Here is a 144,179-nt window from a genome sequence, read left to right on the forward strand (position 1 = left end):
TTCAAATAGCTATAGCACAAGCTATGACGTATGCTGGTAATTAAAGTCAATGTGAACTCACGGTGAACCCTCGACCGTGTAGGGATTTTTCTTCCACTGACGATCACACTGACGATTACATGCTATTTAATTGGAACTGTCCTAATGTTTTTTTATGTTTTTTTTTTCAAATACCTTGTCTAATTAAAACTCACATTCATAGAAAAATATAAGTAGATCTAGCTCTAATCCTAGTGTTTTCCTAACGTTTTTGTGTGTTTCGGTTGTGTTTATAATAACATTCGCTCAACCGGAGGTGAACGTGAAGCGGCGAATAAAATACGCTAAAATTTAAGTGTTAAGATAACAAGAATGTAATCAATTCGATCTAGATTTGAGATCTAGTTTAGTTAGATAACCTGTTTTTAATTTTTAATTAATTTTTTTTAGATCTAGCTAGATCTAGCTATTTACTAGATCTAGATATAGTAGAGTGTAGATAGATCTAGATGATAGATTCTAGAAGACAAAAAGAAATCAGTGAAGTGAATAACTGAAATACATTTCTTGTAAACCGGAGTTCATCAGCTATTTTAGGCCTTTAATTTTCTCTCTTGAATAAGTAAAATAAAATCAGCTTCTTTGTGTGAAATACCACAACCTTGTGTTCAAACTAAACTTCTCCATTTTATTTTTTATCCTTGCCAGATAAATATTAAACTGACGACTCTCATAAGTTCGGCTTGAGTGGGCGTAGCGAGGGGGGGCGGGGGGTGCGGACCGCACCGGGTGACACCATTTAGGGGAGTGACACCAAGGCAAAAAATAGTAAAATATATAGAGAAAAATTTGAGAGGGGTGCAAATCGAAAGTTTGAGGGGGGGGGGGGGATGCAAATCGAAAGTTTGAGGGGGAAGGGGTGCAAATCGAAAATTGAAAGTTTGTCCGCGGGAAGAGTCGCTACGCCTCAGGGAGGGGGGGGGGGGGGTGACACCATTAAGTGCCGCACCGGGTGACATTCGACCTCGCTACGCCACTGCTTTAGTGTAACCAATAGTACTGGATTATACATTTTGTTTGCTGTCCAGTTGTTCGGCCTTGTTGTCAGAAACAGAAACTGGAGTATCCGGCGTGTAGTGTAACCGCAGCCTAACCCTCACTACAACGTCAACCTCGTATATAAATACGAAAATAAAAATGAACATAAAGTAAATCATATACATAAACCAGCCCTCACCTCAGTTTCAACCACAAACATATACATATACATAAACCCTCTCCCCTTCTCGTACTTTTACGCCTAAAAAGCAACACCATAAAAACAAATATTAACACTGACCCTTATAACAACCTCAAGCTGAAAGATAAACACAAACATAAACAAAAGCCCAAACGACGGTTTTATTTAGAATGTTTAAATAAAAAATAATTTGCTTTCGTATAACAATTACTCACTGAAGTCAGCGGTGTATCATCGCAATTCGGCGTCCACCCAATTAAGCTTATTGTGTTTAATCTTTAATTTATATGGCGAATAAATAATAGACAACCCATTTCATCTATTTAAGCTAATATACTTAGCTATAATTACGATAATATAATACGTATAAATTGTAATTTCCGCTGCATAGTGCTTCTGAGTGAATATTCAGTAAATACCATGCTTCTGTGTTGTGTATTATGAGTTTTCCCAAATTATGAGAATGTAGACTAAGCGTAGCTAACATGTTTGAGTTGTGACGCTTGCGATGAAGTGTAATCCAGCTGCAATTTTTTAGCTATTTTTTCCAGTATAACATGAGCTGTGTTAACGATTGGTATATAGACCAATCAAATAAGCGATTCGCCTACATTTTAAAAAAACACACCATATTTAAAATTAGTGACGTCACTCTACTTGACACCTATCTCCCCATCCCCACCATCCCACTTGAGTTCAACCGGTCCCAATCGGCTCACTCTCAGATAATAAAGTTTTTAAACGATTTTAAACTAAGAGCTTTCAGAGATCGCGAGCTACTGATGGTTATAAGCAAATGTTAATAAAGCGAAAGTAAAAAATAAAATATCTAAACATCTTTCTAATAACAAGCTTTCAAAAGCACTGAAATAAAAAAAATAACACTATTTTGCTTCCTTTCATAAAAGCTTTGGTCGCTCAATGAGATCTTTTAGCGACAAGAGCTTTTATGAGATAAAGCAAGTTAGTTTTATTTTCTTATTTTCAGTGCAATTAAAAGCTTTTATTATAAATGCTTTTTATGTTTGTTTTATTTAAAAATGTAGTCGAAATGAATCACCAATAGTCAGACGCAATAGTTTGCATCCAAAACCACAAAATTGTTTAGATGTTAAACAGATTTTTGCATTAATTAAATCAATCTTAGTTCTCCCATACATGGCGGCACCCTGAGACAAAGACCATCGGTAAACGTATGCCATTCATTTGTGACCCATTTACGACCAGCTAAATCTATTAGTAGGCTTTTTCTTATCAGGCCTACGCTTTTAATGTGCTATGAGTTTTGTCTGCTTAAAAAAAAAGCTTGATTATTTACATTAGTTTCGTTTGTTTCCAGCTGACATAGGTTTTTTTTAAAAATCGCTTTGGTTAATCTTAACATCCATCACTAATCATTACAAAAAGACAGACAGCACATTGTGAGGCCACAAACTTCTCTCTCTCTCTCTCTCTCTCTCTCTCTCTCTCTCTCTCTCATCCTCTCTCTCTCTCTCTCTCTCTCTTTCTATCTCTCTCTAAAAAAAATAATTAAAAAATCGTAGTTTATGTGATAATGAGGTTCTATATGTTGTTCTTTTTCATTTCAAGAAAATAAAAAATAAAATGTATGCTCCGTCGCATTTCTTAACACCCCACCATTTCATCCCCGTCTTAGTACATTTTCTCCAAGTTCACCCTCGTGCGTGACGTCATGTAACACCGACTTGTAAGCTAATTTTATGGAAATGGATACCGTAATTAAAAAAAAACACGCAAAGAACAACACAATATCTCTCGACTCAGAATAAGCCAAATAACAGACTGAGGTGTCCAGTTCAGCGCCATTCTTGTGATATTATTTGTATTCGTTCCGAGGACGTGCACAATCCAGCGCCATCTTGTTTTTTTTTTTATTTATTTCAAAAGGTTCCTTTTCCCATTTGATCCCAATAGTATATCATTGAAGATTGTATTAGGTCAGTGAATGTCTTTTACCCTTCTTTAGCACTTAGTTTAGAAAAAGTCAAGTGATCCTCTGGTGGCGCATGATACTTTCTTGTATTCGCTGCCATACATTATGCTAAACACATTATTTTTTAAGTCTGCATTTGGTCGACTTATGTTTTGAATAGTTGCAAAGGCTTGTTTGGCTTTAGAAATGCGTGTTTTAATTTCAGCTGGACAGTGCTAGTATGTGCGGGGAGGTGAGAGGGGGTTTTTTCTGTTTGTATTCATTTTTCATGTTAATGCTTCGATTATATATTAACAAACTCGGCATAATAAGCACACAGTTCTCTGATAATTGTGACAGTTAAAGTAGAGCTAAGATCAGTTTAAATAGGTATTGTACTAAGCTTAAATTGAGAAGTGGTAAGTGTAATTGAATTTCAAAATGATTACACATTTACTTAGTTGATCAAGTTGCTCCGTTAAGTGTTTTTGAGGAATTAATATTATTTGTGGTTGGTGTATTTGCAATATACGTTAGTTTTTCAAGTACGCCCCTTTATGTGTAAAACAGCTTAGAGTAGATTGGAGCTTGTGCTGGATTAAGTGTTAAAGTAGGTAGTAATTAGTTATAAATTAATCCATGCATGCATTATCTTAGGTTAAATTAAACGTCCTTACGGTATAGATGATATGTTTAAAATGTGAGACAAGGGAAGATTTGCCATAACAAAATGTTAGCACTCAACCATGCCCCCCCCCACCTTCCGTCATCCTTCCCTCCCCCTCCTTCCCCGTCATTACCTTATCGAAGCAATTATTCCCAGTACATAACCTTCTACACATACCCCCGCCTAAACAACTTTAGTAGAACATTATCTCCCAATCAATTATCCATCGATCATTTAGAGAAAGAAATACGAGTAGGAAATATGAATATGTGGTTGAGGTATTGGACGTAGATATGGATGTTGATGTGGATGAAGGTGTAGATATATAGGTGGAGGTAGATAATGGTGATGCTATAATTTAATATGTTATAAGTCTATACATTTAATTGTAAATGTCAAATTCAACCTGATCAATAGTTACTATACTATTTAATGTAGTAGCGTATTACTATTCGTTTTTACGATCAGAATTAAATATATTTCATCATAAATGTTAAAACATCACATCGTAGCTAGGAGGGGGGGGGGCGGAGACGGCCGCCCCCGGCGCCGACCATAGGAGGGCGCCAAAAGGGGTAGAAAAATAATTTAAAAGCTCATTTTAAGCTGCAGTTTTGAATTATAAACAGTCAAAGTTAAAAACTTAAACGGCTACGAGTACACTGATTTAACTATTTGTACCTTGATTTTGTAACTATAAAACATATACCCTTAAGAAACAGTGGCCGAAAAAAAAAACACTTTCCAGCTTTCCTAGATGAAGGGGGGGGCGCTTTTTCGAAGACCACAATCGGAAAAATGTACACTGGATTAGATAGTAGATAACATCACTTATAAAAGAAATCAATTGTAAAAGTTCCCTTTCAAACCTGACGGTCTACAGGGAAAGTGAAGTAGAGTTCACTTGTTTCTGGGACCTCAGCATATGAAGAGATATTGTGGTCAGCACTATGTCCAGCCGCCTTTACTTACCCTAACGTGAGTTAGGTACCCATCAGAGTTGGGTGGACACAGGGATGGGCTACTGACTTGAACTTGGATTCGAACTCGAGACTTACGGGTTAGCAGTCCAGCTCTCTACCCAGAAATAATTTTTTGTACTAAAGCTTATTTTACGATTGTGTAGCATGAAAAATAGAGTAAGTTACGTTTTAAACTCGCTATACCAACTTCGTCCAAGATGGTGAGGAGAGGAGCAGGCGCTTTTTAATCAACAAAAATCGCAGGATTTGTACTAGATCGGTAAGTGATAACTCTTATAACACTCAGAAAAGAAACAAATTATATAAACGCTTTATGTACGATTTCACTACTCAGTTTTGTTAAGAAATGACGCGACTAGTTCTTTGTACGATTCTAACGATTCTCTCAACTTCAAAGTAAGAGATCATATACTTTTACTTGATTGCATTACATCTTACCTGGATCACTGCATTAAAAATAAATAAATATCACGGATTTTTTTTATCGCTATCCGATCAGTAAAATAGCAGACTGTCGGAGCGGGTGGGTGGAAGGCAACACTCTTTGCCGAAATTAAGAGAGAAGCAAATTAGTATATTGTATTGAATAGATTATTTTATTCCTTTTTTCTTAATAGTTGTATCGTCCACACTGATATAAACAGGTAGGATTAAACTCTTTTTAGTGTTCAACGAGCCTTTGTTTTATTTATTTAGTCTTGTCTTTTTAAAACGTTTGTGGTTTATTGACTTATAAGTTGCGCGACGCACTTGATTACCCGTAACGGTGTGTTTTTATGTTCACAACTCGTATGTTATAAAGAAATCGGTATTTAGTTCACTAGAACGTATCAAGATCACTCATACGTGACTGTGAAGGTCGATCGGGTGCGTTCAAGTACTGACATATATATAATTCTCTTCTGGGAGCTGTTAGAAAACAAGCTGCAAGCGCGCCTTATAGTCCCCTCTCTTCTTCATTCTTCACTAGGCATAAATCAACCTCCCCCATCCCCACATGGTCTGGTGAGCTGTGGTTCACGCTTAATGTTTATATTATTAGAGACGGTCCATTTAATTGACGGCTATTAGGGGCAGATAATTTAGTTTTTAAATTATTTGAAACTAAGGGGAGATAACAAGTTCTGCTTGATATTTTCATTGTCGTCTGTAAACTGTCGTCACGGGAGGCTGCTTTCATGGTGGGTGGGGGGGGGGGGGGGCATGCGAAACAGTGTGTACCTGCAGGAGTGTGTACCTCAGTCGCTCCTGTGTCCTCAGTTGCTTTGGTATCTCCTACAGTCGTCTGAGCTACGTTTGCCCCGAAGCATTGTTTTGATTTTGCTCCTTTGTTTCCTAACAATGGCCACCGCTTCAAATATATTTCGTGGAGTCAACAGGTCTTTCCATGTAGTCGAAATTCCTTCATCAGGTAACTGTTTATTCCTATCAGTCGCGTATTTTTGGAAAAAGGTCATCGACGAAACTGTTGCTCTCGAACTTCGCAAGATGGCTGTAAGCTTTGTTTGCGAACATTGGGACAACTATGGCGACGCCCTGTCCGTTGTTCTTACTCATGGGAGCACAGTCATACACTCTGCTCAACAATACGCTGCCTACATGACTACTTCCGGCGTTTATGGTGGCGAGGCTGAAATTGTGGCGATGTCTCAAATACCTCCCGCTACTATCGCTATTAACTTTCGAGAACGTCCACATGACCCTCCTCGAGTTTACAATCCGGGTCAACGTCTCTCCATATCCCTGCTATGTAGCGGTCCTTTGGATCATGGCCATTACGAAGTTCTCTTGCCTTTCACAAACACACGTGATGACCTTCTGGTGCCATCTGTTGACAACGTCGGCATGTGCACCAACATTACGCACCCATGTGATCTCCACACTGATGTGACGTCACCTGTCCACTCTCCTGTTACTGATGAACATTTACAAACGCCGGGTGTTCATTGCAACATCGGCTTTAAACAGTTCACACGAAAAAATAATCATAAAGCACATTTAGAAACACACTCCAGTCTACAAACAACTTATTCCACGGATATCCTTGACTCCATCAGATTCAAATTTGCCTTTCACCTTTACGAGCAGACAATTTCCTGTCAGATTAGCCTTTGCCATGACAATTAATAAAGCACAGGGCCAAATATTCAAAAAGATATGCCTGTATCTTCCAAAACCTATTTTCACGTATGGACAATTATATGTTGCTCTCTCCAGAGGTACTTTTTATCATTCTCTCACAAAAGTGTGCCCAAACCCACCCTTTTTGGACAACAGTGTTTATCAGGAAGTCTTGGGTCACTAAATAGCGGCGTACGTTACGCCGCGGGACGACTAGTTTATTATATTTAAATATGTCATGAAATCGTCCTCTTTTTAAAAAAAAATTCTTTAAAAAAATACCTACAACCGATCTGAGAAAAAGAAAACCTCCGCATAAGATGACGACAGTCGCTAACCAAAACCTGGAGAAAGTGTTCGTTCGATTGGTTGTCAACTAGCACCAACACTCTATGTTTTCGTTTCAACAACCACGAAAACCGGTTTTTCAAGTTTTCAAGACTTTCTCTACGATCGTTCATGTCCTTTCTGCACTGACTTACAGTTTTGTGCAGCACTAGTTTTATCTCCTTGTGTGCAGTTAATCTAACTTCACGAGCCATCATCGTCCTCGTTCAAGGTAGGTCTATGGGTGTTTCCCATTTCTTACAATATTATTTAGCTGAAAGTATCGTGTAAATAATTTCTTCAGCTTTTAATTTTTATGGTTTAACAAGCCATTTGAATCAATGCATGCTGGACCTTATTAGCATGAACGCATGCAAAGTTGGTGCTGTTACATTTTCACAATCGACAAATACAGCATCTGGGTAAGTTTTAATAATTTTCCGTTGAATGCCTCTTTGATATAAAATGCCGCGTTATCATCTTTTTTAACTACGAAAATCGTTAGTAAAAACACGTTTTTCTTTCAATGTTTCCAATATTTTACTTACCAAGCATTCCTCATCCTCGCTATTTAGTTGACAATAACCCGAAATAATTCTTTTAATTCAATGTTTATATTTCCATTTATATGTACATACCGCAGTTTTTCTACTCATATTAGAAGTTGAATATACCATTATTAGGGACGGAGTGGTCTAGCGGTAGAGACGGTAGTCTCGAGTTCGAATCCGTGTTCAAGTCAGTAGACTGTCCCTGAGTCCACCCAACTCTGATGGGTAGCTAACTCACATTAGGAAAAGTAAAGGCGGCTGGGCATAGTGCTGACTACACTATCTTTTCATATGCTGAGGTCACAGAAACAAGTGAACTCTATTTCACTTGTCCTAAAGACCGTCGGGTTTGAAAAGGGAACTTTACTTTTTGCTTTTAAACCATTATCGCCTTATAGTTTGCAGCTTTTATTTGTGAGATAAATAGCTTCTTTATAGTTGAGTAAAGATCAATAATTTTATTTTGATTTCTGTGTTAGATAAGTATGCGACACTTCAGACTTCTTTCTATCTTTGCAGATGCTTAGCTAAAGCTACATCATCAATTGCCATATGCTTAAATTTTGCTATGGAAATACCTAGTGTTTTCACTTGTCGTTTCTTCTTGCTTTGGTAATGTGCACCGCCTCAGTGGGGGTTGGTGTGATGTTCACCTACTGATATTTACATCTTTTTGGGACTAATCCTTAGCGACAACACAAACACTCGCGTTGTGTAAAAAGACCAAATTTATTTCACGCAGCCAAGCGTAGCCACACGGTAGCGTAACACGCGCTAACGTAAGCATTTATGTAAAGTGGACTACAGGAGGATCAGGGGTGCTATATAGACCTAAAAAAGCATCAATAAAATAGGTCACCAAATGGTTTAGAAAATACAACTTGTGCCCAGGATTACCAAAGCTTGCAACAAGGGGCGGATTAAGCTTCAGCGGGGCCCATAGCTGAAACTTTTTCCGGGACCCCCCTCAACTATATATATATATATATATATATATATATATATATATATATATATATATATATATATATATATATATATACATGTAGTTTATATAATGACATATCGCAAAACAGAGGCCTTCCCAGAAATAAAGGTCGAATGGAATAAACTAAAGGTTAACAGAAGCCATGGCATAGACAAAGAATGTTACATTTAATGTAATGTTAAATTTCATTGAAATATAAGAGCATTTAAAGTAACCATTATTTATTTACTAATGCAAAATAAATTATGAATCCATACATTTATTACATTTCTTTTTATTTAGAACTAAAGACCAAGTAACTTTTATAGGGAACATTTTCGAGTTTTCCTGATCGCAAACTCCTCTATTAGTTCTGTATAATTCAGTGAGCTTACAATGTGAGAGCATACTAAGTCTCTGTTGTCCCATAGTGCTTCTAAGATCGCTTTTAATCTTTTTCATTTTGGAAAATGAGCGCTCTCCGCTCAGTGGCGGAACTAGAAAAAAATGGCCCCCCCGCAAAAAATTTTTTTAGGCCCCTATATATATATATATCTATATGTATATATATATATATATATATATATATATATATATATATATATATATCGGGTGCAGTGGCGTAGCGAGGTCGGGTGTCACCCGGTGCGGCACTTAATGGTGTCACCCCCCCAGAGGCATAGAGACCCTTCCCAGGGACAAACTTTCAAATTTTCGATTTGCACCCCCCCCCCCCTCAAGTTTTCGATTTGCACCCCCCCCCCCCCTCAAGTTTTCGATTTGCACCCCCCCCTCGAGTTTTTCTCTATATATTTTGCTATTTTTTGCCTTGGTGTCACCCCCCTAAATGGTGTCACCCGGTGCGGTCCGCACCCCCCCCCCCCCGAAAGAAATTAAATTTATATAATTTATATAGAAAATATATACTTTTAACAGTGTCCGCCCCCCCCCCCCCTCCGAAAATTTCAAGTGCCCCCCCCCCCCCCCCCGAAGAAAAAAGTCTGGAAGAAACACTGCCAAAGACCCACCCATATTATAACCGAATATAACCCCTCCCCGTTACGGGCTAAACATGAAATTAAACATTAATACATTCAAAGGTGATATAGATCTTTTGGTTGTTTTTAGGCTTAAAAGCTAGATCATTGTATCCTAAATTTGATTAACTTTAATGTATTTAGTGTTAATAACTAATGTTCAATTAATACGTGTACTAATTATAAAACAATTAATAATATAAAGACGAGCCTTACCTTCCTTGTTGTGTGAATTAGACTCGTCAACAAAATACTTCATCAGGTAAATGAACAACTACTGACTAGTGTCTTTAACAAAATGTGCAGAAGTAGTCAGTTTACAGTTCAGTAGTTCATAGACGGTTCGTTAATCTATGCATTACATCTTATTGTAAGAGTAAGGGTGTGGTGAGGGGTAGAGGTGAGGGGTAGGGGTGAGAGGGGGATGAGGGGGGAGGGGTGAGAGTTGGGAAGGTTCAAGGGAAGGGGACTAGAAAGTGCCGATAAACATCTACATCAATAGTGCCGACTTTTTCCGGTCGTCTAGAAGACCAGAATAGTCGCCGCAACATTTCCCCAGCCCGATTTCAAAGCGTGCCGGCAAAAACTTCAGATGCTTCGCTAAAGGGAGATAACTTAAACTTTCACAAGTTTATTGATACAGTTGTTAAAGTAAAAATGAACGCAATTATAAATGTATGACATCGAAATAAATAATTATATTTTTTGTAGAGTCCAGGCCAGTAGTTTAAACACACAATCATATATATATATATATATATATATATATATATATATATATATATATATATATATATATATATATATATTTAATAATGTAAACAATATAACAATCCTTTTTTTGTTCTCCTAATCGACGCCACTAAAAGTAAAAAGGTAGGCTACGTCTTTGAAGTTGTCTATATGTCTGGCGGTCTCTCGAGCTATATTCTGTACATTTTTTTCAAAGACGTTTGCCGACTATCGTGTTTTTTTGTAACTGTAGAAGAAAGATAACTCGACCTCCACCTAATTTAAAAAAAAAAAATTAATTTTTTTTTTTTTTAATTTTTTTTTTACATTTTTTTTTTAAATAATTTAGCCAGGATTTTTGGGCCCCCAATCGGTCTGCCCCCCTCCCCCGCATTGCGGTGTCTGGCGGCACTGTAGTTCCGCCCCTGCGTCTTTGAAGTTGTCTATATGTCTGGCGGTCTCTCGAGCTATAGTCTGTACATTTTTTTTCAAAGACGTTTGCCGACTATCGTGTTTTTTTGTAACTGTAGAAGAAAGATAACTCGACCTCCACCTAATTTTTAAAAAAAAAAATTTAATTTTTTTTTGTTTTAATTTTTTTTTTTACATTTTTTTTAAAAAATAATTTAGCCAGGATTTTTGGGCCCCCAATCGGTCTGCCCCCCTCCCCCGCATTGCGGTGTCTGGCGGCACTGTAGTTCCGCCCCTGCGTCTTTGAAGTTGTCTATATGTCTGGCGGTCTCTCGAGCTATAGTCTGTACATTTTTTTTCAAAGACGTTTGCCGACTATCGTGTTTTTTTGTAACTGTAGAAGAAAGATAACTCGACCTCCACCTAATTTTTAAAAAAAAAATTTAATTTTTTTTTTGTTTTAATTTTTTTTTTACATTTTTTTTTAAAAATAATTTAGCCAGGATTTTTGGGCCCCCAATCGGTCTGCCCCCCTCCCCCGCATTGCGGTGTCTGGCGGCACTGTAGTTCCGCCCCTGCGTCTTTGAAGTTGTCTATATGTCTGGCGGTCTCTCGAGCTATAGTCTGTACTTTTTTTTTCAAAGACGTTTGCCGACTATCGTGTTTTTTTGTAACTGTAGAAGAAAGATAACTCGACCTCGACCTATTTTTTTTTTTTTTTTTTTTTTTTTTTTAAATTTTTTTTTTTAATTTTTTTTTAAATAATTTAGCCGGGATTTTTGGGCCCCCATTCGGTCTGGGCCCCCCCGCATTGCGGGGTCTGGCGGCACTGTAGTTCCGCCCCTGTCTCCGCTGCAGTTAGACGTCATTATAAATTCGAAGAGCAATGTGCACATTTGGAAAGCTCTGTATGCACTTGAAACTATAATAATAAATTATTTTGAAGATATACACTTAAAATTTTTAGTTGAGTACCCCAAAATATGGAAGAAGATTATGAATTCATTATTTATTGGGTATAAAATATAATATTTTATGAATGGTGGAAAACCTACGAGGGGGTTACTTTTTCAAGTTGGCCACCGTTGTCATAGTTACCAAGATTTTTCCACCATTTTTTTAGTGAAAATGCATATGCGGATGTATTTTAATAAAGCTGTAAATAAATAACTGTTTTCTAACGAGTATTAAAAAAAGTTTTTTTTTTACCGGAGCCTCCCCCTCTTAAAAAATTGTTTTACTTATCAAGACGAAAACATTGACTACGGCTAAATTCCAAGGAATTCACAACTCAAATGTTTTAATGGGTGAAACTTCGGGGCGGGGAGACAGTTTGGAGACAGGTCGGGTGTGTGTGGGGGGGGGGGGGGTAGATGCCATGCCATGTAATGGATTCTCATCCGGTTTTGTATTACTGTTCGGGACAGTGGTAACGCCTTTATTTATAGGGTTCTTCTCTCTTGGCCTGTTTGGCAATTCCTATAGTGCAATTAATACGGGTGAGAGTGTGCCTTGAACTAGAGATGTTTCGCATTTTTTTAAATCTCTAAGCCACTCGGTCAAAAGGTCAATACTTAAAAAAAAAACACTTCTACATCGGCCCGTGTCTAACCATCCACTTCGCTATGAAAATAAAAACTTTTGGTAAATGTTCTAAATGATACGAATTCCTGCACTAGCTCAGTTCCATTTTCAATAACATCCGTGCACGTCACTGCTAATTGTTCCAAATGTATCAAGCAGTCATCTAATGCAAAATCTTTTGGGTCTAAACAAGAAAACTTGGAAGAAACATCTTTAAAGTTTTGAAACCTTGTTACTTTCTCGTATATACGAAGTATAGAGAAAGTATTGTAATCGTGCAAAAAAAATCGAGATTTTTACAAATCTCGACGTTTTACACCTCACTGATACGGAAAAACATAATTTTGCAATCTTGTCCGTATGTCTGTGTGTCTGTGTGTGTGTGTGTGTCTGTGTGTGTGTGTGTGTTTAAACACGATTACTTGAGTACCGTTACAGCTAGGTTGATGAAACTTCATATACAAGTATTTGATCAAAATCGTAGATCCGTATCAACTTTTGAGCGAATTCCGATAACCGGAATTGGTACTTTTTCTACTTTGAATTTTTCAAAAGCCTATAACTTGAGTACTATTTCAGATAGATAAATGAAATTTCACATGTAAGTAAAAGATCTAATTCTCTACCTTCTGTTAAATTTTGAGTAATTTCCGTTGACGGGAAGTACTAATTTACGCTATTTCCGATTTCTCAAAAACGCATTTAAATTTATAAAGTACTAATAATATTGCGCACCATTATGAACATATTTATTCGGCGTTCGCTTGGTGTGCAATACTTTTTTCTATGAGATTCTATTTTATTTTAAAAAGTTTATGTATTTAAAATGGATTAAAAATCATAACTATATCCCGAGTTCCCATCCCCTGTTGTTTTATATAAGAATATTCGAGAAAGTTTAGGGGAGATCACTCCCGGTTTATGTTGGTAATAGTTATGACAGAGTTCAGTGACACTAAACAAATTTGAACAATGAACTTTTTCCTTAAGTCAGATATCGGAATATCCTCTGCATCTTCGTCATTGAATCTTATTCTTTTTGTATATCCTGTATTGGGTGGATGGATGGATGGATGGATGGATGAGACGGGATAGATGGATGAGACGGGATAGATGGATTAGACGGGATAGATGGATGAGACTGGATAGATGGATAGATGGATAGATGGATAGATGGATAGATGGATAGATGGATAGATGGATAGATGGATAGATGGATAGATGGATAGATGGATAGATGGATAGATGGATAGATGGATAGATGGATAGATGGATAGATGGATAGATGGATAGATGGATAGATGGATAGATGGATAGATGGATAGATGGATAGATGGATAGATGGATAGATGGATAGATGGATAGATGGATAGATGGATAGATGGATAGATGGATAGATGGATAGATGGATAGATGGATAGATGGATAGATGGATAGATGGATAGATGGATAGATGGATAGATGGATAGATGGATAGATGGATAGATGGATAGATGGATAGATGGATAGATGGATAGATGGATAGATGGATAGATGGATAGATGGACAGATGGACAGATGGACAGATGGACAGATGGACAGATGGACAGATGGACAGATGGACAGATGGACAGATGGACAGATGGACAGATGGACAGATGGACAGATGGACAGATGGACAGATGGACAGATGGACAGATGGACAGATGGACAGATGGACAGATGGACAGATGGACAGATGGACTGGACAGATGGATAGATGGATAGATGGATAGATGGATAGATGGATAGATGGATAGATGGATAGATGGATAGATGGATAGATGGACAGATGGACAGATGGACAGATGGACAGATGGACAGATGGACAGATGGACAGATGGACAGATGGACAGATGGACAGATGGACAGATGGACAGATGGATAGATGGATAGATGGATAGATGGATAGATGGATAGACGGATAGACGGATAGACGGATAGACGGATAGGCGGATAGGCGGATAGACGGATAGACGGATAGACGGATAGATGGATAGATGGATAGATGGATTGATGGATAGATGGATAGATGAATGGATGGATGGATGGATGGGATGGGAGGGGCGGGACTGGACGAATAAATGGATGGGACTGGATGGATAAATGGATTGATGTGACGGAACGGGATTGATGGAAGGATGAGACGAGATGGATGGATGGATGAGACGGGATGGAAGAATTGATGAATGAATGGATGGTATACACGCAGAAACATGCACATTTAAACATGCATGCATAAACACACACTTTGCAATAAGCCTCAACTTTTTCTTCGTGCTTTGTTTTTATTTGCGCATTTTTCGGTGTGCCATATTTAACTCAACTATCTCAAGGTTCAGTATCTTTATATAATTTTGTCTTACAATTTTCTTAGTGGACCATTTGCATAGCATAACTTGTATTGAATCAATACGAGACACTAGTTTTAATCAAATATTTTTCTTACTACAACACAAAGCTAATTTATATTATTAGTTGAATTAAATACTTTTCTGTTGTATCCATTTATATCGTCAATTAACTTCTGATGCACAGGTGCTCTTAATGTACATTTATACTAATGCACTTAAAGCAAAACATATATGTTTGCATCATACTCAACTTTCTGTAAGATATGCTAATTATTTATTCCTCATTTTTAAACCCACAGACGATAGAGTACTAGGACACATTCCTCTATCAGCCAGATCATTTAAATTGTCCCATCCAGTACTGTGGGTTGCCTTCAAAAGGAAATCTGTAAAAGGTCATAGATAATATATTTTAGAAATGGCAGGACATTATACAAGAGCTAAAATGCATGGTGCAGAGAAGTAATTTCCTTTTAATATCAACATCATTATTATCAAAAAGTTGCAAATCTTGTGTAATGAAAAACAAATAGGTGAAACTTTGTGTTGCAAATATAATTTTGCTTGAGAAAAAAAAACATGATTAAAATGTTTACCTGCACTGTTTTTAACTTGTTTTGAATCTTTAAATAAGAATTATGCATTGGAATCATTTCAAATTTAAAGGAACTGGGTTCTACAGAGAGATTAAAATCGTATTGTAAATCTAATAGGTCTTGCTGAAATAATTTTCTTCCTTGTTGACTGTATGTATACAGAAAGACAAGTCAACTATGTTAACATTCTAGTTTTTAACATTTAAATAAAAATGTACCCGTATCCCTCACTTTTTTTTTCAGTTCCTTCACCAAGCATAAGTTGTTAAGAATGTCCCTAAACGATGGTAGTGGTGAAAGTGATGGAAGTATGGAAGTAGATGAAAACAAAAATGACAACGAAGTAGAAACACCATTTCCATCTAACAAGTCTAAAATTTCGGAGAAGGAAGCGAAGTCAACTAAAGTGGAAAGAGGAAAGAAATCTGATTTTAAGGTAAACCTGCTGTAACACTATTTCCATTTTTATTCAATTTTAATGGTCTTGAAGATCACATTCTAATATTCAAAAACCTAGGTGCGCACTTCGCTGTCGGCTGATCAAACACTGAAATTTCTTTGACAGTGTCAATGATAACGAGCCCTCTCTTTGATATTATTTCTTCACTAACTCAATGATTAGGCATTATTAATTTTTTTAAAGAAAATCTTAATGGAAAACAATTCGAAATCAATAAAATGGTCAAGGACCTTTAAAATATGAAAACGCTCTAAATAAACAGTTTATTTCTTCTTTAACAATGAATAAATTAACATGTGATTGAAATAAATTTTAAAAATGTCTTTTATTATCTTATTTTTTATACATTAAGGCCCTATACAAACTATATCTCATTCTAAACCTATCATCTAGTATCTTGTTGTTGTTTTTTTAAATAATAATTTTGAATACGTCAGCTTGACGTGGGTCTACAGTCTACACGAAATATGAATATTTTTATCATTTTAAATGTAGGGTAACCTTTTATAGGGCCTATCCTATGTAATAAATAAAAAAAAATAATAAACCCTGTTAAGCAATAAAAATAAATAGCTACTGTCTACCGAATATTAGAGAAGTTTCCCTTGACAATTTTCTATTCGCATGTAGACCTATTTATTGTCTAATATAATAGCTTTTTAAAAATGTAAGTAGGACAATGGGTCGCCTTTTCATCTACAAACATCAACAATTGAAAGCAATAACGAAAAATCAAGAGTATTATAGTCGTAACGATAGTGACAAAAGAGAAAAAGTTATTTCTCATTATTTTTGCCTCCACACATTTACGTTATGCGAAAATTTAACTGGTAGTTTTTAAAATAAAGCCCATGCATGTAACAAGCCTATCTCGTTGTATATTTATTTTTAACAATATAATTGCAGTAATAAAATAGACGTTTGTGTGAACAGCGGCTACGGGGTCTCCCCTTCCGCCTCAGCGGGTATAAAGACCGAGTGACCACCAGCATTAGTTTTTTTACCTTATAACCAGAATGTAGTTCTAGTCAGATTCTCGGTGGGTGCTTGGGAAACCCCGTGCGTGAAGCGAGGTTGCTTTTGCAACTAGGCTGGGTGTTTTGTACGTTGTCTTTTGTGCGTAGTGTGTGTTTTGTACGTAGTATTTTGAATGTATTGTTTTGTATGTATTGTTTTGTTCGATGTTTTGTTTATATTACTTGTGTGTTTGGTGCGGATATTAGATGGCATTTCAAGTGCCGTAGGGGCTAGAAAGGTTGTCTGTGTGTTCAGAGCCTGGACTATCCGAGGCATCGAAGGTACATAATATTCCATCAAACGTTGTGTGTTTTGTTTGTTTAGTGTTTGTTTAGTGTTTGATTAGGATGTTTTGGGTTTGGAATAATGTTTCCGTTTTACTTTCTCGTATATACAGAGTATAGAGAAAGCATTATAATCGTGCAAAAAAATCGAGTTTTTCACAAATCTTGACATTTTACACTTCCCTGAGTCGGAAAAACACAGTTTTTCAATCTTGTCCGTATGTCTGTGTGTATGTGTGTGTGTCTGTGTATGTCTGTCTGTAAACACGATAACTTGAGTACCGTTACAGCTAGGTTGATGAAATTTCATATATAAGTATTAAATCAAAATCGTAGATCCGTATCAACTTTTGAGCGATTCCCGATAACCGGAAGTGGAACTTTTTCTACTTTGAATTTTTTTCAAAAGCCAATAACTTGAGTATTATTTCAGATAAATGAAATTTCACAGGCAAGTAAAAGTTGTAATTATCTGCCTTCTGTCAAATTGTGCGTAATTTCTGTTGACCGGAAATAGTAATTTACGTCATTTTATATTTCTCAAAAAATGCATGTGAATTTATAAACTACTAATAATATCCCACACTATTGTGCACATTTTGTACGGCGTTTACTCGGTGTGCATTTTTTTTTCTACGACATTCTATTCTACGAGAAAAATGGCCCGTTGAGGAAGGGTACAACGGGCGCTAGGCTGATAGTGCTGTCTCTTTTCTCTAAACTAAAACCAACCCACCCCCCAACCACCACCCCCACCCCCCACCCCCACCCCCACACACCACCCCCCAACCCACCCCCCACCCCCCACACACACCACCCCCTCCACACACCGATGGATAGATGGATAGATGGATAGATGGATAGATGGATAGATAGATAGATAGATAGATAGATAGATAGATAGATAGATAGATAGATAGATAGATAGATAGATAGATAGATAGATAGATAGATAGATAGATAGATAGATAGATAGATAGATAGATAGATAGATAGATAGATAGATAGATAGATAGATAGATAGATAGATAGATAGATAGATAGATAGATAGATAGATAGATAGATAGATAGATAGATAGATAGATAGATAGATAGATAGATAGATAGATAGATAGATAGATAGATAGATAGATAGATAGATAGATAGATAGATAGATAGATAGATAGATAGATAGATAGATAGATAGATAGATAGATAGATAGATAGATAGATAGATAGATAGATAGATAGATAGATAGATAGATAGATAGATAGATAGATAGATAGATAGATAGATAGATAGATAGATAGATAGATAGATAGATAGATAGATAGATAGATAGATAGATAGATAGATAGATAGATAGATAGATAGATAGATAGATAGATAGATAGATAGATAGATAGATAGATAGATAGATAGATAGATAGATAGATAGATAGATAGATAGATAGATAGATAGATAGATAGATAGATAGATAGATAGATAGATAGATAGATAGATAGATAGATAGATAGATAGATAGATAGATAGATAGATAGATAGATAGATAGATAGATAGATAGATAGATAGATAGATAGATAGATAGATAGATAGATAGATAGATAGATAGATAGATAGATAGATAGATAGATAGATAGATAGATAGATAGATAGATAGATAGATAGATAGATAGATAGATAGATAGATAGATAGATAGATAGATAGATAGATAGATAGATAGATAGATAGATAGATAGATAGATAGATAGATAGATAGATAGATAGATAGATAGATAGATAGATAGATAGATAGATAGATAGATAGATAGATAGATAGATAGATAGATAGATAGATAGATAGATAGATAGATAGATAGATAGATAGATAGATAGATAGATAGATAGATAGATAGATAGATAGATAGATAGATAGATAGATAGATAGATAGATAGATAGATAGATAGATAGATAGATAGATAGATAGATAGATAGATAGATAGATAGATAGATAGATAGATAGATAGATAGATAGATAGATAGATAGATAGATAGATAGATAGATAGATAGATAGATAGATAGATAGATAGATAGATAGATAGATAGATAGATAGATAGATAGATAGATAGATAGATAGATAGATAGATAGATAGATAGATAGATAGATAGATAGATAGATAGATAGATAGATAGATAGATAGATAGATAGATAGATAGATAGATAGATAGATAGATAGATAGATAGATAGATAGATAGATAGATAGATAGATAGATAGATAGATAGATAGATAGATAGATAGATAGATAGATAGATAGATAGATAGATAGATAGATAGATAGATAGATAGATAGATAGATAGATAGATAGATAGATAGATAGATAGATAGATAGATAGATAGATAGATAGATAGATAGATAGATAGATAGATAGATAGATAGATAGATAGATAGATAGATAGATAGATAGATAGATAGATAGATAGATAGATAGATAGATAGATAGATAGATAGATAGATAGATAGATAGATAGATAGATAGATAGATAGATAGATAGATAGATAGATAGATAGATAGATAGATAGATAGATAGATAGATAGATAGATAGATAGATAGATAGATAGATAGATAGATAGATAGATAGATAGATAGATAGATAGATAGATAGATAGATAGATAGATAGATAGATAGATAGATAGATAGATAGATAGATAGATAGATAGATAGATAGATAGATAGATAGATAGATAGATAGATAGATAGATAGATAGATAGATAGATAGATAGATAGATAGATAGATAGATAGATAGATAGATAGATAGATAGATAGATAGATAGATAGATAGATAGATAGATAGATAGATAGATAGATAGATAGATAGATAGATAGATAGATAGATAGATAGATAGATAGATAGATAGATAGATAGATAGATAGATAGATAGATAGATAGATAGATAGATAGATAGATAGATAGATAGATAGATAGATAGATAGATAGATAGATAGATAGATAGATAGATAGATAGATAGATAGATAGATAGATAGATAGATAGATAGATAGATAGATAGATAGATAGATAGATAGATAGATAGATAGATAGATAGATAGATAGATAGATAGATAGATAGATAGATAGATAGATAGATAGATAGATAGATAGATAGATAGATAGATAGATAGATAGATAGATAGATAGATAGATAGATAGATAGATAGATAGATAGATAGATAGATAGATAGATAGATAGATAGATAGATAGATAGATAGATAGATAGATAGATAGATAGATAGATAGATAGATAGATAGATAGATAGATAGATAGATAGATAGATAGATAGATAGATAGATAGATAGATAGATAGATAGATAGATAGATAGATAGATAGATAGATAGATAGATAGATAGATAGATAGATAGATAGATAGATAGATAGATAGATAGATAGATAGATAGATAGATAGATAGATAGATAGATAGATAGATAGATAGATAGATAGATAGATAGATAGATAGATAGATAGATAGATAGATAGATAGATAGATAGATAGATAGATAGATAGATAGATAGATAGATAGATAGATAGATAGATAGATAGATAGATAGATAGATAGATAGATAGATAGATAGATAGATAGATAGATAGATAGATAGATAGATAGATAGATAGATAGATAGATAGATAGATAGATAGATAGATAGATAGATAGATAGATAGATAGATAGATAGATAGATAGATAGATAGATAGATAGATAGATAGATAGATAGATAGATAGATAGATAGATAGATAGATAGATAGATAGATAGATAGATAGATAGATAGATAGATAGATAGATAGATAGATAGATAGATAGATAGATAGATAGATAGATAGATAGATAGATAGATAGATAGATAGATAGATAGATAGATAGATAGATAGATAGATAGATAGATAGATAGATAGATAGATAGATAGATAGATAGATAGATAGATAGATAGATAGATAGATAGATAGATAGATAGATAGATAGATAGATAGATAGATAGATAGATAGATAGATAGATAGATAGATAGATAGATAGATAGATAGATAGATAGATAGATAGATAGATAGATAGATAGATAGATAGATAGATAGATAGATAGATAGATAGATAGATAGATAGATAGATAGATAGATAGATAGATAGATAGATAGATAGATAGATAGATAGATAGATAGATAGATAGATAGATAGATAGATAGATAGATAGATAGATAGATAGATAGATAGATAGATAGATAGATAGATAGATAGATAGATAGATAGATAGATAGATAGATAGATAGATAGATAGATAGATAGATAGATAGATAGATAGATAGATAGATAGATAGATAGATAGATAGATAGATAGATAGATAGATAGATAGATAGATAGATAGATAGATAGATAGATAGATAGATAGATAGATAGATAGATAGATAGATAGATAGATAGATAGATAGATAGATAGATAGATAGATAGATAGATAGATAGATAGATAGATAGATAGATAGATAGATAGATAGATAGATAGATAGATAGATAGATAGATAGATAGATAGATAGATAGATAGATAGATAGATAGATAGATAGATAGATAGATAGATAGATAGATAGATAGATAGATAGATAGATAGATAGATAGATAGATAGATAGATAGATAGATAGATAGATAGATAGATAGATAGATAGATAGATAGATAGATAGATAGATAGATAGATAGATAGATAGATAGATAGATAGATAGATAGATAGATAGATAGATAGATAGATAGATAGATAGATAGATAGATAGATAGATAGATAGATAGATAGATAGATAGATAGATAGATAGATAGATAGATAGATAGATAGATAGATAGATAGATAGATAGATAGATAGATAGATAGATAGATAGATAGATAGATAGATAGATAGATAGATAGATAGATAGATAGATAGATAGATAGATAGATAGATAGATAGATAGATAGATAGATAGATAGATAGATAGATAGATAGATAGATAGATAGATAGATAGATAGATAGATAGATAGATAGATAGATAGATAGATAGATAGATAGATAGATAGATAGATAGATAGATAGATAGATAGATAGATAGATAGATAGATAGATAGATAGATAGATAGATAGATAGATAGATAGATAGATAGATAGATAGATAGATAGATAGATAGATAGATAGATAGATAGATAGATAGATAGATAGATAGATAGATAGATAGATAGATAGATAGATAGATAGATAGATAGATAGATAGATAGATAGATAGATAGATAGATAGATAGATAGATAGATAGATAGATAGATAGATAGATAGATAGATAGATAGATAGATAGATAGATAGATAGATAGATAGATAGATAGATAGATAGATAGATAGATAGATAGATAGATAGATAGATAGATAGATAGATAGATAGATAGATAGATAGATAGATAGATAGATAGATAGATAGATAGATAGATAGATAGATAGATAGATAGATAGATAGATAGATAGATAGATAGATAGATAGATAGATAGATAGATAGATAGATAGATAGATAGATAGATAGATAGATAGATAGATAGATAGATAGATAGATAGATAGATAGATAGATAGATAGATAGATAGATAGATAGATAGATAGATAGATAGATAGATAGATAGATAGATAGATAGATAGATAGATAGATAGATAGATAGATAGATAGATAGATAGATAGATAGATAGATAGATAGATAGATAGATAGATAGATAGATAGATAGATAGATAGATAGATAGATAGATAGATAGATAGATAGATAGATAGATAGATAGATAGATAGATAGATAGATAGATAGATAGATAGATAGATAGATAGATAGATAGATAGATAGATAGATAGATAGATAGATAGATAGATAGATAGATAGATAGATAGATAGATAGATAGATAGATAGATAGATAGATAGATAGATAGATAGATAGATAGATAGATAGATAGATAGATAGATAGATAGATAGATAGATAGATAGATAGATAGATAGATAGATAGATAGATAGATAGATAGATAGATAGATAGATAGATAGATAGATAGATAGATAGATAGATAGATAGATAGATAGATAGATAGATAGATAGATAGATAGATAGATAGATAGATAGATAGATAGATAGATAGATAGATAGATAGATAGATAGATAGATAGATAGATAGATAGATAGATAGATAGATAGATAGATAGATAGATAGATAGATAGATAGATAGATAGATAGATAGATAGATAGATAGATAGATAGATAGATAGATAGATAGATAGATAGATAGATAGATAGATAGATAGATAGATAGATAGATAGATAGATAGATAGATAGATAGATAGATAGATAGATAGATAGATAGATAGATAGATAGATAGATAGATAGATAGATAGATAGATAGATAGATAGATAGATAGATAGATAGATAGATAGATAGATAGATAGATAGATAGATAGATAGATAGATAGATAGATAGATAGATAGATAGATAGATAGATAGATAGATAGATAGATAGATAGATAGATAGATAGATAGATAGATAGATAGATAGATAGATAGATAGATAGATAGATAGATAGATAGATAGATAGATAGATAGATAGATAGATAGATAGATAGATAGATAGATAGATAGATAGATAGATAGATAGATAGATAGATAGATAGATAGATAGATAGATAGATAGATAGATAGATAGATAGATAGATAGATAGATAGATAGATAGATAGATAGATAGATAGATAGATAGATAGATAGATAGATAGATAGATAGATAGATAGATAGATAGATAGATAGATAGATAGATAGATAGATAGATAGATAGATAGATAGATAGATAGATAGATAGATAGATAGATAGATAGATAGATAGATAGATAGATAGATAGATAGATAGATAGATAGATAGATAGATAGATAGATAGATAGATAGATAGATAGATAGATAGATAGATAGATAGATAGATAGATAGATAGATAGATAGATAGATAGATAGATAGATAGATAGATAGATAGATAGATAGATAGATAGATAGATAGATAGATAGATAGATAGATAGATAGATAGATAGATAGATAGATAGATAGATAGATAGATAGATAGATAGATAGATAGATAGATAGATAGATAGATAGATAGATAGATAGATAGATAGATAGATAGATAGATAGATAGATAGATAGATAGATAGATAGATAGATAGATAGATAGATAGATAGATAGATAGATAGATAGATAGATAGATAGATAGATAGATAGATAGATAGATAGATAGATAGATAGATAGATAGATAGATAGATAGATAGATAGATAGATAGATAGATAGATAGATAGATAGATAGATAGATAGATAGATAGATAGATAGATAGATAGATAGATAGATAGATAGATAGATAGATAGATAGATAGATAGATAGATAGATAGATAGATAGATAGATAGATAGATAGATAGATAGATAGATAGATAGATAGATAGATAGATAGATAGATAGATAGATAGATAGATAGATAGATAGATAGATAGATAGATAGATAGATAGATAGATAGATAGATAGATAGATAGATAGATAGATAGATAGATAGATAGATAGATAGATAGATAGATAGATAGATAGATAGATAGATAGATAGATAGATAGATAGATAGATAGATAGATAGATAGATAGATAGATAGATAGATAGATAGATAGATAGATAGATAGATAGATAGATAGATAGATAGATAGATAGATAGATAGATAGATAGATAGATAGATAGATAGATAGATAGATAGATAGATAGATAGATAGATAGATAGATAGATAGATAGATAGATAGATAGATAGATAGATAGATAGATAGATAGATAGATAGATAGATAGATAGATAGATAGATAGATAGATAGATAGATAGATAGATAGATAGATAGATAGATAGATAGATAGATAGATAGATAGATAGATAGATAGATAGATAGATAGATAGATAGATAGATAGATAGATAGATAGATAGATAGATAGATAGATAGATAGATAGATAGATAGATAGATAGATAGATAGATAGATAGATAGATAGATAGATAGATAGATAGATAGATAGATAGATAGATAGATAGATAGATAGATAGATAGATAGATAGATAGATAGATAGATAGATAGATAGATAGATAGATAGATAGATAGATAGATAGATAGATAGATAGATAGATAGATAGATAGATAGATAGATAGATAGATAGATAGATAGATAGATAGATAGATAGATAGATAGATAGATAGATAGATAGATAGATAGATAGATAGATAGATAGATAGATAGATAGATAGATAGATAGATAGATAGATAGATAGATAGATAGATAGATAGATAGATAGATAGATAGATAGATAGATAGATAGATAGATAGATAGATAGATAGATAGATAGATAGATAGATAGATAGATAGATAGATAGATAGATAGATAGATAGATAGATAGATAGATAGATAGATAGATAGATAGATAGATAGATAGATAGATAGATAGATAGATAGATAGATAGATAGATAGATAGATAGATAGATAGATAGATAGATAGATAGATAGATAGATAGATAGATAGATAGATAGATAGATAGATAGATAGATAGATAGATAGATAGATAGATAGATAGATAGATAGATAGATAGATAGATAGATAGATAGATAGATAGATAGATAGATAGATAGATAGATAGATAGATAGATAGATAGATAGATAGATAGATAGATAGATAGATAGATAGATAGATAGATAGATAGATAGATAGATAGATAGATAGATAGATAGATAGATAGATAGATAGATAGATAGATAGATAGATAGATAGATAGATAGATAGATAGATAGATAGATAGATAGATAGATAGATAGATAGATAGATAGATAGATAGATAGATAGATAGATAGATAGATAGATAGATAGATAGATAGATAGATAGATAGATAGATAGATAGATAGATAGATAGATAGATAGATAGATAGATAGATAGATAGATAGATAGATAGATAGATAGATAGATAGATAGATAGATAGATAGATAGATAGATAGATAGATAGATAGATAGATAGATAGATAGATAGATAGATAGATAGATAGATAGATAGATAGATAGATAGATAGATAGATAGATAGATAGATAGATAGATAGATAGATAGATAGATAGATAGATAGATAGATAGATAGATAGATAGATAGATAGATAGATAGATAGATAGATAGATAGATAGATAGATAGATAGATAGATAGATAGATAGATAGATAGATAGATAGATAGATAGATAGATAGATAGATAGATAGATAGATAGATAGATAGATAGATAGATAGATAGATAGATAGATAGATAGATAGATAGATAGATAGATAGATAGATAGATAGATAGATAGATAGATAGATAGATAGATAGATAGATAGATAGATAGATAGATAGATAGATAGATAGATAGATAGATAGATAGATAGATAGATAGATAGATAGATAGATAGATAGATAGATAGATAGATAGATAGATAGATAGATAGATAGATAGATAGATAGATAGATAGATAGATAGATAGATAGATAGATAGATAGATAGATAGATAGATAGATAGATAGATAGATAGATAGATAGATAGATAGATAGATAGATAGATAGATAGATAGATAGATAGATAGATAGATAGATAGATAGATAGATAGATAGATAGATAGATAGATAGATAGATAGATAGATAGATAGATAGATAGATAGATAGATAGATAGATAGATAGATAGATAGATAGATAGATAGATAGATAGATAGATAGATAGATAGATAGATAGATAGATAGATAGATAGATAGATAGATAGATAGATAGATAGATAGATAGATAGATAGATAGATAGATAGATAGATAGATAGATAGATAGATAGATAGATAGATAGATAGATAGATAGATAGATAGATAGATAGATAGATAGATAGATAGATAGATAGATAGATAGATAGATAGATAGATAGATAGATAGATAGATAGATAGATAGATAGATAGATAGATAGATAGATAGATAGATAGATAGATAGATAGATAGATAGATAGATAGATAGATAGATAGATAGATAGATAGATAGATAGATAGATAGATAGATAGATAGATAGATAGATAGATAGATAGATAGATAGATAGATAGATAGATAGATAGATAGATAGATAGATAGATAGATAGATAGATAGATAGATAGATAGATAGATAGATAGATAGATAGATAGATAGATAGATAGATAGATAGATAGATAGATAGATAGATAGATAGATAGATAGATAGATAGATAGATAGATAGATAGATAGATAGATAGATAGATAGATAGATAGATAGATAGATAGATAGATAGATAGATAGATAGATAGATAGATAGATAGATAGATAGATAGATAGATAGATAGATAGATAGATAGATAGATAGATAGATAGATAGATAGATAGATAGATAGATAGATAGATAGATAGATAGATAGATAGATAGATAGATAGATAGATAGATAGATAGATAGATAGATAGATAGATAGATAGATAGATAGATAGATAGATAGATAGATAGATAGATAGATAGATAGATAGATAGATAGATAGATAGATAGATAGATAGATAGATAGATAGATAGATAGATAGATAGATAGATAGATAGATAGATAGATAGATAGATAGATAGATAGATAGATAGATAGATAGATAGATAGATAGATAGATAGATAGATAGATAGATAGATAGATAGATAGATAGATAGATAGATAGATAGATAGATAGATAGATAGATAGATAGATAGATAGATAGATAGATAGATAGATAGATAGATAGATAGATAGATAGATAGATAGATAGATAGATAGATAGATAGATAGATAGATAGATAGATAGATAGATAGATAGATAGATAGATAGATAGATAGATAGATAGATAGATAGATAGATAGATAGATAGATAGATAGATAGATAGATAGATAGATAGATAGATAGATAGATAGATAGATAGATAGATAGATAGATAGATAGATAGATAGATAGATAGATAGATAGACAGACAGCGAAACTATTATTATAGATTATAAAAAGTTTAAGTAATTAAAAATGGATTTAAAATATTGTCTATATCCTGAGTTGCCATCCTCCGTAATGTTATATAAGAATATTTGAGAAAGTTTAGGGGAGATCACTTCCGGTTTATTCCTTTTATTGCATAAATTTTCTTAGGAGTAGTTTTAACAACATCAAAACGTTACATGGCCATCGGGTGAACGACTTTGCTGAGCATTAAAAATGACGGACAGATACAAACGCTAACAGACACAATTTCATGTTTATATATATTATATAAATTACTATACATATAATTGTGTACTTTTTGTAAACTAACCTACTCACCGACCAATGAAACTCGGCTACCAGGTATCGATGTATAAAGATAAGGTAAGGGGGTAAAGAAATTTAAAAACTGGCTCAGATCATGTAGGGACGATTCCAAACTTTCTAAAGTCTGAAGGTGTTTCTCACATTTATTTCAAACAGGAAAACGGCTGGACCTTCAGGTTTTTGCTCATTTTGTTGACGGCCTACCTCGTCGTACCAGGCATTGGCTATACGATGACTTCCCTGAATGCACCCGCTGATGTAAGTTTTCACTTGCTTTTTAATTTGAACTAGACTGCCAGTTATCTTGGATAACGGTGTTTCTCGGGGGTCATCCATAAATAACATCACATCAGTCATTTATCGTAACAAAAAGAAAACAGACCCCACATTCAAAAAGACGAAAAACCTCAGACGTTTTTGTCTTTTTAAAACACCTGTTTCGGCTGAGCATTGGTGTGACCACACTATCCCTTCATATGCTGAGGTCACAAAAACAAGTCAACGCTACTTCACCTGCCCAGTGCCCCCCCCCCCCAAATCAGATATGTTTTTGTCTTTTTAATCTCCGATTTCGGCTGAGCATGGCACTGACCACACTATCCCTTCCTATGCTGACGTCACGGGTGAAGTCTACACCTACCCAACTTAACTTCACCTACCCAGTGTCCCGCCAAGTTTCAGACAACATGTTTTTATCATTTAAAAAACGGTTTCGGCTGAGCATGGTACTGACCACACTATCCCTTCCTATGCTGACGTCACGGGTGAAGTCTACACCTACCCAACTTAACTTCACCTACCCAGTGTCCCGCCAAGTTTCAGACAACATGTTTTTATCATTTAAAAAACGGTTTCGGCTGAGCATGGTACTGACCACACTATCCCTTCCTATGCTGACGTCACGGGTGAAGTCTACACCTACCCAACTTAACTTCACCTACCCAGTGTCCCGCCAAGTTTCAGACAACATGTTTTTATCATTTAAAAAACGGTTTCGGCTGAGCATGGCTGACCACACTATCCCTTCATATGCTGAGGACATAGAAACAGGTGAACTCTACTTCACCTTCCCTGTATCCCGCCAAATTCCTACAGGCAACTTTATCATTCTTACCCTTCAATGTTAGCTATCTAGGTTCTTCATATCAGAGACATATTTATTCCTATATTTTACTTTAGGTCTACATAAGAAACTTTATTTACGCGAATAGGCCCTAGTATTATTTCAAATTACATTTTATCCAAAATTATCCAAATCAATAGCTAAACAAGGATTGTTATCAAATAATTAAAGCCTGAAATAGTTTAGTGAAGTAGAGATTCTAAATCTAGATAGATCTAGATCACTTGTAGAATACGTACTCTAAAATTACATGATCATTGAAGCTAAAAAGCAAAGATTTATATCAAATATTTAAGGTCTAACATAGTTTAATAAAGAAACACAATGATTTATTTTGTTTTTAAAATTAATTTTGTTTATAACTAATTATGTTTTGTTTGACCTAGATGTTATATCTAGGATTGACCGTCCCTTCGTCTGACAGCTTATCTGTAGATCTAGAGAAACTTTTTGTATACTCAAATTAGAAGAACTGTTGAAAACTGATAATAGTGTTGGAACTATATAAAAATATGGTTAAAGCTATAGCCGTTAGAAAATTAGTTTTATAATGCGTTAAACTTTTGAATGGGCAAAAAAAAATCTTCGATGAAAGCCGCCATTATTGTATTAAAAGTAAATAAAACATGTGTGACATCACTATAAGTAAAGTCATTGTTCTGAACTTTTATAATTAAAGTGATGTATATACCAATGAATATATCAATAAATTAGTTAACGTTTTAAAATAAATTTGTGATTAACAGTTTGGTCAAAAAGAGCATTATTCTCTACCTAAATACGTATTTTACAGCTATACACATAGTGCAGATTCTCTCATGTAACCAAACAGACAAATAAACAAACAAACAAACAAATAAATATACAAACTTGTAAACAAACTTGAGTTTTTGTAGTATATAGAAAAATCGAAGAATATAGCGTTTTTATTTTGTTTGTTACTGCGGGTTGGGGTGTGCAATGTTGTGCTTCAAGTTGTTGAGAATTTAGGGACCGGGATGTTGTAGGTTTTACTTTGGGGTGTCGTTTATCGTGTCAGGCTGTGTGGTGAGAAGTGGTGTGGGTTTTATTACCCCCAGTGTGTTGTGTTGTTTGCTTTTATGTAGTGTATTGCATGGGATGGTTGGTTAATACGTTTGGTTCGTGGAGTTAATTGTGCGAGCTTTGGATTATGCTAAGTGGTCTAGTGGACGATGTCGTGTTGGCTAGGGAAGGCAGGTTGGGGGTGTGAAACAGGTAATGTGGGGATTGGTTTGTGGTTCATTCTGTCGTTTGGGTTAGAATACTGTTTTTAAGCATTTCCACTTCTGTTTTCCTCTCCCGTTAATTCTTTTTTACGTTCTCGTATATACGAAATATAGAGAAAGTCTTGTAATCGAGACGTTTTACACCTCATTGATACGGAAAAACATAATTTTGCAATCTTGTCTGTGTGTGTGTATGTAAACACGATAACTTGAGTACCGTGACAGCTAGGTTGATGAAATTTCATTTATAAGTATTTTATCAAAATCGTAGATCCATCCGTAACAACTTTTGAGTGATTTCCAATAACCGGAAGTGGTACTTTTTCTACTTTGAAATTTTTCAAAAGCCTATAGCTTGAGTACTATTTCAGATAGATAAATGAAATTTCAAATGTAAGTAAAAGATCTAATTCTCTACCTTCTGTCAAATTTTGAGTAAATTCCGTTTACCGGAAGTGCTAATTTAGGCCATTTATGATTTCTAAAAAAAAAAACGCATGTAAATTTATAAAATACTAATAATATTCCGCACTAGCATGCACATTTTGTTTGGGCGTTCGCTTGGTGCGCAATTCTTTTTACTACGAGATTATATTATATTTTTAAAAGTTTAAGTAATTAAAAATCTTGTCTATATTGCGAGTTATATAATAATATTTGAGAAAGTTTAGGGGAGATCACTCCCGGTTTATTCATTTTATTTTCGAAATTTAATATTTATTTCACAAACATTTCAAAAGAACCGTTATAAGTATAGCGTCATTCTTCCATCAACCCTCCAAATAATACATTGCAGTTTCAAACGGCGGGAAGCACAGGTTTGCAGCTCATTAGTTATAACTCACTTTTAAGTTTAAGGAATAATTTTCCTTTAAAAGTCGAATGACAGTTTGATGCATTTCACCTCATCTCTTAAAAGAATTCATGATCGAAACAAAATTTAAAAGAGACGGTGAATGGATGTCCACAGATGTCATTGCCTCCCTGTTGTGTCTGCTTGTTATAACTCACTTCGTAGTTTGAGAAATAATTTAAAAAAAAAACCCACTAATTTAAAATTCGATACCCTTTCACGTCAGCTCATAAAAGAATTCATGAACGAAACAAAATTCAAAAGAGACGGCGAATGGATGTCCACTGATGCAGTTGACTCCCTGTTTGGTCTGCTGGTCGCCGTTGTTGGAGTCGGGTCAGCAGTTGGGTCGCTCACAGCCAGCATTATTGCAGATAAGTTTGGACGGTAAGTAAGCGTGTGCATGTTCATTTTACAAGGTGTTACTTAGGTCATAATGGCCGTTTGTTTGTGGCATTGCAACTCAATTTTAACCCACTTTTAATAAGGCGATTTCGATCAAACTTTTCACATGCGTCCTTCTTCGATGACAATCCATTAATATATTTTTTTAAATTACAATATTCTGTACGGGAAAAATCAACACAATACATGTGAGCACAGTGTCAAAAATGTAAAATTTTAAAAACAAACAAATAACTTACAAATTTGCGGCTAAGTGTTCACAGCGAAGCTGATATACCGAGATCTACATTTGAAAAAAAATAAAGAAAAAGAATCGTTGACATGCCCCTTTTATACCCAATTTAACGGATGCTTGTCTACACAACTTCGGCACACTAAAAATAAAACAACGATACGCTAAATTAAAATAAAGCAAAACTAACTTTATCATTCACTCACTGAAATACATAAATAAAGAACTTCATAGATAATACTTCATGTAATATGATTTTTTTCTGCTCCCTTCTTTTCTGCAGATAAATATGCTATGTTACGGCTCTGCCTTTAAGCAATCGAAATTTCAGAGTTTCTAATAATCTTATTTTTGTTGAGGCCTATGTCAAAATTTCTGTAACCCGCTTTTGGATTTCCCTAGCGGCTGACGATCAAAGCAAATCATACTAATTTCGATGAGAGGAAATACTTGACAGTGTCAAATGAATTTTCTTCCTGTTCTAATTTAAAGTATCTTTTATGTTTGGTAGACAAGGACAATACTCGAGTAATACACGTAACTAGTGTGGTACTGGTGTTTCACAAAACAGATATGGAGATTTCTGTACCAACTAACCATCGGTACCCGTTACACGTGAATTATAGGCCTAGACATTTTAATGTTATACTTGTTTGACCAAAATCTTACTGGACTTAAATGATTCCGTTAAAAACCCGGCTGTTTAATGGTAGTTATATTGCTTTTGCCTTTTAAAAAAACCTATTTCGGCTGAGCATGGGTCTGACCACACTATCGCTCCATATATGTCATGATAATTTCCACTTCAGGTTATCGGAAGTAGCTGAAAAGTTGATACAGAACTACAAATTTGATATAATACTTTGATATGATATTTCATCAACCTAGCTGTAATGGCACTACAGTTATCGTGTTTACAGACACACATACACACAGACACATACAGACACACACAGACATACGGACAGACTTGCAAGCCCAGTTTTTTCGACTTGATTACGTATAAAACGCCGACATTTTGATAAATCTGCATTAATAATTTTAGCCCGATTAAAATAAGTCTCCTATACTTCGAATATGATGTAGTACTGAGGTGTAAAGCTATGAAAACTGTCAAAATTTAATGTGATATTTGTGCACAATAACAATACTTCCTCTATACTCTGTATACGAGAAAGTAAAAATAAACCTGATTTGGGTTTAGAACTTAGTTTGTAGCAGGAGCTAATTTGTGTAGACTAGTCTTTTATGCTCCCTCTTTGGAACAGTATCTGTTATGATGTTACATAGTTGAGACACAATTAAAATAAAAAATTAACAGAAACATTTATTGCACGAATTGAAATAAGACATGGGTATTTCGTTGACTGGTTAATCCTAATATATAAAAGCCCATGTGCGCACTTCTCTCTCTCTCTCTCTCTCTCTCTCTCTCTCTCTCTCTGTCAGCAATATCTTTTCGCAGGATATCACATCAGAATCTTCAGCGATCTATGGAGAAATTGATACGAACTTTTGTTGAAAATAATATGGTAGATGTTTTATATGTATAAACACAATTTTAAAAAATAAAAAATAAAGGCATATTCGAAATTAGAAAAACAGTTTTAATTATACAACCGGAAAAGTGTTTATAGTTGAGGCAAGGACGTCGCAATCGATGACGACACATGTCATATGTTTGAAGTACGTAAAGTACACACAACCAATGGCTTCATCTTCCAATTTTAGAATACGAAGAAATGAACTATTTCATTAAAATTTGATTTAGATTTATAGATTTACTTATAGAGACGTAATTTATGAAATGTATACAATTTGCTCGGATAAGCTAATACAAATGACTTAAAAAACAACATAAATACCATTGAAAAGCCGGGATTTTAACGGAATCATTTAAGTCTTTTAATCAATGTGTGCATTCAATACGGTGTTGTGTTGACTAATTATGTATATCATTTGGTTTTATTTTTTCTAATAGGTATTAGTAGCCTATGTTATTTTAAATGTGTCCGACTTTTAGCTATTTTATTATTTCTTTGCTTTATCACTAATATCGTTAAACCTGTAGTAAAGCACATTGCGTTTTGACCAAAAACTATTTTATAAAATATTCTTCTGAAAAATGTAGGCCTATAACATTAAAAATATGTAGACCAATAATCCACGAGAAACGGGTACCGACGGCTAGTTGTATAATAAAACAAGCAAGATGATACAAACTGGAATCCAACGTACACAACATTTCCGAAGTCTTGGATTTCGCAGATATGAGCTGCCTTCTCACAAATAGTGAGCAACAAATTGAACTGGTTGAAGAAGCAGTAATAACTGGTTTAATAATAGTAGCATGTGACGTACAGTTTAGAATCAGTAGCAAGGGTAGAGCAGGTTTTATCGTCACTAACATTTTTACGGCTACACAATCGTGCAATACGCTTTAATACGATTGGTTTCTTTTATATATAAGTGATAACGTTTATCTACTTATAAATTCAGTGTAAATACTTCAGATTTTAGTCAGCGAAAAAGCGAAAAAATACTCATGCTCATTGCAATGGCATAATTTCAGACAGTACCGTGTAAATGTTGTGATTTTATCTTAATATGATATTTCATACATAAATGAAATCAAAGAAATCTTTTCACTTTTTTGAAAAAAAATTTCAATGTAACTTTTCGTTATGCTTGTTACCACCTAAATCTGTAAATTATCCAAAAACTTTATCCGCAGAAAACTATCCATTATCCTGAAACTTTATCCACAGAAAACTATCTATTATCCTTGCTTCTGTGACTGGGCTCATTGGCGTACTGTTGATGGCACTGTGCAGGGTCGGCTCCTCCTACGAGATGTTGTTTGTGGGGCGGACACTAACTGGGTTTACACTTGGTTAGTCACTTTGTTAGACTAAGTGGGTTTGTTTGGCTAGATGGTTGGTTTCTTTTGCTAGATGGGTGGGTTTGTTCTACTGGTGTTCGGTACAAAAACACCCCAACAATACCCTCCCCCAACATAAACCCCCTGGACACCCGCCCTTACCCAATTGTGGTTTATATTAGGAAGCCTTAAACAAGATGAGAACCAAAATTAATAATTAAAAACTTAAAAGACACAAAATGCTCTGTTTTATTATAATTTTAATTTTAAAAAGAGATATTGTGAGCGATGGCTCGCAAATACTCAATTATTGTGTGCTCCAGTGGCATAGCCAGGATAGTCTCATGGGGGGAGGGGGTTTAAATTTTTTACTTTATTATATATATATATATATATATATATATATATATATATATATATATATATATATATATATATATATATATATATATATATATATATATATATATATATATATACTAGCCGTCCGGGCCAGACCCTGCTCTGGCCTCTGTGAAAAACCTATCTGTAAAGGACCATGACATTTGTGTTTTGTAATCAGCATATACCCGGCATTGCCCACCCTAATCACAACCAGCCAAAACCAAAACACAAAAAAGAACCGCGAACATAACACAAACACAACACAAACACAACACAATCACAACCCAAACACAACACATTACAATCACAACACAACACAAACAAAACACAACACAACACAAACAAAACACAACACAAACAAAAACACAACACAACACAAATAATGTAATATCCTTCTACTATTTGTTTTTACAATAAAAATTGTCTACAGTCAGAATTTAATTTATATTTCACTAGCCGTCCCGACCAGGCCATGCTCTGGCTTCTGTGAAAAACCTTTCTGTTAAAGACCATTACCTGTGTGTTTAGTAATCATCATAAACCCGGCATTGCCCACCCAAACCACAACCAACCAAAACCAAAACAACAAAACGCAAACATAACGCTAACACAATTACAAATACAAACGAAAACAAAAACCTAACAACAAACACAACCACAAACACCAATACAAACACAAAGAAAAAACAAACAAAAAAGCAAACGAAAACAAAAACCTAACAACAAACCCAACCACAACCACAAACACTAATACGAACACAAAGAAAAAAAAACGAAAAAGCAAACGAAAACAAACCAAATCCAAACGCAAAACCAACTACAAACACAAAAACAAACCCAAAGAAAAAAAAACACAAACAAAAAACCAAACGAAAACAAACCGAATCCAAACGCAAAACCAACCACAAACACAAATACAAACACAAACCCAAAGAAAAAAAACACAAACGAAAACGAAAAAAGAAAGAACAAAAACGAACCAAATCAAAACGCAACCACTAACGCAAACCCAACCTAAACACAAAGAAAACACAAACGCGAACATAAACGCAAAGTGCTCACAGTCTAGCCCGGGGCAGAATCGCCTGTTTCAGCTTAATAAACGACTATAGTACCCCAACTTATTCATAGTTTTTTGCACTCACTTAAACGAACGTAGTTGCCAAACCAAACCAAATTAACAATTATAATACTCCAAGCTTATCCGTAAAATACCTACAACATTTGCACTTGATCAATCCCCGCTAATTATGTAATTATTTTTTTCCCAACAACAAAACAAATTAATAAAAAGCAAATTCTTTTCCACTAATGCAATGTTTTATAAAGGGAAGGAATTGTGTTTTCCTAATTTATCAAAGGGAAGTAAGTGCTAATGGACTAAATATAAATAATTATCAGACATAATTAGAATTTTTGCAAAAGATGATATTTTTTTTAAAATTGTGTTTAATGAACATGCAGACAATTATTACTGTCAGTTAGAAAAATGAAAATTATTTCCCAACACTTTCAGTATTAATTTTTTAACTCATAAATTTAGACCATGAGCACGATAATAATCTAACACTTAAATCCATCGAAGTATGTCAACGACAAACTTATTACATGTTACATACAGAATTGAGCTTTATATATTAGATTATAAATGTTACAACATAACAGCATAAATAAAGTTAGTGAACGCAGAGTTGGTATAAAAGCTTACTATTAATCTTTATGGTAATCTAAATCGGTTCCATGACAAATGATCTCAGGACAAATGATCTCAGACAAAATATCTCAGACAAAATATTTCACGGACAAACAATCTCAGGATAAATTATCTCAGGACAAATTATCTCAAGGACAAATGATCTCACGGACAAAAGATACCAGGACAAAATTTATTGGCACAAATGATATCATGGACAAATGATCTCAGACAAATCTTTGTAATAGCATTTAATTTGAATAAGTAAAAATTAAAAAGAACGTACTCCTTTAGTCTGAAAGGTTTAATAAATGATAATGTATAAAACAAATAAAGTAACATTAATGTTCAAAACACGCTAAATATTTTTTTAAATGTAAATGGGTCTTCAGGTTCGTAACGTTACTATTGTTTTTATTACAGCATCAACTGAAACATAACTTTTACGTTTCTTTGCTGGCAGGTACATCGTTATGTTCACACCTCTTCAATACTATGTGATCATGTATTGTGTGAACGCTTGCTCGACATGTTCTAACTTCAGATTTCCAAATCTCTTTGACTGCTGCACCACTTATGGCTTTAATAAACATAAATTCACCAGAAAGTAATGTTCTAAAATCTTTCTGCTAGGTAACTAATGAGGCCATAGCTGAGTAAGCACCACTAATATTGCTTTGTTTGCATGCACACTACGACAAATTTAGCTCCGCGATGACTGCTGTCGTTTAAATAAGCATTTGTCACCTTATCACTAAGGTCTGACCGACGCATAACTATTGACTTTATTAGTTGTAATGTCAAATGAGGGCGGTTGTCTTTCTCTAAAGGCATGTCTCTACTATACGGGGGCGGCCACCTTGTAACGAAGGTGTGTCTTTATTGTTATTTCATCCCCTTTGATCTAGTTTCGTCCACCTGACGTGGTAGGATTGTCTCATGTTTGTCAAGCTCACCTACGCTGTCTATCGAAAAAAAAATCTTTAATCTTCGCATACTATATTAGTAATCTTAATTTTAAAATGACAATTGTATATGGCAAACACTTCTTACAATTATAATATTGGCCTATAAACGATATTAAACATGGTAAACAAAACCATATGACAGTCAATTAAAAAAATGTTCAAATCAACTTAAATTATCCAATACACTATTAAAATTTTGCTGTGAGATATTTTGTGAGATATTTTGTCTGAGATCAATTGTCCATGGTATCATTTGTCCTGATATATTTTGTCCTGGTCTCTTTTGTCCTTGAGATCATTTGTCCTGAGATCATTTATCCGTGAGATATTTTGTCTGAGATATTTTGTCTGAGATATTTTGTCTGAGATCATTTGTCCTGAGATCATTTTTCCTGTCACCTCTAAATCTAATAATTGCAACATACTGAATAATGACCCACTGTATATAATATTTAAATGTATCTCAATTATTGGGCTTACATTTTAAATTGTTACATATTTTTTAATTAGCTACTGCTTTTTGCGTTCTTAAGAGATTATTTTTTAACATAATGATAAGGTATGGGTTGGATCACATCTTTTTTACTGGTAAATGCAAAATCGATATTCACTGTTTTACTTGTTTTAAAAGTTATGCTTCTCGTTGTAAAATAAACAGCTATAGTTATGCTTTAGTTTAAGATTGCTTATTCATCTTGTGGGTAAAATTTAACTCTTATCTACAATGTTTTTATATTGTTTTAGCTAAATTTACCCGAGGTATTTAAGTATATATTCTTTAAGTACATCTGTGCGTGTTGATCAGCTTGACTCAAACTGCGTATATTTTTCTGTAGGCTACATTTATTCAGTATCCTCCCACTCCCCCTCCATAAACTTGCATATAGTTTTTAACATCAAAGATTAGCAAAATCGTATTCTACGGGACACACTTTAGGTAAACAATCACTCTAAGTTTCTAGACTCATCTTAAACCCCAATGTTAATAGGCCTCCCCCATAAAAGAGGGATCGCTGAATTGAGTCTGACAAGTCAAGTAAAGACTACACTTGTGAATGAATAAAATCTGTAGGTGGTTGTCTGTCTATAACTAGCAGTGTTAACACAAACAGCAGATGTACATGCGCTAAAGTGTACATACAAAAAAGCATCTTGCACATGCCTGACGCTGAGATAGGCACAATAAGTAAGCCAAGAAAAAGGTTTGATATCTATTTGCGATGATTTATTAAAAATGGGATATTTAGGGTACATATCATGATGGTTTTTAATTCATAGTTTCAGTAATGTGGTTGCATTTGTTTTTTTTTTGCGAAACTTGTTTTAAATTTTATTTATTTTTTCTACGAAATAGGCGCCACTATCCTTAAAGTGGTTGTAGGGGGAGCGAAGCTGGTGCCAGCCTTCAACTGAGTTGTTTATTTAAGGCATATTGTCTTCTGCACGTGTGCATATTCCACATATGAAGTGGAAACATAGATTATCTTTGACATCGACGTTGTGGTCTGCCAATATAGTAGCCCTAGAAATAGTTTGCAATTGACATTGCTTGTTGGATGAAAATTTCAGCTAATTTATCAGACATTACTAATGTGTTCAATGGGTATAGAAGCCAACGCAGATAGTATTCTAAGCTTGATAACAAAATCGCTATCAAGTTGGTAAAATTGCTGAAGACCAGAGTCCTGTATTTTTACTTCCTCGTATACGAAGTATAAAGAATGTATTGTAATCTTGCAAAAGAAAAATCGATATTTTTTTGCAAATCTTGACGTTTTACACCTTAGTAAAAATAAACATAGTTTTGCAATCTTGTCCTTATGTCTATGTGTGTGTGTGTGTGTTGTGACGGTAAAACCATCATTGAGGTCAACATCCTAGTATATAAAGGAGGAATTTTCCTAGCACGGGAGCCCACTAGACACCGACTGGAGAGTAAGAGAGCCACGACGCCATGTTGTATTTTCTAGATTAAGCAGTAATTGTCTTTAAGTCTCTTTGTATTCAGTAATGTTCTGTGTCTTTTTTTAATAACGTGTAGGTTTGTGGTGATGACTTAGGTACCTTAACCAGTGTTAGTAGTTTCAGTGTGTTATTCCTGAATTTGTAAGTTGAGTTTTTTCATCATTGTATTTTTTGTGTGCATAGTATTAGTATTTTATTATTTAGACTTGTATACATTTTAGAAGATTTTAGATTGATTAAAAGTTTATTAGTTGCAGAAGGTCTTCGTATTTGTTTTCGCCCTAGACATTAGAATTGAGTCCGTGAAGAGTTTTTGTTTTCTGGTAATCTTTTTAGTTTCTCTTATAATTCATCAGTCTAGAACCATACCCAAACGAATTCGGGTATTGCATAACATTTACACGTGGTAGAGATACGTAATGATACCCTAACGAACCAGACTGGGTATCAGATTCATCATAAGTATATCATTGTTTATACATTGACATTTTCCTGTACACTCTTCCTGGGGAAACCTACATGTTAAAGCGGAGATTTCAAGAAACCAGAGACGGAAGACCTGCGTTTTGGAGTTGAAAGGTGTTGTGCTGGGGCGACAGAGAACCTACAACAGTGTCGACAACTGCGGCCTGTGTCTGGACCACTCCAACCCAGTGTCTGGACCTCTCCAACCCAGTGTCTGGACCACTCCAACCCTGTGTCTGGTCCTCTCCAACCCTGTGTCTGGACCTCTCCAACCCTGTGTCTGAACCACTCCAACCCTGTGTCTGGACCACACCAACCCTGTGTCTGGACCACTCCTTTGTCGGAACCAATCAAGCCCTGTGTCTGGACCTCTCCAACCCTGTGTCTGAACCACTCCAACCCTGTGTCTGGACCACTCCAACCCTGTGTCTGAACCACTCCAACCCAGTGTCTGGACCTCTCCAACCCTGTGTCTGGACCTCTCCAACCCTGTGTCTGAACCACTCCAACCCTGTGTCTGGACCTCTCCAACCCTGTGTCTGGACCTCTCCAACCCTGTGTCTGGACCTCTCCAACCCAGTGTCTGGACCTCTCCAACCCTGTGTCTGAACCACTCCAACCCTGTGTCTGGACCTCTCCAACCCTGTGTCTGGACCTCTCCAACCCTGTGTCTGGACCTCTCCAACCCAGTGTCTGGACCACTCCAACCCTGTGTCTGGACCTCTCCAACCCAGTGTCTGGACCTCTCCAACCCTGTGTCTGGACCTCTCCAACCCTGTGTCTGGACCACTCCAACCCTGTGTCTGGACCACTCCAACCCTGTGTCTGGACCACTCCAACCCTGTGTCTGGACCTCTCCAACCCTGTGTCTGGACCACTCCAACCCTGTGTCTGGACCACTCCAACCCTGTGTCTGGACCACTCCAACCCTGTGTCTGGACCACTCCAACCCAGTGTCTGGACCACTCCTTTGTCGGAACCAATCAAGCCCTGTGTCTGGACCACTCCAACCCTGTGTCTGGGCCACTCCAACCCTGTGTCTGGACCACTACAACCCTGTGTCTGGGCCACTCCAACCCTGTGTCTGGACCACTACAACCCTGTGTCTGGACCACTACAACCCTGTGTCTGGACCACTCCAACCCTGTGTCTGGACCTCTCCAACCCTGTGTCTGGACCATTCCAACCCTGTGTCTGGACCACTCCAACCCTGTGTCTGGACCACTCCAACCCTGTGTCTGGACCACTCCAACCCTGTGTCTGGACCACTCCAACCCAGTGTCTGGACCACTCCTTTGTCGGAACCAATCAAGCCCTGTGTCTGGACCACTCCAACCCTGTGTCTGGGCCACTCCAACCCTGTGTCTGGACCACTACAACCCTGTGTCTGGGCCACTCCAACCCTGTGTCTGGACCACTACAACCCTGTGTCTGGACCACTACAACCCTGTGTCTGGACCACTCCAACCCAGTGTCTGGACCACTCCAACCCTGTGTCTGGACCTCTCCAACCCTGTGTCTGGACCACTACAACCCTGTGTCTGGACCTCTCCAACCCTGTGTCTGGACCATTCCAACCCTGTGTCTGGACCACTCCTGTGTCGGAACCAATCAAGCCCTGTGTTGGGACCACTCCAACCCCATGTCGGGACCACTCCTGTATCGGGACCACTCCTGTGTCGAGACCACTCCTGTGTCGGGACCACTCCAACCCTGTGAAGAGACTGCTGCGTACAATCTGTTTGTAAACCGGACAATGTGTTATTCTAATTTATAATAAATTTTGATATTGTACCCTTAGGAATTAGTAAGTTGGTTTTTTTCGGTATTATCTACCGTTGACATGTGTGTGTGTGTGTATGTCTGTAAACACGATAACTTGATGAAATTTTATATATAAGTATTATATCAAATATGTAGTTCTGTATCAACTTTTCAGCGATTTCCGATAAACGGAAGTAGAATTTATTTTACTTTCAATTTTTTAAAAAGCCTATAACTTGAGTACTATTGCAGATAGATAAATGCAATTTTACATGTAAGTGAAATATCTAATTCTCTGCCTTCTGTCAAAGTTTGAGTAATTTCCCTTGAACGAAAGTTGTAATTTACGCTATTACCGATTTCTCAAAAAACGCATGTGAGTTAATAAAGTACTAATAATATTCCGCACTGTTATACATATATTGTTTGGCCATCACTTAGTGCGCTATTTTTTTTTCTACCAGATTTTATTCTATTTTAAAAAGTAATTAAAAATAAGCTAAAAATTGTCTATTTTCTGAGTTGCCATCCCTCCGAGTGTTATATAAGAATATTCGAGAAAGTTTAGAGGAGATCACTCCCGGTTTATTTTGCTTCGTTTTACTTAACAGTCTGGATATACACTTTCACGCTTTTGTTTACAGTTATTTAAATAATAGTGTATTATTTATTTTCTACTTTTTAGTGTATTATTACATAAAAACTTGTTATTAAAACGTTTTTTTATGAATTTTTTTTCCAGTACTTTACATGTTTTATTTACAATAGAGTACATGACTAAAAACCATTGCGCGCCTATTGAACGCGATGACGCGCTATTGAACGTGATGCCGCGTGTGGAGTAGTTGGATAGAACTGCCCACCAATGTGGTCAAAATTTGTAATTAATCCATAAAAAATTATTTGGCATCCAATTAAGTCAAATTTAATGTCATAATGCATTGTCTTCATGTCTTGACCCACGTACCAATTACGAACCGTATCTGTCAGTTAGAAATGCCTGCCATTTCGCACGGACGTTTCGATCTAGACAGACAGACTAACGACAGACTGTCGACTGACGACAGATAGAGAAAGTGAGTTAAATAAAAGCTTGTAAAATAAACCGGGAGTGATCTCCCCTAAACTTTCTCGAATATTCTTATATAAAATAACAGGGGATGGGAACTCGGGCTATAGACATGATTTTTAATCCATTTTAAATACTTAAAGTTTTAAAAATAGAATAAAATCTCGTAGACAAATTAATTGCACACCAAGTGAACGCCCAATAAAAAAGCGCATAATAGTGCGCAATATTATTAGTACTTTTAAAATTTACATTAGTTTTTTGAGAAATCGGAAGTAGCGTAAATTACTACTTCCAGTCAACGGAAATTACTCAAAATTTAACAGAAGGTAGAGAATTAGATCTTTTACTTACATGTGAAATTTCATTTATCTATCTGAAATAGTACTCAAGTTATAGGCTTTTGAAAAATTCAAAGTAGGAAAAGTACCACTTCCGGTTATCGGAAATCGCTCAAAAGTTGATACGGATCTACGATTTTGATATAATACTTATATGTGAAATTTCATCAACCTAGCTGTAACGGTACTCAAGTTATCGTGTTTACACACGGACACACGGACACACAGACACACAGACACACAGACACACAGACACACACAGACATACGGACAAGATTGCAAAATTATGTTTTTCCGTATCAGTGAGGTGTAAAACGTCGAGATCTATAAAAATCTCGATTTTTTTTTGCACGATTACAATACTTTCTCTATACTTCGTATATACGAGAAAGTAAAAAGCAAGTCAAACTTAATAATTATGCCTCAATAAGCAATTTTCACTTCATCATGTGTTTATGGTGTATACAGGATGGGGTCTGAGCTTGGCCCCGGCCTACCTGGTGGAGATGGCGGTGCCGAGTATGCGGGGCAACGTGGCTCTGCTGAACCAGCTGTTCCAGAGCTTCTCCTTCTTCCTCGCTCAAGTTATGGGCTACACGGAACTGCTGGGGAATGAGCAGTATTGGCACTACCTTCTTGGTGAGTCACTTTTTATTTTTAGTTACAAACAAAACATCACCGTCATCTACGGTAATAAATAGTAAGGGCAGCACCCTTTCGCATCTTACTGTCCAAGGGGCAGATGAAATAGAGTTCGCATTTGAAAGGATCGTGCAGTCATCACTATGTCCAGCTGCCTTTACTCTCCCTAACATGAGTCATGAATCAGATCCAGGTATAATCTACAGTAGGTAAGGTTAAAGAAAAATAAAGTTTGAGAAAACGAATGAAGTTACCTACAAATGAGTATAATTGTTTGGGCTCTATCTACAGGTATGCCCGTAATATACTTCGATCTGCAGATAGGTATTTTGCTATTTTGTATAGAAATTGTGTCTAAATATTTGGATTCTATTTGCAGGTTTCCCCATTATTTTCTTCGGTCTACAGATTATTCTGCTGCCATTTTGTCCCGAGAGTCCCAGATATCTTTTGATGAATAAAAACGACACAGAGGGCGCCACTAGAGGTAAATACATACAGAAGCCCACTTATAGTGGAACATCGCGTGAAATTTTGTTGACATTTAATTTATTATTTATAACATTCATGCACCTAAAGCAAAAGAATGAAAGTAGCATCTAAGGCTGTAGCATGCAAATGTATTTGCTGTGATCCTACATTAGTACAAAAGATGTAGCGCTGCTACACTTGTACAAGTTAAAATGTATCCTTGTTATACAAACCGACGTGGTTCTAATATACCTCACTAGGGTTGACGATATAATATACTCCACAGTTCCCAAATTCTCCACAAACATCGAAATAGGCGTTTAATTAATTATACAGTTAAGAAAAATTTATAAAGTTTTAACATATTCTTCCTATTAATTTTTACCCTGTGTTTGTTAAGCATTACAGATGATTCGAAACAGAAAAAATGTAGAGGAAGACATCGCTATGCTGCACCAAGAACTGAAAGAGTCAGCCACTGAAGCTGAAGTGAGATTTATTTCTAACTATCTGGACTGCCTGGAGACGCGTGATAGTATGCCTTCAAGTGCTAACAGAATAATAAAACGCCTACAAACGCATCTTGTCAATTACTTTTTCAATATATATTTTCTAAATTATACCTAAGATCTATCTTAAAATTTAAATGTCAGTATTTAAAAAAAATATACTTTGCAGCTAAGGGGGATAGTCTGGTCGAGTGGTGGCGCACTTTCATGCTAACCACAAGTACTTGTGTATCGGTTTCCCAGCACGAGTCTTTGGGTTAGTCTTAAGTTAACCATAAGGCCCCTTTACATCACCTTCAGAAAGTCACACCAAAGATTTCTAAGAGGAGAATCTTCTCACTCAAGCTGCTGACCGCTAACTAACACGCATTGGTGTCAAGAACCTCATTGTTATATGAATCCATTGTTGATGCTAGTAGATTTACTTTCTCCAGTAGAAAAGATTAAAACTAGTATTGAGTGTTTAGTATAAACCATATTAAAGTTGCGGAGCTGAATTTGTGTTGGTGTGTATTTGAATAGTCAAGTTATATATTGTTAATGTGCCTAGTTCATCACAAAACCTCTCACTTCAGTCGTCGCCATCAAAACATAATATCAGATATGGCACCACTTCATAACACTCATTTTATACTATATTACTTGGGACTCTACATTATCACTGTATGGTTGAACTCTGAACGCTAATGTGTTTTCATACAGGTATCTGTTATCCAGCTGTTTAAAAGTCCGCTTCTTCGAAGACCTTTAGTGACTGCCATTGTGATGGGCCTCCAGCAAAACTGGTGTGGGATGAACGCGGTAAGACGACAAATTTATTAATAAATTTCTAAAGACCATTTTAAAACTAATTAATGTTTTTCTTAAGAGTTAAAGTCATGTAGTCAACTTCAAAATACTTTTTTTTTTCAAATTTATTTTCAGATTTTGTTCTTTTCCACCCAACTTTTTAAATCTGCTGGCTTGGACGACAGGAACGCGAGATACGCAACTTCGGGCACTGGTCTAATTTTCTTTTTGTGCAATGTATTCGCCATTTTTCTCTTGACGAGGTTCGGCCGGAAGACGCTATTTCAAATGGGAACCATCGGGATGGCCGTGTGTTCAGCTGTCATCGCGCTCACTATGTTGTATCAGGTACAATATACTTCGTCTCGCGTTTTATTCTCTGGAATAGTATTGTAATCCTTATTATAAATGTTAGGGGTTTGTTGAGAAGCAGATCTTCTGATCCCACTTATGACACCATAAATGTAAGGGGAATACCGATGGAGAGATGGTGATGGTTTTTATTCTCTCAAATCCGTGCTTTAACGTTGGAACAAGAAGGTTTACCAGACCTGAGCAAACAAAAATAATTACAGATCTAAACAACACCAATATTAAACTAAAAATGAAACTTTTTAACTCACAGTTCAATACGTATATTACATTCTTTAGACCTCATTTTGGCCTACAAATAGTCAAAACAGTGAAACAATACATATGAGACATGGCCCGTCTTTTAAATTTGACAACACTTTACTGGAATTACTAATACCAGTCAAATAGATAAAATCCCCAAACTTACATTTCAATGCAGAATTATTCACCTTGGTTACATAACATTCAAAAAACATATAAGTGTGAATAGTAAACCTGCATTTACACAACTCAAATCTACACAGTTAAATGTCATTTCCTCAAGTCCTACACTACTTGCAATGCTTAGGTATTCTCAGAATCACACGTGTAAATGTTACAATTCCTAGTCCTAATTTTATTCCTTGCACTGCTAAGTAATCCCTGAATCACACCTGAAAATGCTAATACCCCTAGTTCTAATTCCACTAATTAAACACGGTTTAAATCCTTCTATGAGTACTCAGCGGTACTAAAAACAATCTAGTTAGGCACAAAAGCGGCAAGAATATTTCCAACCAAGGATACAAGACATCTGCCCCTGGTACAACATCTGGCCATACGTATAACATCCAGTTAGGCAACAGCAAATAACAAAAATGACCACAGAAACAAAGCACATATCTACAAGAACAAGACGTTCGGCCGCTGGTGTAAACACCAGGCCATAGGAACAAAACATCAGCTGGGCCAATAAGCCAGCCCTGAAGCGGCCACCATATGGCCTAGACTAGTATCTAGCCCCAGCTATGTGTGTAAGGGAATTCACCATAGCCACCCTTCCTCATATATAGGCTAGCCTGTTGGACTCGATCTCACTCAGGTAATGGCCGTACGCCCATAAACTAAGGAGACGGCCATTGGGCCGGGCAGGCTATTAAAACAAACACAAAAAGCATGCTCACACCTAGGGTCCGTTCAAGCTAATCTCCGGCCGTAGTCCACGACTGCGAACGCTCATAAATTACCTGGTGACACCCTGGCAGATCCTTGCGTCGTGAGAACTGGGCGCCATCTTGTGGTTTGGGGGGGGGGGGGGGTGTGGGAAACATTACCCCGATCCAGCTACGACCATACACAACAAAAATATAACTAAAAAAAAACATGCAACTTGTGACCTCCAATAAAATAACCAACTAACATGCTTACTTAAAAATCACCATATATGTTATCCTAAATTTCATTTAAATCATGTAGCATCGTGTATGGTTAGTTTTACTTTGGAATATATGTGTATATAACATTTATCAAATTATTTTTTCCACCTCTCCAACGCCTACATGGTAGAATGAAGTGAGTGCTCTCAGATATGTGAATATTGCAGTCTCGCTATTTGTCATGGTCTGCTACTCACTGGGGCCAGGTAAGAAGAACCTGTTAAGTCTACATTTCTAATATTTTCCATTTTGAAAGGTACCAAACCTGTTTCATATGCAAATTCACCGAACCCTTTTTAAATAGTTGCATCTTCCGCACCGACACAATCCCATCGCGAATGAGTCGGGGGAGTGTCTTGACACCCGCGAACACATAAGACTGACTCGCCGAACCCCTGGAGTTCGATCGAACCAAATTAAGAATCACAGGTTTATAAGTGTTTAGTCTACACCTACTTATATGTTACTAGCCGTCCCGGCCAGGCCCTGCTCTGGCTTCTGTGAAAAACCTTCCTGTTAAAGACCATTACCTGTGTGTTTAGTAATCATCATAAACCCGGCATTGCCCACCCAAACCACAACCAACCAAAACCAAAACAACAAAACGCAAACATAACGCTAACACAAAAACGCAAACATAACGCTAACACAATTACAAATACAAACGAAAACAAAAACCTAACAACAAACCCAACCACAACCACAAACACCAATACAAACACAAAGAAAAAACAAACAAAAAACTAACGAAAACAAAAACCTAACAACAAACCCAACCACAACCACAAACACTAATACAAACACAAAGAAAAAACAAACAAAAAACAAACGAAAACAAAAACCTAACAACAAACCCAACCACAAACACCAATACCAACCAATAACAACACCAAAAAAAAAACGAAAAAGCAAACGAAAACAAACCAAATCCAAACGCAAAACCAACCAAAAATACAAATACAAACCCAAAGAAAAAAACACAAACAAAAATGAAAAAAGAAAGAACAAAAACGAACCAAATCAAACGGCAACCACTAACGCAAACCCAACGGAATCGCCTGTTTTAGCTTAATAAACGACTATAGTACCCCAACTTATTCATAGTCTTTTGCACTCACTTAAACGAACGCGCCTGTTTCAATTTCATGAACAATTTTAATACTCCAAGCTTATCCGTAAAATACCTACAACATTTGCACTTGATCAATCCCCGCTAATTATGTAATTATTTTTTTCCCAACACCAAAACAAAGTAATAAAAAGTAAATTCTTTTCCACTAATGCAATGGTTTTATAAAGGGAAGTAATTGTGTTTTCCTAATTTATCAAAGGGAAGTAAGTGCTATAGGACTAAATAAAGACATAATTAGAATTTTTGTAAAAGATGATATTTTTTAAAACTTGTGTTTAATGAACATGCCGAAAATAATTACTTTCAGTTTGATAAATGAAAATTATTTCCCAAAACTTTCAATATTAATTTTTTAACTCATAAATTCAGACTATAAGTCTTTACTTATCTAACACTTTAATCCATGGAAGTATGTCAACGACAAACATATGTATTTTTACATACAGAATTGAGCTTTATATATTAGATTCACCATGTACACTTGCTTACAGTGTGCGTGTTCTGGGTGATGCTGAGTGAGTTATTTCCCAACAGTGCTCGTGGGACGGGATTTAGTATAGCCATCTTGTGCGCCACCCTGAGTTTCTTCTCGCACAGCTACATATTTCCTATACTGCTGGTAAGTAGTCGGTGTTAGGGTTGCTGACGCAATCCACTGTCATTTTAAGAATACCGTTTCTTTGATCAGTCACATCACAACGATACAAACGATAATTCAGCGACACGACGCCTATTATTTTTTATCTCACTTTTTATTTGACTACAGTACTCATTTTAAATCCACACAACCTATCTTTCATATCAACATCATACCTCTCACATTCAATACCTAGCCCCAACTCTCTAGCTTGTATACCATAACACCATCGTTTTCTCCAATCCACGTCACAAACATTTTATGCGCGTCACATTTTCAATCGTTCATTATACACCGGTACCAACATTCATTCGCACCAACTTAAACTCAACAGGCATCATAACAGTCGGCATTGCACTCTCACACGTGTGTGCTTTCTCCGTTTAAAAAAAGCTGCACTCCTACACATTCTTCGTGTTCTTTCCACAGTCCAATCTACACTCCTACACATTCTTCGTGTTCTGTGGAATCGATGTCGCCATGGCCATCTTTATCCACTTTTACGTTCCTGAAACCAAAGACAAAACGTTCGCTGAGATTGCCAAGTCATGGAGCAAATCTACAGACGTGGACCTCAAACTGACGGACAGCGTGAGCGTGAATGAGGACATTCCAGTCGGCACTGAGAAAAACTCGGAACCGTCACCCCAATAGAATGTCAATGAATCTTTGTAGTTACTGGTTATGATGCGAGTCTTGGGTAACATTTTCGGTTACGGGCTTTTTTATTATTTCAGACAGGACTTTGAAGATTTTAATACAATTTCCATGGAAATAAGACCAACTTGTGGTGGAAAACAAAACTTTATACACATTTCCTTCTCTCTATTTCTCTTTCCTCTCTCTCTCTCTCTCTCTCTCTCTCTCTCTCTCTCTGGGTCGTTTTTTTTTATAGGTGCAGTGTTACTTTATCATTATGGCTACAAATCTGTTAATTTCGCTTTACAACGGTAAAAGAAAAACAATGAAAACCCGAGTCCAGCTGTATTGGTTCCATGACAAAATACCTCAGACAAAATACATCACGGACAGTTTATTATCAGGACAAAATATCTCAGGACAAGTAATCTCAAGGACAAATGATATCACGGACAAAAGTTATCAGGATAAAGTATATCAGGACAAATGATATTATGGACTTATGATCTCAGACAAAACATCTCAGACAAAATATCTCTCCTGAAAATATTGAAAGTATTTGGGATGATTTTAGGGGTCATCAATAAATGACGTCACGCTTTTTTTGACGATTTTTACCTTCCCCCTTCTGTCACACGTCACAAAAAGCCAGACCTCCCCCCTACAATGACGTCAAGCTTCAACCTACAATCCCCCTCAAAATTGCAATTGAATTTTTTCTTAAAACATCGATATTTTTCCAAAATCTTGCTAGAACTCTGTCAACATAGAGTATTTTAATAAATTTCAATTACAATTTATTATATCATTTCATTAAAATTCGTTTACCAACATTGCTTTTTTATAAAACTAAAGTTTGACGTCACACCATCTGGACGACCCCCTTAGTCGATTTTAACATTTTTAAAACTTTGTCATATTTGGTTTTTATTTACACATAAAATTATTTTTATTTTACACATAACAAATATGAGAAAATGTTGGTCTCATAGGTTTGTCACATTAAAAGAAAGATATTAACATTGCTATTAGAACTATAATACTCGTAGATTAAAACTAAATTTCGATAGAAGGTGTAGTTGGGTTTACTGATCATGAGACAATTCTACCACATCAGGTGGACAAAACTATATCAAAATGTTAGCTCATCCATGGATTTAAGGGCAATGAAAACAGAACACAGAGTAAGGTGGGTGCTTGCTTTGTTGGCAAAGACATACCCTCAGGTAGAAGATGTTCGCTATATTAGTCAAGCTCAAGTGATCCGGTACCTTTTGCTTATTGAAATGACAGTGGCCATTGCGGAGTAAAGTTATTCACATACTGCGTATGTAAATAAAGCAGTATTAGTGGTGATTACCTAGTTATGGCCTCCTTCGTTACATCGCAGAAAGACATCTGCACTTTTAAAAAGTAAGATTTACCATAGATACAGCTAGCAAAAAAAAACGTTAACGCTACACATGTGTTGATGATAAAATAAAAACATAATTTTTACGTTACGGACCTGAACACTCAATCACTTTATTGAAATTATTTCACGTGTTTTGAACATTAAATTAGTTAAGCCTTTCATAATTTTTTTTTGTTATACATTTCAGAAAAATTCTATTTAAAAAATTCATTTTAACTCGCTCATTTAGAATTTCCTTACAATTATTGCGAATAATAACCAAATAAAATACATCTAACAATAAAACAAAATCGATTAAACTCATCCTATATACTATACATATTTTGCGGTGAGATATTTTGTCTGAGATCATTTGTCCATGGTATCATTTGTCCATAGATATAAATGCAGGATAACCTAGTTACACCACTGATATTGCAACTACAGTACCTACAATGTCGTGCTTGATTATGCTGTAATTTGTCTTTTTAAAAAAGCGTAACTATACTCAGATTCAGATAAGAAAAGTTTAAAAGATGTATCCATACCTTTCTAAATAGACCTACTGTTGTAAACTGTTAGGTTTATAGTGGTGCTTGTTTGGATCCAGCCCCGGCTATAGCCCTCTCAGACAACCCTCCCTTCCCCCCCCCCCCCCCCCCTTAATCAGCGACTGGGCCTAGCTGTAGCAGTAAGAAAATAAAGAGTACAATATACTCTATTATTCCAGCAACTTTTATTTTAGACCGCCATCACGAAATACGGGTAGTGCTTATTTTGGTGAATGCTGGAGGAAATACGCAACGTGCTTAGATCCTCGAATACGTCGAGGATATATGTATCCTCTCAAGGTACAGTGTAAAAAAGCGTAGTGTTTTTTTTTTCACGACAGGATGTAAGCACTTTGCGTGCATTCTCTGCAGTATGTCTGCGGAACAACATAAATACTTCTACATAAAATGTAGATCTATACGTCAAAAGATACATTTTTATCTTTCAGTTAAAACTCTAAATATTTGATCTGAGAACAAAATAATTGATTCTTTCCTTAGACTATCCCTTTACTAACTCCAGACCTTAACCGTGAGTAACATATGGTGATTTAAAAATTTTATAATTGCCTTTTGCACCAATAATACACAAAACCACTTTTTTGTATAAAATAAAAGCGATAAATAAACCTAAGGCAATGGTTAGGCCTATTTTAGGTAAATCGGACGATCTCGATTCTAGTTTACACTATAAATAATTCACTTTTTAATGAGCTATATCAGGACTTATGTATTTCATATTAATCTTGTTTTTACTTTCTCGTATATACGAAGTATAGAGAAAGTATTGTAAGCGTGCACAAAAATAACATGAAATTTTGACAGTTTTCACCGCTTTACTCCTCAGTCCTTCATCACACTCGGAGTAAAGAGGACTTATTTTAATCAGGCAAAAATTATAAATACATATATATAAACATTTTGGCGTTTTATGCGTTATTGAGTCGTAAAAACTGGACTTTGCAATTAAGTCCGTTTTCTGTGTGTGTGTGTGTGTGTGTGTGTGTGTGTGTGTGTCTGTGAGTAAACACGATAACTTGAGTACCGTTACAGCTAGGTTGATAAAATTTTATATAAAAGTATTTTATCAAAATCGAAGATCCTGGTCAACTTTTGAGCGATTTCCGATAACCGGAAGTTGTACTTTTCCTACTTTGAATTTTTAAAAAGCCTATAACTTGAGTACTATTTCAGATAGATAAATGAAATTTCACATGTAAGTAAAAGATCTAATTCTCTACCTTCTCTCAAAGTTTAAGTAATTTCCGTTGATTGAAAGTACACATTTACGCTATTTCCGATTTCTCAAAAAACGAATGTAAATTTATAAAGTACTAATAATATTCCGCACTATTATGCACGTTTTATTTGGCGTTCACAGGTGTGCATTTTTTTTTCTACGGGATTTTATTCTATTTTAAAAAGTTTAAGTATTTAAAATGGATTAAAATTCATGTCTATATCCAGAGTTGCCATCCCGTTTTTTTTATAAAAGAATATTCGAGAAAGTTTAAGAGAGATCGCTTTCGCTTTATTTAACATTGGTATAAGTTAAATTAGGATATAATTTAATTAAAACAAGATTTTACTTTTGATTGCGAAGAGTAGGCCTACGCTAAATAATACAAAAAAAATTCACCTTATGATATGAGAGTTCTTAGCCAAGATGAGAGAGCGTTAGTTAATTACTAGGGTGGCATGGTTATGGATCCTTAGAAGTCATTGTCATTTTCACCTTCTCGTATAAGGAGTATAGAGGAAATATTGTAAAAATTGTACCCAAAAAAAACAAATTTTTACAAATCTCGACGTTTTACACCTCCCTAAGTCGGTTAACATAGTTTTAGTATTTTGTCTGTGTGTGTGTTTGTAATCACGATAACTTGAGTACCACTACAGCTAGGTTGATAAAATTTCACATATAAGTGTTATATCAAATTTGTAGTTCTGTGTCAACTTTTCAGCAATGTCCGATAACCGGTAGTGGAACTCATGCTCATTTTGGTTTATCATAACCTATAACTTGAGTACTGTTTCAGATAGATAAACGAAATTTCACAAATAAGTAAAATATAAAATTTTCTGCCTTCTTTATTGTAATTTCTGTTGACCGGAAGTAGTAATTTAAGATTTATCCGATTTCTCACAAAACGCATGTGAATTTATACAGTGCTAATAATATTCCGCACTATTATACACATATTGTTTGCCGTTCACTTGGTGCGCAATTCTTTTTCTACGAGATTCTATTCTATCTTAAAAAGTTTAAGTAATGAGAAATTGATTAAAATCATGTCTATATCCCGCGTTGCCATCCCTCGTAATGTTATATAAGAATAGTTGAGAAAGTTTAGGGGAGATCACTCCCGGTTTACTTTGTGTTAATGTTCCTACTCAGAAAGTTGACAAAGAGTATCCCAAAGCTCGCGAATGGCTCCAAATAATTAGTATACTTTTACGTGTGGTTTAATAATTTCTTTTTTTTTTATTATTTGTATGTGGATCGCGCTAGAAAAAAACCGCATCATAAAAACTATTATGATTCTGATTCTGATTAACTGAAGCACAGGTTTTGTTTTGTGCTACCGCCACCCGAGCAGTGCACTGAATGAATATCCATATCTACACTAATGCGACACAAACACAAGAGATGTGCTACTGGCATTTGCTCAGCGCGTACGCTGATATACAATCGTCTACGTCGTACTGTCCGTGTCGTAAAAATTTTAAAGAGTAATATGTATCGGTAAAGGGTTTGAAATCACTATTTTTTTTTAAAGGCCGGAAGTTACCTGTGTTTTAAATTTAGTTCTTTGAATTGAAAGGTGGGCCAGTATCATTGTTTTTATTTGCCGAATCAATAAGCAGTAAAAACCGAAACTAGACGCCAGTTGAACAAGAGACCCTCAATTTTGGAGGCCCCAACATATTCTCTCATCAACCACAGTAAAAATAATGTTCCTATCGATTTTTATTTGTTTCTTACAGTCTAAAGTCTAAATGAATGTTGAATGTCCAAACCATAAGCTTTTTTTTACCTATTAATATACTAATACGAATAGATGAGACTTTTCACCTAATAAAATTAGTATACGTTTGTCTCTTTGTCAGACATCAAGGCCCAAGCTCTATTGTGCAAACCGTCGGCTAGTTGTCAGCGCTTCGTGAGCTCTCCCTGAGTTGATAAATGTGTTTTAATTGATCTTGCCTACAAAATCTGACCAAAAAATATGATACAAAAAAACCCACATTAGGCTAGCTTACTTTGTCGGGCCTGCAAATGAATAGTGGACTGATCACACATACTAAAATAATATAAAGTGACATGGATATTACATAGCTATTATTATAATCGTGTGCCTTCCATCGAATCCAGACAAACAGCGCTTTAACTCTAACATGTTTACAAAGGTTAAAATTGTATGAAGAGACGTTTCAAATTTTTGTTATCTGAATCAAATTTTCGTATAATTACGATTTTTCAAAAAAAAAAAAGTTATAATATAATCAAGCACGATTTTAAAGGGACTGTAGTTGTAATATCAGGGGTGTAACAAATTTATCTTCGGTTTATACTCTTCAAGGGATAGAAAATGTTTCGCCATTTAAGCCTAAAATGTCTATTTCCATTTAACAATTTTAAACACTCCTACCTAAACATGATTGTGTATTAGTAAACAATTAGATGCCACCTTCGCTAGACTAATTAAGACTTTGTTAGTCAACGCAATATGGTGCTAGTATTTAAATATAAAAAAAAATTTAAATAGAAATTAATTTAGATAGAAATTCATGATTGTTCAAAGTAGGTTGAATTGAGATTTTGTTTACCTTTTATACTCTGTTGACGATACAAGGGCTTGTATTTTTTTAAATATTATTCAGAAATGTATTAAATTGTGTCACTTATTTCCCCTATTTTGATAATTGCCGCTCCAACTGCCGCAAAAATCTGTGTATGTTTCGGTGGTAGGGGCCCTAAGTTTTTTTCACGGGTCTCCGGCTGATCTGTTACGCCACAACAAGCCAAGTACATTTTATAAACTTTAAGGGTATCTTGAAAGTAATTATTCAGATTTACATTCCAATTTATTTTGTGGGCATCCATAGAGTTTAAATGCTCATTATCATAAAGTATACAATGTAGAGGCATCTTTTATGAAATTATGATTATTTTTATTTTTACTGTTGTATGGCATCTAGTTATTAGGCCCATATGTCGTGTCATCTGTAAGGTAATTTTGCTTGTATTCAATATATATTTATAGAGCAGAGACATACAATGATCTTGCTCATATTCAGGGGCGGAACTACCGTGCCGCCAGATCCCGCAATGCGGGGGGGGGGGGGGGGGCACGCCATTTAGGGGCCCACAGCAAACCCTAATAATTTTTTATAGTTAAAAAAATAATAATTTTCTTGCATTTTTACTTTCTCGTATATACGAAGTATAGAGAAAGTATTGTAATCGTGCACAAAAATCACTTGAAATTTTAACAATTTTCACCGTATTACACCTCAGTCCTTCATCACATCCGAAGTATAGAGGACTTATTTTAATCGGGCAAAAATTATCAATCCAGATTTATCAAAATTAAGAGGTTTTATGCGTAATCCAGTCTGAAAAACTGGGCTTTGCAATTCTGTCCGTATGTCTGTGTGTCTGTCTCTGTCCGTGTGTAAACACGATAACTTGAGTACCGTTACAGCTAGGTTGATGAAATTTCATATATAAGTATTTTATCAAAATCGTAGATCCGTATCAACTTTTGAGCGATTTCCAATAACCGGAAGTGGTACTTTTTCTACTTTGAATTTTTCAAAAGCCTATAACTTGAGTACTATTTCAGATAGATAAATGAAATTTCACATATAAGTAAAAGATCTAATTCTCTACCTTCTGTTAAATTTTGAGTAATTTCCATTGACCGGAAGTAGTAATTTACGCTACTTCCGATTTCTCAAAAAACTAATGTAAATTTTTAAAGTACTAATAATATTGCGCACTATTATGCACTTTTTTATTTGGCGTTCACATGGTGTGCCATGTTTTTGTCTACGAGATTTTATTCTATTTTTAAAACTTTAAGTATTTAAAATGGATTAAAAATCATGTCTATAGCCCGAGTTCCCATCCCCTGTTGTTTTATATAAGAATATTCGAGAAAGTTTAGGGTAGATCACTCCCGGTTTATTAACTTGATGATTGTTTTGTAAAAAGATTACCGTAGCTGCAGTTGGATTATCTTTATTTTATAGACACCATCCCACGCTCCAGTATATTCTTTTTCTCTTTATTTTTAAACCACTGTAAAAGCCGGGTCCTCTTTCTCCTACAATCAAACTTATAAAAGATAAGCAAACGTTCAAACCACTTCCATGATTTATTTCCCTTTTTAAATAGTCAAATAGGCGCGCTCATAAGCTCCTTTTAATATATTTGTACTAAACAAATTAAAAAGCAAATGCTACTCTAAATTATAATTTTTAAAATAAACTACTTACTAAAGAAAGACATCGTGCAAAAAGGAAATGTATTTAAAATTAATAATATAAATTTTTTTAAAAATTAAAAATAAACATAACACGAGACACCATTACTTATACAAAGCTTTCATGGTTTATATTGTTTTGACTGACAAGTGATAAGAGGTCCTATAGCAATGTTGTAATTTGTATTAATTGACACAAAAAAAACATTTTCTTTTCAAAACCGGAACAGGCCAGCAATGAGTATCCTATTTTCATGTTTTGTGTTTGCATATATATATATATATATATATATATATATATATATATATATATATATATATATATATATATATATATATATATATATATATATATATATATATATATATATATATATATATACATATATATATATAGGCATATATATATATATAGGCCTATATATATATAGGCCTATATATATATATAGACCTATATATATATATAGGCCTATATATATATATAGGCCTATATATATATATATATATATATATATATATATATATATATATATATATATATATATATATATATATATATATATAAGCCTATATATATATATATATATATATAAATGGGGGGGGCTAAAATAAATTGCGGGGTGGCCCTTTTTTTCTAGTTCCGCCACTGCCCATATTCAATTTATATATTGTGGTAGGATATTAAAGGTATTTTACTTGTATTCATTTTAATGTTTTTTTAACGGGCACGCACAGTTATTATCAGCATGTTCATTTTATATATTTACGGAGGGTTTCTAAGGTATTTTTACTTGTATTCATTAGTATGTTTTTAATGTATGCATATAGTTATTATGCCCATATTCATTTTACATATTTTTGGGGTATTGGTTAAAGTAATTTTTGCTTGTACTCATCATATTTTTAATGGGCATGCACACAATTTTTTTATACTTATACTCATTTTGTATATTATCGGGGCATCTTTAAGGTAATTATGTTTGTATTCTTTAAAATATTTTAAAGAGCGTGTATACATTAAGAATGTCATTATACATTTTATATATTTTATATATTGGCAGGCATCTTTAAAGTTATTATGCTTACATCCCTATAACATCACTATAACATGTTTATAGAGTACTAGCGTTCCCGTCCCCGCGCGTTGCCGCATGGATAGAAGAGAGTTACATCAATGGGTTGCCAATCCTATATTCTTAGACGCCTGACCTTGTTTTCTGAAACTGAGTTATTTAAATGTAACAGTGCCTGCGCTGGAATCATAAATATCGGGACAGGGGTTTACCTACACTACCGCATGAAAACCTTGAGTGTACGTTAATCACTCATCGAAATAATGAGGTAGAACAACCTTAAGGATTACACTACCGCAGAAGTGCCGCGTACGGTCCCTGGCTACTTAAACAAATATAGGGGCCATTGTGCTCACAGAATAACACAGAGTGCAAAATATCATACTGAAACAGTGATTCTGAATGATTCTGAAAGGCGCCATTGCGCTCAGGGGAAAACCCCGGGTTTCAAATCGAATCCAACAGGGGCGCCGCGGGACAAGCCTGGTTCGATATAGTCCCCACGATTATTGTTGCCCATCGTGTCTTTAGTGTATAGCCTTTTTTTCCAAAACGAACGTAGGCGCCTTAATGCTCGCATGGGAGCTCTGAGCGCTTCAGGTCGTGCAACCTACGCAGTGCCGGAGGTTGCACCTGTTGAAGTTTTAACGTTGAATATAGTAGTACCCTATGCAGGACGCACGATTAACGGATGCCAAGTGCTAACATAGCCGCTCTGGAACTCTGGGCGCCAAATTGTGTGTGGACGAAAATCGCACCATCTCAAATTTTAATTATTTTGTTCACAGAAACCTTCTGGGGAGTATTCTTATCCACTCCTTAAAGTTTTATAGCACTCGGATGAAAGGTGTCGAAATGCATATTTCTATTTTTAATATACCGTATATAAAGAAAAATCGCACCCTCCCGGGGCGCCACCCTTGCGAAATTACAAAAGATTGTTTTACAGAAACTACTACTGGAGTGTTCTGATCAACTTTCCAAAGTTTCATAGCACTCGGATGAACGGTGTCAAACCGCAATCGACTTTTATATTTTACTAGACTACCCGTCATCCCTTGGATAACTGTGGGTTTCGGGGGTCATCCTTAAAAAAACATCACGTCTGTCACTTATCGTTACAAAAAACCAGAACCTACATTCAAAAAGACGTTTTTTATCAATTAAAATCACCGATTTTGGACTATCCCTTCATATAATGACGTCTCAGGTGACCTACTCAACTCTACTTCACCTGCCCATTGTCCCGCCAAGTCTCAGACAACATGTTTTTATCGTTTAAAAAAACGATTCCGGCCGAGCATGTATCTGACCACACTATCCCTTCATATGCTTAGGACAAAGAAACGGGTGAACTCTACTTCCCCTGCCCTGTATCCCGCCAAGTTCAGATAGGCAACTTTATCATTCAAATCTAAAAAAAAAAAATGAAAAGATAAAAATTTAACATTGACGTGATGTGTCTAAAACCCGTGCCACCCTCATGAAAGCCGATAACACTAACAACTTAGCTATTTAGACTCGTGACTTCACTGTTCCTTTTTATGGTATAGTTTAATACTTTGAGTCTCCTTATGCAACTCGATTTACGCGCATAGATCTAGTAGTAGTAAAATTCAAATTAAATTTTATCTTAAATTAGCCAATTACATAGCTAAACAAATAAAGATTTATATAAAATAATGAAGGTCTGAAATTATCTAGATCTAGATAGAATTATCTAGATCTAGATTCTACGACTGGTTTGCTTAAGTCTTAAGTCTAGTTTTTGCGTAACCCTTGCTAGCATCTAGATCTAGATTTTAGACCTATTCTAGATAGATAAATCACAAAGATTTATATCAAGTATTTAAGGACTATTAAAAGACGTTTTTCTAAAATTTTAAAATTAATGTGGTTAATCTACCCATGAATAAATCAATAAATTAATTAACGTCTTTAAATAAATTTGTGATTAACAGTCTGTCTGAAAATAAAAATTGTTCTCTACCTACATACTATTTTACAGCTCTCCACATAGCGCAGATTCTTTCCAGTAGTCAATCAGACAAACAAAAAACAAAACAAAAAAACAAAAAAAAACAAATAAATATTCAAACATGTAAACAAACTTGAGTTTTAATAATATATAGAAGATGGATAGATATACAGTATATAGAGAAAAAACAAATCGCTCCCTACCGGGGCGCCACCCCTGCGAATTTGATTTTTTTTTCGTTGAAACCTCCCCAGGATTATTCTCAACAACTTTTCAAAGTTTCATTGCGATCGAATGAAAGGTCTAGTAATGCATAAAAGATAGACAAATAAACAAACAGACACACATACATTGCTTTTTATATAGATAAACTAGCCATCGGTACCCGTTACACGGGCAATTCTGGTGACTTTTAGCTCTTTTCTTTACAAAAGACTACCCGGTTTTTCTTTTAGGTATTTATTTCCGGGGAGCGGCATTTAAAACTGTCCGGAACAGAGTTTGGGGGTTGTGTGTGCGTTGGGAGAGGGGGGGGGTAGTGGATACTGGTTTTTTCTATATTTTTGCAGTAAATACTTTTTTTAATTTCGTTGGGAGGTGAAAGGGGAACAAACGGTAGAGATGCCTGAAGAAAATGTATGTACCTATGGAACGTGAGTAATAAAATGAATTGTAACTCAGCTTTTAAACAATTCATTATCGGAAACTTAGGAAAAGAAACATTTTATTGATCAAGAGCACTGGAATGAAACATTGTTAAAATTATGAAAATAAACCGGGAGTGATCTCCCCTAAACTTTCTCAAATATTCTAATATAAAACTACGAGGGATGGCAACTCAGGACATAGACAATATTTGTAATCCATTTTTAATTACTTAAACTTTTTATAATAGAATAGAATCTCGTAAAAAAAGAATTGCACACCAAGTAAACGCCTTAAAAAATGTGCATAAAAGTAAACACGATAACTTGAGTACGTTACAGCTAGGTTGATGAAATTTCATATATAATTATTTTATCAAAATCGTAGATCCTGATCAACTTTTGAGCGAGTTCCGATAACCGTAAGTTGTACTTTTTCTACTTTGAATTTTTCAAAAGCCTATAACTTGAGAACTATTTCAGATAGATAAATGAAATTTCACATGTAAATAAAAGATCTAATTCTTTACCTTCTGTCAAATTTTGAGTAATTTCCGTTTACCGAAAGTACTAATTTACGCTATTTCCGATTTCTCAAAAAACGCATGTAAATTTATAAAGTACTAGCCGTCCCGGCCAGGCCCTGCTCTGGCTTCTGTAAAAAAAACTTTCTAGTAAAGACCATTACCTGTGTGTTTAGTAATCATCATAAACCCGGCACTGCCCACCCAAACCACAACCAACCAAAACCAAAACAACAAAACGCAAACATAACGCTAACACAATTACAAATACAAACGAAAACAAAAACCTAACAACAAACCCAACCACAACCACAAACACCAATACAAACACAAAGAAAAAACAAACAAAAAAGAAAACGAAAACAAAGACCTAACAACAAACCCAACCACAACCACAACACCAATACGAACACAAAGAAAAAAACACAAACGAAAAAGCAAACGAAAACAAACCAAATCCAAACGCAAAACCAACCACAAACACAGATACAAACACAAACCCAAAGAAAAAAACACAAACGAAAACGAAAAAAGAAAGAACAAAAACGAACCAAATCAAAACGCAACCACTAACGCAAACCCAACCTAAACACAAAGAAAACACAAACGCGAACATAAACGCAAAGTGCTCACAGTCTAGCCCGGGGCAGAATCACCTGTTTCAGCTTAATAAACGACTATAGTACCCCAACTTATTCATAGTCTTTTGCACTCACTTAAACGAACGTAGGTGCCAAACCAAACCAAATGAACAATTATAATACTCCAAGCTTATCCGTAAAATACCTACAACATTTGCACTTGATCAATCCCCGCTAATTATGTAATTATTTTTTTTCCAACACCACAACAAAGTAATAAAAAGTACATTCTTTTCCACTAATGCAATGTTTTATAAAGGGAAGTAATTGTGTTTTCCTAATTTATCAAAGGGAAGTAAGTGCTAAAGGACTAAATATAAATAATTTTCAGACATAATTAGAATTTTTGTATAAAATGATATTTTTTTAAAAATTGTGTTTAATGAACATGCCGACAATTATTACTATCAGTTTGAAAAATGAAAATTATTTCCCACCACTTTCAGTATTAATTTTTTAAACTCATAAATTCAAATTGTGAGCACGATAATATTCTAACACTTAAATCCATCCAAGTATGTCAACGACAAACTTATTACATACAGAATTGAGCTCTATATATTAGACTAATAATATTGCGCACTATTATACACGCAACAACGCTCCCAGCGCCTGGCCTGCCACAGCCAACCAACCCCCTCCCCCCACCCCCAACCAAACTTCCCAGTGAACGATTTTTGTTTACTCAGCGTAGCAAAAACGATCACGCTATCTAGGTCGCCTTACCCAACCAACCCCCACCCACCACCCACCCCCCTCACTGACCCACCACCGCTCCCCTCTTATAAATTTGTCCTTTTATGTAATTCAAATACGTTCAATATATTTGATTTAACGATCATCTCTGTACATTACCTACTCAAATTAATTAATAAGTTTGTTTTGAAGTTTAATTATTTTAAAATTTTGATTAAAAAAAAATAAAAATAAAAATTGAAGACTGTTTGCAGATAATAGGTACAAATGGAAAGTGTGAATGCAAATGACTACCTATTGTACATAATATATCATGTTTTTTGTATACTTCAGACATAACTATGTGTACTTCTCCCCTCTTTTAGGAAGTCTAGACAAACCTTTGAAGCCAATGTTGTTAATATAAAGTTTACTACAACTCATCACTTTTATTTATCATAGACAAATATTGTCCCCTTTTCAACTTTATTATTTAGAAATAGCAACTACCTATTGTACATAACATATCATGTTTTCCTGTATACTTCATATATAACTATTTGTACTCCCCCCCCCCCCCCCCCTTTAGGAAGCCTAGACCAACTTTCGAAGCCAAATTTTGTTAATATAAAGTTTACCATAACTCAGCACTTTTATTTATTATAGCCAAATATTGCCCCAATTATAACTTTAATTTTTAGAAATAGCAAATTGCTTTTGGCCCATGAAATAACCCCCCCCCCCCTCCCTATAAAATACATATATATATATATATATATATATATATATATATATATATATATATATATATATATATATATATATATATATATATATATACATATTTTATTCTGTAAATAACATGTAAAAATTTTTGAGAATGAAAGTTTCAGGAATAGTTTATATTGTAAATCTGCACCAGTCTTCTTATGTCGCATGATGAACGTAGTAAAAATCAGCTACTGCCACCACTCATTGGCTGGGCGCGCTGAAAGTCAAATCTACAACACTGAGACGTAAAAAAAAAAAAAAAAAAAAAAAAAAAAAAAAAAAAAAAAATTATACACTAGGGATCGGCAACCTGCGGCTCGCGAGCTGCATGCGGCTCTTTTGATATCAAGATGCGGCTCTCCAGCTCTTTGAACAAATACTAATAATCTTAATAAAAAAAATATTTTAAATAAAAAAAAAATTAGTGGCTCTTTAAAACCATTGAAATTTTGAAAAGTGTAACTTTTGGCTCTTCCGCTTCAAAAGGTTGCCGACCCCTGTTATACACATTTTGTTTTGGCGTTCGCTTGGTGCGCAACTCTTTTTTGTATGAGATTCTATTCTATTTTTAAAAGTTTAAGTAATTAAAAATCATGTCTATATTTCAAGTTATTTAAAAATATTCGATAAAGTTTAGGGGAGATCACTCCCGGTTTATTTTTTTGAACTATTACAAGACTTTTTCTATAGTTCGTATATAGTTCTACGAGAAAGTAAAAAAATTCATTAAAAAAAACGTTTTAATAACAAGCTTTTATGCACTAATGCACTAAAAAGTAGAAAATAAATTATAGACTACTATTTAAATAACTATAAAGAAAAGCGTGGGTCACTCTAGTTATTTAATTAGTAGTCTATAATTTATTTTCTACTTTTTAGTGCATTATTACTTAAAAGCTTGTTATTAAAACGTTTTTTATGAAAAAAAAATTTCAGTACTTTACATGTTTTATTTACAACTAGGCATGCTGCCCAGCTTCTCTTAGGCTTTCGAAAACATTGAGAATTTGAAAGCTTAATTAATTCGCCCGAGGTTCGGTCTACGACCTCAGGAGTTATGAAGAGGTTCCTACGTGGACATTTTTTTTTCGATTTATAGCTCATATAAGGCGCCGGTCAGTCGAGGTCAGTTTTGACCCCCTCATCGTAGACTTTTCGGCCAACCGGTCCCCGTGTTCTATCGCCCCAAGGCAAGATCCTGTCAAATTTGAAGCGCCTGTGGCACCGGGAAGTGCAAGCACCTGACAACTTTGCTTTATATATTATAGAGATTAGCAAATTAATGCATAGATAAACAAAGATTTCATTAAAGTAATTAAGGCCTGAAATACTTTAGTATAGAAATGTATTATTTGAATAGATTCTAGATCTAGGTAGGGTCTATATCTGTGTAAGTCTAGTTTTTCCGTAGATCTAGATCATCTAGATCTAGACCTAGAATCTCTAGATCTAGATGATCTAGAATATCTAGATCTAGAATATCTAGATCTAGAATCCGAATAGAATTATGTTTTTAAGTTTAGCAAAATTGTATGGTATTAATTATATAGCGTACGTAGATCTAAATAATATTTGAATGAAATAGTTCATTTCTTTTTATTCTAAACACGGCATGATGTCATTAGTTAAAGTATAAACATTAGTGACGTCACTGTTTTATGCATTCTTTTTCAAAACTATAAACGCTTTTCCTGTTGCATAATTAAAACTTTTTTTCTACATTCAAATACGCCTTTATTTTTTTTTATTTTTCTTCTTTAAATAAAATTGTGGTTATACATTTAAATCATCTAACATATTATTTTCAACAAAAGTCTGTATAAAGTTCTTCATATATCGCTGCAGTTTCTGATATGATATCCGGCGAAAATATTTTGCGGACAGACAGAGAGAGAGAGAGAGAGAGAGAGAGAGAGAGTGAGAGAGAAGTGCGCACATGGGCTATTATATATTAGGATAGAGTTACATGACTAAATACCATTGCGCGCCTACTGAACGTGATGGCGCAGCCATTGAACGTGATGGCGCAGCTATTGAACGTGATGGCGCGTGTGGTGTGGTTGGATAGACATGCCTACTAATTCGGTCCAAATTTTAATTAATTCATAAAAAATTAATTAGGCATCCAATTACGTCAAATTTAGTTTCAGATTGCATTGTTTTCATGTCTTGACCCACGTGCCAAATGTGAATCATATCAGTCAAGTAGAAGTGTCCGAATTTCCACTCCCGCGTTTCGATCTAGACAGACAGACTGACGACTGACGAGGAAGTGAGTTAAATAAAAGCTTGTAATAAAAACGTTTTAATAACAAGCTTTTATGTAATAATGCACTAAAAGTAGAAAATAAATTATAGACTACTGTTTAAATAACTATAAAGAAAAGCGTGGGTCACTTTAGTATCTATTGGATACCTTTACTAATGTTAAGGAAGACACCCACGCTTTTCTGAAATAGTACTCAAGTTATAGGCTTTTAAAAAATTCAAAGTAGAAAAAGTACCACTTCCGGTTATCGGAAAACGCTCAAAAGTTGATCAGGATCTACGATTTTGATAAAATACTTATATATGAAATTTCATCAACAGCTATAGCTGTAACGGTACTCAAGTTATCGTGTTTACACACAGACAGACAGACACACAGACATACGGACAAGATTGCAAAATTATGTTTTTCCGTATCAGTGAGGTGTAAAACGTCGAGAATTGTAAAAATCTCGATTTTTTTTTTGCACGATTACAAGACATTCTTTATACGAGAAAGTAAAAATATAAACGCCTTACTTGATTTTTATGTGGCAACAAGAACACTCTACCTATACAGAGAATCCCGAACAGTGTTTCTTCCAGACTTTTTCTGGGGGGGGGGGGGGCATTTTTTTTCAAACAGTGAAGTCTAGCATTTTGTGATGATGGGGTCGGGTGGGAGGGGAGTGAAATCGTTTTAAAATCCTGACTGCATCTATGGATGACCCCTTATCTTTAGTTGTAGTAACTTTTAAAAGCCTGATATAAAGCTGAAACTTTTTGTATCTTTACAAGGCTAGCTGCTTGACGTGAGAAATTGTGCACATATTACATAACCCGAATCACTACTAATCAGTAAAGTTGCACCAGAATGACACAATTATTAAAGTCGACAAGGAAACAAAGTGTAGTTTTGTCAAAAGTGTCTTGCATAAATGACCGCGCTTTTAAATCACACGTTGATCAAAGCCCCATCCTAAATCTTTGATCATACTACAAAAAGATCATTATTCTCATGGAAACTAACGTGGTAGCCATACTTTTTTGTATTTCTGTCCTTTAAAAAATACAAAATAAATGTTTCTCCACCCCGTCCCCCGTCAGATTGTCACAAAAGTCTAACTAAACCCCTCTTCTCTAGATGGTGACTTCCTAGAGACTAGACTAGAGAGAATGGGGTTGTGACGTCATTTCAACGAAAGAAAGATCACTCGAAAAAAGATTGTCAAGGGTAGAAAACCGTGTCCGTAAACGAATCAAAAACATTGAGTATCGAGGCTAGAATCTGGGTTCACTAGATCCTACACTGAACATTCTGATTTTAACCGGAACAAAGTGTCCATTTTTTATTTGTTTGTAAGAAATTATTGTATAATTTAAGATATGTGATAATATCAGCCTCATATCTACTTTTTCTTTTCAAAATTGATTAAATTACATCTTTAAGGCACGATAAACAAAAATGTGAGTGCGTGTACTCTTCAATACAACCAATTATCGATAGATCAGGAATCCATGTGAAGCACTGACTAGAAACTTTAGTGTAGGCTAGACTAGTAGATCTAGATCTAGTAATTCTCCTAAAATTCTAGTGTATGCCTAATCCTAATTTTAGTATCTAGAGAAATGTTAGGGTGACATTTCATTCTAGATCTAGATCTAGATTTTTTTTATAATATGCCTAAAAAATCTAGATTCTAGGCTTAGTAAAAACTAAAAACTGTTTAAAATGACAAATGGATTTGGTTGATGTTTGAGGGCACTTACGGTCTTACTTACTCACTTAGAGTATTTGAGACTGTCAATAAATGCATTAAATGACTTTTAGCTAGATTCAAATCTAGATCTAGATAGTCTATAGATTCTAGTGCAATTTGGAAATTGTAGACTAAAGTGTAAACAATAAAAAAAATACCTAGATTTCTAGTTCTAGAAATCTAGATCTGATGATGATTCTAATCAAAATCCCCTTTTGCCAGCAGTGTTAGAAGTTAGAACCATCACACTACATCACAACTAGATCTATGAATTTTAATATTTAATAGGGAAGCCTTTGATGTTAAAATATTAAAATAACAAGTTAACATTAGGCCTAAACAATTCAATAAGCCATCAACAATTTACATTGAAATTGAGGCAACATTTTACATTAATAGCCCAATTAATATGTTATCAGATAATTTATCATATAAATTTTTATAATTTTATGGGCCTAAAAAATTGGAGACATAAACTAGAATACTTTAATGTGAACTCTTATGTGATGAATGCTCATCATAAGGTTTCACTTGAAAATTTATTGCCTTGAGTGCTATGCTGAGCAGACATGACATTCATATTATATAACTGAATGAATGACATTTGTGTGTAATTGATACAAGCCTATACATTTTTCTTGTACTATTTGAAAATAATTGTTTCCCAGATAAACATATGTAAAAATGAAAAACAAGCAAAATTCACCAAATCTTAAACGGCCAAAAACTGCTGGAGGGCAAATTCGTCATGGCGGCTTTGGTCAAGAGAAGTTACGTGGGAAAGATATATCTATGACACCCGATACATTTGAGCGCTCTCAGTCTAGGGTTAAGAAAACAGGAATCAGAAGGCGGCGTTCCTTGTTGGATAGAAACAGTACAGCTCAGTTGGATGGAGATGTTACTCAACTTTCTCAAGGTTCAGTTTCTTTTTAAAATTTTGCCCTACTATTTTGACAGTGGGCCGTTTGTTTAAATTATTTATATTGTAGGCGTATTGAATTACGTTTTAAAATACAAGTACAAAATTGTACTTTGTTTTTATGAAATATTTGTCTTTACTACAACACAAAGATAATTTATATTATTAGTTAAATAAATTATTTTTCAAGTGTTATCTAATCAAAACATTAATTCACTACTTATTTACAGGTGCTTTCAATGTAAACTTGTACTAATGTACTGCTTAATGTTAAAAAATTCCACAGATGACAGTGTACTTGGACACACTCCTCTTACTATCAGTCAGATCAGTGAAATTGATCCATCCAGTACAGTGGACTCTGCCTTCAAAAAGAAATCTCGAAAAGCTCAGGGATCAGATGATACTTTAGAAATGGCAGTACATTATGCAAGAGGTGAACCAGATGGTGCAGAGAGGTAAAAAAAATGTTAAAATCTAAACATTTATTTAGCTAATCTTGTGTCTTTTAAAAAAAAACTACAGCTGACACATTTTGTTGCAAATAAAATTTTATTGGAGAAAATGAAACATGATTCAGATGTTTACCTGCACTATTTGTGATTAGTGTTTTTGAAGTCTTGGGTATGAAATCATTATTGGGTCATTTCAAGTAAAAACGAACTGGTTTCTACTGAGACAATTTAATTCTAATAGGGACATACTCAAATTATTTTTCTCCTTGCAAACCATACAAGTACAAATTTTGTTATAATTTTAAAAGATTTAAATAGAATAATAACCCTTTTAAACAAATAAAATGTGTAACTGTCACTCATCTGTTTTAGATCTTTCACAAGGCATAAGTTATCAAAGATTTCCCTCAATGATGGCAGCGATGAAAGTGGAGATGATCATGATGAAAGTATGGAAGTAGATGAAAACAAGAACGATAATGATGAAGAAATACCATCCCCATCTAAAAAGTCTAAAAATTCGGGGAAGGAAGCAAAGTCACCTAAAGTGGAAAAGACAAAGAAAGGAGTTCTTAAGGTAACCAGGTGTAACACAGACTTTCCATTTTTATTCAATTTTATAAATACTGAGTGGTCACAATATCTTAATAAAGTCTTTAATAAAGCTTGTACTATTTATATTTACAAGCTATGGTTAGGTTACATGGACATAGTAGTACTAAGTATTGCTAATAAAATAAATAAGTAAGTTTGGCTGATCAACAAATGTTTTTTTTTTATTAGCTGCCTTTTAAGCAAGCAGCAAAGAAACTGAAAGCAATGAAAAGTTCTGGTGATCTGCAAAAAACAAAAAAGCAAGTCAATAAGAAATTTGAAGCCTTACCAGATGAAACTACAGGTAAGCTTGGTCTAAATTTTTTTATTTTCTCAATGCTAGGACAATTCTATTTTTATGTGAAGATAAGCTTTTAGTTTAAAGTAATATGAGTTTTAAAAATTTTTATGCAGATTTTAATTTACATTATTTCCAATTTGCAGTACCCAAAACACCAAATCAAACTTGGAAAGAAAAGAAGCAACAGCGAAAGATGATGAAAAATAACTTTGATCTGATTACAAATGCCAAAAAGGCATGGGAGGAACTTCGCAGGTCATTTGGGGAAATTGAATAATTGAAACTTAACACCAATTTACCTGTATTGGGTATAAATGTTATAATTTGTTTTTTTAGCTCTTTATTTTTTATTAAAACAGACATGATCTCCCTGCTGTGAAGAGGAAAAAAATCTGTGATGATTTGATGAAAATGGTTGTTGGAAAAGTGAAAGAGGTACCTTGTCATTTCTGATTTTAGTTGACTGTATTATTGCAGATGTTTTTATCTTGCATAAAAAAATGAATAGATCAATTTAATTGATGTTTTTTTTTTCCATCATTTAGCTTGCACTAGTGCATGACTCTGCCAGAATTATTCAATGTTTGGTTCAATATGGAACTGAAGAGCAGCGCAGTGTTATATTTGAAGAATTAAAAGGTAGGTTGTGCTGCAATTTGATTATTTTTTTATAGCTGTTTACTTTGTGTGAAATTTCTATAGCCTTCATCTATTTACCTTGTTTTCATCAGGTGAAATTTGTGAGTTGTGTAAACTTAAATATGCTAAGTATGTCGTCCGCAAACTGATTCATTATGGGTAAGTTATTTGGCATTGTTTTACTTATTGATGGAATATAAAACTATTTAAAAAATCATAATTTAGAAACTTTATAGTAATTACATATTCTTTCCTTACAGGTCTAAAGAGTTGCGTGGTCAAATATTTTTAAGTTTTCATGGTCAAGTGCGTAAACTAATTAGACATAAGGTTTGTTATTTTGATTTCATAAAGTGAAATATAAAATTTTTTTCATACTTTAACGTTTAATAATATAAAAATGATGTGTTAAAAAAAATTTCTTTTACATATTACATAGGAAGCATCCGACATTGTTGAGTACGCTTTTAATGAGTATGCAACAGCACCTCAGAGACTTGCAATTTTGGAAGAGTTTTATGGACCAACATTTACTTTATTTAAGGTAAATTTTAAAAGGGTCAAACTGCATGTTCATTATATCTCTGTTTGCCAACCTTACATAAAATTAAGCTACATAATTATATTGAAGTTTAGTGGGTCCGCTTTTCTAATGCCATGGCCTTAAATAAAAATTGTTATATTAGGATCGTGCTCATCAGTCCCTGGATCAAATTATGGCAGAACAGCCTGAAAAGAGAGACATGGTTATTCGCAGTATGAAGGAGGCATTGGTGCCATTGATAGACAAGTATGTTCTAATATTCATTATACAAAGTTTAAAAACAATAATATTCAGTCATCTATTATTCATGACTTCAGCTTATAAAACATGTTGATAACATTCTTCTTGTTTCCCAGAGAAATCCTGAATTATTCTCTTGTACACAAAGTGTTTTTTGACTTCTTTGCTTACTCAGATGACAAGTCAAAGAAAGTAATTGTTGATTTTTTTTACTTACATTGTTACACTGCTAGGTTATCTCTTTATTTTATAAACTATTATTTTTATATTCTCTCCTCAACAACATTGTTTATTTATAACTATTTGTAATATGCATTTAAAACAGATAAGACTTTTATTAATCTTAGCCAATTAATTTTGTGTAGGAAATGATAGAAGGCCTCAGAGAACACATTCCAAATTTGTTACACACGAGAGATGGGACAAGGGTAGCTATGCACTGTGTTTGGGATGGATCAGCTAAAGATAGAAAAGTTATTGTGAAAAGTCTTAAGACTCATGTGGCTAAAATCTGTAAGGAGGAGCATGGTCACCTGTTGTTGCTGGCTATCTTTGACAGTGTGGATGACACAGTTTTGTTACAGAAAGTTATCTTGGATGTAAGTTATCAACTTTAGCATACTTCAAGTTAACAACTTAGCAAATTTTTTGTACTAGCTCTTATTCGCATACACTCGAGATTATTTTTATAAAAATTAACGGTGATTGATGTGTTAAATAATGATCTTTGGTGTTCAGAAAAGTTAACCATACAGATGCTTTATACTTGATGCTTCTTGATAGCTTTGAAAATGGTAGTTTATAATAAATAAATTACTGTTTAGAAGTTGGGTTTTTTTTTAACATTATTTTTGAAAACTTCAAGCAAATAAAGTAGCAATAAAAGTCATGTCTTTTTGAAGGAACTACTGAAATCCTTGGATGATGTTATCAATGATCAACATGGAAAGAAAGTGTTGCTGTACCTGATGTCTCCCAGAGATACACATCATTTCCATCCTGACATTAACAAGGTGCTCCAAGATGGAGATTCTAATCCCACCAGGTACTTAACTTTTTCAGTTACAGTACTAAATCTAGTTGTTTTCTTGAAGTATCAAGTTAAAATATATTTTTTCTAAATTACAGTAAAAAAGACAAGACATTAAGAGCCAAGGAACTGCGTTCTCATATCTCGCCTCACCTGCTCAATTACCTGGAGAAAAATGCATTGAGTATGATGAGTAATAGTAACCTGGCTTTGATTGTCAAATCTATCATCACTCATGCTACAGGTATGTAAAAGTAACACTTCTATTAATGTTTAAACTATACCAAACCACATAAACATTTCCTGACAATCAGTTCTTCGTAGACTGGAGACTTCCTCCAGACTTCAACCTGGAACTGGAGCCTTGCTCGCCCACAAGAATATGTAAAAAGGTTTCTTTTTTTTAAAAACTTTTTTCTTTCTCTAGGGGATGTTGTCCCAGCCATGAGGGCAATAGCAGATTTGGTAGCACAACCTTGCAGTACTGCAGATGGAGCTATTAATATAATAGAACATCCAGCTTGTCACATTGTCTTGAAAAAGATTATAGCCAATGATAAGACAAGGATGGAAGCTGGTGAAGGAAGTATGTTTTTTTTTATTGAAAACTTAAAATCTTTTTGTTTCGTTGGAACACTTTGTTGTGGAACTTTTAAAATACTAAAAATAATTTTGTGTAATCATGGTCTTAGAAAGATTAGAGCCATTTTAAGGTGTCGTAAAATATCAGTCCAAATGTATAGGCCTACTTTTTTCAATAAAATACTATATGATATCCTGTGCTTAATTTTTTACAGTATTAAAGTTAACTTTTCCTCTGTTATTTTTTCATATGGTCAGTCTTAAACAGTAGCACTTTTTTTTCAGTTTTATTTTCGGCCATACTACTTGAAGCATTGCCGAAGTCCACAATTAAAATATGGGCAGCCAGTAACCGAGGTTGTTTTATTCTTGTGAGGTAAGTTTTACATTTTTTTATTAACACACTTAAGTTTAAAAAGTATATTCAAAATTTACTGTCCAAGATGTATATTTTTAGTGAACTATCTTTCAATGTGAACTATCTTTCAATGTGAATTCCTAATCTGGTAAAAATAATATTTGTAAATTAATTCCTCTAGCCTATTGGAGGTTGGGTGTTCAACAATCACAGAGAAAGTAAAAGCCCACCTTCAGCCTGTTCTCAAATCTCTCAGCAAAATGACGTTTAAAGGTGCAGAGCTGTTGCTTGAAAAGTTGGAGAAGCCAAGTAAACGAGAGTTCAGAGTGTAGAGCATTAAACTTAGCATAAACATTCTAAAGAGTAAAGAGATTTGACAATGAAAAGGAAGTCAACAAAAATACTTGTTTGATACATTCTGGTTTTTGTACTTGGCTGACCCTGAAGGAATGTATTTTTACAGAAAGAAAATAAACAGTTAATAATTGAAATTCTTTCTTGTTTTTGAAAGTGATGTTTTATTTTGAGTAAAGAAAAAAATACAAGATATCAAAACAATGATTTTTTATTTTGTCAGTGTTACTGCCTATTAAAGAAATATGTATTTAATGCTGTTTGTTAATGGTTTGGAATAAGCATGAAGACCTTGTATTGTTGTGTCAGCATAACCAAATAGACACATATAGGCAGATGAATTGAAAGGTTTTCTTTTACCTTGGCATGTGAAGTGATTATGCAATCACTTCAATGCCCAACTACTTTTAATTTCCCCATTATCAACTCTGGTACCTATCAGAGATTGATAGGCCCTCGACTGTCTAGCAATCAATTAAAATGTTAAATGCAAATTATATTCAGGTTTATTTTCAATCTCTGAACAGTCTCGTATCTGTTAGGGCAACCATGCTTGCTTTTCGGGTAATTCTATTGAACACAGTTTTGCAGTATGATTATTTAATTAAATTTCATTTTATTGACAACAAAACTGAAATGACTTCTATGCCAAGTATATAATTACAGGATTGATACTATAAAAGGGCATTTTCTAATATACATTGGTTTTGCATATTACAGTTAATTAGCTTAATTATTTCCTCCAGCAAGCATCAAAACTATTTTCACTCCTGGTGCTTTCTTTTTGATAAGTAAAAAGAAGTAATTAAAAATTGGCATATAATACTGTAATTATTGTAAATCTTGTAAGTTGAATCACATCCTTCTTTCTGAAATATAATTTTCAGATTATTTAAGTGGATTAATTTTTTTAAAGTATTAAATTTTTTGTTGAATAATTTTTATAAAATCAAACTAACTTGGAATAGATGTATCTTTTAACAGTTCGTTTTTCAATATTAATAAATAAATTAATAAAAAAGACGATACCCGTTATGGTCAATAAAGGGAGGTAAATGTAGTTTACATTTTAGAATGCAAAACCTATCGAGACCTCCGGCATTCGTGATCAGTTGAATCTTGCCCCAAATATTATTAGTCTAGCCCAGTTTCAAAATTAAACTCCTGTAACTCATGGGTGAAGATTCATGGCGGAAGAATCAAACAAAAGGAAGAATGGTATACCTTGTGCCAATAGAAAATATACTTAGACCTTCACCAAATTTTGTAATTAATTTAATAATTAAACGCCCTGTGATTGGGCTCTGTGGCACTGACTAAAAGTAGGCCCTAGCTGACAAGACGACTAGGCCAAGCCTACAACTACAAATCTAGTCGAGTACTAGATCTAATCTAGATCTAGAAAGCTAGTCTATATCTAGTGAATTGTAGTGTAGTGTCTAGACAGCTAGACTAGACTAAGATTAGATATCTAGACTACAGTTGTCACTACACTAAGATTTCACTAAGAAGACAAGTAAAAAACACGTTTTGAGTAGGGTTTTGTTTGAGTATTATGACCAAGGCGTCCAAGGGCTCTTTATTTACTAGAATTCTAGTCTTGTCTAGATTTAATAAAATACACTGACAGTACTAAAATCTAGATTAGATCTAGATCTAGATTCTTGATCTAGTTTTTGTAACTAGACCTAGACATCTAATTAAAAAAAAATAATTAGTAATTATTAAAAATAGGCCTAGTTAGTTATAGATCTAGGTCTAGCTAGATCTCTATTTTTACAACAGCATGCCACTGAAGTTATTAGAGATTCTGTCAGGAATCTAGATTGTAGTCTAGAATATATTATAAAAATTATATATATATAGACTGCCGCCCCCTGTAGGTGTAGCTAATTACATTAGCAATGAAGCTAGATCTCTTCTGTTATAATTTTGGGCCTAATTAATATTTTATTATACTATAGTATAGTATTCTATAGATAGGCCTACTACTTTACTAGATCTATACTCAACTGCTCTCTAATCACTAAAACTAAAAGTGACTAAAACCATCTAAAATCTAAGTTGCTACAATCTAACAAACAGTCTAACACTACGACTACACTTGCCACTAAAGTTGACTAAAGTCAAAAATGCTTGGTTTTGCTTGATTTGATTTTGGTGCTTCTCCTTTGCTCTCACATATGCTCAAAAAATGTTTATCAATGCTATTTGTACTTTGTGCATTAGCAGTTATAACTTGCACTTACTAAGTTACAGCTGAATCTCAGTATTGAAATATATTGAAAATGCACCAATATTAATTTTATAAATATAGACCACAAGCTGATTCTACATAGATCTGTTATAGATCATACATTCTCTAAAAATTAATTTCACTTAAATGCCTTTTAAATATCCAGATAGGGTTAAAATTGTACTGTTTTTCAAGACTAGGTGCAAACTTAAAATATCACCTTGTTATCAGAACTATGCACACCAGCTTCTTGATATGTTCAACCTTATACTGAAAGTTGAATAAGAACTTAATCAGTCTTAATGTCTTCAATTAAAAAAAAAATTGAAACAATTCAACGCTTCCATCTTTTGTTACATGTTAGGTAGGTTGAAATGGAACACCGCCGTGACCATAACTCATTTTCCCCCAAAATCAAACCTTGTAATTCTAAAGTCGTGAAATGACATGTGGGTGTTGTAGGTGTTGTTTAAGTAAGTTGCCCTAATCCAGAATTTTTAAAAATTAATTTTCTAAATAAAAGTACACTTAATAAAAGTAACTTGGGATATTTAAAAAGTATTCACATCTCTTAATTATAATATGTCTATACAGTAAAATGTTAAATTTTCATTTTAAAAATAACTCTTCATTATCAGATTTGTTACAAAAGTTCAAGGCAAGAGTACTTAAAAAATTATATGGAGATCCGGAAAGTGATTCCGATGATGACCATGCAGATGAAGCTAGCAATTCTTCAGCACTGTCTGGAATAGATACTGATCGAGCTAGAGAAGTTAAATTGTATGGAGCAAAGTGCTGCCCAACTGGGAGCAAACATATAAGACATGTCAGTGAACCAGTTCATCTAGTTGGCTCATCTTCTTATGCTAGTGATAATGAAGAATCTGGTACTACATTTTATATTTTACTTGCTAGTTGTTTTCACCAAAAATTATCTGACAAAAAAACTTTTTAAAAAATGTAATTTAGTTTTAAACATTTTTTTTTTAAATTTTTTAATAAGAAATATTATTTAGATTAGTGCTAGATCTCTTTTTTTTTAAAAATCTAGAGTCTAGTAAAAGAAAAGTTAAAGTAAGGAATAACACAAATTAAATAATATAGATCCATCTATCTAAATTTAGCAGTTTTTAAATAAAAACTAGCACTAACATGATTATTAAATATTATATATTCTATTTTAGAATGTGTTGTTAACATATTTCTTTTCTCTGTGCAGAAGGAGGTTCGACTTTAAAAAGAGAAAAGAGAAAAAGAAAGCATACTTGTTCACAGGCATTATTAAAGGCACAGCTAGAGGCATCTTCATCATCATCTGGGAGTAGTCACCACCCAGGGGGATCTGCACAACCCAAACAGACACTGGGCCAACAAACACTAAGCAAAAATCAGAAGAGAAAGTTAAAAAAGAAACATAGGGCATCTGATAGAAGAACAAGCAGCAGTCAGTCTACGGAATTCCAGTTTGATTCCAGTATGAACAAATGTGTACCTTCAGAAGAAAGGTTAGAATTATTAGAGATGACTTATTGTTAATATAGCAGTATTTTTAGGTTGACCAAGCCACCCATATTTATTTTACTATATTTTTAACATTATGATAGACATTAATTTATTGCAAAATAGTATTAAGTGCTACTAATTTTTCTTTGTAAACAAAAACATTAAATTTTTTTGAATTAGGCATCATTTGATTAAAGAACTGTTTCTATTGTAATTTTTATTTGAATTTCAAAGCATTGAAAATAGCTTTTTTGGTTTACTTCTATGTAATGTAGTGAGGTAAATACTTCTCTATTCTACAGAGTTACTTTTATAAAAAACAGTAAAGACAAGTTGAACTCCGTTTTAGAATTCCTTGAAGCCATTTGGGATGTATTCTTTTCTGACCGTAAGTTGTTACATAGAATCTTAAAGAATGTTTAATATTTTGGCTTGAACAGGAACTGATGGAATACATATTTTTTCAACATTTACATTTCTATTGAGATCTATATTATTTAATCTAAATTTTAAGGTGATTTTTTTTCTCATTGATTTTAAATTTCGTTTCTAGATCCAAATGAAGCCCCTCCTAAAAATGATATTAAGCACCTCTTGACTACATTGGAGAATGCAGAAAACAATGAAGTTCATCTTTTATTCTCTGTGATGTCAGCTCTTGTACTGCAAGGTCAAGATAAGTCTTTGAGGAAAATTGAATGCTTTCAAGAAAAAACATCTTTGGATCCAGGTGAAACCTAGTTAAAATTACTGTTTAAGCCATTTATGATATAAAAAAATAGCTACTCATAATTATTCAGCTTAAAACTTAAAATTGTCTAAAATTATTGATATTTTAAATAACAAATTTCCCATTAGAACTAATAAATGAAAGTTTAAAATACTTTTTTAAACAAATAAATTACTATTATTATTTCAGAGTTATCTGCACTTGCAACCAAATTATTCACTTATTGGACAATGGATGTGATGAACAGCTGACATTCTTAAATTTTAAAAAATATTTTAAAAAAAAAAACAGTTTATGAAATGTAAATATTAAATTTTAAAATCTCATGCAGGGTATGACATTGCTGTGTATAAAGGCATTTAGTATATTGTTTGATATTTCTTAAAATTCTTTATATTTCTTTAAAAGAATGCCAGAGATTTCAGTTCAGCTTTTTAATATGGGTAAGATAAATCTCTTATAACATGTTAATTAGACTTTGTATCTGCATCTATGCAAAAAGCAGATTAGCAGGTTGTAAAATATTCATGTGGTGTCTTTCAGTAAAAATAAAGGTATTATTTTAGTCAATGTATTTATTCAAATCTTAACAAGGCACAAAAAAAGTACAACTCAAATGTTTTGCTTTGCATATTTTTATTGAATTTTTGTAACGTTCCATGAATTTTAATTAAGGTCACATTTTCTCCAAATTTTATAGCAACTATTTTTTTAATTGTATTAATACTGCATCATGAGTCATACATTTTAAAAATGTATCGACAATGAATTTCTTGCTAATCTTGTGACAAGTCATTCTCAGCTTTTGATTTACCTGCTAACGGTTTCCTAACATCAAGCTTGGCATGGATAAGTTTGTATTATTTGTAAAGATGAAGGTAGAACAAATCTTAATATTTGTAATTTGAATGAGCTCTTTATAATATCAATAGAAACTTTTGTAGAGAACATTTTAAATTTTTACTGAATTGGTTTCTGTAATATAAAATATTGAGGTAAAATTTTTCATCATAATTTTATTTTACCTTGAAGTATTTTCAATGGATCATGAATATCAGTATTTATTTTGAACACTCATGGGTTGAACATTTGTATTATTATTTAAAAGATGTAAATTTGTATAAAGAATACATTTTAACCATCAGAGAGCATATTTTCTGGGTTACTATTTTTTTTATTTGTGTTGGGTATGTGTTGTCTCTTTGTTACCCCTTCACGGAATTAGAATATTCCTCTTGAATTATGTTCAGCACTTGATGCAAGATTTTGTAGTAAGTTATACATTTCAAAGTTATTCAGTAAATGCTATTACTCTACTAACATTCACTATAGAAAAATAGTGAGGAGCAAAGGAGCTTTTCATACAGCACAGGAACAAACCGTTTCCATATGTAAAATAGCATTTCTTGTTATGCATGGGATAAAAGAAACGACCAAAAAGAAAAGAGCTTAAAATACATAGAGATAATTGAAAACATGTTTGTGACCACAAGATTTTTTCCTGCATGTGAAAGTCACTACTGCAGATCAAAGAATATGCAAAAGAAGTACTTTGCTGCCTCCAAATTGCTAAAATTATTTATACAAGATAATCAAGATCTGCGAGAGACAATCAAAAGCTAGTTACATCATATCAATAATAAATCTGGATTGTCTTGCTCTGACATTTGTGATGGGTGTGTGAGATTTGTATGCTGAAATACTGGCTGCTGAAATAGCATATATTTTATTCCAAAACCTGAAAACAGGTTTGAGGTGGTCTTAATGATAGGAAAATTCAGCTTCAAAGCTAAGCCAAGACAATGCAGTAATTTGGAAAAAAATCTGGCATTGCCTCTGGTATTTGACAAGACTGCTAGCTAAGTGACACCTATGGATATATAGTTAGATTTAGTGCCAACATTTTGACAGGGAAAATCTGTACCTACCATTTATCCACAAGCCAAATAGTGCTAATGATATAAGGAAACTTTTAATCATGTCAATATTCCACCCAAAGTCACTTTTAGAGAGGCATAGACACAGTTACTGTATTCAGAATTTTAATAATTTTTAATAATATAAAAATCCAGTGTTTTATTTTGATTGATTTTGGAAAATTTATTTAACAAAAAACAAAAGAAAAAACAAAGTTAAGCAATCTCATCCTGTTAAAAATCATTTGCTACAAATACGCCAAATATTTATTTCATTGAGAAAGTCCAGTGCAGAATTTTGATGCAAAAAGTACTTAATCTCTGAATTAGTACATAAAGTATTAAAGTAAAAACAAAATTATTTCAAAAACTTGCCAATACAATTAGCTAGAATATGCCCCTATATAATAAAAAAGACCTCTGTACATAAATCATCAGAAGTTGTTTAATCTTTAATGTATGATATCGGTGCCTATTGAAATTTTCTCCATTATCTCAAAATGGATATTTTGTGAATTAGTGTTGGGAGCTTCTCATCTCTAGCCACCTCAAGTTAAAGACTTTGGGGCCGTCGCCACCTATTGTCAAAGCTTGCTGTCCAAATAAATACTGAATTTTTATTACTTGGTCCAGCTCACTTTTGGTATGTCAAAGTGTTCAGTCAAGTTATCCAACTGCTGGTTGAACTCCTGCAATGATAAAATTATTCAAATTAACAACATACAAAAACACCAGAAAAATTATTGCATGTAACAAAAATACTTTTAACACTTTGCTGAACACAAAAACCGTAAACAAGTTTGTTGAAATTCCTAACTACTTACCATAATTCTTTCTTTGTGGGATTTTGATGCCCGCTGAAGAATTTGCTGTTCATTCTAAAATATAATGAATACAACATTACTATTGATGCAATAATTAAAATTGAAGTTAAACTGCATTAAAGTTGGAATGAATTTAAGTATAAAAAGATTTTAAAAAGTATTCAGAGTAATAATTGTATATACTTTAATAGCTGAACATAGTTTAGTTTAAAGTACTAATGGCAAGCTACTACACAGTATTTACTTTTTTCTTTTTAGCCCTCTCAAAAGCTAATTCTGCTTTTGTCTTGGATGGTCTTGCTGTTAATTCATGTCGTTCCTCCTTGCTTGTCCTTGCAACAAGCTCTTCCAATTTCTTTTTTTCCTTGTCCTTCTTCTTTTTCCTAATAGACAATAAAAGAATATGAAAACTATATTTATGTTCTAAATATCTTTATAATACTAACATAGACCACTGTTTATAAGTTTGTATTTTTATACATATTTTAAAACAAATTTGATTATCTATTTAATTTTAAGTATTAGAAGAAGTGTCTGCTAATAAAAAGAAAGTAGCTGTGCAATGCATGCTGTCTTGCGTGGTTTCTTGTCATATGCCTTACAGTTAGCACAACTATAAGTTGCATTCTGGAAACATGTCAGTAAAAGATTATGTAAAGAGTTTGAGAACAGCATGTTTCCTTTATTTTTGGCAATAGAAGTTAGAAAGACAAAAAAAAAAGCTTGGTGTAAAAGCATACAACTTTTTTTGGAAAAAGAGGTTTGGTGGGAAAATAGTGATTTTTTTCGGCTGCGTGTTTACTGCCTCTGTATTTTAACAAGGCCGATTCTAGCCGGAAAAAGATGTGCATAGATCTACAATTACCTAGCTTTTGTCATCTACGTGTTAGCTGTTAAGGCCTATGTTTTGTCTTAATAGGACAGGGATTAACATAGTAGATTTAAATAGACTATTAAAATTGATTTTAAAAAAATATTTTATACTTATAGATAACTGAATTATAAACCAAAATCAATGGCTAAATATATCAATAAAGTAAAGTTTCCCTTTCAAACCTGACGGTCCATGGGGCAAGTGAAGTAGAGTTTACGTGTTTCTGTGACCTCGGCATATTAGCCAGAAATTAACTTTAAACAATAGTGTTTGTGAGCAAGATTTGCTATATTAACAGCGACCATCTGTAAGATAGAGTGGATTCCCCCGAATCTCTAACTATAATAATTTTACCAAAAAAAAAAAACTTAAAGATTAAAGGCTACAAGATGGCTGCTAAAGCAAATGAGCTTAATTGCATCCGATGAAAACATCACTAGTCTTCATTTTGTACTGAAAAGTTTTAATACAATTATTTAAAAATAGGTAGGCCTACATTAGGCATTTTGATGAACATTTTTTTTTAATAAAAAATGTATCCATAAAAGCTAGCACACTAGTAAACTAAGCCAATTTATCATATTTTAACTTTTACTTTTGTATATTTTAAGTGATATTTCAGAGTTATTTGAGTTAAAAGACAAGAATATTTAGAACTATTTTCACTTAAGCGACGCAAGACAAACAAAGAAATGAGGTCAAAAGTACATCTGGAAATTCTTAAATAACTGACTGAAATAGAAATGGATAGTTCCATTTTCTAAAATTAACTATGGCATCGTATTCGGTAGTTTTATCCCTCTACTGTTTCGTGAAAGCGAAACTGGTCACCATTTTAGTAAGCGAATGAGCCGTAAGATGTAGTCTGGCGCGTTGCTTAGATGGTAGGATTGACCTCTGACCCTGAAACGTCACGCGTCGTTTTCTGACAGTTTTTACGTTTATTTTAGGGGTCCCATCCACGACAAATTAAAAAACTGTTTATATCGCAAATTCTCATCATTATTTTATTGCAAATTGCTAATAAAATGGATAATATGCCTTAGAATGCCAGAAAAATAGCAAGATTCGTGGTTGTAAACAATGAGAGGATTTCTAGTGGAGCACTCTCTGTAAAAACTGAACTGCCGCCAAAACGACAGACTAACGGGGAAAACGGCTCGACTAACTGTACATTAATATATAATTGATATATTTATCATGTATATTTACAGTATTTTTGATTACTTTTTCCAAAATCTCACTCGAGGATGAGGTACCCACGCTGACATTTCTATCCGCTATTTTTAGTATCATGACGTCATTGTTATGCTAGTTACCTCACAGAAAAAACTAGTTTTTGTTTTTTTGCGGAATGAACTGTTAAATCTAGTATTTTAATTATAATTCAATTGTAGCATGTGCGGAAAAAGTAAAATTATGGACATTATTATTGTATTAGTAATTTTATTAGTATATTAATTTTTTTTCTTCACTGTGGGCCGCCAGTTGCTGCATTCGTGACCGGTGGTTAACCTCGTCAACGCTGCGTTTATATAATCAGTGATGCTCGTTCAGTGGCCTTTTTCAGAGCTAGGCCTAATTACAGGCGATTTTTAGACTTAATTGATCGGCCGTTAGCCTTTTTCATTGCTGCGTATTTAAAAAAATGCTCGTTCAGTGGCCTTTTTTTTTGGCGCTAAATAATCTGTTTACGGGCATTTTAAGCGTTTATTTATTTATTTTTTTAAGCTAGACGTAGATCTAGTTAAAAAAATTTTTTTTTTATACAGCTGGCCGTCTAGCATACCTGATATGTGAACTTTTAAAAAAATGACCGAACTTTAAAAAAAAAATGACAAGAAGTAGGGAAGTAGGTCTGTTTTTCAATTTGCTTGAAGAAGGGGGGGGGGGGGGGGAGAAGAGAGAGAAGTGAAGACACCGACCATCTAGTGTACGCGTGTTCATTCTATGACGTGTACTATAGGCCTGCTGAAGTCACGGTAAGCAAGCAATCACGCGAGTGACGATGTTTGGAGATTTTATTTTTAAAAAATAATCACATACGTCATGTTTTCAAGATGAAAAAAAAATGTAATGTAAAAAAAAAAAGACACTCAGCTGCCACGCTGTTGACTCAATATAATGTGAATTGAGTGTAAAATGTATTTGCATTTATAAACTATCATAACTATTACTATCATATTATTTTAATCATATTTATTATTTAAAATTAGAATTTGAAATAAAATATTTATTATGGTCATTTGATTTATGCAGGTGTTCATTACTTCTTAAATTGGTATGAATATCATGTGGAGTAGAATTTAATAAATAATAAAATAACTAGATCTAGTTTGATTATCAACGAGTTGCTTTTTGTTATTTTCCGGTGAGTAAATTACCTAAGCTGACGCAATTACCATGGCGGGAATTAAAAGCTCGTGTACACAAGTCCACGACGTCATGTTATGCCGGTCGAGGGCCAAGAACGCTGTTTTGTCATTCATTTTCCACTTTTGATTAATTTTCAAATTCTCTTTTTTCTCGTTAACCGAGTAAGCTAGATATTTAAATGTGGTGTCAAATGTTCTCTTAAGGGGTAAGGAAGTTAATGGTGTATTTGAAATAACAGAATATTTTATTTTAAAAAATCCATAATTCAACCTAGTAAGATGCCACGAAAATGACAAACCCGGAAGCATTGAATCGAATGGCCTAGCCTAACTACAATAACAATGCCTACAACATCTGATGTCTGATACCAATGAAACTTTGGGTAATCTATCGTTTTGGGTACGTAAAATCGCCCGCGATTTGTAATGTGAAAAACAGGTGACTCCTTAAATTTTAATAATTATTTCACATTTTGAGGAAGATTTATGTTTTAAAAAATTCAAAAATGTTTCCTTGATTCATTTATGTACCTGTTTTTAAACAATTGAATTAAAACTTTTCCGTAATAAATGAAGACTAGCGATGTTTCCAACAGATGCAACCATGCTCATTTACTATAGCAGCCATCTTGTCTAAGTTTTATATTTATAAGCTTTTAGCGCCAGATTCAGGGGGAAGCCACTCTATTTTACAAATGGCTGCTGTTTATATAGCAAATCTTGCTCTCAGACACTGCTGTTTGAAGTTAATTTCTGGCCTGTATCGATATATTTAGCCATTGATTTAGGTTTATTATTCATTTATCTATAATATTTGACACACAAGTATGACAATATACTTCTATTAAAGCCTTGACAATGAGATAACGTTTTCGTACATAAATAGCCGCGGGCGATTTTACGTACCCAAAACGATAGATTACCAAACTTTGAAACATTTGTTTGTAACTTTCAAAACAAATGCTCCTAAAAATGTGAAATAATTTTTTTAAATTTAACGAGTCACCTTTTTTTCACACTACTAGAAAATCTAGTCTTCGCCGATTTTACGTACCTAAAACGATAGATTACCAAAAAGCTTTTTCTGAGCAGTCACTGCGTTTTAAAATTGTAACAAAAACCGGTAATCTATCGTTTTGGGTACGTAAAATCGCCCGCGGCTAGAAATGCGCGAAAAAGTTGCCTCACTGTCAAGGCTTTAATAGAAGTATATTGTGATATATTTGTGTCAAATATTATAGATAAATGAATAATAAACCTAAATCAATGGCTAAATATATCAATATAGACCAGAAATTAACTTTAAACAGCAGTGTTTGCGAGCAAGATTTCCTATATAAACAGCAGCCATTTGTAAAATAGAGTTGCCTTCCCCTGAATCTGGCGCTTTAAGTTTGCAAAAAAAAGAACTTAAACAAGATGGCTGCTATAGTAAATGAGCATTGTTGCATCTGTTGGAAACATCGCTAGTCTTCATTTATTACTGAAAAGTTTCAATTCAGTTGTTTAAAAACAGGTACATAAATGAAACAAGGAATCATTTTTGTATTTTTCAAAACATATATCCTCCTCAAAATGTGAAATAATTATTAAAATTCAAGGAGTCACCTGTCTTTCACATTACTAGTCGCGGGCGATTTTACGTACCTAAAACGATAGATTACCCAAAAACTAGGCCGTTCGAATTCACAGCTTCCGGGTTTGTTGTTTTGAAGCCATCTCACGGCTCATGCGCTTACCAAAAATGGCGACCAGTTTCGCTTTCACTAATGGGTAGAGGGATAAAACTAATGATTACGAAGCCATCGTTAATTTTAGACATCGGAACTATCCGTTTCTATTTAAGTCTGTTGTTTAAGAATTGTCGGATCTACTTTTGGCCTAATTTCTTTGTTTGTATTTAACGAGGCCGTCGAGAGAAAGTCACGCTTATTTAGCTTGCGTTTCAAGTCGAATTAACTAAAGCAGGTGCGCTCGACAATAACTTTTTTATTTTTTACAATTTTTATAACATCTTTACTATCAAATAAAAATTGAATTGTTTAATGAAATTAGGGTGAAAACAATACATTTGAGGGTGTAAGTGATCACCCCTCAATAATGCCATTTTATTATATTCTTGTTTGGTGAAAACGAGGCGCGGGAAAATGTGTGCCGCGCAAGAATCCAATCATTTGGCTAGATTTATGACTGTTTTTTATGTCATACCTAAAAATAGAATGTTTACGCTTTCTTCGTTGATGATCGTTTTTATTATTTTTTAAATTGAAAGTATGAATTATTAGTTAGATTGCGGATTTTGTAACTTGGTATACTTACCTTTTATCAATTTAAAAAACATAGCATGCTAATTGTGAACAAATATAGTCATAAAACACAGAAATATAAAGTTATAATTGCGATGTGCCACACCCGGGCCACACCCCCTCAAGAAAGCATGTGTTTATTAAGCTGTTTATCTCACTTTACAACAGTAATTAAAATTAATTTTCAAATTTTTATCACTTATTGGGTAAGATTAAGCACATGTTTACCAAAAATAAAAATAAAACAAAAGCAAATTCTGTTTTAATGAAGGTCACGGGTGAAGTTTTTTTTTCCTTCTGTCACGTTCAGTGGAGGGTGCCACAGGCTGACCTGACTTTGGAATTTTTTTCAGTAATAATGACTTTGCACAGAAAGTTAAAATATGCTAAATTAGCTTAGTTTACTAGTGTTCTAGCTATTATTGATACATTTTTAATAAAAAAAATCATTCTGTAATTCTCATCAAACAGCCTACCCAAAAACCCGTGTTTGAGTCTGTGTTGTCTCTCAGGGTCGACCTAAAAGCACTAAAAAAAACTCATTGGGTGACCAAACACCCTATCCCCACCTGGGCTGTGTTACATATAGATCTATAGTTAGAATTAACGTACTTTTTTCCTCCTTGTTCTTGAACTTTGAGGTTTAGACCTCCTTTCTGGACGGCTGCGTATTCGTCGTCCATTTTACAACCGGAAATAAACACAATGGATTTGAACCACAACAATATCGTCTCTGGTCCAATTGTCGAAACGTTATTGAATTTTCCAAAGACACACCCACCCCCACAATAGATCTAGTTAACACTAATGGATAATTTCAATTTAATTTGCTATTGTTTTTATTTATAAATTTATAAATATTTATAAATATTTGTAAACGCTGGATTGTACCATGGAGTCAAATATAGGCCTACTGAAAAAAAAATTACGTCAAAGAAAGCACTCATAAAACGGTCAATGACTCAATATGTGTATGATTTATACTTCTGAATGTCAGCACGACCCAGTAATAGTAATAGTTTGTTTTCATTCAATTAAAATTACATTATACCTCAGAAAATAAAGTTATTTCTGCGGAATTTCGTGACAATGTGTGACGAGGGGGTGGGGGGGGGGTTGGGTGGGCAGAAAGTGTGACTTTTAAAAATGCAAGTAATTGTAGAAACTGAATTTTAGCCGATATTCCATCGTTTTTAAAAGACTTTTTTTGTAAATTGTAATAAATATTAAGTAATATACTTTATGATGACCAAGCTTTAAAAATATCTGAAAAAAAAAGGATATTTTTTTAGCGTGAGATATGCGCTGTTAGTAACGATGAACGACGAGGGGGTGGGGTGTAAAAGTAAAAATCGTAAAAAAAAGCGTGACATTAGTTTTAGTCACGTTATTCTATTATTGTATTAAAATGCTATTATAGTGAGCTGAATACCTTTACTAAAATCAGCACCCTTTTCCCAAATAAATTATAATGGCGCCATAGTTTCGTTATGTTATCTCTGTGAAGAGATGAGCAGCATCCCCCCTCCCCCGTAGCACGTCCACCGCCCCCTGCCAGACGAAGAAGAAAATATGTAATTTATATACAAAATAATTGTATACTTTAACTATCGTCTGTCTATGCCCCACCCCTTCCCCCGGAATTTAAGCCCACGCCCTCAAGCTTAAACTAAAAGAACAAAGGAGAAAACGTTGATTATCCCTAGATCTAGATCTATATAATCGTAAGATCTATATAATCGTAAGAATAAAGTATGAGTGACTAAGCCTGTTCACTATAGGTCAGTCGAAACAGTCTAAGGGGCGTCCATAAATGACGTCACACTCGTAGGGGGAGGGGGTCCGTAATTTTGTGACGGTGTGTGATGAGGGGGGGGGGGTGTTCAGATGGTGCGACGTCACACTTTAGCATTATAAAAAGCACTGTCAGAAAATGAATTTTAGACGTTATTTCGCGTTTTAGAAAACTGTTTTAATAAATTGTAATAGGAATTGATTAAAATACTCTATTTTGACAGAGTTCAGATAAGATTTTGGATTAATATCGATGTTTAAAAAAAAAATCAACTGCATTTTTGAGGGGGGGGGGGGGGTTGTAGGTTGAGGTGTGACGTCATTTTAGGGGGGGGGTCTAGCTTTTTGTGACAATTTGTGACGGAGGGGAGGGGGATGTAAAAATCGTCAAAAAAGCGTGACGTCATTTATGGATAACCCCCTAACATTATTTTAGCGTTTCTATAATAGCTGTACAAAGCATATAGTAACAATAATCAATATTTTTGAAATCAAATAATGAATGTAACTAATTTAATTTTTTAAATAGTTTTAAACTAGGCCTAGCCCGGCAATAATTTTTATTTTAAGACCCCAACCAAGGCTAGGAATAAGAGCGCCGCCTGTTGGAAATTTTTCTTTGAATTTTTTTATGTACAAAAACATATTCCTTAAATAAAAAAAACAAAGTTATCTTTATAATCGACAAAAAAAAACTACGTAGTCTACTTAATTTTAATATAGGCCTAGATTTTATATCGAACAATAACTTAAAAAAAACTGTTTCCATCGTTGTCTTAACTCCACAAAACGTTTAATGATTACTCCCTAAAATTTCTTTTGTGTTTGTGCGTCCCTTGCAACGGGGTTGACAGACTGTCTTGTCCAACCTACCACTTCATTATTTACAAATCGGTGTTGGGTTGTCTTCTGCTCCTCTTTGAAATGCCTAGACGTGCGCTAAGGTGCATTGTTGATCTTCAAATACACGCAGTAAGATATATTTAAAATATTTAGCATACGTAAAACATACTTAAATCTATCCGAGTTGGCAATATTTAATTTTTTTTTAAAGCAGCGGTAGGAAAAAAAAAGATCTTCAAAAATAAAATAGTAGATTCATGTCGAATCATGTCAATTAGAAGTCCCGCTTTAAATTCTACTATTCTATTGCTGTCCTCAATAAAAAGTTTAGATTGCTTTGATTGAACATTTTAAAGAGAAAGAGGTGTAATCATCTAATCAAGTACATAATAATTAATAAATAATTATAATGCTGAACTTTCAGTGATTAGTGACCATGTGCAGTAGGACTGTAGTGGCTGTAGTAATAGTAGTAGTAGTAGATACTAGAAATTTTACAAGGACAAAAACAAACAAATACAACAACACACTACTATCATTCAACTGCTAATTTAAAAATTAAATTGTTGTGGGACAATTATTTTGATATTTCAAATTAATAATTATAGGCCATTGGGCCATTATAACCATTATATATAAGTAATTATATTTATAGGCAGAATGCCTGTGATCCAAAAATTAGACTATAGGCCTATTAATATTAAACTGCATAAATTATATGTTATGTAGTCGTCCTAGGGTTTGACATTTCATTACTTAAACTGATATTACATAAGCAAATATAATTTAATATTTTATTTTGCTATTTCCCTGGCTTGGCTGTATTGAGGTTTTTCTTTTTGCTGTTATTAAAACTTTGGCTCTACTTGTAACCCTAAAATCCAAGTAGGCCTTTTTTAATAGAAAAAAATATCAATGAGATACTGTATTTGTATTAGCATACTGGTTGTCCATAAATGACATCACACTCTGCAAAGGGGGGGGGGGCATTGTAGTTTTGCAACATTATGTGATGAGGGGAGGGTTCAGATAGTGTGACATATGTTACACTTTTGCATTTTTAAAATGTAATGGTAGAAATTGAATTTTAGCTGTTATTTTACATTTTATACAATCATACTCTGTGTTGAATGAGCTCAGTCATTTTAGAAAGAAATCAATGTTTAAAAGAAAAATCAGTTTTGAAGATTGAGGTGTGATGTCATTTTAGCTGGGGGTCTGACTTTTTGTAATGGTGTGGATGGAGGGTAGGTAAAAATTGTCCAAAAAAGTGTTAGGATAGTAATAGTTTATAGCCTTTTGTGTGATACAAAAAAGGGCTCGGGTTAAGTATCATTAAATTCTTTATGAGAAAAACTCGATTGTAAATTTTACTTTTCAATTAGTTCTGCATTTATTTCAAATGGGATGAATATAAAATTATTACTCTTTTACAGTTATCTGCACCTGGTGTGTGGCTGCCAAGTAAAGAAGATGTTTACCTTAGTGTTTCACTCTTTAACCAATATAGAAATACACGACTGCTTACATCAATTTTTCCACTGCTTGTACATGAAAAATTTCAATTTGAAAAGGTAATTTATAAAGAAAGTAAAAAGAGTGAATTTAATCTACTATAATCTATTATGTTTAAACAATATATGCAGTTGGTTTTTATTATAATGAATAAAAAAAAACAGCTTTTTTTTTTTAAATTGTAGAACTTTCCAGTTTCCAACATTCCAGGATCTATCTGGATTGTTCACCAAAATTTTATTTATAATAATTTAATTATAACACCAACACTTAGTATCATTAATCTGTTTAGGAGAATGGTGCATCGCCTACCCTTCTATTTTAGATCATGAGATTTTTTTAAAGGCATAATGTTTAAAAAATGGTGTGGTTTAATGCCAGAGTACTTGACTCGGGAAATCTTGACTTAGGTTCCTGGGCTCTAGTCCATATGATGTCCCTGAGTAGATCCAACTTGTATGGGTACCTGACTCATGTTAGGGAGAGACTTCTGGGCTTAGCACTATAAAAGTTAAATTTATTCATGTAGAATGTGCTTTCTTTATTGGGTTCATCTATTTAATTATAAAAGAGATTTTTTAGCCTTTAATCTTAAAGAGATTTTTTCATCTATGCAGCATAGCTATGAAGCAGTTTATGCTTATATTTTGTATATGGATCTTATTTTACATATAATTTTTTTCTGAACTATCTTTCCACAGACATATTACACAGCAGTAGACCCATCACATGTTGCTGAAATGCTTGAAGGTTTATTTTCTTAGTTCTGTCAATGTGTCAAATACTACCTAATTAAGCAAGATACTTAAAAAAACCAACAAATCCATACACTAGCATTAATAGAAATATTTTATAAAATAAACTTTTAATGCTAAACCTTAAATTATAATGTTATTATCTTTTATATTAATAATAGACAAGATCTTTAATTCACAAAGCAAATTTCCTTTCTTAGATTACATTGGTTTCACTCACATTTTAAAAAGTAAAAATTATAATTTAAAATGCAGCATTCAGAAAGAAGTTATAAAGAAATATTAACAATAAAAAAATCTCTTAGCCCTCTATTTGTTTATTTACAACAGTTTTTTTTTAAACATTTTTTAAATTTAAAAAATTTTGTAATTTTATTTTCAATTGAATACATGATGATTTAGCTAGTTTAAATTCTAGAAACTGAAAACTTTTCTTTTCTACATTATTCGTTTTAAAAACTTACAGCTATTATTAGATTTTGGTATCACTGGTTGTTATGCAAGTTACTTGTTTGAAATATTACAAAATAATTATTCTTTTAGTTTAGTCTTATACTTTAGCAAAGATCAAGTTAGTATCATTTAGAATAAAAAATTTTAACCCTTTTTATAAATATATTTTTTTTTCAGATGAGTTAGTCATATTTGAATTGGTTCAACTATCTGAATACACTGATGGTGCAGTTAGACTTGCATCATTTTCAACTAATGCAAGAGATTTTCTATATCCATATCCAACCCTAGCACCATCTTACTCTGCTCATGAAAGAGAAATCCTCATGTGTAGAACCATTGCTTTTCCAGTAAGTTCTAGTTAATTTTTGCTCATTATGGATAGAAAGTTGCATGTTATATATTTTTTTTTACCTATGAGGTTTCTTTCTTCTATGAACACTATATAAAAATATCAGTTTAGATTCTTTCAGTGCATAAGATGTCTTTTATCTTTAACTACAATAATTTTATGAAAATTTTGGAGTCTGGGTGGTTGGGTCAGTAAAGCTTATGGCTGTTAAACAAAATATTACAGAAATTGAACCCCCAGGCAAATGAGGCTCCATAGTTGGGGACAGCAACCCATATCGGAGAGAAAACTCCATAATTAAACAACTGCTGTCATTTAGTTTATTCTTGGGTGGACAAAGGCTATGGAAGCAAATCCAAAAGAAAAGCAGCCTGTAATCTTAGTCAACAGCATACATGGCTCACAAAAAGTTTTACACGTAATAATTAATTCGATTAAAGGAAATTCATTCTAACATTACAATCAAGTTTGAAGAAGAATGAAAATTGATAAAAGAAATATTGTGAATATAAAAGTAAATTTATTTTTCTAGATTTTTATATGGCTTTGTTTTTAGGGAATTGCTCCAAAGCTTGAATTTTCTACAAAGACAATCATCAAAGAGTCTTATTCACCAGAACTTGATGCTCTTGATGATGCTATGGAGATGGAAAGAGTAAGTTTTATAGCCTCAAACACATGTATAAATAACAACATAATAAAACTATGTTCATTAAATACATTGTTCTATGAAGTGTATATACCAGCTTTTAAAATACATATAAAGGATTTAGAATTATGGCATTTTACATTTGCTTGTCAATCTTGTTTCCTTAAAGATTTAGAGTAAAAATTTCTTTTAAAATAAAGTCTGATGTTTTGTAATATTTTTAAAAAAATCTTTCAGACAGGAGAAAACATTGTTCATAATTACATCATCCATATGAATTATAATAAGATTATATTAAATGTACATGGGTTTTAAAATAGCATTTTATAAATTTGACTTGAATTCCATCTAGGAGTCTCGAAGCAGCAGAAAAACCAGAAGGCAACCCCAATCAAGAGCTAGGTATAATTTTTTAAAATAACTTTTTAGAAAACGTATTTAAATATTTAATTTAAAGTTACTGGGAATCACAACAGTGACTAAGGCATAAAAGAACTAGATCTAACTGCCCTTATTAAACTGTGACATATATAATATATATGACTTACATCCTGCTGATTAATATGATGAGTATTTTTTCAAAGTTAGTGGAAGTCATTGAAATAAGTAGTATAATCTAGCATTTTGCCAACAGGAATAATTATTTATCAACATTAGATAAAGAAAAGTTAAATATAATGCAGTGTTTCACTAATAAAATTGACAAAATGTAAGTCAGTACTATTGCCATCAATCACTGATAGCAAAGTACAGTGTTTTGCTCTAAGTAACACAACATCTTGATGAAAATAAAAATGATGAATACATTATTTTTGTAAAACATGTTTTTGTCAAAATGTGTCTGTTGTGTCTCTAACTCTAATGATGTTTAACAGCATTTTGAATAGCTAGTGAAGTACTAGACATGTCTATTAGGAGTGAGCATTTACAATGTTTTTTGCATCTGTAATGGGGGGGGGGTGCAATGTGGAGAGAAAGCCACAATATGATGTGAGTTGTGGGTAAGTGATGTGCGTCAAAGTAGAGAATGCTCTGCTCTGGTGTTGGGATTCAAAGTGAAGACAGTGACATCCTATCATCATTTAAATTAATTATCATTGCCTTAAGTTATTTGCATGTTGAAAAATTTTATACAACTCATTATTAAACTTTTTACCACATGTTGATTATATTAAATGTCATTTTCATTTTAATAACTAACTCTTGGTTCTGCTTGATAAAAGATCAGATTTGTGTTTTGAAAGTAGGTATGATGAAATTTTTTTTTTATTGAATTTGTTTTTCAGTTTTGTGATTTCTCTCCAGGAAATTGTATTCAGCTTTAAAGAATTTTGTCTAATTTACCTTTCTGATTTAAGTTAATGCGAATTATTTTCAAATTTGATATAGCCTTGTTTGACAAGGATGTTTTTAAAAAAAAATTATTATCTTTTTTAAAAAATAAATAAATCTGTTTCCATTCAAGAATAAGCAAGCAAAGCAATTTGTTTAAAAGTAAATAAATTAAAGAGATTAAAACTTAATTCACAAATTATGCAATAATACCTATAGTGTTATTTTTAAACTGTTAATGTTAAGAAATAATAATACTTTTACAAACTTAACATGAAATGCTTTACTCTTTGTCAACCCAGTTTTGACAGTCTGGACGATTGCTGGTCATCAGAAGAATACTCTTCACCCAATAGGAGGAGAAGCTTAGGAAGAACTGAAGAGGACAAATGTCCTCCGCATTATTGTTTGCCCACCGTTACCTCTCTTTCTCGTTCTAGGTCCCAATCTCCATCTGTCAGACGCAAGCTTGCTGACATTAGCCTTGAGAACACAATAGATCCAAGACCTCCATTTGTTGTTCGAAAGGTAGGCATATTTTTTCAACATTATCTTAAAATACTTACATGTATTTTTTAAAACTTTAGAATTTTAGAAGTGAATTAAAGTTTCCACCTTTTTAATCATGATTAGGGCTATTGTATTAACAATAATGCAACTGAGCAAGTGAGTAGTGTGTATTGTTTGCATTTATTATATTTTTCGCCTTTTTATCATTTTGTTTTGTTATTGAAGAAATAACATTGGGATTTTCAAATGTTTTTGAGCATTAACCAAAAATGATTAAATTTTACAAAATAGAATGCACGACATAAATTCATAGAAATTAATTTATTTGAATATTTTTGTAGCAAAAAATATATAATTAAATGAATGAAGCTATTAGTCATTTAAAGAAAACTTATTTTTTGTGTTAGATAAAGGTTTAAGTACTTAACATTAAAAAAAAACTAAACAATTTAAACTTGTTTCTTTTAAAATTCAGAATTAATGTACATTATTTAAACTTCAGTTTTGATTTTAAAATGTCTACTGTGACTAAAGTCTTACTATATGTTTAAAGCTGACTCAAGACCTTATAGGCAGAGTTCCTAGCTCAACAACTGATAAAACAGCCAAGAGCAAACCAAAGAGAAGTGCCTCTCCTTTTAGGCCAGCTAGTCAGCCATGTAGGTATTTACTGGAACTGTGGAGCTGTTAAAATGTATCCTAAAAAACCTAAAGGAAAAATTCAGAAAAAAACTATTAATTTTGTATTTTCACAATTTGAGCTAGTTTTTAAACCATTATTTGACCAACTGTTCTTGTAGAACTGCCATTCAATTGTATTAAAAATATATTTTTTTAATCATCTTTCACAGCTTCACCCACTGGTGATGATGATTTGAACAATTCACTTTCTTCAAAGCCTAGCTATCGTCTATCAAAGGTAGGCTACACATCATAGTTTAATTAAAATTCAATTATTGAATATAAGTTTTTTAAAATAATTATAGGAAATATAAATTGTTTTTCAACAGTTTCTTTGAAAGGTACACACTCCTAGAAAAATGTAGAGAAAATTCTTTCAATTAAAAAAATATTTGCTAAAATGGATTTTCTTCTTGTGACGTAATAGGTTATTCGCAAGCCATTTGAGGACCCATTGCCAGTTTTTAAGCCCCGCTATGGTGCCAAGGCTGAGGATGATATTGGTATAACATATATTAGATACAACAGTGTAATTTTTAAGAATGTTCTTTTTCTTTATAAATTTAGTAGTTCACTTATTTAAAAAAATATATTGTAAACACAGATCCAGAAGTTGAAGAATTGACATCAACTAAACCATCCTATGCTTCCCTGCGACCTCGCTCTGTGAGCCCTTTGTTGTACAAAAGCAGTTTTAGGGACCGCTATGGAGATTCTGCATACAGCCGCCCCTTCACTCCCAGCTACTACGAAAGATTAGCTGCCAGGGTTGGTTTGATTAACTAATACATGAAAATTATATTTTGAAACTGACTTAAACTTTATGCCTACTCTAAACTGCATTACAAACAAGTACAATTTTGATTACATCATAGTCTTAGGCCTTGTTGTTTTTATTCAAATTAAGGCAGATATATTTAAAAGGAAGATAATATTTGGTTTCTTTAAAGCAAAGCAGATGTTGAAAATTATTTGAACTAGTGTGTGACATTTTACTTTTCAACTTTTCAACACCAGGAGCTTGAACTTGCTAGAGCAAGACGCTACTCCCGTTTGTATAGAACCTACTATGATTCTCTAGATGACCTTGACCTAGAGCTTAGACTGGCAAGAATTCGAGCTGGACTTTATTATTAGTGAGGTCACTAAATACAGCCTGCTCTTAATTGTCAAGGTAAGATGAATTACAATATATATATATATATATATATATATATATATATATATATATATATATATATATATATATATATATATATATATATATATATATATATATATATATATATATATATATATATATATATATATATATATATATATATATATATATATATATATATATATATATATATATATATATATATATATATATAAGATATATATATATATATATATATATATATATATATATATATATATATATATATATATATATATATATATATATATATATATATATATATATATATATATATATATATATATATATATATATATATATATAGCAATATGTAGTATTTTTATATGCTGAAGAATTGTATAAATGTTGAACATAACTGTTGTGACAATCATTTAAAATTGTCTGTTTCAGAGAGAAAATTTTGGCATCTGGAAGGAATGAAATCATAGAGAGCTTGCCAAAACCATTTATTCTTTTGAATAGGCAGCAGCAGAGAAGAAAACATAGCTATGCTTAACTGCACTTTACCTATTTTAATTATTGTAATAACTTTTTATACAATCAAACTTTGGTAACAGTATACAAGTTGTTAAATTTTTTTACTTTAACCAAATCATTTTAATAAAAAGAGAAGTCAGTATCTGTCTCATTTACACACTATTTAAATTCATACTTAATAGCTTTTAAGAATTTTGACTAAGGCAATACAAGTGTTTATTTAGCTATAGTTGCCTATTAAGTATTGTTAGATGAAAAAACAAGTTATTTGACCAAATTACACATTTATTTAAACTTTAACAAATAAACGATGTGATGTTTTTATATAGGCCTGTATATATTAACACTATACAGAAAAGACCATTATGACCTCATCTTGGAATTTAGTGTAGACCATAAAACATGAGTGCTTAATATTATCATTTATAATAATAACGGAACTAATGTTATGTAGAGACAATTATTATTAGCTCCTGTTTTGTATTTCTTTTTAAAGCTCTTGTTTTGTAATCATTAAAAAACTAAAAATGAATGTTTGTAATCACTTTTGTATATTTGGATTTTTATAGAAGAAATTTTATTTCAATCAGATACTAAGATCTTGTTGATGTTTTTTTTAATGTTTTAACTATCAAATTTTATACAATAGATATTAAAATTTAAAATCAATATGTTTATTTTAAAGATATTTATTTTGAAGTGTACATTTTGAACAAATGCCGCCATTTAGAATTTAACATAAATATTTTGTTCTTTTATAATAGCCAGTTCCATAAAGGGATGATATTAAAAATATTGATCCTACTTTTTTGTGAAATGCCCATCTGTGATAATATTATTTTAAAAATACTAACTCACTTAAAAAAAAAATTAATAATGATACATACATGTAAATAAAATGAGTAATAAATCCTTATAATTTATTTAAATTATATAGATAGTAAAAAAGTAGATGCAAAATTATTTTGTTCAGTTTTTAAATTATTGTTTCATATATAGTTTGTATTACAATATTTGTTCAGTATGATGGCAATATCTTTTAGAGACTGATACATATGGTTCTTTCATTTCTCAATATACTTATGGTATTGCCTAAGCTTATTCAACAATCTTACAAATACAAGCCAAAAGTAAAATACATTTTGTAAAAGAAATGGATTACATTTGCACAAGGATTTTCAAAGATTGAAAGTAAAACAACCTTTGTCATAAGTATTAGGTTAAAAAAAAATGATGGAAAAAATGACATTTTCTTGGATAATCTAAAATATTTAGGTTAACTTAAAACATTATGGTAAGTCACACTAGTAACCATCTAGTGTGATCTGCCCAGGACAGAGGGTCAGTCTTAAGCCTGGACACCCCAGCTTGACTGGCTGTAAGATGATGCTAAGATAGCTAACTATTGATTCCTCTGTCATTTTTATTTAGTTCTTGTTCCCACTTCACAAAATATTTCTTCGATATATATATAAATATTTTTCTTATTCTCAGTAACAGCAACTACATTAGTACAAAGATTTCATAGGCAAGAGTATTTTACTGTTATTTTAATTATTTTCATAAACATCAATTCACATTGTACAAATGATGTATTGCTCAGTCTACACCATTTAACCCATATGAGCTGACTCACCACATAGAATACGCCGCTATTTAGTTGTTTTACTTTCTATTTTTCAGTAATTCATAATCTGTGAATTCCACACTACCAATGCTGCGACTGAAAATATTTTGCTTTAAAACACTATCAATAGCTCGTGAAGGACGATTATCCTCACCCTCACTTTCTACTCCTCCCCCCCTTGAAAGCAGCCATCTGTAACGACAGTTTACAGACGACAATGAAACGATCAAGCAGAACTTGTTATTACCTCCCAATAGTTTCAAATCGTTTAAAAACTAATTTATCTGCCCCTAATATCCGCCAAGCTCTAAGATTGTGAACATTTAATTTATTTTTAACCACAGCTCACCAGACTGGTGGGGGTGGTAGCTATATGCCTAGAGAGCGGTGGAGTAACGGCATGTTTTGGTTGGTCCCCATGAAGAGAATTATTAATATAGATGGTGCATAACATGTTGATACATGTAACACTTGTGTTGGAGGAAATACCGTCCAACATTCAGTTAAAAACAAAGAAGTTATCTATCGTTGGAGATGGTGTTGGGCCAATGGGTGCCTTTTACCCTTTGCAGGCACATAGTTTGGAAAGAATCTAGTGATGGTGATTGCTTTCCAGCATTTGCTGCCATTCTACTTTAGTCCCCTCGGTATATATATAAAGTTTGAGGGGGGGGGGGGTGCAAATCAAAAGTCTGAGGGGGGGGGGGGGCGCAAATCGAAAGTTTGTCCCTGGGTAAAAATTGGAACCCCCCCCCCCCCCCCCCCTTGAGATGATCCTGGCTACGCCACTGAAACTGCTATTCACTAACAATGAATAACTTGATGACCACAATCAAACAAAAGGACAAAGAGAAAATGAGTAGAAAGGGTCAAATATATTTTTTAACATAAACTTTCATTAATGTATGATTTTAATCTCTTTCCTACAATTTTTTTTTTTTTTTTTGCGTGTAACTTTTTTTTTTCAGTATTAATCAATTTGATCAATTTATAAAAAAAAAAAAAAAAACAACGTTGAAATTGTTTCATGAAGATTGGTTACGTCCCTTTGTGCAGTTTTTTAATTTCTGAAGTTTAATTATTGTGAAACCAAAATAAACCTGACCGAGATTCTCCTATTATTTATGTTATTTCACCACATGAAATATGTAGCTCTGTTGCATAATCAAATCATTAAAGCAATTAGGAGGTAAGGTATTTTTAGTTTACTTTTATTTGCCAGCAAAAACTCAATTTTAAATGTATTTAACCTTTAACAATAGCAACGTAATCACAATTTCAATGTAAACAAAGCCCAGCTGGTCGACCTCAGTGATCTAGATCTAGTAAAATATGGCGTCTTTTGTGGGTTGTTTACTACTAGACTAGATCTAGTACTAGTCGATCGTCTTATTTATAGATCTAGTAATATTATTATAAATAGTGATCAGCAAGTCCACGTTGCCGTCGTTGCTGCAAATTCAAGTTATCCCTTTTACTATTACTATATATTTATTGCTTACTAACAAATATATAAGCCCTAGTTTGCCCAAGTAATTGTTACAGTAGGCCCTAGATCTATTCTATAGGCATTTATAGGGTAATAATAATTTATTTAATATTTATTAGGCCTATCTAAAAATTTATGATATTAAAATTATTAAATATAGGCCTAATAAATACTAAATAGTAAATAGTAGTGTAAATAGTAGGCAATAGACAAAAACAATGGATTGTTGAAATGTTCATCATTGTGCTGTCAAGCGTGTTGATGTTTGAATGGCACTAAAAATAAATTGTACTGACCATTCACATTATGAGCCATTTGTGCTGCTGCCTGACTTAAGATCCATGTATAATGCCTTTATTTTATACTACTTTATAGATATTCCCATTGCTTTTAAGAGAATACTTTTAAGATCGTTAAGCTTAGTAGGACAGGCTACTTATAACATTGAAGTGTTAAAACTATAATTGTTTACACGCTGCAATAATTTTTTCTACTTGCCAAATTCAGGTTAAAAGGATGAAGAAGTGTAGGATCAGAAAGAGATGACTGTTAAAGGAATGGGTGTGAACCACACATAAGGTCAAGTATTCAGATTGGAGTTAGTGCAATACATTGAAAATGCTGTATGTTTTCCGAATGGATGTAGGTCAAATGATGACCTTTGAGATCTCATTGCTAATGGATACGTAAGTGATGAAAACAAATATCTTTGTAACATTGTATTTTTATTTATAGGTGAAAGTGAAGTGGGGAAAATAATCTTTGAAACTTCTATTTTTTAATGAGTTTTTTAATTAACCTTTGTATGTTTATAATACAAATCTTTGTTACTAATAGTAATTATCTGAGTTATGCAAACAGGTATTTAGTATTGCTGTATGCAAATTAGCTCTGCTTTGGTTGATGTTTTTAGAGAAAAAACTCAATGGCTTGTAGACTTATTTCTTACTTTTACCTTATTATGTTCATTGGAAAAATAACATTTTATTGCACATTAAAAAGTTGACATTAACAAAATTTTGTGTTAATATTAATTGTTTTAAAAGTAAAAATTGTTTCACCTTAGTGTTTCCAGGCTGCAAATAGAAATAGCCAAGGCAACTGGGATTCCTGTAGAAAAACAGATTCTCTTGGTTAGTGGGGGCCACAGTCTCAAGCCAGATCAGAAAGTCATGACGTATGGGGCTGGAGCAGTATGTGTTTATCTTAGTTTTATTTTTTTCACGTTCTAAATTTTGGTTAAAGTACTCTGAATGTGTAAAAGTAAAAGAAAAGATTATATATATAGGATTAAAGAATACTGATCCACTTCTTCATAATAGTTTAATTCTTAAGATAAGTACAATTTTGCAGGGTATAGTATACTATTATTGTATAGTATGTATAGTAGAGTGTATATATTACAATAATATATTTTAAGGCTCATACACATAACACATTCTTTTAAATATATTACAGGACACGAACCCAGTTTTTCTATTTAGTAAGTTAGCTATTGAAAAACAAGAAGCTCCTTTAGTAAGATCTTTAAGCATACCTAAAGGTAAGTATTGCCAGAGAAGTGAGTTAGTCACATAACTTGTGTGACTGTGAAACCATTGCTTAAATAAGTAATATTTTTCTAACACTTATTTTGTAAAATATAAAAAAATCAGCTAATCAAGTTCTAAAATGTACATAATTAATTTTCAACTACCTTAGTATAAATTTATAGCTAATTTTTTTTGTAATCTTTAATTTGAAGACTTCCTGAGTTCACTGAAAGATCACATAACAGAAGCTATAAAATTGCCCCCAAGTTTTGATACTGTTGAGAAAAGGACAAAAATAGCATGTGTGAGTTTAAAAAAAAATTTCTTTTATCATTTGCGCAGTGGTAGTCTTTTGTCATTATCAGCTACATAGTTCTTGTTGTATAATTGAATGATAATTAATTACAAAAAAAAGGTATTATTATAAAATAATTTTTAGTTCTTGTTGAAAAAAATATTTTAGGATAAAGTTCTTGTTATATTAATTTTGTTTAGTCAATATGGAGTTTGGCCATTATCAACATACAACTTATGGGTAGGATCTTGGCACTGGATTTGAAGATTATTTTATGTTATTCATTGCTCATGATATTGATAGCTATGTGCAATTCTTTCAAATGGGAAGTTTCACTGTGACAGCTAGCATCAGTAAACTTTATTATCACATTGTGATGCTATCACTATTCTCTTTCTTAACAATTGACCTCATTGTATATTTGGGTTTAGTCAGAAAGTTCTTACCACTTCAACATAAAAAAAGACTTAAAATATTTTAGTATCTCTGATTAAAATCACGTAATCATTATTATGATGAGACAATTTTGAGAAAATTTTGTGTGTATTTTGTTTCAGCAAATACGAGACAATGCCAACAAGATGTTGGGGTTCTGTAATAATGAATTCAAGGAACAGCACCTACAATACCAGGGTTGGGGAACTGTGGTGGCTAACCTAGAGGAAATAGCACAGTAATATGTGTTTTTTTTTTAAAGAAAGATGTCTAGAAAATAACAAATTTCTCAGTCATTTGTTTTTTTATTTAGAGAAATATCTAGACAGTATCACTTGCTAAAATCAATATTTGCTAAAATAAGTATAAAGAAAAGTTTTAAAAAATAATGAAAAAGAATGTGTGCAATGTTTTAAATGTTTTTGTTAAAGAGCAATGCAGAAAACTGAAGGCAAGTTTACTAAAGCAGTGGCAGCATTTCTCCCCCTGCGAGAAGGATATTTCACAATGCTAGACAAGTAAGGATATGTTCGTGTAAACAGGCCCCCTGCTGTAACATGAAATTGTTTAAATAAAAAAAATTGGATAGATATTCAGGAATCATTTCCTTTGCACCCATTGTACTACTAAACATGTCCATTGGACAGTAATTTGATTAACTCCCCTATGCTGTCTCTACCAAACATAATTATATTTTTAAAACTTAAACAACATATTTCCTACCTTAAAAAATTACCACCACTATGAACTTTAGTCTTAAAATTAAATCCTTGTAGTTTTTTGTATTATAAAGTATTAATTTAAATGTTCCAATGTTAATTTTATATTTCCTGAATTGAGTTTATAGTTCTTGTATAAAGTTTATGGTTCCTGTATTGACTCTTTAGCTCCTATATTAAATGTATGGTTCCTGTTTTGATATTCCTTGCTCTCTCTCTCTCTTTCCTAGCTTTGGTGAGACATTAGAACTTCTTGACCGCATCCCACTACTGGCACCTCTCAAACCTGTTGAGCAGGTAGAAAAAATCCACAGCAATAGGAGCTCCATGGAGGGAAGCTTAAGTTACATAACTTCCAGCACCCACATTTCCAGGAGTTTGTTGGATTGGATTTCAAATCAGGTTAGCAAAGATTTTTACAAAAAAAACTAGTTGAAAAAATCAACAAAATCTATTTTTCATAAATCTGAGATAATCTTTTCATTTTTATCTACATTTTCAGGGTCAAGGCAAAAGTATTGATGCCCTTCAGCATCAGTGTTATGACGACCTGCTAGTTGTAAGTTTTCTTGTTTGTGTTTACCCTTGTTTAAAATACATAAACTTTCCTGCAATTCCTACTGAACTCTAACCCTTTCAGTTCAACAGTGAAATGTTTGAAGTCTGTGTCCACCAAATCCAAGAGCTTCTAACTCTGGTCAAATGTGATCCTCACCAAATGAAGGAACTTGTGGGGATTGAACGGAGGTTGTCTGAGCTGGAGAAAAGGCTGAACGAGGCTAAAAAAATCGCAAAAGAACAAACTGATATGGCACAGGTGCGTTAGTAAATAAATATCTTCAGTTAATTTTTATCATTAACTTTTCAGCCTGTTGTAAGTATTTCTATTTTAACATTCCTTTTAATCTTTAACCTTTTGTTATTTTTGAACCTTTCTTTTTGACATATTTATCATTTATTTTTAAAATACGTGTCTCTGTCCCTAGGGTTTCTTGAATCACCGAGCAAGACTTACCACTACCCATGACGCAGCAACCATCTTACCTGAGCTGTGCAACAGCCACAAACAGCAGCTCATGCAGATGCTGGACAGGCAGCAGAGACTGGAGGCTTTACAGACCAATTTCCGCAAATCTAAGCAGGAGATGTCGACCAATATCCACCAGAGACTAGGGTTGGTATTTGTCTCTTAACATTGCTCTGTCTAAGGCCTATGCAATTTTAAAAGCTCACTTTTATATCTTTTACTTCTATGTTTTAATCCATCATTCTGTTTTTTTTTTTCTGAATAACTTATTTTTAGAAAGAATTCACATTTATATATATAAAAAAAAAAACAATTGTGCTAATAGTAATCGTGATATTCTCACATTTTTTTAAAGCTGGGTGATGCACATTGAGACTCAGATCTCTAAACTAGACAGTGATCTCATATTTCACATGAAGACTCTGAGAATTCTGGACTGCAACTTGCAGCTGCTGAACCAGATCAAGGCCTGCCCCCAGGTGTATGCTAACATGGTGGTAGAAGCAGCTAGGAGGAAAATATTCTCCAAAAAATTTGCACAGGTTGGTCTAGTTTTATACAGAAACATCACAAGGCAGGTAGGGGGGGGTGCAAACTATACTGGGTGACTCTATTCAAGGGGGTGACACCACAACAAAATGTAGCTAATTTTAATGAGAAAGTCTGATTTTCTGGTTAGTTAATAGTTTATTAAAGTTATATACACCATTAGGCACAGGGCGACACCATTCAGGATGGGAATGACACAGAATTTCCTATTTTTAAACTTCCCAAAAATTTCCCAATCACTAGAACTCCTGTAGGTTACAGACATAGAGAATTTTTAAATTTATTGGATAGCAGGTTAAGTTTGACATGGCTGAATTTCTAAAGAAATTTGTAATTATTTCATCTGTTGATAAATTGGTGAATTGTACTAATAAGTTATAGTTTATTGGCCTTAATTTTGTGCATGTGGATTAAGTGAAGTAAAAAATGTGTTCCCAGTGGGCTGGAACTTTAGTAGAAGATTCAAGCCAGTTGTACAAGGTCGAGACAGAGAGAAGGAAACAGTTTGCCAAGATGTTAGGTAACTTCATTTTGTTTTCACACAAAAATATTTTAAAGAAATTTTAGTTTATTAACGCTTAACTAGATTAAATTAATACTTTTTGATGATACTAATTCTGTCATTAAAATTTGCAGGTGAACATTTCTTGTTGGATACCTTATTCAAAGGTTTTGAGGATATGCCACCAAGCTTTGCAGTGAGTTAACTATAAAGATCTAAATTGACCTTTATGTATTGTCTGCGTAGCGTAATAAAAATATGTTTTAATTTGTTGTTGAACAATTTTTATCTAATTTATTAATTGTTGTTAAAATAAATGTATGTATTGTACCCTGAAGTATCCAACTTTAAATCAACAGAACAAACCACCTCCGTGTTTTGATGAAGCAGTACCTGACATCACAGTGGAAGACATCGCACTGTTAAAAACTGCTGTCCCTGAGCTTGAGGAGTCACTCAAGTTAGTTGAATTAGAATTAGAGGTTTAAGAGTCACTCAAGTTAGTTGAATTATAGTTAGAGGTTTAAAGGTCACTAGAATTAGGTTAATTAGAATTGGCAGTCTAGGGTTTGCTCAAGTTAGTTGAATTAGAATTAAAGGTTTAGGGGTCACTCAAGTTAGTTGAATTAGAATTAGAGGTTTAAGGATCACTAGAATTAGTTGAATTAGAGGTTTAATGGGTCACTGGTTAGTTGAATTAGAATTAGAGGTTTTAGGATCACTCAAGTTAGTTTAATTAGAATTCGCAGTCTAGGGGTCGCTCGTTAGTTTAATTAGTCTTTTAAGTTTGATCTGCCTCCTGTTAGATAAATCCTGCCCATTTGATACAGTTGATTCAGCATGTAACTAGTTTTTAATGTCCCCATTGTTACCATGGCTGATGATTTCTATTTGATGTGTTTCAGTTTATCCCTAGATTCCAGCACATTCCCACTTTCTTTGCTCAGCAAAGGGATCACAGAGTCCTCGTCTCACATAGTGTTGCCTCATTCCCAGTCTTCTCAGACCGAGTGGTCAGCACATGTAAGCATTGGCCTTTCTATGTAGCAAGTTCTAGCAAGCAAAGACAATTTAAATATAAGCAACTGGTTTTTTATCATCAACATGTACATTTACATAATGACACACCATGTACATGTACATTGAAACTCACTTTGAACACACTTTCATCCAACATGAACACAAAGTAACCCACCATAAATATTATATTATAACCCACCATGAACATACACATTATAACCCACCATGAACATACACATTATAACCCTCAATGAACATATTATAACCCACCATAAACATGCATTATAACCCATCATCAACATACTCATTGTAACTCACCATGAACATACATTATAACCCACCATAAAAATGTATGTTACAACCCACCATGTTTTTTATTACCAGGTTGAAGAAACCACCAATGTTCCCTGTGTAGTGACAGCCACCAAAAACCCACCGTTCAAGTTTACCATCCCAGAGTCCAATGACTCCGTCGACTACCAGCCAGCCTTGTCCAGCCTCACTGAAGTCCGAGACACCCTGTCACCAAAAACCACAGACCACGAGCCAGCCATGTTGACCAAGGAATCCCCCTCAATCATCTCATCAGCTAATGTGACAGACTCAAGCTCCACTGACCTGCCGTTGAAAATGCAAACAAAAATGAGCTCAGATTCCACATCTCCCATATCATCCAATGAATTTGCAACAGCTGATTTTTATTTTGAAGATTCCATGCCCTCCCCCATGGCGGATTCACCCCTGGGGAAGAAGGAAAAGAAAAAAGAAGAAGGATGTAAATCTGAGACCGACATGCTGGCTTCGTTAAACGCTGAACTTGCTGAGAAGTCAAACTTGATTCTGGAATTAGAACAGAAATTGAGAGACAGAGAGAACATGCTCTCAGAGATTGAGAGGGTCTCAAATCAGAAAGAAGGGAGCTCTGATGGCTCATCCACTATCGTGGCCCCGTCAGAGCTCCCCGACCAGACTGACTCAACCCCCAATGTCAGCGCTATTCAGAGCTGTGAAGAAACTACTCAGAGCTCACAAACGTCTAGTCAGAGTTCAGAACTGCTTCAGAAGCTGGAGTTGGAGCTGGAGACGGCAAAAAGTGACCTGGCCAAAGTCAGTGCCCTGCTGTCCGAGGCGGAGAGTAGAAAAGCTGATGTCCAGCAGCAGTGTGACACTACAGTGGCTGAGAAGAGCTCACTGGTTGACCAGCTGGAGGACCAGGTCAGGAAGATGAGGGAAGAGCTTGAGCAAGCCAGCAGCAATGCACAATGTGTTGAGCAGACAAAGAAAGAGCTGGAGAAAGCTCTGAGTGATTCTAGTGTGAAATGTTTGCTTCTGGAGAACGAAGTCAGAGAAGGGGGGACAATTCTACTTGGGATAAAAAACAAACTTAAAGAATGTCGTGATAAACTCAAGATTGATATCCCTTCATTGAAGGAAAATCTTCAAGAACTGAGGGGGGCAGTTTTAGACAACAAAACAGAGATGAACTCAGCTGTGGCCACAGTTATGGACTCGGTGGAAAAAGAAGTCTCACTTTTTAATTCGGCCATCTTGGCTGCAGCGTGTGCAGAGTTCAACAAGGAAAGGATAACTCTGAGGGAAGAAATTCAACGTCTGCAGGATAATGCAGAAAAATCTGTCACAGAATCAACCGAGAAACTCAGCCATCTAGAGAGCCAGAAACAAGAGCTGGCTGTAGAGATGGATTTAAAGCAACAGCACTTTGACAAGAAGTATGAGGAACTCAAACGAGATTTTGAGGCGGAGCTTAAAGATATTCAGACTAAGCATATCTTGGAAACGGAGTTGGAGGTGGATAAATGCAGGGCGGAGGTGAGAGAAAACATCGAGGAGGCTGAGAGGAATGTGGAACAGTTCAAGATCAGATACAACGAGCTGGCCAGTAATTTTGAAGAATTGAAAACAGCTTCTGAAAGGGGGAGAGAAGAACTGATCCAGAGTTATAAAGAACAAATAGAAGAAAAGGAGAGAGTGCACAAGTGTGAGAGAGAAGATTTGACACAGAAGTTTAAAGCTGAGCTTGAGGAAAAAATCAGTGAACATATCAAACAGACTACTGAATTGGAGGTGAGGTTTTTTTTTGTTGATTGTATTTCATTTAAAGCTCACTAATTTTTTTAATTTAAAATAACCATACTTTTGAAGAATTTCAAAAATCTTATAATAAAGCTTTAACAAGGTTTTATTTAACTTGAATGTCGTATGTCAAGTCAACATGGCGGGAATCTTAGGATTAAAATTTCACCCCGTTTCCACCAAACTGATTTGTTTTTACAGTTCAGGCTTAATTCATTATTTAAACTAATTTTTAATCAATTAAAAGAAATTAATTCAAAATAGAGAACAATGAAATGGGAAGGATTTAATATTTAATTTGTTTTTGTACAATTTCTGACAACAAAGACACACCTGTTTTCATACATGATCTGATCACTAGGCCAAGCTACAAGCCATTCAAGACAGCCTTAAAGAAAAAAGTGAACTTGCATTGGCTCAGATGAAGGAGCTGTTGACCAATGAACACACGCTGGTTTTGACAGAGGTCAAAGGGCAAGCAGAAGAGCAGAGGGCACAGCTTACACAGCTCCTGGAGCAGAAACAACTTGAGTTGGTTTTATTTTATTTTACATTCATTAGCTGTTTAGATATTAGATTTGTTGTGGTAGATTAGCATAATGTTTATAGACAATCAGAGGCGTAGGTACCCTTCCCGGCGCCCGGGGACAAACTTTCAATTTGGCGCCCCCTTCCCTATATTTTTTACATTTATAATGCAAAACTGCAGCTTAAATGAGCTAAAAAACATTTTTCCAACCCATTTTGGCGCCCCCCTATAGTCGGCGCCCGGGGACATATGTACGTACCCCACCCCCCCCCCCCCCCCCCTCGCTACACCCCTGTAGACAATTTAGTCTTGTTTTGATAACAGCTGGGCTTTTGATCCAGAGGAAAAGTTAGCATTTGAGTTTTATGTTTTCATTGCTTTAGCGCTCAAAGAGCATTTTAACTATTTCAGGCATGCAGAAAAACTAACACTGTTGAAAACACATTTTGATATGTGGTTTAACTATTTCAGGCATGCAGAAAAACTAACACTGTTGAAAACACATTTTGATATGTGGTTTAACTATTTCAGGCATGCAGAAAAACCAACACTGTTGAAAACACATTTTGATATGTGGTTTAACTATTTCAGGCATGCAGAAAAACTAACACTGTTGAAAACACATTTTGACATGGAGCGTGAGAGCCTAGTGAGGGAAATCAACCGGTACAAAAACTGTGAGAAGTCGGACATCGCCACACAGCTGGACTATGACCTGCTAGTGGAGCTACAGACACACTCAGGGACCCAGACAGAGCTGGAGGCAGTGTCAGAAACCTTAACTCATTCAGAGACACAAACTGGGATAGAGCTGCTGGCTGAGGTTATCTCCCTCACAAGCAGTGCTAGCTATGGCAGTGAAGAGGTAGCTGGAGAATGAGACACTAAAGCTAACTAGTTGTTTAGGTTGTGCATTAATGCATGATTCACTTAAGTATTGGCAAATATTTCAAATCTATTTATATAGGGCAAATTTAAAAAACTGGATTTTATTCATATAAAATTATTTATAATACTAAACATTTCCATAAAAGGAATATTAACTGTAAATTGACTAGAAAGCAACACATAATTCTAATGATGCTTCATACAATAATATACAAGTCTAGAATATCGCCTGCTTGTTTATGTCAAATGAAGAGCATTAAGAATAATTACAAATTACTATGTAAAATTACTAAAATATGATTAATCTTCAAGTAAAATTTGTTAAAAATTGACAAATGATAATGTTAGTTTGCTAAAAGTAATGAAAGATTAATAAAAGTAGAGATTTTAATGTAAGATGGATGAAACAATGAAAAGGTATTTTGAAGATGGATAGGAGGTTTGACAAATATTCATGAGTGAATGAATGAACCTTTCAGATGATTGCACACAAGATTCCAGCCTTGTGCCCTGATGAGAAAGACAGAGATTCCCTGGAAGTTAACAAGGCCCTGCCAGGTGTTGAAGATCTCAACATACAGTTAGCCAAAGCTCAAGGTAAACATAAGTTTCAATGTCTCAACATACAGTTAGCCAAAGCTCAAGGTAAACATAAGTTTCAATGTCTCAACATGCAGTTAGCCAAAGCTCAAGGTAAACATAAGTTTCAATGTCTCAACATGCAGTTAGCCAAAGCTCAAGGTAAACATAAGTTTCAATGTCTCAACATGCAGTTAGCCAAAGCTCAAGGTAAACATAAGTTTCAATGTCTCAACATGCAGTTAGCCAAAGCTCAAGGTAAACATAAGTTTCAATGTGAGCTTTCTTTACATTAGTCCATTCACTAAGTCAAAGCTCATATTAACTAATATTTTTTGTGAGGCTTTCTTGAGGCCACTGATTTTAAAATGCTACCAGTTGTAAAGTACTACACACTAACACAATATCAATAAATAAGTCTAATTATTGTTTATCGTGTGTGATACTTTAAAAATAAATGTGAATTTTGTATTTCTCAGAAAAGATTTCAGCTTTGGATAAAGAGGTTTCAAGTCTGAGGAAAGAGAACCAGGAAGTGACCAGCAAGATGGATCAGATGGAGGAGGAGAAGAGGCTGATGTTCTTTAGGTCAGCAACGTTGGGACATTTGTTTTGTTTATGTGGCAGTTGGATATTTTTTTGGTGAATTTATTACATGAGCAGAGACTGGGGTAACATTTAAAATTGTTTTGTATTTCTCAGTGAAGGCAAGTTGACAGAGAGCCAGATGCTTGGTGTAGAGCACCCTCGCTACCAAGACTTTATGCAAACATCAAATACAGCTGCAAGCATTATGGTGATGGAAAGAGAATTGTAAGTCCTTAGAGCTAGTTAAATTACTTGATCATCATCATTATCTTTTCCTGTTCGACACATGTGGCAGTTGAAGTAGAGTTCACATGTTTCAATTACCTCAGCAAACAGGGGATAGTGTGCCCAGCTGCCTTTGTTTCCCTAACATGAGTCAGGTACCCATTAGAGCTGGATGGACTCTGGGACTTTTGACAGACTCCAGCCTAGGATCCAAACCTGAGACTTTTGGTTTAGCAGTCATAAGCTCTATTATTCAACCACACCATCCCCCAAATTACTTGATCAGTTGTTTTATTTTGTTATGAATGTAGTTTTGTCAAAAAATATTATTGAAGAAAATTAATGTTGTTTTTTTTCATCACTTTTGACAGGTCTTTTGAAACTAACACAGTGGAATCAGATGTGGTAAGAATTAAGTGATGCATACAATTTTTTATTACAATTATTTTGTTCTTTTAATAAAGATGTAGCTTTTTGTAGAACTAAATAAAATATCCCTTTCTTTAATTCAGGTGAAGGCTAAAGACCAAAAAATTGCACTGCTTGAGAAAAAGCTGGTATGTAAGATTTGTGCTTCATTGTTGTATTTACATTTTATGTAAATATTATCTCAAACTACTTAGGTTAGATGTCCAGAAAATTGCAGATCTATATGTAAAGCTGTGTACTAAAGATTTTTTGAAAATTTTATTTTCAATGGTAAAAATGTTAACAGATGGAAATGTCCATGACAACTAAAGAAACTAAAGACAAGGAAATGGCCAGTGATAACAAAGTTTCAATAAGAGGGTACAGTTTTTTTGTTGTTGTTGCAATAATTTGGTTTGAAAATTCAGTTTGATGTTTTAGTTTGATAACAATTTTTGAAAGATTGATACAAATGTTGTTTTTTTGCTCACTTTAAGAATTCACAATTTAAAAATTTAAGCTAGTTCAAGTAGTACCAGTTTTTTTTAAATAAAAAAATTTCACTCCTCTAAAACAGATGTGATAAAGGTGACCTGGTGTTGCTGTGTCTAGATGAAAGACATGACCAGTATGTTGTGTTCACTGTTGGTACAAATCTACACTTCCTACATAGTGAGTCTTTAGAGGGCCTTGGTCTCAGAACAGGTGAGTGGGTTTTTTTTTTTTAAAGTTGGCTGAAAATATTAATCTGTCTTATTGATTAATCATTTATTTATTATTTTAAATTTCTATTTTTTTTTTATTTGAATCATCAGGTACAGATATGGCCTGTAGAAAATCCTGGATTCTTGCTGAAGTTGTGGACAAAGAGTACTGCTTGGCTAAAAAGGTAAAAATGTTAACTTAGGTAATAAGGATGACCTTTTTAGGTAAAAAAATTGTTGCTTTAATTAGCTTAACTGCATTTAAATAATTGTTTTTGCATTTGATTTGATATTGTGCTTTAGAACTCAAATTCTTTAAGTAAAAATCTACCGCTTTACCATAAGTTTGCTAATATATAGACTAGTAGTCAGACAAGTAGTATAAGGACTGTGTGATCTAGCAGTAGTACTGGGGAAGAAGTAAAAGTCTGGTGGAAACCCACAGGTCTTACAGCAATATGGGTGAAAGAAATGCTCAATTCTTTTTTGCATTGCAAGAGTCAGTTGTGCAGACACTAGACTAGTAGTTGTAGTAGATTAAGCTTAAACAATAAGCAAGTCTTATTTGTAATTAAAACTGATCTTTTTTCAGTCTTTTTGCATCTCAAATCAACATGAATATTTGGTATAGTTTTTAAAATGCACATCTTTAAAAAAAAAATTTCTTGCATTTTGTTTGTAACAAAATATTTTCCTGTGATTCAGCCAAACAACAGATTCAGAGTTCCACAAGGGACATGTTTTTATAGGGTGAAGTGTAAGCCTTGGAAAAGTGAAATTGAGTTGTTAAAGCAGGATAAAGATATAACAAGACAGGTGAAAAGTGTCAAGCATGACCCAGCCAGTGGCACACGGCCAAAGAAAGATAAAAAACAGCCTTAATTTTTTTTTCAATAAGTAGATAGAACTGACCTCATTTTGATAATACCTTCCTGTGAATTAAATTCAAACATTCTGTTTGATTAAAAATTATTTTAAAATTGTATTTTTAATAAATTTGCCATTTATAAAACTGATTTCAAATTGACTAAATACTTTTTTTTTCCCCGTATGTTTTCTAAGTAAAACAAAATGTTGACAAGTTCATGTTTTTATTCTAATACATGAGAACTTGAAGCTATTAATGTGCAACTTTTAAACAAGTTTATATGCCTTGGCTTTGAGTAGTGCTTTTAATATAATAATCATGAATAGTTTCAGCTGTGATGCTTTCATATTAGCCTCCACAAGTTGAGAGTATCAATTTAAGGGTCTGCGATAATTGCCTGAAAGCCAATTTCCCACAGGCTCGTTGCTGAAAATGGCAATAATCCATAATATTGATTAATAATCAATTAATTTTTACGCAGATGGATTTTTTTAATCTATTTAAAAAAAAAAAATAACAAACATGTTCACTCACAATAGCATACCATTATTTAAATAAAAAAAGCCCCATTATTACTTTGAAAGTATTTTTCAATAGCTTACAGAAATGAAAAATAAAATAAATTTTAGTTTACAAGATTCAGTTGAATCCAAACTTGAGCTTAGAAGAGTAAATGTGGACAAAGAGCTTTTGAGGCAAATAGCATTCTGGCAAATGTTCAGCACCCCTTTGTAGGTGTGAGTTCATTGTAAATTTCATACTGTTTACATATGTAAATACTCATTCAGTGAACTATTTTTAGAGCAAGGGAATTACACATTAAATGATACTTAATGCTTGAAATGCACACAACTATTATTTTAAGTGTTAATTTTTTTTTGCTCTTCTCACTTTCTTGTTTTTTTAAAAAAAGCATTAAGTCAATGTGTAAGTTGTTTTACACCAGTTAATGTTTTGGTGATAAAATTTTTAAACTGGTAATTATTGCTTTGAATAATTAGTTTGAGATACTGTACGATATTTAAGAGTACATTTTCCCCCAAAGTCATACAATTTAAATTCTGAAAGTATTCAAATATTCTTTAACTGGTGCACTCACAATTTATTTGGAGAGGTGTTTGTACCCAAGTTATTAATTACTTCAGCAGCTTTCTAGGCTGAAAATGAAAACAAGAAAATATTTCTTTGATTATTTTTAATGAATGGGAGTTAATCTTTGATAAATGTCACAATATGCAATGATGTGGAGGTCAGCAAACTTTTATTTAAAATGTGGATGTACATACATGTAACATTAAAATTAGTAATTTCAAATAATGAAGTTGTTTTATCTTCTTCATTTAGTGGTGTGTGGTAAAATGGTTGTCTGTTTTTTAATTTGTTAATATCATAATACAATTTTAATATTAGACAAAGTAATGTTAAGAATAAATGAAGCATTGCAATAAGCTTTGTTCTAAAAATTTATTTTTCTGCAAAAAGTGAACAACTAGTTAAAGGCAAGGGTGATACAATAGTAACCAAATAGGGTTAAAATATTTGTTGCTTTTTATCAGAGCAGACTAGACACAACATGAAAATAAATTAACAAGAACAATATGTATATATTAATAAATTAAAGTTATCAAATTATTGCTGACTACTATTGCTACAAATATCAGTTAACTTTAGTTAAACTGTATATTTATCAGAAACACCTACTGACAGTATGCTTTGCTTTTGTCAAAAATAAGTAGCATCGTAGCAGTAAATATTTTCAAACATCCTTTAAAGAAATAAAATATTAGGATCCTTGAAAAAATAATTACATTAAGCTTATTAATAAATATTAATTTACAATTAGAAAATTTACTAATTTTTACATTTAGTTAGCACGTTTTAAGCATATTTCTACAGAGATTGGATTTTAGCTTTATTTTTGTTAAAAAAAAAAAGAAACCAAAAACTATAAAGCAGTTTCTAGACTTATTGTATAGAACAGCCTTATTTAGTTTCTTATAATCTTAGCTAAAGCTATTCTTTTTCAATATATTTTATTTCTAAATAGGTTAAAAGAATATCTATTTTATTCCCTTGACTAGTTTAGCAAACTATAATTAGTTGGCAAAGCAGTCTGAGACAGCTTGGAACTAGGAGAACATAATTGAAGCTTGCAAACACCTTCTCATGGCTTCTAATGACTGGTCACTCTGTAAAACAAAACATTATTTTACAAACTGCGCATGTAATTTTTCTAAATGAAATAATTTTAAAAATGTTAATAATTATAATCTTGGTTATTAATAAGTATTTTAAATTAATAACATTATAAGTGTGTTTTCTAAAACTACTTCATCATGTTAAAAAAATGATACTATATTTATGCACTTACAATCTTAGACAGAAGCTTTTTCTGAAGGGCATCCACATCTCGTTTCAGTGATATTTTAATTGTTTTCTAAAGTGAAAAGAAATAACTAGATTAAATTCAATAAAATAAAGTAACTGCACAATAACTTCCTAATTAAAGAACCAAAGTTACTTTAACCTTTTAATTAAAGGGTTGTTTTCAGTGTCTCTCCTTCATTAATGATTCAGGGATAAAAATGACGTTGCAAATGGCTAGGCAATGAGAAATATACACACCTGCATGTTTTGACTTTCAGTATGAGTTTGCTGTAGCTCCTTATTTAATATTTCATGAGATGACTTCAGTCTTTTGAATCTTCAAAAATAAATACAACTATATAAATTTGCATATGTAGCTTTTAATAACAGAAATTTCAAATACCAGCCTGATATAGTAGCCCAATGTAATTATTTGGATGTTTCCTTTTTTAGGCACTAGTAAATAAATAATTACACTACATACACACACATTTGTGTTTCTTTCTAAAACGTTGTTTGCAATAAAACTTACTCTTTTTGATGTGATTCTCTAAACTTTTTAAATTTTTCCATCTGTTGGGCCCATATAACCTATTGAAATGAATAGTTATTAATAACTTGTAAAACATTTCTATTGCAAGATACATTTGAAATATCAAGTGTTTGCAGTCTCAGCTGTTAGGTTTGTTGGACTTACACAAGCAGAAATTATCTAATGAGAAAATATATAAGCTACATGTATTATAATATATTTAAAGAAAATCATTTATTTTTTTACTTTTTAGTGCATTATTACATAAAAGCTTATTATTAAAACATTTTTTATGAATTTTTAAAATAAACTGGTTACACATCTTCTAAAAACCAGCATTAAATATTTTAAAAAAGATACACCAACTTACAGTTGTTTTTAGCTCAGTTTCAGTCAACTCCTTCAGGTCTTTACTCATATGAAATATTACTTTCTGGACAGAATCTTGAAATTTTTTAACAGCATTTATTCTGTGTAAAAGATAAAGAGCTCAGAGAACTTTATGTATAGGTTATTAAAAGCCAAATAGCTTAAACATTCATTAACCCATTTAACCCTTAAAGCGCTCAGCTGGTATTCAGGAAGTGCATTAAAAAATGGGATCAAAATGGCAATGTTTACAAATTTTGATACCCCCTTGTAATATTACCATTTTAAAGTGTGATCTATACATTATAGACCTATGAACCCATACATTAATGGAAAGCTTAAATAATAAAGAATATGAAAACACATTAACTATTAACATAAAAACACAATAGTAAAAATTTAAGAAAAATGAAATACAAACCATTTTTTTTACCTTCGCAAATAATTTTAATTCCTTGAATAAAGTACACATAAATTTTCAAAAACAAACACCACAATCTAAAACACAAAGTACCAAAACCAGCACATTTATATCCTTGATAAGAAATCACACACTAGTAGTAAATATAGGGTCCTATGGTATTTGGCAAAGCATTCCGGACACAGTCCAACATTGCAACCAGAACACTCCCACCCACTTCTGACTCTTGCAGAATGACCTGCAACACACTGTCTTTTTTTGCACACTTGTAGTTTCACTAAATCATGGCCATCTAGTGGATAACTGTAAGCAGAAGGCACTGGGGACTCAACACCATTTCTGGTGGTTGATATTTCCTCCCTTGTCCGTTTGCGACGAACAATTTTTTCTGGTGTGAATTTAGAGGACAGGCTCTCCAAAACAGAAATGATAAAATTGCACCTAAAAAGCACAGGCTTGTCTGAAGTGTTCAGCTTGTATAAGATATAGCTGTTTAGCACAGCTCTACCTAACAAAGAGAAGAATACTTTATTTGTCCATTTGAGGGTTTGACGTTAAGCCAGGTACATAGTTTTTTTTAAATGTGCAGGGAACCATGGTGTTTCTTGGCTATGGTGGCAGGAGTCCCAATAAGCATTGGAATTGGGCTTTTGATTTAAGCCCATGTTCAGGACCACAGCAAGAAAGGCCCTAAATTCAGCTAGGGTGAGTGGAGTCAATTTGTGGACTCTTGATCGGGGAATGATGTCATAACTTCTCTTTGTTGCTCTCGATGAACTCGCTAGCGTAGCAGTTGGTCTCAGCTATGATAACATTGGTAAGCTCTGCTGTTAAAAACAGATCCAAGTATTCAACAGGCAGCTGGTTTATGCTTGGGTCCTGGATTTGCTGTAAACAGGATAGGTCTAGGGCCACAATCCTCTCCAACAATAGGCTGCCAATGTCCATCAGCTGTAAGAGATTCCCTGTCCTCTGAATCTGAAAAATAGTTTAAATTTATAATTAGAGCCTATTATTTTATTTTTTAATAATTAGGCCTATATTGTAGGTTTAATTATGGATTTTTTAAAATAAAATATTCTGTTATTTCAAATACACTATTAAGTTCCTTACCCCTTAAGAGAACATTTGACACCACATTTAAATATCTAGCTTACTCAGTTGACGAGAAAAGAGAGAATTTTAAAATTTGTCTAGAATGGAAAATGAATGACAAAACCCACGTTCTCGATCCCTGCCGGCATGGCATGACGTCGTGAACTGGTGTGCACAAGTTTTTTAAGGGGTGTGTCAACTTAGGTTATTTACTCACCGGAAAATAACAAAAAAAAAACCAACTGATTTATAATAAAGCTAGATCTAGTTATTTATTAAATTGGTAAAGGAAAATGTACATTACAAATTCTACTCTACATGTTATTCATACCATTTTTTATGAAATAATGAACACTTGCATAACTCAAATTACCATAAAAAATATTTTTATTTCAAATTCTAATTTTATTAAATATGCTTAAAATAATATGATTGTTATGATAGTCTATAAATACAAGAAATAGGCCTAACTCAATTCACATTATATTGAGTCAACAGTGTGGAAGCTGAAGTTCATACACGGTATTAGTGTCTTTTTTTTTTACATTACATTTTTTTTCATATTGAAAACGTGACGTGTAATTTTTTTTTTAATAAAATCTCCAAACATCGTCACTCGCGTGATTGCTTGCTTATGTTTACTATCCCGCGGGTGAAAAATCCCACCACGGTCGAGGGGTCACTGTGCGGTCAGCAGGCCTGTAGTACACGTCATAGAATGAACACGCGTACTCGAGATCGTCGGTGTCTTCACTTCTCTCTCTCTCTTTCCCCCCCCCCCCCCTTCTTCAAGCAAATTATAATAGAGTAGAGCCGAATGGATACAAAACTAACGTTACTAAGACTAATTTTAAAACTTAGCTTAATTTTTTTTGTCTACTCTCTTAAAAGATAAAGCAAATGTAGTTTAATGTAGTAAGGTAAAGTAATTTAAATATTCAATATCAACTTGAAGTCGATCTATCTTGATAAAATCTGTCAAGAAAAAAAAACGATAAAAGATCTCCACCCTGAACTTAAACCAATTGTAATTTTAACAGACGAAAATGATGCTCGCGCACATTTTTTTTTAACTAGATCTACGTCTAGCTTTAAAAATAATAAACACATAAACGCTTAAAATGCCCGTAAACAGATTATTTAGCGCCAAAAAAAAAAAGGCCGCTGAACAAGCATTGTTTAAAATACGCAGCAATGAAAAAGGCTAACGGCCTATCAAATAACTCTAAAAATCGCCCGAAATTAGGCCTAGCTCTGAAAAAGGCCACTGAACGAGCATCACTGATTATATAAACGAATAGGCCACGCAGCGTTGACGAGGTTAACCACCGGTCACGAATTAAATTCAACGCAGCTAGTGTCGGCCCACAGTGAAGAAAAAAAATCAATATAGGCCATATTTTAATAAAATTACTAATACAATAATAATTTCCACAATTTTACTTTTTCTGCACACGCTGCAGTTGAATTATAATTAAAATACTAGACTTAAAGGTTCATTCCGCAAAAAACAAAAACTAGTTGTTTCTGTGAGGTAACTAGCGTAACAATGACGTCACGATAGTAAACAACGCGGACAGAAATTTCTGCATTGGTACCTCATCCTCATATTCGATTTTTAAAAAATGTATCAACATATCTGTAATTAATCATTATAAATATCTCAATTATATATTTCTGCATTTGTACCAGGGGGTTTCGACCATGTACTGGGCCGTTTAAGGCGGCAGTTCAGTTTTTCCCAAGAGTACTCGACAAAAATAGCGTGTATTAATTAAAACCACGTATCTCGTGAATATTTCGAACATTTTAAGGCATGGCGTCCATTTAGTTAGCATCTCACATTAAAATAATGATGAGATTTTGCGATATTAGCAGTTTTTTCATTTGTCGTGTAACGGACCCCTAAAAAAAACGAAAAAAAACGCAAAAAACGACGAGTGACGTTTCAGGGTCAGAGGTCATCCCGCCATCTCAGCCAGGAGACGATCTACATATTGACTTCATTTACATTTGTTTACCTAAATGATATATTTAATATAGAGATCTAGATATTCATTCATAAATTTTGAAACAGTATCTACCTAAAGAGGTGGGCGTGGCACTTCAAGCACCCACACCCTTACAGTAAAAATAAAATAATGTAATAATTTTCCCGACACTAGATCTACTTTCACTTTATTTTTAAAATTCATCACCAAGCTGAAGAGAAAGTATTTGTATTTATTAAATTCGAACACTTACCATACAAATCATCTAAAACGCTGCTATCAAAGTCATCATCAGTCTCAATTATGTTCTTGAGTCACCTTCACTGTCTCTTGAGTCGCTGTCCAATTTTATTTGTAAAAAATTTAGCTTTCACAGTACAAACACTAAACCACGATGTTTGAAATCGGAAATGGCGGAAGTATTCGTGTATTTACGGTTACTGGTCTAATTGCCGAGTATTTACGAAAAATACGGCCGCAAACACACGAAACCACGATCGTGGCCTTACGCGTTATACGTTCTGTTATAGCAAAGCCACGATCGTGGCCATGCGCGCTTTAAGGGTTAAATATATAAAAGATAATTAAAAAGTTACCGTTTGATTTCATTTTCTTCCCATGATGTATTGATCACATGATGAGTAGATTTCATAATATCTTTCAAACCCCCATCAAAAGATGAACCAGTACCCTATTAGATTTAAAAAAATTAATAGATATTAACTCTACAGATACTTTAAATAACTAATTTAAAAATAAACAGTAACACGGCCTAGGCATCAATAAAAAACTTGTAACTCAAGTCTACAAGCATGATTAAAATAAATCGATTTTTGCAAAAAACAGCTAACAAATTTTACTATTCAATACTCACAACTGATTTTTGTTTCATAATATATTGGCGTAAGTTTCCTAGTTCAGTATTTTCTTCCAATAACTGTCCTGACAGTTCAGAAGAACTCTCTGAAACTTGGTCAATGTTTGTTTTTAATACATCTTTAGCAATGTTGTTAAAAGCAGTCAAACAAGCTGAAGTATCATTATCATCTACATCAGATACAAATGGAGAATCCAGCACAGACTTGGTAATCAGAGATGATCCATTAGAAGAAAGAGTGATGGGTTTTAATGGTGACAAGTCCAATCCCAGAGATGAGTTTATAAATTTCTTGGATACCACTGAAAGACTTTGCACTGGTGATGCTGTGTCACTGTTAAGTTCAAATTCAAAACTCTTTGGAGCTCCTGATAAGCCCAGATTACTTTTATTTTTCTGTAAACTATTTTTTCCAGTATGTTTGTAACAAGCTGCAGGGGGTGATAAATCTAATTTGCGCTGTGACTTTCGCTTCTTCTTTGGTGGCTCTCCTTCACTATCCTTGAACTTACTTTTCTTTCCCACATTTTTGCAAGGATTGGATAATTTTTTCAAGTATTGCAAACTGTCGTCTTTGATATTAGGTGTTTTAGGGGTAAATGGTGTCACTTTTCTGTTTTGCTTGTTATCTATGACAAAATTAAACAAAAGATGGGAAAACAGTTAATGATATATACTGTCAGTACAACCTACTAAATTGGAATAGAAAAAATTTCCACTCTCTCACATTAAAAAAACAACTTATTTTTATTTCACAGTGATCTATTACTCCTTACCTTGTCTTACCAAAGAACTTGAAAGGATGCTATCTTTTTTAAGTATTTTGTTAGGTGCAGTCATGTTAACACTGGTGTCTTGAGAAGTAACTTCCTCACTTGAAGTAGATGATATATTCTTAAATGTAAAGAAATAAAATTCACTTGTGATGCACTGTTCATAAAATACTTTTCAGTATAAGAACAAATTTTAAATTACACCCCATTCCTACTTTCTTTTCTACTAATAATTTCTACACCCTAATACTACTAATATATTTTAATATTATTTTTATTGAAAGCTGAGGTATTTTTAAACTGAATAGTTTTTCAAATTCTATTTTGTTGAGATACTTATAAAATTACTTAAGAATAGAAACAATTTTATTAATACACCCAATATTTTCAAATATTTCCTGGGTAATAATACATTAGATTTGCTATCTTTTACCATAATTGCAGTTTCAAAAGGTTGTGTCTATATTTTAAAGCTTGTTAGTATAAATGTATACAGAAAAAATATAATTTAAGCTTAAAAGTAAAATGATACCGAATATTTTCTTTTAAGTTCAGACTGGGTTGGTCTTTTGGCTGTGGCTGGACCTGAAAGAGATAATCTGGTTATCATAATGTAAAATTCTAAATGTATAGGCCTAATAAAATTAAATTTATTAAAATTGTAATCTTTGTTTATTTTAAATATCAATTGTAAAATTAAGTTACTATCAATGCTGTTTAATTTAATTGTACATCAAACAAAAGTTACCAGAGCATATTCCAGGGACAACATTAGGAGAATATTCATAGTGATCTATACTTCCTGCAATACTTTTCATAGCTTCCTAAAATTGTTAAAATAAATTGTCTTTTACTTATAATGTTAAGGCAAGATAACAGTTGCTAATTTACAGAGACTATTTTTGTTTAGAAATACAATAATTTCACTTGTAATAAATTATTTTAAAATCCATTCATTCTAAACACAAATAGATTTCATTTGGCCTACTAAGTAGCAAGATGAAAACTTATTTTGTCTGTTATTACTGGATCAATACTATTTGCAAATGTGACAAAATAAATTAATACCTAACAGAAATGAGGTTTATTTCAGGCTTTCCACAAATTGTTATCAAGACAGTTTTTTTAGTTTTACAGATAAATAAAAAGGACATAAAACATGCTTAAATCCAAATAGTAACTTTCTTTGGTAGAGAAAAAAATGCAATTTCATTGAGGGCACAAAAAAAAAATTAATACAATTTACTTCAAGCTGATGGTCCATTTTGGATGAAAATTCACTCCATGATTTCATCATTTTTTTGTTCACACTATTCTTTGTCTTAACATCAGTGTCAGAGCCATCAGTTCTGTCACTATAATTTCCACATGAAGGTGAATTTATAATGCTTGATTTGTTGCTCAAAGAGATCTAATAAATTAAGAACATACTTTGTAAACATTATTTATAAATTATCTATTTAATATTATATATTCGCTTACAGGAAGATAAATGACATACTAATTTGAAAATTAAACATACGTTAACACTTATGTATTTAGTAGCTCGTTTTTTTTTCAAAGGATACTTTTTTAGATACATTTTTGATGAATTTAAAAAAAAAATGTTCTCAAAAGTTTAAAACACAGCTTAATAAAGCATTACCTGTGCTTCATTGCTCTCTAAGGAATTTCTTTTTGGTTCTGTTCCTTTAACAACTAAGTAAAAAATAAAATGAAGAATATGCAATTTTTACTAGCTACAAACATTTAAAAAGTAAACAAAAGAGATCAGTTTTAATATAGTATTTTAAAATTAAAATTCTTCAAGCAGTGATAGTAAATACAGACATACTTCACTGAGCATTTAATTTAAAGGCACTTCTTACTTTCCATGAAATGCAGCATACAACTTCTACTTTCAATAAGAAGTTTTAGTGTTGCACATTGTATTTAATATTTTAGCATATTAAAGTTAACATCTTTAAAGTAGCCTTTTAGGCAGTAAATATCTTTAAAAAGTTATTATTTTTGCTAACCTTGTTTGGTTGTAGAATATGAACTACTAAGACTATTTTTATCTGTTTTGATCATATTAGTTTTGATGGATTGGTCCATAGTAGAAACAAGTGATTTGGAACAAGGTTTCTTTATTTCACCAGATTTCTGTTTCTGCTGAATTGGAGTATATAAACATAAGGCATCTGCATCCTTGTCTGTTCTTTTAACAATGTTTTTCTGCAAAATAAAATGATTTTTAAAAAAATTAATAAGAACAGCTAATATTTTGTGTTGTTTACATTTGTGCTTATTGGCGCTACAAATAGTCCAGTATTCAGGAGTGAGGTATAATTGTTATTTCATACTAGAGATTTGTCAAGAAAATCAAATACAACTGAGCACATGTTAGAAAATTGAAATTACTGCCAGTCAACTATCAAATGATGTTTAAATATCTTAAAAGTTTGAGCAACAATTTCCTAAATGGAAACACAAAGCTTAGGATAGTAACAACCTGCTTACAAATTTACTAATGGCAAAAGTAATTATTTTCTACTTCTTATCGGAAAGTAGTTAACAAATATTTTATCAATGTTTCTTATAATGTCTGGCAGTATTGTCATAAACATGTCAAGTTTATAAGTTAGAACCTACCACATGTACATTTAGGCAATAAAGATTTGATTCAGTTTGCAAAACATGTTTAAGAGTAGTTAAGAAATAGTTTTTCTAACAGAAACAAAACAATATTTCAAACTAAACCCATTCAATGGGGATAAGAATTATGACCAGGTTTTATTTAGACATACACTATAGTAAAAAACAATACCATGCTGTAGACAACAATTTTTCAGTTCATTTGTTATTTCTAAAATCTAAACATGAACTTCTTCTTCTTCTTCTTCGTTCTTAATTATTGGTGTTGAAGGGGATCTTCGAATTTATCAACCATGAACTTTTTGCCGACTCGACCACGCCTCCAACACAATTAAGCGTTACGTGTCAACTGATTATGCGCCATTAAGGCCATTGACTCCGATTTCAGCCTGCTTTTCTTTTTGGATTTGCTTCCATAGCCTTTGTCCAACCAAGAACAAACTACAAGGCAGCAGTTGTTTGATTTTGTAGTTGTCTCTCCTAGAAGAGTGGCTGTCCCCAGCTAACGAGCCTCATCTGCCCGAGGGTTCGAACTCGAGACTTTTCGGTTTAGCAACCAAGAGCTTTACCGACTCGACCACGCCGTAAAAAAGTACACTATACAAACAATACAAAATGCTATTTCATATTACTATTATATCCCTAATTTGATTATTGTAAGATTTATGTACAAATGTTCAGAAGTATCATTACTTACATGCTCTATTTTGCAGGTTTTGTTTTTGTCATAAGTTTTCTTGTCCTCTTCTAAAGTCTTAATAGATGCTGTTCTAGCTTTAGACAGCCAGCTGATTTCACTCCTGAGAGTTGTAATGAATATCTTTACGTATAACTTTTTTATTGAATTGATTTTTTAATGTTAATCTCTAGTAAATAATACAATTAAAAGATAGTTTATTTTTATAGCATATAAGCAAGAAAACGACACAAAAATGTACAAATATACAGGCTACTGAAGAAATAATTAAAAAAAAAAAACAACCACTCAGCTAATTTCCATCTATTATAACATTTAAAAAACATGTAGGCCTATTCAAACATCATTCAGTGATGTCAGATAAAATGTAACCAAAAGAATAAAACTAATTATTAAGTGCTTTTATAAATGTAATTAGGCAATGGTATTTATAGAGGGAATCGTTAAAAAAGAGCAAAGAAAAATTATTTGTAAAAATGATACAATATCGCAATTTGTTTTACCTACCACTGTATTATAATTAACAAACATACAAAAGCTGTAATGCTTTATAAAAATCTACTATTAGCAGTCATACTAACCCAACAGATTTCCTATCTGAAGTGGCCTCCATTTGCTCTACATCTTCATTTGTGTTAAAATCATATGGTGTACATGGTATTGAGTCATCTAAATGTGGGAATACCAAGCCTGAACTTTCTTTGCATGCGTCTCTCTGTAATTTATAGTAATAATTAGACAAATGCTAAAAAAAAATAATTCTGCAAGCTATTTTTGGAACTCAACAAATGACAAAAACTATAAGTTAAAATAAACATAACCATTAGGACAAAAAAGTGAAGAAATAATTGTTTTTAGCAAATATCATTGTTGATTTACAGATTTTCATTTTTAATAGCTTAGCTTACCTGACTAGCAAATAGCTGAAATTTTGATGAACTGTTGCTGATACTATTATCTGAATCATTGATGTTATTGAGAGGCTTTGTGTTACTCCAATCAGAAATTAACTGTTCTTTTGATTTGCCAATGACCATGCTATTTTTGCTGCTCTGCTTCAAATTAAAGATGTTTTCCTTCTTATGGTAACTTTCCTTTTTGTCAAAATTCTTTTTACTCTTCTCTTTTCCAATACATTCTGTGTACTGTGATTTAACTACACTTTTAAAAGCTGGTTCTTTTTTTTTCTGTTTTATACATGATATTGAAATTGACTGAGCTTCTAAGTTATGCTTCCCATAAGAACCCCTCAACGGTACAGTAGGTGTTGTTGTCCTAGAAAGAGTTTTACATTCCAAATCAAAATCATATGGATCTAAAGTACTACTGTTATGCACTAGCTTTGCATACGCTGTAGTTGTTACAGTTTTCTCAACATGCTGTGTTGTCCAAATCTTTTGTCTTGTTTCTTTACTTTTTAATAGCTTCTTAGGTGCTAGGTAGCCCAACTGTTTAAAACAATTTGTATCTTTTTCATAGTCAATTGACTTTTCATTTAATGGTGTGGATTTCAGAGAACTGGAACATGCTGAATCTGGTGTGTTATGGTTTGTTAATTTAGTTGGTATGTCAGTTTTTTCTTGTAGCTTGGTGCTGAGGCTACTATCTAATGATGCACATTCTTTGTAGGAGACAACTTTGTTTCGAGGACGAAGGTTTCTTGAAGGCTTACTAATTTCGTTTGTACTTTGTGAGTCAGTTTCTCTGTGATTTTTTTCTAAATCTGAGTTGTTTTCAATACCAGTGAACCTTTTTCTTGGTTGGCTCTGAGAGTTGCTCTTCTTTTCTTGTGACTGGACAGAGATGATCTCACCTTCAATATTTAATTTACTCTTCCCCTTATCCATTAAAAAGGTAGAACTTTTTTTTCTTTTCTTAACATCAACTGATGAACCGTCGCCTCCCATTTTATCAGCATTGTTTAGACAATTGGCTGCTTTCTTTGTTTTGGTGTTGCAGAAAACAAAAGAACTTTCAACATTTGAAGACAAAGGTAGTTCTACTATTGGTTTGTGAAAGTCACCTGAAGCATTCAAAGGTGAATTAGTAGCAAAAGCTTTTTGAATGGGATTTCTTTTACTTTTCAGGACATTTTCAATTTTTTTGTTAGCATTTGCATTATGGGAATATTGTTCTTTAGTAGCTAAGTTGTCATGAGGTTTTGGGCTCATTAATTTTGGCTGTGAATGTTTATCTTTATTACTCATATTTAATAATGATACATCTTTTATATTACTGAACAAATTATCACACTGAGTCTCAGCAATAATATCAATATCACTGCCAACTTTTTTAGCTGCGGTTTCAATGTAAAGGTCTCCAGAAACTGATGAGCTAGTAGATATTGATTTTGGTTTTTGTGTTTTATTGATGTCTGGGAAATGAGATTCAGAGTTACTTGATGAAGTATCAACTGAAATTCTGCTTTCCTCGGAATGTGGTTTCAGAATGGCTTCATTTACATCTAGTTTTTTTATCTGGACTTTTTCTTGGAATCTAGGTATTATATCTTTTAGCAGCGCATTCTCATAAACATTAGACTTATTTTTTTGTGATCTACTTTTGACAGTATTTGATTTTGTTCTTCTTGGGTCTTTAATTTTTTTCTGGTTGTCCATAGCAATAAAACTTTTAGATAATTTAAAGTCTTCCAGTGACACATTTCCAGGACTTTTAGTTTTTTTTTGTATGTTGATCAAATCACCAACAGTTAAATGTGATTCTATTGTATTTTCCTTTAGTTTCTTTTCAGCTTTCCTCTGCTTCATTTTCCCTAATGTTAAATAAATGTAATGACTATATAAAAATAATATTAACACAATTACCTACAATATGTTAATTGTTTAAGGTGTAAGACAAATTATAATTTTCAATATATCATACACAAGCAAATGATGTTTTATTGTTTATCATTATATTTAATAATAAATGTACTAAAACTTGTGCATATTAAGTCAATAATAAATATAAATATACAGATTAACACAACAGAAAATGGTAACTAATATCAAATATACAATAAATATTAATTAAACAAAGAGAATTTGAAGGTCCTTAAAAGTTTCATTTAAAGAATTAAGTTAGAAAGCTTAGTTTTCTGTATTTATTTGTTGAGGACCTGTATTCTTCAGAAACTCACTTGTTTCAACAAATAACTAACGTTTTTCAGTACAAACTGTGACTAAATAAGTTTAATAAGAACTCAAATTACCATCACCAAAGTAACAGGCAGAGTATTATAGAACTTTCAAAAGTGGAAACATAGCTTGGTAAAATAGTATTTTTAGCAGCATAGAACTTTCAAAAAATAAGTTTAACCAAATGGAAACAGCTTTGTAAAATAGTATTTTTAGCACATTGTACTTTAAAGCTGTGAACTTCTTAGGAAAGACTACAAACATGATAAAAAAACACCAAGATTAATAAACATAAACAAATTACCTTTGATTTGTTTTTGAACCTGAATATTATAGAAAATTGACCAAATTCACTATACTTAATAAAAAGTCATTGTGGATTAATTTCCTTGAAATTAAATCTTTAAAAATGCTCTACCTTTGTGTGCTTTGAATCTGAATCTTGATTCTGTTTTAAACTTGCAGGAATAGTATCTGGAACTTTATCTACAATTATAATAGAGCATAATTTCATTAATTTGAATACATTAAAAAGTAATAAAAATATAATTTAAAATGAAGGTAATATTTTCACATGAAACAATATTTTTAATTTGTGGTTTTAACTATTGAGTCAACATCCCCACAAAATAACAATCTCTCCTTTACAATATTTATCATTCATTTGTTATCACAACTATAGCTCTTAAGAGCAACATATAAAGATGACAATTATTTACTCTAATTCTAACAAAAAAATAAACGAAATGAATAACAATTGAAAACGACAACTCTGAAAAGGCATTAAATACCTGAAATCTTTTGGAGGTCTTGAATAAAAACAATAGGAGTTTTTATTTTCTTTCCTGATCTTAACGTTTTTGTGGGTGTGGTAGGAACCTGTTCACCGACTTAAGTTACAATTAAAAATTATTTTAAAGAATATAATCACACTAATTTAAACAACATGAAATTATTAAAAATCATTTTAAAATGGGGCGAAATATAACAAAACATTTAGAGAACAGAAAAAGATTTTAAAGTTTTTCAAAAACCTATAAAAGAAAAATAATAAATTTACCTGTTTTTCCAGAACCTCTTTTGGAACGCACTCTTGGGTTAGAAGAATTCACAACTTTTCTTTTCTCAAGATCTTCAGATTTCTCATGCTTTTTTTCTGGCATATTGTTTCCCTTTTTATTTATTTTTCCATTTGATTTCTTTTTACTATTCAATTTGGTTTCATCACTTGGCTGCAAAATTTTATCTTTTAGAAAATTCTGTGAAGATAAGTTATTGTCACCTCCCTCCTTAAGTGGAGAGATAGTAAGTGCAACATCTACACATGCATCACTTGCTCTTGCATCTAAATTGTGTTCTCTCATATCAGTGCATTTTTCACTAGCTCTAACTTTTGCCTGAGTCTTAACTGTATTGGAATTAAGATCAGAACCTTTCTCTATGTTTAATCTTCTGTTGCTGTCAACTGTTTTGCTGGGTAAATCAAATGATTGATTTCCTGCATCATCAACTTTTTGTTTAACAACATTAGCCAATGCTTCATCATGCTTCAATGTCTCTTCAGTTTTCCGGAGCTTATGACTGGTAGGATTCTTGAAATTAGCTGCACTAATATTTTGCTGCATTTGGTTCCATGAAAAAGCTTCATCTACTTCAGAAGTAATCACTGAACTGGCAGGTGTTGTCATCGGTTCTGAAGGGACAGATGTTTTAGATTTTGAATTGAGAGTAACTTTTTTAACTTCTTTATGACAAGAATTAGCATTTGATTCTTTTGTTTCAACTGTCCTACTGGGGTTTAAACTGCCTTTCTGAAAAAAAAAAATGAATCTCAGAACTAATTTTAACATTTTTTTCTTTTATATAACAACAATTATTTCACATATCATTTCTAAAAATGGTGATTAGATACTAAAATATGTATTTTTTAATATCTCATAAAAAGTGACCCTTTCAAACTTTTCGGTACAGGAGGCAGATGAAGAAGAGTTCACATGTTTCTGTGACTATGAACAGATAGTTTGGTCAGCACTAAGCCCAGCGGCCTTTACTTTTCCTAAAATGAGTCAGATAACCATCTGAGCTGAGAGGACTCTGATATAAGATATCTCATAACTATTCTGATAAATTAAGTTTTAAACACAAAATAAAAATGTAATTTTTTTTTTATTTTTAAAATTATGTTACAAGAAAATTACCAATACAACGCAAATGGGATTAGCAACAGATGATGTTTTCTTGTTCTGAAAAGAATAGAATAAAGAAAGAAAAGCTATATCAACAATGACTTATATTGTTAAAGTTATGACAAGAACACATTAAACAATGACTTTAACATGCTTAAAGTACGGAAAGAACACAAAACTAATGGCAGCATCTTCCAAATTTGGAATATGAAGAAATGAACTATTTCATTCAAATTTGATTTAGATCTATAGATATACCTATCAAGACGTATGCTATGAAATATATACAATTTTCTCGGCTAAAGGTAAAACAAATTTCTTTAAAAAAAAAAAAACCCAACATAAATACCATTGAACAGCCAGGTTTTTAACGGAATGATTTGTCTCTTATTTAGTGTGTTCATTTAATACGGTATTGTGTTGACTAATAATGTATATATATATGTTGGATTTTTAGCTATTTAGTTACTTCTTTGCTTTGACACTAATATTGTTCAGTGTGTAGTTAAGCACATTGCGTTTTGACCAATAACTATTTTATAAAATATTTTTCTCAAACAAGTATAACATTAAAATATATATGCCTATATTTCACGTGTAACTAGTACTGCTGGCTAGTCATAAACTAATGAGCCAGTGTACATCATTTTGTTATTTTACTAGTGTAATATTTATAATACTTAACATACTTACAGGTTTCAACGTTTCCTCCAGAGCTTTTTCTAAATTAAAATTCTGAGAAACAGCTATAACAACTAGATGACACTGACCATCACTTTTATTTCCAAGTAGTTGAGCACCAGGCAGAATTTCAATGTCTGTTCTAACCAATTTATTTTGCACTAAAAAACAGAGAACATGTGATTATCATTCAACAAAAAATAATGAACTCTATGTATTTCATTATTACCAAATTCATTATAATTAAAATACAATTCCATACATATAAGTCAAGTTCCCTGGATAAAAAGTAATTATAATTATAAATAGAAATTTCAAAACTAATCATAAAATATTGAATAATTCTAGCATTTGAATTGTAATACAGTTGATAATGTGATTTGAACAAACATAAATTATTAGAGTATGAAAAAGAAATGCAATGAGAATTTTATAACCAGAATTACCTGTGCAAGTATATCGTTTAACATCTTGAGCCCTAACTGAAATGGTTTCCCAGAGTTCTTCCTCTTGGCTTTGCTTTAAAAATGTTAAAAAAAAATTAATTTGCATTTTTTTAAAACTTGATAAATGAGAACACTGAATACAATAAAAATATCCAATTTATTTGCTTTTTATTAAAAATGGCTTTAAAAAAAGTATATATCAAATTTACTTACCTGACTTGACAAAAAGTTGGGTTCACAAAATATTCCTATTCTCTTACTACCAGTATTAAAATCAACCCAAAATTCATTATATCCTTCATCAGATGGTTTGTATATCTGAAAGCATTTTAAAATGTAAAGTTAAAGTTAATATAACTTAAGTATACAAATTTTAACAAAGAGGATGGGGGAAGCTGTGGTCTTTGAAAAATGATTTTCTTCATATTGCTCAGCCCAAAACTTAGATTATGTTTGGATAAAAAATCAAAATGACTTAAATGTGTGTTAAGCACACATCATTAAAAGTAACATCCAAAGATTATATATAGCCACAATTAAACTTATTGTCTGTGTTGGGATGTTTTGGAAGCAAAATGGGTGTGTGAAGTGAGGCCTTTATAATAGAATATTTTTTATATACATCGCCCTTGTTCATAATTTTTTATGCAATGAGACATGCAGAGGGATGAAAACTATTAAATATGTTCCATACTCTTAAATGAAACAATGAACTAACCTTTTCTCCATCAATTTTCACAAACTCTGCCGGAAAAGAGTAAACTCTGGTTAGACAAAAAATTATTAAGTATTAGACAATTAGCATTAGCAGAAAAATAATAATATGGAAATGAAAGATATTCCTTGCAAAAATGATGGCAAATTTGGCAAAAAGTGGTCACGAGATCTTACATAGAAAACTTGAATTAATAGCTATTCGACATTTGAGCTGTTTTTTTTACAATGGTTTTCCCCAATTTACTTTGTTCTGCTTGGTTGGAATAGAATTCTGTTTGTGTTGTTGATAAGGGGATTATGGTATTTTTTTTTTGTCAATTATATCTTTACATTGCTTTATGTTTTTTTTTTTAAATTCTTAAAATAATTTTCATGCAGAATACTTTTTGTCCTTTTCAATCATTTCTATTATTTAAATATAAATTTTAATAATTTATTTTAGCTCCAACAAACGGTTGTATCCAGAGGCATAGCGACCCTTCCCGGCACCCGGGGACAAACTTTCGATTTGCACCCCCTCCCTCAAACTTTCTATTACTATTTCCAACACATTTTGTCCCCCCCCCCCCCCCCCCCCATCGCTACGCTTCTGGTTGTATCACGATCAAGAATTTACTTTAATGTTTAATTAATCATGTTTTTCAGAATAACATGTAAAATTTAAAAAACAAAAAACATATTTTAAGTTGCAAAATCTACAATGTCTGTAGGTTTAAATAAGTAAACATTAAAATGCTTTGATAATACATTAAAAGGTGCTTTCCACCAAATAAATTGGTCCCTCAATTTTTATAAGAATCAATCAAATAGTTTAAAGCATAATACAAATAAAGTAAAAAAATTAAAGATACTCCTTTGATTCTGACTATAGGACAGGCAAAATAAATTTCCCCTGTTTTCGAGACCAAAACTTGGGGGACACTCAGATTAGAAGTATGTGCTCTACTTACAAGCCACATTATCTCATAATAATACAGATAACAAACACAATTTGTCTAACCTCAAATTGTAAAATAACTTTGCTCTAGATGACAACTCAGGGGAGAACAGATTTAACATAAAACCTTTTTACATTCCATAAGCAATAAAAATCACAGTAAAGAAACAACAAAAAACTATTGAATATGCTGCAAATTGTTAAGCACTATGGGACTACTACTTAAATAAGCTTTTGATAAAAAATATTATTTAGATTTTTTGTCTTGTTTTCGTTAATCACAATTAGTACAAATGTGCAATACTAATTCAGATGGTGCTACTTTGGTTAACTACAAATAATGATTATGTTTGTGAGAAGTAATTAATATGGTATGCCAAAAAATTATACAAAAAAGAATGTGTAAATAAAATACTAAATATTAAAATTCTCAAAATGGAATGTAAAACCAATAAAACATAGATATACCTGGTCGACACATGAAAGTTTTGTTCATTGATTTTGTTTAGGAAATATCTACAATCCTAAATAAATATTGGCATAGTTAAACAGCATTGTATATATGAGAATATATATAAATTTTGGATATTATAAAAATGTGATAGATAGATGATAAGTAAATTAAATTTAGATCAGAATGAAAGTTAAGTTTCATTTATTATTGTAAAAAAAATAATTTAAATAGTTTAGTTTTGTAAAAAATACCAAGCTACAATTTTTAATCAGTTAAAATTCTAAAAAAATATCTTTTTTAGCAATAAATTAACAAAAATTGAACAGCTAAAATAAAGAAATGAACTACTTACAGTTTCAAATTTATTATCTCGAATATTCAGAAATTCTGTATAAACTGTATAGTTATTAATCATGTTCCTAGTATAATCAGCTCTCATACTTTTTGGTATAAGTCGAAAGAGAAACTCAATGATGCAAACTTGAAGTTCATAATCTATGCAATAAGACAAAATTATACTGTGGAAATTTTTTATATTTTTTATTTTATTATGAAAAAAAAATTGAGATTGAATCAATCAACAGGAGTAAACTAGTGAAATATTGTATGGTGTATTGATCAATCATAAAATGTATTAATCTACCTTGGCAGTTTCTATACAAATTTCTTCCCATAATACTTACCCCCTATGTCGTAAATGCAACTACACATTAATGATCTGGAATAATAATTTAGACAAATAAACAAAAACATTATCAGTAGAATATAAAAAAAAATCTTAAAAGATTTAATAGGACATTACATTTTGGCAAAAATAAATATTTCATATTAGACTACTTCAAAAACAAACTCACAGCTTGTTAATGATTTCTGCTTTAGGCAACAATTCTTGCTTAGTTGCAACTGGACAATTCTCTAACACAGCATTGATACTTTTTAAAATCTGTAATAAAAATAAACATATTTAATGTCTTTAATTATATTATAGAAAAAAAAAGGTATAGCAACATGAAAACTAGTTAGCATGCATTAATAAGTGGTCATAACAAAACAAAACTTTATTAATGTTTGTTAAAATTAATTAACACATCTAAAATAAACATAATTACCTCAATTTTATGCATTAACCAAAATGATTGATTAATTATTAGATCAATGCATTTTTCGGTGACAGTTGACACAATACATTTCTTAGCTAAAAAGAAAAAGCATGTTTCATGAGTTTTAATATATTAAGTTTATTTTCTATAAGATATTTATCTGGAAACTTAAAATAGGTAATTGATAAATTATAATTATGCCTATAGTTTATTTTATACACTTTGTTCTCTTTATCAATACTTAAACAATTTCTCAAGTTTAAAATTTTGAAAATCTGAAAAAGTTAACAATTACCTTCTTTTCCTGCATCATTGGCTATCTATTAATAATAAGAAATACGTTCAACTTTAGCATTTTAAATATAGTTACTGAATTAAATTAAATAGATATCTTAAAGTTTCTTAAATGTTACTTAACAATCAAAATAAAATTTGAAAAATACCACTGCATGCTAACAGGCATGCATTATACAGTGGGATGTGTTATCATTTTGTTATATGGTCATAATTTGGTGTAGGTGGTGATATGTATCTTACATCATATTGCTATTGATTTTCTTTATTCTAATAAAGCTATTCTCTATTTAGAGTGGTTGGATAAAAAAACTATCACAAATGACTTAAAAATAAAGCTTTTATTTGTTAATAGTGAAGATTTATATTAGCATTTAGTTTTCACCCTCTTGGTACAGCCATTTTCCCTGTAATTTTTGATAAAGAGACCTGTGCCAAATTTAGTTCGCCTATCAAGATCTAGATGGTAAAATTAGTATCGAGAGAAAGCAAAGACATTGCAGATATTTAAATATATTAAAATTGTAACTACCCTATTTTGTAATTTGTGTGTGTGATCCCAAGGCCCATTTTCTTATAACTAAAAATTAAAAAAATTTACCATAAAAATATCAGTCAATTTACAAATTATTTGTTCTACTCCATCATGCAAATTTAACTTAGGCAGAATACTCAGCACATCTGAAACTTATAAAAAAAAACAACAACATAAAAATCAATTAAACACTACACTTATTTATTATCAAATAAATAATATAAACATTTCTGGAAAAGGTTGTGACTGAAAGTTTAGAATATGGTTAGCTGGGCCAGCAGAAAGGCTAAAACTCTTTTATAGTATATGCTGAGTGTTAATTCTAAACGATCAGTTGCTTAATAGAAACTCCTATGGGTTTTTTGTTTAGCATAAAACAGAAAAGCAGTGATCAAGTTTTGAATCATTATAGGAAAGAATAAATAAAAGATCCAAATAGCACATATTGTTTCTCTGTTTTTGACTTATCAATTCTGTTATTATATTAATGTATAATGGTAAAAAAATAAATCTAAAAATAGTACTTATCATATTTAATGTATCATCTGTGAGTAATTTTAGAATAGATTGATCATTCTCTGCATTTTGAAGGGACGTCAAATGTGTCTCAAGTGAACTGGAAATCGCTGCTGCATCTTCTTTGTCAGTGCCTGCTCTTGGGCCCTAGATAAAAAATGCACAGAATAGTTATGCTGAGAATACAGAAAAATAAATATCAATTAAAAAGTACAAAATAAAAAAAGATAGTAAAAAAGGTTTTTTTTTAAACACATATTTTAGTTAAATACATTTTATGTGATGAAAGAAAATAAAAATAGATAAAAATGTATCTTGAGCTTACCTTTATTATTGGTAGAGCCTGAGATGGAGCCATTTTTCTCAGGCCATGCATCAGCAGATAGTCTTATGTCTTTACTCGAATTTTATGATGCAGTCTAGATTTAAATGGATGTAAAATTTATAATAATTATTTATGATAGCATGCAAAATTAATTTCCCTCTAATGAAGTCAGTGGAATTAATGCTTTTCTTTATGTTAACAATTGGGATAAAGTATCAATATCTATAATACTGCTTATACACAAAAAATATACTGGGATTAATTTAAAATAAATTTCTGTCTAGTTATCTAGATCAAGCTTCTATAGCGATACTTAAAATTCTGCCTTGTTTAATATTAGGTAGATCTAGTCAGTGTAAGTGTTTATCTGCCGTAGCTTAGTTGCCACAATCTCAGAAGGAAATTTAAAAAACAGGGTATTACTTTGCAAAAATGACGTAGCTCTTTGGGAAGATTCCTCAATGATTATTAATGGCTATTTTTTAGCAATCGTGATCTCACTTTCTGATCTTCTGAATGGATGAAGTGAAAACAGATACATGTTTCATCATTCGGCAAACTGACAAAACTCTTCAGGTTTTCCTTATCTTGTTATCGATAGTTATATTTAGACGTGTTACTTGAGAAATCAAATTATTTGAATGTAAACAATGTCAGGACTACATTTCTTAGATCTTAATAGTTTAAGCGTTGATTTGTCCACATTACACCACTCCCCCCATGGTCAGCTGTATGAAAACTGTGAGTGTATGTTGTTAATCAACCAAAACAGATGAAATTGTAGATCTATTAGAATTACAATTAGATTCTTATATTCTAGATCTAGAATAGATCTATTTGATCTGATCTAGGTCTACTTCTATCTATCTATTCTATATAGATCTATAATATATATATAGGCCTACTATATAGTGAATGTATTGAATCATGTAGACTGTAGACTGTAGAGTAGAGTGTAGACTTATCTATCTATTTAATTGATTCTAGATTCTATTAGTCTGTCTTATTATTAGTATACTATTAAAAAAATTCATGAGAGATCTAGAGCTAGAATCTAGATAAGTTAAGCTAGGTATTTTAGCTTATTTAGTCTTTCTATTATCTTTATTCTGTATTGTTAATGTTAGTCTTTCTTTCTTTACAATACTTTACACATGTTTAGAGTTCAGTAAAAATACAACTTCAGTTTTAGTTTGCAGACAAAAATCATAGCTTCTCATTCTTATGAATTTCTAGTCTTCTAGACTACTAAAACGGGTACTAAGGCCACTCTAGGACGACTAGATCTATGTCACTGAGTCACTTAACAACTAGAATAAGCCTAAGCCCTGCCCTGGGCCTAACTAAGCTTACTGAGTCAATACTAGATTTTCTAGATTCTATACTCAAATGAAAATAAAATGATGCTGCGTAGGCTTTAGATTAGATCTACATATTACAACAATACATTAGCAAGTAAAACTAGTGTAGGCCAATGTTTAGTTTGTAATTATAAGAAATATGTTCAATCGTTTACCACAAGAAAATGACGGCGTTTTACCTAATTTATAGATCTAGATTAGATCTAGATTTATAGATACAGTTAATTCTATTGTGAATCCAGGAATTTACAGTTTTTTTCCTTCTGTCGTTCTCGCAGACGACCAAAACGATGACCCTCACCCTCAACTTTGACCTACTACGTCATAAGGCGCGTACAACGCCGTGTGTTGTTGTTAGTTTTCTCATGAATGCGTATTTTGTATATCAGTTATCTACATAACAAATTAAATATTACAGATAAAATCAGTAGGTTTCAGTATTTTATTACATTAAATAATAAATTGAAACAAAAATATTCCTCCCTGGAGTTGACTGCAATGTCAATGCAGCTTGTTTAGCGTATTAAAATATTATAATAAGAAAAACATCATAAACTTAGGACATATTTTTCGTACTGTTTATATTTTGTTTTTAGAGAAAATATGAATGGGCCACTGTTATCATTTTAATGATAAATCTATATTTACAAAATGAATTTTTATTATGAGTAAGAATTATAATTTTGTTTTTCGTAAATTAGATTAATAAAACGACTTTCGTCAATAGAACTTTCACCAAAGCCTTATTTTAAGAGATTTCGAAGGGATATTTTACGCTTAAATGTACGCGCTTTACCAATTACAGCGCCATCATGCGACGATAATCTTCAAGAGTAAAGGTTAGATAACTCTAATTTCCTTTAAAATATGGGCGGCGGCTACAATCTGCTTTAAAATAAGCTAATTTATGCCTCATCTAAACGCCGTTTCTAAGCATCCATGACGAACTTTTTTTTTAAAAAAGTGTTCAGAATTAAACATTTGAATTAAAGAAACGTGTTTTTATAAACTTTGCATAAATTTACAATGTTTTTATTAAAGAAACTTCTGATCTTAAAACGTGTGTATTGCAGACGCTGCACCTGGAGGGATTTCTGTAGCTCGCGACATTTTCACAATTAGAATTCAAGAAACTTATAACGCCTTTATTTTTTTCCCCTTGGTTTTTTTCTGCATCTTGTTTTTACAATGAGGAACCATGAAGATTTGAAGACATGCCCCTATGACATGTTGAGAAACAGCTGCCAGACGGCCGTGCCGGTTCACCCACAGGCCTCTGGGTTTTGCTTCCTCAAGAAAAATGTTTCTTTGTCGATGCCATAAAAACGCAAATAACGTCGACTAAGATATCGCGTGTTATCCAGTGATTAACAAAGTTGATTATTACGGAATAAAGGCAGAAAATCAAAGAGAAGGATGCATGTTCCCGAGATGCATTGTTATCAGACCGTTAGGGGCAATAGACAGGGGCAGGTGAGGTTTAAAGACAAAGGGCCAAATCTCTTTTAGATCTGCAACCGAAGCACGCGGGTGTAGATGTTATACGCAAACATAACAGATGATTTATCGCTACTTGAGCAGCAGATGAAAAAACATGGAGACAAAGCAATGGGTACCGTTGATGGGGGGAACGTGAAACTAGATACACAAAGAGGCAGGGTGTTTAGGATGGGGGCTCAAGGAGGGAGGGGAAAAAATATGCTAGAAGGTTCTAATCTAACTGGCACAGAACCTGCTCTTCTGATTTTCCAGGTTCAACAAGGCTTGAGATGAATGAGTGCACTTAACGTGCAACCTTACATCATTACTACTCACGTCTAAGATTGCATCTGGTAAAGAAACTCGAACAGAAGGAGCCATGCGACTTCACTGTTGGGGGGTTAATGGGTGCTCACTGCACGACTGAGGGATGGCTGCTGAATTAAGCAGGGATGACGCCCGACTCACGTTCGTCCATAGATGAGATTGATAGCAGTGTGTTGTCACAGCTAGGCAAAGGACACATTTAGTCCCCCCCCCCTTCCACACACGTTTTGTTCGCTATTGTTTAGGCAGTGATAACCTCGTCATGTCCACGGCGACTGTAGGGGGGAAGTGCCAGCTCTTTTGAATTTAACACAAAAAAACGTAATAATAGGAATAAAATTGGAATTGCATTAATTCTGCGAACCAAGAAAACAACAAGCACACGACGCCTTGTTTCCGTTTCAGTTTAATCGGCTGACATTGAACAACAGTGTCTTGTTGCTTAAAAGAAAAAAAAGAAAGAAAAAAAGTCTGAGTGATATTTGTTTCTAAAGACACTCGCTGTTGGAGAAATGAAGCTCACCTGACTTGTCGAAACATGATCCCATGGACTCGACAATACAAATTAATTTGATCAGCCCCCTGGAACAAATAGTTAAAATTTCGGCTATAGTAACACTGAACAGTTATTAATTACATTTTTGTTGGGATTTGGGGGAGATAATAAATTAGGCAATACAAGGTGGACGGGTCGCGTTACGTAAAGGGCCGAACAGGAGGAACATCTTGACTCCCCTCGTTTTGTTCAGACTTGCAGACGATTTATGTTCAGGGCGTAGGGGGGCGGGGTGGAGCCCGGGAGACACAGTGGGAGTACGGACAGGTCATGAATAAAAGAAGGTTCTAGACAAATGATGAGGGAAGGACAAGCAAAGCGTGAATAAAGATGGTGCTAGACAAATGATGAAGGGAGGGGGGCCATGTTAAATGGAATACAGATGGTTCTTTAAAAATGATGAGAAAAAAAACAAGTTAAAATAAAATTAACGATCGTTTTAAGCAATCTAAACACATACACACATCTGTTTTTTTTATATTAAGGTATAAACACACACACACACACACACATACACACACACACACACACACACACATATATATATATATATATATATATATATATATATATATATATATATATATATATATATATATATATATATATATATATATATATATATATATATATATAACAGTTCCAGGAAAATGTTGAGGGTAGTAATATGCAAGTTATACCTAAATATAGATAGATCTAGGCTAATGATCAGTGATAGACAACAACATGAATATAGCGAGGCCTAGGCTAATTATGAATGATAGACAAAAACATGAATATAGATAGGCAAAGGCTAATGATGATGTGTAAACTACGATAAAGTAGAATGAAATGGTTTTGATCGTATTGATTTATATAAGAGCGTTAGAGTATGCCATGGTGAGGGAGGGGGGATAGGAGAGAATAAAAACAAAAGTAAGATACTCCTGCCCACATAGATGTCTGCAGTGTAGAGGGGGTAGAGGTATCCTTTATCTTAGACCTTCCTATATGAATGGAATATGTAGTCATCACTAAGAAAGTTCCATTTGTCTTTCTACTATTGTAATGTGGACCACTGGACCTCCAATGTATTCAAACACAGGAACCGAACCCGAGTCGTTTGGAAAAATATAGTCTTGATATAATGATATAACACAAACACAGGTATATCAACACTGTGAGGTATATTGTTATATCAACACTGAGTTTACGTTATATTATTAGACATATAACACAAACAGTAATATCAATACTATGTGATATATTGTTATATCAACATAGTGTTTATGTTATAATATTAAATTAACATTGTGTTTATGTTATATTTTAAGAAACAAACACAATTGCCAGTAGAAGACAAAGGGTAAAACATTTTTGTTTGATAAAGCATTGTAGGCCTATATCCATCGTCAGGAATTGTTAAATTTTTAATGATATATAATAACATTATATATTATCTATAATTATAGGCCTATTAGTTATTTTTATATTGACAACGACCCATAGAATATACTGGTGTGGCTTAGTCCCTTCTTAGAGGCGAACAATGGCACCGTGTTAAAAATGCACTACTGGTATTATCAGCGGGTTGAGGGCCTATATGTGGAAACAATGTGTAGCTCTAAGGGTGATGATACCAGCTCCCTCCCCCCCCCCCTCCCCCACCCCCAAACTACAAGTGACATAGAAATTGACAAAGGGTTATTACGACACAATAGGTGCTAGGTGAGAGACAGAAAAAAAAGAACAGAAACGAAAACCTCAATTCCCCCCCCCCCCCCCCACACCCTGTTACAATAAAGAACTTTAGATAATCATCAGAGGACATAACCAATACCAATACATCACAATAGCAGGGGAGATAACAAAAACACAAATTTTTACATTGTTCGTCCTATGTTTCTTTGACGACGACTTGTTAAAAAAAATAAAAAATAAAAATATAACCGATATTTCAAACGCCCCACCCTTTTTTTAATGCTGGTATTTCTTAAGAAAAAAATAATAATTCAAAGACAGAGCCAGTTTTTCACAATGAAACCACCATTTTCTTGTCGAAAGTGCCGCTATGCCGAAGACAAGCAGGTGTCGAGTTGTCAAGAGAAAGGACATCGCCATTGTCTGCGCTGCGGCCAGGTACTTTATTTGATACGGTTTATGACAACCCGGCCGTGGTTGTCCGCGGCCGACGATCAAGTACCGAGATGGACTCGCATTGTTGTGTAATCACGCTAGCCTTGTCTCGCCCTGACCTCCCCAAGAAAACATCTCGCATGAAGGAGAGGGTTAAAAAAAAAAGACAACCACCCTTACGTTTTTCGCCGAGACAGCATCGCGACATTGTGATGCTCTTCAAGTCTTTTCTTACTTGATCAAGTACCGAGCTGTTCTGGTATTGTCCCCTATTGAGGTTACCAACACAACCCGAACAATACCGAGGCTTGTCGAATGCACCAGTTATTTCTTGTATGACAAGATTGACCCCATCAGTTCTAAGAAACAACCGCCTCAAAGCATTGTGAGAGTGACGACATTTTTTTTTTATATCCCTCCGAATACCATTATTACAACACAACGACCATACCCTAGTTTTTAAAAGTGTATTACATCGAATTATTTGAAGGAATAGCCACCCAAAAAAAACGTATGCGTCTGGCTCTTATTGGGTCCTTTGTTTACTTTGTATGAGGTTGACGAACAAGGGCGTAAAAACACTGTCATTCGCAGAGGACAGGCTCTGCTACAGGGCTACTTAGCAGTAGGTAGAACAGGGTCCATTGTCAGTCATAAGGGCAGCGCCCTCTATCCCCAGACTCCTAGTATTCTATTGTTCTTTGAATTTTTTAAAATTCTAATTTTAAAAATTTGAAGTAAAAAGTACGATGTAATAAAATTTTAGGTTTTATTTCTTTATGATTTAATATTTAAATTTGATAGCAATTAATAAAGACAAGTAATTTAAAAATCATATAAAGTAGTTAAATAATTTGATTTCACAAATGCACACTCAAACACAGATACCTATTTAAATATATAAATAAGATTATATATACACACACACACAATATATATATATATATATATATATATATATATATATATATATATATATATATATATATATATACATGTAGGTCTATATAGTTATGGTTATGTGTATTGTAATAGTATGCATAGGGTTAATGCTAGAATTTAGGTTTGGTGCTATGTTAGGGTTTGAGATATGGTTTCTTTTAGACATTCTTCTTCTTGAGATTGGGGGGGGGGGGGTCAATTGAAACTTCCGGCGGTAGGATGGGCTCTTGGGGGGGGGGGGGGAGGGGAGGGTGTAGTGCCATATCGAAAGATGCATGAAAGAAACACTGGTTGTGATTAACAAGTTAAATTATTTATAATTTACTACCAGTGACCCAGCACCCATACCCCACTCTCTTTAAAGAAAATTCCATTGCTGGGGCGCTATCGGAAACTGGTAGAAAAAAAAAACAACGTATTTTAATTAAAGCGTGGCCCATTGGCGTTTTGAAACACTTTGAACTAC

At 32.7% G+C, this 144,179-nt stretch overlaps 7 protein-coding genes across 11 annotated transcripts; 5 read left to right on the top strand and 2 right to left on the bottom strand.

Moving 5' to 3' along the window:
• The first annotated feature begins 15,216 nt into the window (after positions 1-15,216).
• LOC131930433 (solute carrier family 2, facilitated glucose transporter member 3) lies at positions 15,217-52,650 on the top strand. Its single transcript, XM_059286910.1, has 13 exons — positions 15,217-15,366; positions 15,744-15,936; positions 28,847-28,948; positions 32,140-32,300; positions 35,319-35,443; positions 44,549-44,719; positions 45,102-45,209; positions 45,594-45,682; positions 46,405-46,503; positions 46,627-46,839; positions 48,391-48,466; positions 49,884-50,011; positions 50,459-52,650. Exons 1-13 carry the CDS (start codon positions 15,323-15,325, stop codon positions 50,681-50,683), a joined length of 1,734 nt encoding a protein of 577 aa, XP_059142893.1. The 5' UTR covers positions 15,217-15,322; the 3' UTR covers positions 50,684-52,650.
• A 15,218-nt stretch (positions 52,651-67,868) lies between these two features.
• LOC131930439 (pumilio homolog 3) lies at positions 67,869-74,569 on the top strand. 2 transcript variants are annotated; one of them, XM_059286930.1, is made up of 19 exons: positions 67,869-68,016; positions 69,086-69,336; positions 69,626-69,797; positions 70,167-70,371; positions 70,578-70,692; positions 70,833-70,944; positions 71,049-71,124; positions 71,235-71,328; positions 71,421-71,487; positions 71,589-71,658; positions 71,768-71,872; positions 72,015-72,118; positions 72,229-72,304; positions 72,478-72,711; positions 73,015-73,157; positions 73,241-73,386; positions 73,570-73,728; positions 74,010-74,100; positions 74,264-74,569. In XM_059286930.1, the coding sequence occupies exons 2-19, from the start codon at positions 69,102-69,104 to the stop codon at positions 74,412-74,414; spliced, it is 2,355 nt and encodes a 784-aa protein (XP_059142913.1). In that variant the 5' UTR covers positions 67,869-68,016; positions 69,086-69,101; the 3' UTR covers positions 74,415-74,569. The 2 variants fall into 2 exon arrangements, with proteins under 2 accessions (XP_059142913.1, XP_059142914.1); XM_059286931.1 differs by lacking the exon at positions 67,869-68,016 and adding an exon at positions 68,107-68,124.
• A 937-nt stretch (positions 74,570-75,506) lies between these two features.
• On the top strand, positions 75,507-80,054 carry LOC131930430 (uncharacterized). Of its 2 annotated transcripts, XM_059286905.1 has the most exons (7): positions 75,507-75,654; positions 77,037-77,145; positions 77,311-77,562; positions 77,895-78,180; positions 78,481-78,566; positions 78,732-78,908; positions 79,098-80,054. In XM_059286905.1, the coding sequence occupies exons 2-7, from the start codon at positions 77,115-77,117 to the stop codon at positions 79,157-79,159; spliced, it is 894 nt and encodes a 297-aa protein (XP_059142888.1). In that variant the 5' UTR covers positions 75,507-75,654; positions 77,037-77,114; the 3' UTR covers positions 79,160-80,054. The 2 variants fall into 2 exon arrangements, with proteins under 2 accessions (XP_059142888.1, XP_059142887.1); XM_059286904.1 differs by lacking the exon at positions 77,037-77,145.
• Positions 80,055-81,249: 1,195 nt separating this feature from the next.
• LOC131930431 (protein FAM32A-like) lies at positions 81,250-87,940 on the bottom strand. Its single transcript, XM_059286906.1, has 4 exons — positions 87,816-87,940; positions 81,893-82,031; positions 81,649-81,702; positions 81,250-81,513 (listed from the first exon to the last, which is right to left on the bottom strand). Exons 1-4 carry the CDS (start codon positions 87,884-87,886, stop codon positions 81,445-81,447), a joined length of 333 nt encoding a protein of 110 aa, XP_059142889.1. The 5' UTR covers positions 87,887-87,940; the 3' UTR covers positions 81,250-81,444.
• A 1,891-nt stretch (positions 87,941-89,831) lies between these two features.
• LOC131930440 (spermatogenesis associated 6-like protein) lies at positions 89,832-98,732 on the top strand. The gene is made up of 13 exons (XM_059286932.1): positions 89,832-89,969; positions 91,277-91,414; positions 92,057-92,105; positions 92,741-92,913; positions 93,472-93,570; positions 93,917-93,966; positions 95,337-95,424; positions 95,960-96,065; positions 96,258-96,325; positions 96,515-96,590; positions 96,692-96,855; positions 97,105-97,261; positions 97,682-98,732. The coding sequence occupies exons 1-12, from the start codon at positions 89,922-89,924 to the stop codon at positions 97,222-97,224; spliced, it is 1,179 nt and encodes a 392-aa protein (XP_059142915.1). The 5' UTR covers positions 89,832-89,921; the 3' UTR covers positions 97,225-97,261; positions 97,682-98,732.
• Positions 98,733-100,462: 1,730 nt separating this feature from the next.
• LOC131930444 (RB1-inducible coiled-coil protein 1) lies at positions 100,463-115,163 on the top strand. Its single transcript, XM_059286937.1, has 28 exons — positions 100,463-100,584; positions 101,392-101,570; positions 101,951-102,077; positions 102,343-102,427; positions 102,629-102,720; positions 103,269-103,384; positions 103,578-103,664; positions 104,096-104,267; positions 104,368-104,424; positions 104,506-104,682; positions 104,852-105,039; positions 105,248-105,434; positions 105,880-105,961; positions 106,078-106,139; positions 106,303-106,403; positions 106,849-106,966; positions 107,348-109,048; positions 109,419-109,588; positions 110,178-110,451; positions 110,954-111,071; positions 111,533-111,641; positions 111,756-111,866; positions 112,238-112,271; positions 112,379-112,423; positions 112,582-112,655; positions 112,852-112,979; positions 113,090-113,163; positions 113,684-115,163. The coding sequence occupies exons 2-28, from the start codon at positions 101,503-101,505 to the stop codon at positions 113,858-113,860; spliced, it is 4,734 nt and encodes a 1,577-aa protein (XP_059142920.1). The 5' UTR covers positions 100,463-100,584; positions 101,392-101,502; the 3' UTR covers positions 113,861-115,163.
• Positions 115,164-115,182: 19 nt separating this feature from the next.
• On the bottom strand, positions 115,183-138,595 carry LOC131930442 (synaptonemal complex protein 2). Of its 3 annotated transcripts, XM_059286935.1 has the most exons (36): positions 138,474-138,595; positions 137,357-137,445; positions 136,934-137,027; positions 136,621-136,755; positions 136,159-136,245; positions 135,559-135,583; positions 135,273-135,358; positions 135,018-135,106; positions 134,847-134,881; positions 134,516-134,658; positions 134,178-134,233; positions 132,774-132,819; positions 132,269-132,373; positions 132,056-132,128; positions 131,622-131,770; positions 130,941-130,985; positions 129,803-130,553; positions 129,534-129,632; positions 129,161-129,228; positions 129,047-129,065; positions 126,514-128,378; positions 126,187-126,320; positions 125,606-125,708; positions 124,290-124,488; positions 123,917-123,969; positions 123,518-123,682; positions 123,020-123,095; positions 122,804-122,856; positions 122,275-122,392; positions 121,496-122,127; positions 121,218-121,312; positions 117,116-117,215; positions 116,746-116,804; positions 116,472-116,550; positions 116,218-116,283; positions 115,183-116,035 (listed from the first exon to the last, which is right to left on the bottom strand). In XM_059286935.1, the coding sequence occupies exons 3-36, from the start codon at positions 136,982-136,984 to the stop codon at positions 115,976-115,978; spliced, it is 5,919 nt and encodes a 1,972-aa protein (XP_059142918.1). In that variant the 5' UTR covers positions 136,985-137,027; positions 137,357-137,445; positions 138,474-138,595; the 3' UTR covers positions 115,183-115,975. The 3 variants fall into 3 exon arrangements, with proteins under 3 accessions (XP_059142918.1, XP_059142917.1, XP_059142919.1); XM_059286934.1 differs by lacking the exon at positions 137,357-137,445 and having other exon boundaries at positions 138,474-138,588; XM_059286936.1 differs by lacking the exon at positions 137,357-137,445 and having other exon boundaries at positions 138,450-138,588.
• Positions 138,596-144,179: the final 5,584 nt, after the last annotated feature.

The sequence above is a fragment of the Physella acuta genome, unplaced genomic scaffold, assembly GCF_028476545.2.
Source record: "Physella acuta isolate Inbredline_101_S28 unplaced genomic scaffold, ASM2847654v3 ptg001776l, whole genome shotgun sequence".
NCBI lineage: Eukaryota > Metazoa > Mollusca > Gastropoda > Physidae > Physella > Physella acuta.

Bases quoted from the DNA above. Each gene is read 5' to 3' on its own strand.
- LOC131930431 (XM_059286906.1), bottom strand. From the start codon at position 87,886: ATGGACGACGAATACGCAGCCGTCCAGAAAGGAGGTCTAAACCTCAAA. The intron at 81,703-81,892 runs GTAAATACTGTG...ATTATATTTTAG, and splicing joins AGAGGGCTAAAAAGAAAAAA to AATGAACAGCAAATTCTTCA. The intron at 81,514-81,648 runs GTAAGTAGTTAG...TTATCATTGCAG, and splicing joins CCCACAAAGAAAGAATTATG to GAGTTCAACCAGCAGTTGGA.
- LOC131930440 (XM_059286932.1), top strand. From the start codon at position 89,922: ATGCCTAGACGTGCGCTAAGGTGCATTGTTGATCTTCAAATACACGCA. The intron at 92,914-93,471 runs GTAAGTTCTAGT...CTTTGTTTTTAG, and splicing joins GTAGAACCATTGCTTTTCCA to GGAATTGCTCCAAAGCTTGA. The intron at 93,967-95,336 runs GTATAATTTTTT...TTCTCGTTCTAG, and splicing joins CAACCCCAATCAAGAGCTAG to GTCCCAATCTCCATCTGTCA.
- LOC131930439 (XM_059286930.1), top strand. From the start codon at position 69,102: ATGAAAAACAAGCAAAATTCACCAAATCTTAAACGGCCAAAAACTGCT. The intron at 70,372-70,577 runs GTAACCAGGTGT...TTTTTTTATTAG, and splicing joins CAAAGAAAGGAGTTCTTAAG to CTGCCTTTTAAGCAAGCAGC. The intron at 73,158-73,240 runs GTACTTAACTTT...TCTAAATTACAG, and splicing joins GGAGATTCTAATCCCACCAG to TAAAAAAGACAAGACATTAA.
- LOC131930433 (XM_059286910.1), top strand. From the start codon at position 15,323: ATGGCAGGACATTATACAAGAGCTAAAATGCATGGTGCAGAGAA. The intron at 15,937-28,846 runs GTAAACCTGCTG...TATTTCAAACAG, and splicing joins GAAAGAAATCTGATTTTAAG to GAAAACGGCTGGACCTTCAG. The intron at 28,949-32,139 runs GTAAGTTTTCAC...CTTTCACGTCAG, and splicing joins CCCTGAATGCACCCGCTGAT to CTCATAAAAGAATTCATGAA.
- LOC131930442 (XM_059286935.1), bottom strand. From the start codon at position 136,984: ATGCATGGCCTGAGAAAAATGGCTCCATCTCAGGCTCTACCAATAATA. The intron at 135,359-135,558 runs GTAATTGTTAAC...TTTTCTTTTTAG, and splicing joins CAATGATGCAGGAAAAGAAG to CTAAGAAATGTATTGTGTCA. The intron at 129,229-129,533 runs GTATTTAATGCC...TTATAATTGTAG, and splicing joins AGACCTCCAAAAGATTTCAG to ATAAAGTTCCAGATACTATT.
- LOC131930430 (XM_059286905.1), top strand. From the start codon at position 77,115: ATGACATGTGGGTGTTGTAGGTGTTGTTTAA. The intron at 77,146-77,310 runs GTAAGTTGCCCT...CTTCATTATCAG, and splicing joins GTGTTGTAGGTGTTGTTTAA to ATTTGTTACAAAAGTTCAAG. The intron at 77,563-77,894 runs GTACTACATTTT...TTCTCTGTGCAG, and splicing joins TAGTGATAATGAAGAATCTG to AAGGAGGTTCGACTTTAAAA.
- LOC131930444 (XM_059286937.1), top strand. From the start codon at position 101,503: ATGCTGTATGTTTTCCGAATGGATGTAGGTCAAATGATGACCTTTGAG. The intron at 104,683-104,851 runs GTGCGTTAGTAA...CTCTGTCCCTAG, and splicing joins AACAAACTGATATGGCACAG to GGTTTCTTGAATCACCGAGC. The intron at 105,040-105,247 runs GTTGGTATTTGT...ATTTTTTTAAAG, and splicing joins AATATCCACCAGAGACTAGG to CTGGGTGATGCACATTGAGA.